This window comes from Cinclus cinclus, chromosome 9 (assembly GCF_963662255.1).
Source record: "Cinclus cinclus chromosome 9, bCinCin1.1, whole genome shotgun sequence".
Classification (NCBI taxonomy): domain Eukaryota; kingdom Metazoa; phylum Chordata; class Aves; order Passeriformes; family Cinclidae; genus Cinclus; species Cinclus cinclus.
The window spans coordinates 12,893,414-13,022,672 of record NC_085054.1 but is presented as its reverse complement, the minus strand read 5'-3'; the positions used below and the strand labels follow the sequence as shown (position 1 = coordinate 13,022,672).

General features: G+C 39.2%; 1 protein-coding gene across 1 annotated transcript; it reads right to left on the bottom strand.

The window, feature by feature from the left end:
* Positions 1–22,906: 22,906 nt before the first annotated feature.
* RBMS1 (RNA binding motif single stranded interacting protein 1) lies at positions 22,907–113,426 on the bottom strand. Its single transcript, XM_062498409.1, has 14 exons — positions 113,150–113,426; positions 88,151–88,326; positions 63,329–63,387; positions 60,455–60,546; positions 48,530–48,687; positions 45,369–45,448; positions 36,992–37,107; positions 36,093–36,142; positions 35,905–35,998; positions 32,502–32,552; positions 30,299–30,409; positions 29,546–29,626; positions 28,217–28,301; positions 22,907–25,345 (listed from the first exon to the last, which is right to left on the bottom strand). Exons 1-13 carry the CDS (start codon positions 113,210–113,212, stop codon positions 28,224–28,226), a joined length of 1,209 nt encoding a protein of 402 aa, XP_062354393.1. The 5' UTR covers positions 113,213–113,426; the 3' UTR covers positions 22,907–25,345; positions 28,217–28,223.
* Positions 113,427–129,259: the final 15,833 nt, after the last annotated feature.

Genomic DNA, 129,259 nt, shown 5'->3' with positions numbered 1-129,259 from the left:
AGATATTAACATCTTTGTAAGACTATTTATTCACTTACGTTGTATTAGAATTTTAATTTTGTTTGCATCCTTTTATCAAATTCCATCTCTCACATTAAACAGAACATTACTTCCATTGTCTTTGTTATAAGCTTGGTTATAAGCTTCTGAAATGTCAGAAATCGTTTGCAATATCTTTATCAGTGTAAATTATTACTGTATTTTATAAATCTTGCCTTATTCTTATGTGTTTCTTCTGAAAGCAGAAAGGAAATTTAAACCAACAGTGTCTGCTCACATGCAAACAGGAACATTGGAAAATCAATATTATATACAGAATGATTGCTGCTTCTACAATTCTTAAAGTACTGGTCAGAACTGCCAATATTATATATCTAATATACCCATGCAAAACTAGGAATATATAAATAGAGCCACCTCTAAATAAAAATATAATCAAACTAAATCAATTCCAAGTATTTTGCTGAGTAATATCCAAAGAATAATGCAGAGCAGATTTTCTCAAACAGTTTTCCAAGAGTTCAAAATGATTAGTCATGTAAATACTGTCAATAATATGTTTTTATTTCATGTTTGTTGCACTCTAGTTAGACACTTTAATGAACAGATTTATCAAAATTTTAGTCCAATCTTTAAAAAAAGTTAATTCTTAACATTTTGTAGCCTGTCAGTACGACACAGGCATAGAGTCACAATTCCTACGTGAACCAATAAATTCACAGAAATGTCAAAAAATTCTATTGCCACAGTAATAAAAAAAGAGAGGGCACAACACTGTAAAGGTTCTTATAGATATTGAAGATGTGGCCTTTCACCTTACCCAGCTCTCTTATTAAACTTAGGGAAATCCATCCTAAGTCTTGTCAGAGTGCTTGGCTCTCTGGCAGAGAGGCAAAGAGAAAGGGGCTCTACTCACCGTTACACAAGAGCTACGTGAATTCGTGTCATCCAATTTGCAAGCAAATAACTTCCATTTTACTGTGATACACCCACACCTACAGTGGCTTGTCCCTGTCACTCTTACTAGAAGGCTGTTTCAGAGACTTCACTCTTCTCATGGCTGGAAACTGCCTCAGCTCCAGGCTGGATGGACTAACTTTCAATATATATCCATTTATTTTAATGACAACATTGTCTGGCAACTTAAATAGCTTCTTTCCTCCCTAGTATTTGCCCTGCCCTTCTTTCCCCTCCCCTTGATGTATTTATAGAGAGCAATTGTGTATCCCTCACTCTTCCTTTTGTCCAGAACTACTTTTCTTTCAATGTACTTTCCTAATTATGACTGACAGACAGTTCTCAGTACCCAGAGGAGCTGGTCCTACAATGGTGTTTGTACTCAGGTATCCCCTTCTTTAAATCTCCTACATGATATCTAAAGAGGAACATTTTGGCTTTTTCCATGGCTCCACCCCAGTTCTCTCCAGATCCTTCTACGACTAACCCAAACATTTTGGTCTTCCTCTTACCCAACCAACTTGCCACAATTTACAACAGAAATAATTTCTACCTCAACCTGGGTGTGATCCAGCACTTGCACCATTAAATTCTACCTGACACCTCCAGGTCTCTGTTCCTTCATAATGGAACAGATATTTTTCTCATCTGACCACACCACTTTTAACCACAATGAGAGTATTGACACTTTGAAGGACTAAACAAAACAATAAAGCTTGAAAACCTCTGCACAAGCTTAAGGTAGCCCAGTAATTCCCTTCCTAGAGCAGATGGCACCATATAAACATTTCCCCAGCCCTACTAGATTATATTAAACATTTATTGTTTATTTTCTTTATTTTATCTTCACACAATCATTTATTATTTCTTGCCAAATGCATGAAAAATGTACAGATTACTAAAGTTAGTAAATGAAGCTGTAGATGTGAGGTCACTTTTTCCTCTGCTCCCTCTCTCTTCTTTATTTTGGGAGCTCTTTAGAGGAAAACTTGATCCTGTACCTGAAATTTATTTTTTCTTTGAGCAATTTAGGATGGGTAACAAACACCGCTTCACTATGGGCCTACTACGCCTTGTTTATAAATTTTCAAGTTTGTAAATGTTAGCTTTTATTTCTACCATTTCTTCCATTTTAGAGTCTTCCATTTTCCTCCATGATCTGTGCCACCATCTTTACATAAAAGAAGAAAGAATTTGTTTGGTATGGACAGTATCTACATCTATAGAATCTTTAATCCCAACCAGAGAGAGAGTACTTGCCACCTACCAGACTCCCCTTTATTTGTGTGATAGGAGAAACTTTCACTTTTTCACATATTGTTACAGATAGTGTGTCTGCAAACTTGACAGATCTGACTGCACCCTCTGCTTCCAGGTTCCTAAAATACCATTTTCACTGATGATCTGGTATGGTGGGGGCTTTCACTGTCTTTGCTAACCCCAAGTATTTTTGTTTCATTTTTAGGGATTTGTAAGGTGCTAGCAGTCTTCATTGTCTCCTTATAGTACAAATTACAGATTTTTAAATTATTATTGAAACTAAATTTTAATAGATTTTGAACCTTTATCCAATTAATATCACTAACTAATTTCTTTAGGTACAATACTTCACAAGGACAAATTCTGAGAAACTAGCAGGCCTATTCTCATTCATTCTTTCATTTATTTTCAATTAAATCAAGTTGGGATAACTTTAGCTAGGTTATTTTCTACAAGCAGCTGCTCTATGTCATCACTACCTAACAAAGATCACCTAGAATAGCATCATGGCAGTCCAGTGACTGCCTGCTGATGAAATCTGCCAGCTATTACACCCTGGAATAACTGGCTCTACTGTTATCAGCAACATTTGTTTTATACTCTATTTCTGACTAGTTAAAATCTGCTGCAGTGAGGCAATGCTTGGAAGCTTCTCTTTCAGGCTTGTACTCATTTGAGCTAGACCTCTCTGTTGTTCCTTAGTGGCCCTTCAGAAGACTTTTAGTCTGACAGATTCCATCCTGCCCAGGCCAGCTTCCTCTGCCTCTGTAGGCAACTTCACTGCTACTGAGGGATGTCTCTGTGCCACTGGTTTTATTTCCAGTTTTCTTACAAGATTACATGCTAGTTTAAGTGCCTTTCAGTCATACATGACCCATCCACCACCCTTCACTATTCTTGGAAGGTTTAGGGTCATCTTGGGTCCTGCAGCTTTAGGCTGCTTTGCAGTTTTCGTACACAAACATCTTGGCTCATCTTCTATGTCAATGTGCAATTTTTTTTAAGGTAACACATCCCCTTTATTCCTAACACCCAGGCTACACGCACCGTATTCCACACATGTCAGCATTGATTTTGCCTGTCCATTTTTCTCCCATCTGATATTTCTTTCTCCCTAACTTATTCACCACGGTCTTCTTTTCAGAGCCAGGCATCAAAATTACTTACGAGTGTTCCCCAACATATATATACATATATATATGTATATGTTGTTATCATCTATTATTTTGTAACATGCTACATGATCTGTTATACTGTAATGATACTAATTATAGCAATCTTGGTTCCAGAAAATCAATGCCATGTTTGCTTCAATGGAGTTCATCCAGTTTTGTGAAAAATCCTCCTCCTTATCAAAAGCTAAATGCCTTACAACACTCCTCATAACACCAATTCTTAAGACATCTGCTGCTCTTTATTATCTTGCATGCTTTAACACACCCTCCTCAGGAATGAAACCCTGCTGTGAGAGCTTTTGCTTCAGGACAAACCTACTCACACAGATTTCCTCTGTTTTTTGTTATTTCCAGTGCTCATTCCTTTAGTCTTTTATCCTACAGTGTGAGCTGGTACAGTTATGTTTCATCCCATAAATGATTGCACTGACAGCGGCACTAAAACGTCTTCTGTTTTATAAATGGAATAAATAATAAACTGCATGCACTTACTGTGTGTGTATTTTCCTGGAATATAATCATTTTAGCTTAAAACTGTGCTCTAATAGTACTGTTGGACTTCTATTTATGCGGCAGTTTTAAAATAGTTTCTTTTAAAATAAGTATTTTTGCATTAAAGAGCTGAAGTGAAAGCTTGAATATACTTTTGAACCTGATTAGCTTTTTGAAATGTCTCATCAGCTCTCCTGGAGGTATTTTAGTTATTGGGAGTTAATCATTACCTGAAATTATGGGGAAAAAAAACTATTCAAAGCCAGTCTACCATGTAGTGTTGTGTTAGGGAAGAAATGCAGACACTGACTCATAGCTGTCAGTTATTTATTCAGTCAGTTATGATGTGATTCTTTCCAACATTATTTTTCTTTTGATCTACAGTAAGATACTGATCTTGTGGTTGAGACTTTCTCAGTTAGAGCAAGACCCTGCCCACCCTAATCAATAGAGACATTTGAGTGTCAAACTACCAGAAGAACACTTAAAAAATTTTAAAACAAGAAATATATATGAAGAGGTCAATAAGTTAACATTAATCTGGAAGAGGCATCTGAGTGCCCTCTGAAATCAGAAAAATTGTGCCCAGCAATGTCTGAGAGCAACAGGAAAAAACAAGAAAAAATGGGAACAGGTCAAACACTGGTGCTGTGTTTGCTCTCAGGACCATGGCAAGTCATGGATATGGCAACAATCAAACCTCCAGGGAACGGTAGACACGGGGCTTGGGCTGACACACAGGAGGTGCCTCACTCTGCACTTTCCATAGATACAGTCAAAGGCAAACTGGTTCCTGACTTGGGTGTATCAGATGCTACAGAGCACATTTTCTCTCTGTACTACAAAGCCAGGCAAGCTCCTCTCTGGATGTGTAGTGTGTCAACTTCCTTGCATGTAGAGAAAACAGAAACACTTTCTTCTGCCTGTGTCATGTTAATATGAAGATTAGACAAGATGGGTACATGGTGTAACAGTCAAAAATCATGGTAAAAATTTGAATTCAGATTATCTAATAATGTCAGCAATTGTAGCTGACAAAATTGCCTATTTGCCATGTTCTCATGATGTCACAATTTTATGTGTAATTTTGTGAAATTTGATCAGTATTCACAGTTTTTAAGCAAACAGAGAAATAAACAAAACCATTGCAGTTATTTATTCCGAATGTGTTTACACACAGCTATTGATGATGCCTGTGCATCACATAACTGATAAAAATGTTCATTTTCACTAAGTCTCCTTCATCATCAGTTTGCTCAAGGGGAATAATAAAGCCTATTTTTCCTTCATCCTGAACTGATGTTTTTGTTCTTATGCATCTAATTTGTCCTGACCACTTTAAAAGGAGTATTTTTCTCTTCTTTCCCCGCTGCCTCAAAATTCCCTATTATTTGCCGTGCTTGTGGGTTGAGCAATGACAGTTTGATTTAGCTCATACTTCTGAACTTGCACATTAACGAATCTTTCAAGACTTGGCCTTTTGCTTTCTTCTAAGTTCACGGTTTTTAGGGTGCATCATTTTCTTAATGAACCTGGTATTGTGCTGCTTCTGTTGATATAGCGAAGCTTGAGGAAGGCTGTTCCTCACAAGTAGTTTTTCCCCTCTTACAACAAGAACAAATCCAGGCTCAGGGTCAGACAAAGCATCACAAGCTCTAACCTGGGCAGCCCTCCTGGCTGAAGAAATTCCTCAGTGCAGCTCTTGTGGCAGAAATCTGACAATCTCTATCTGTTTACAATGTCTATTAACACTCTGAATAACAGCACAGGCACCACAGAGGCCTTGACTCTATTCCACAAGGATGGCAGGTAAATATTGCCAGAAAAATAACAGTCCACTGTCAGGAGCAGGGGATTTCCAAATCTGAGCCTGAAAGCCTGGGTGGAGGATAGCCAAGCTCAAGAGATGTAGAAGCCAGGAAAGGGTCAGAGAAGGAGCAAAGCTTGCTGAAGCTGATTTTAAACAACCATTTGAGGTATTGGCTGTGGTTGTAATATGCACCGCTGTTGGATGAGATTAATTGCTGTGAGCATGGTTGTCAAGGAGGGAAGAAGCATTTTCTAAGGATGCCAAGGTTCATCATTCCAAGTAGGTTTTCTGCCCTGGGGAGAAACTGCAGCATTTGCATTTTCTACCCCCAGACAGTTCCGCTAAGGGAAGAAAAACCAATCTCTCCATGACCCTCATAAGACACCTCTGCAGACACAGCCAGAAGGCTTTATCATACAAGTGCCATTATTAAGTAGCCTGGCAGAGCCTCATTTCATGGGCAGCTAGTGCTAAATGAAACCTCATTTGGACCATTTCTACCTCCCACACAAGTGGCCTGCAGAAAACTGAGGATTGCCTTCCCAGCCTTCAGGCTGTCTGGATGCCAGCAATGGGACACAAACCCTAAGGAGAAGCCTATCCCCAGGTTCACAACTCTGTACCCTAAGAAATGGATGAGATCTGCTGCCAGAGCACCACTACTCCAGTTCTGCTCTGCTAAACTCTATCTGCTTTGGATGCTACGGGAAAAAAAGTGCTGAGTACAGAAAATCAGATGGATTTGTGTTTTCTTATATATAGGATACCAGAAAGCAAGACAGATCAGAGTTCAGAATACCACTGACATGCTATCCAGGTCACAGAGGTCTGATTTAAGAGGCAAATTCCTATCTTCCTAAACTTTCAAAAATAAATAATGTTAATGACACGACTGGCATCTCATACATATCCCCAAGCTCCTTCACTCTTAACTGATGGCATGAATGTTTAATTAAAGCTTTGGCAGAGAAGTAGACCAGGACTACAGTATCATTTTCCCCTCAAGGCGTGCTTCAGCAAGCTGATGCACATTGCTTGGTGGATGAGATATATCAATATTATAAGGCACCATGTGTCAGGCTGAACACATTAAAGGCTGTGTTAAATTTTAACATAGGTCATGAATCACTTAAACTAATTCAGCCAACCAGAATTAACAGAAAATGTATGAGTAATGTGGGGCTGTTTTTTGTTCTGATTTTATATAAGCAGGAGGATGAGGCACCTGAGCAAAGGTTCATATGCAACAACAACTATAACTCTGCTCATGTAGGAATGATTCAGACATTTGGATCACAAGGCAGAAGGATCTACATTTACATTTTGTTGAAAACCTTATTATAGCTTTCTGATAATTAAATTTTTGACAACTTGGCTTGGGGTATCCTTTTAAGACCATCAACTCTGATATAAAATAATAAACAATGTAAATGAAACAAAACTTATTTTTAAAAAGTTTTCCCTGACATCTCCTGAAGAGAGAACAGGAAATGTTCAAAGTGAATGCTGCCTCTCTTTTTCACCATTTATTGTCATTGTTAGCTAAGTTTTCTTACAAAGGTGTTTAACTGCAAAGTGATTTTGGGTTAAATAGCAAACATAGTCATTAAAGTGCATTGAATAGTCTTTGGTTTACTTGCACAAATAATGATTGTATGCCCTACACAACATAAATATTTACATAACCTTACATAGTTTGAGCAATATGTCATCATGATTCATCATTCTTTATCTCTATTTTTGCTGATTTTACTTCTTTTATAGCTCACCTCTGTCTAGACTAACATACAACTCCTTTTAAACACAAGCTTAACCACACCTAGCCAAGCCAGCTCAACTGGGCAAAGAGGTGATGTTTTCATCAAATTAACCGTTTGCCTTTCTATTTCAGTAGCATGGAAATACTTTGCCCTCTGAAAAACACCTTTCTTTTTTTCCTCCTCGTTTTTCCTCCTGTGCACTGATGAAACATCTGACAATGACGTTCACTGAGGACTATTATTAAAAGCACTTGCTGCAAAAAGTTTACTCATTCACTTTCTGCACATTCTCAGTAAGAATGTGGTCTCTCAGAACCTGAGCCTGTCATTGGGGACAGCACAGAAGCACTCACTGAGCTCCACAGCACTGCCAGAAGCAGCAAAAGCAAAAGCACTGCTTTTGGCACTGGGAATAGCAGGAGCTTCAGAGTGAAAGACCATTGTTTGGAAGTGGCACTATCATCAGAGATGGTGGCACAGCAAAAGCAGCGCTGAGAGCATTGCAACCAGAGATGCAAGTAGCAGGTCTATTCATAGCCCTGCTTTTCCCCAGGGGATGGCGTCTTGCGAGTGACTTCATTAACTGCTGACAGCAGACAGACTGCGCCGCGCTGGGAGCGAGAGGGAAACACTCATCAGATGGCCCCAGCCACAACTGAGGAAACGCACAGAAAAGATAACTGGCAAGCGTGGTGCTTTCCTCGCTGTTCAGAAGTTAGTCACATCCCTGAATGCAATGCTCTGTTTCTTTTCTTTCAGCTCTCTCCTCTCGTACAGAGCTGCTCTGCACAAAGGGTGCTGCTGTCGATTCAACGCACCCTTGGAATCTGCCCAGGCTGTGGAACATGGCATCTGAATTCCAGATCGGTTGCTAATTGTAAGAAACCCTCCCAAATACCTTGGCATTTGTTACTTTTAACAGTGAGGAGAAGACAGCCACCAAGTCTTGTTACCTGTCATGCCAATCCTTGTTCTGTGTGACCTCTCTCACTGTCAATAGAACTTCCCTCACTGTGTGGCCATCAGGATGCATGTTCTCTTTGGTGTCCCCAAGGCATTTACTCACAGAACAGGGTCACACAACCCATACTGCCTGTATCCTTCAAACCAGGGATCCTCACTCCATCCACAAGATTAAATACCTCCATCCTTACTGAACCAGCTCTGAGGTTGCCTGCCCGTGCTCTCTCAGATGGTCTTACATCTAAAGACCTGAAAAACGAGGCTTTCTACACACATGTACTTCCTGATTTGCTCCAAAAATTTACAGAAAAACTTGCCTTACCTGCTGCTCCCCAGGGCACTTGCACATTCCTGGTGTACAGAGCAGATTCCCCAGCACTGCAGACATCCTTGCACCGCAGCCCAGCTTTCTGCAGGATCACAGAGAGCTTCTCTTTTTCCACATGGCAGCTGCCTTGCTTCTTACCAGCCCTGAAGTCAAGCCTCTGTTTTAAAAGCACACCACCATCCTGCTCCTTCGAACTTCAGTTTTCTCTGTGGATTCTATAGGCTCACCAAGTGTCTGTGTTTCAAACATTAATACTTTGATTACTGACTTTCTTTAGCAGACTTTCTACTCTCTAAACCCTATCTCCTATAGAAAGTCTGACAAAAACTGGCCTAAAATGCCATTAGTCAAAATCCTGTTATTCCCAGAGGAAACACTACTGGTCCTTCATAACCAAGCAGGCTATTTATAGGAATGGTGACAGTGTGTCTAACCCCACAGTACAATGAGAATGAGGCAGTCCAGACAGGATGACAGAGGCCGTTCATAAAATCAAAACTGGAATTCTTGTGCTGTACGTCAATAGGGATTTAAGCAACCACTTTCTTGTCCCATTTCAGAGGAAAGAAAGAAAGGCCCTTTTAGCACAGGGACACACAACACACTGTCACTGGAATAATTAATCCATTCTTTTAAAGAATAATGTTGAAGTTTTGTATCTGTTATAATCCTAATCTCACCTCCTTCTGTAGGGCAGTGCTTCCACCTCACAGGCACCTGCTTTCACGCTTCCCAAAGGAGCTTCCTTCTCATAAACTTCATTGCACATTCATCTTAACAGACATAAAACCAGGTTCTTTGATCTGAACAGCAAAATACAATTAGTTTGGGACAGAGAACAGAGGAATCCCAGACAAGCCCCAGACAAAAGCAGAAATGGCAGGGAGGCAGAATTACCTTAGGGAACGCACAAGAAAGCATCAGTGCCAGCTGGGTTGCAAATCAGAGCAGCAAAAAGCTGTAGCACTCCTCTAAGGTACTGGATAGGAAGCCAGGCATAAAGAGCAGAGGCATCCCAGTGTTCATATCATTTCCCTGGGCAGTAGTTAAGGAGCTGGCAGAACACTGTAAGAAAAAGGACATAAAATAGGCAGAGTTGAGATGAGGATCTAATGTTGTCTTAGGAATGCACCTAGTTGAAAATTAGAAACACCTGTGAAGAGGCAGGGAAATGACATTTCTTGGAGTGGGGCTGGGAGCTGCAGTGCCTGGGGCACCCTGCAGTTGCACAGTGGGCTCAGCAGGCCACCAGCCCCTTCCCCATGGCCAGGCTGCCCTGATATGGAGGCAGACCCCACAGGTCCCAGCTGAGGACCCCTCGCCACCAGTACTGACAATTTTCCCTCTACCTACAGTAATAAATAAAGCCACCACCCCATCTCTTCAAGATCCAAATAGGAAGATAACCAGTTCCTGTTCCACCCTGTCTCATCATGCATGGGGCACAGCCCTTTGGGCTTGTAGGTGGGGAGGCAACAGCACCATGTGCTGATTCTTCCCATGTTGAAGCCTTGTGGGATGTGCTGCCATGGAATTGACACCCTGTACCGTCCTTCCCCCCATTCCTGCCTACAAAGAAATGAAGCCCCTTAGCAAACTTCCCCCCCTTTGTGCCTGTAGGTCACCCCCACCATCGAGCTGGTGGCACAACTCCTGGGGCAGCTGGGGGGTCCCTCAGAGTCCAGGTGATGTCAGGTGCTGGGGGGTACCCCTACAAAGCCCTGCCACACTCCAGCTCTGCTCAGCCTGTCCCTCTCCCGAGCCACCCCCAGATGGGACCCGCTGAGCTGCAGCGTGGCACTCGGTGTTCTCCATGTCTGGAGAACAGAGCCCAGGGAGGGAAGTCATGGGGACTGACGGAGGTTGCTTCTTCAACATCAGTGTCACCCGTGACTGTGTTTGCTTTTGGGCAGAAAGTTGCCTTGGGCCACAGACGGCTCCGTGTTCCGAGTAGGAGAAGTAGGTCATACTGCAAGGGAACAGTCCCTTCGAACCGGATGGAAAAACTGGCAGAGCACAAAGTTTGCTCTGAAGGAGCAGTAACACTTGTGGCCCCCCATAAACCCACATCGTGACTTTCCCCTGATAAGCCCCTGGAAGCTAATTAGAACCTAAAGTCGTAAATTGGCAGCTGATTAGGAGGCCAGAAGTGCCTGGAGAGCACGGACACAGCCAGGGAGCCCAGCAGGCTCCTCCAGCCAGGACCGTGTGGGGCAGCGGTGCCTCCCTGGCTCCCGGTCAGCACGGGGAGGTGGAATCGCCTCGGCAGGCTGGGGCTGGAACACGGCGTCACCGAGCAGCATGGATGGCCCTGGTGTGCTGAAAGCCAGAGCTGCTCATGGCAGCTGGGGAGCACGAGGGGAGGGAGCCTGAGGCAGGTGAGGGGCTGAGCTGTCCTGACAGCATCACCAGAGATCACCAGAGATCTGCCCTGCCCTGCCCTCCCACCGACCCAGCCGTGCATTTGTAGGTATGTACATAACACCAATCAGGAAGAAACACCTTCCTGAGCTATTAACGTTAACTGCCACCGACTAGGGAATTCTATTAAAAATGGTAATTAAAGAGCTACAGAATGGCTTGCTAACAGTAAATAGCAATAAAATTTCTCTACCAAATTTTAAAAATCACATGAAAAGAGAAATGCAGAACTCCTCCCCATTATGCTTGCCTACTACAACACCTTCCAAAAGACATGGCTGGATTTTGGCCTCAGTAGCAGGAGGAATATATTGATAGTGACTAGAACTGAATTTGTACTTAGGTATGTACTCCAGGGAAAAATATTACCCAGGTTTTCTACAGCTGCAGCAACTCATTACCATAATTTTCATTTTTATTTTTTTCTTCATACAGGCACATAATTAAAAATCAATTTCCTTCTTAAATAAAAGTCTCAGGCTGGATTCATCCCACACATATTTCCCTGTAATTTCAGGTCCTCTTGATCAATTATTTCTTCGGTAATCCCTACGGATCAAGAGTGGAAAATTTGAAGGGAAAGAAGATGTTTGTTAAACACAACTATGTGGGCCTTAAAGCACAAACAGTAAGTAAGATCAGAAAATATTTTTCCCGTAATAAAATGCAGACTCCCTTAATCCCCAGAAATTCACTGCTTTTCTTCAGAGCAAACATTTATTGGTAATATACACTTCCCTAGGCAAAACTAGGCAAAACTCACAGCTGCCAGAACAGTGGTGGTAAACCAGAGGACCAGGCATGAAATGAACAAAATCACATATAAAATTATTTTTGGGAGGTTCAGTGCAAATAAAATTCTGTCATTGCTTAAGACAATCTACCTCACTGACTGTATTAAATTTGCCTAGATGCATTCCTGGGAGCAAAAATGCAGCTGCCTGGCATAAACCATAGAGATACAGAAACCAAACTCCCATGTGAGAACTTTATCAAAGCAGGGAGAATAAAATCCTTTATACCCCTGTTATACAAAATTAAGTAATAGAAATACCTGAATATTTTATAAGACAGATTCATCTGAGATATACTTATTCCAGCCCAAAAGCCTCAGGCTATGTCCTTGAAGATATTTACTTAATCTGTGATAAAACCTTTTGGTCAAACAAGTGTTAAGTTTTATCACTTTACAGCCTGAAGGACAAGTATTGCCTTTGCTTGATTTGTAGATACAAAAGACGCTGGAGGTAGTGATGGAAGCACTTTATATTTTTTTACTTCTATTACAGTGCTGCTTCAATCAGAAACAGAACTCTGTGGTAGAAATTGCACAAATATCATGCATATATATACAACTCATACCTTGAAATTCAACAGAGGCAAATTAATTCTATAGCAGCAGAGGAAAATTTTGCACAGAAGTTTCTAGAGAGGAGGGAGGCATGACAGTGGGGAAGGACTCAGAGCATGATGCAACCTGTAAGAAAAGAGCACCTGAAGAGTGTATGGACTCAGGAGGGGACTTGTGAGGCTACAGGAGGGGATGAGCTTTGCCTCTGCTCTCTGGTGAGGGGACTGCTGAGCACTGCTCTGGGGAGAAATGCAGGCACCACTCAGGGTCTGCCCCAGACCAAACACAGTGCCAGAAATCACTGTTCAGAACAGAACTGAGTAGTAAATACATGGGTTTTATTCTATCGCTCACAAGCCTGAGTGGAGTGAAATGCAAAGTAGTGCTAAGTAATCTCAAAGTATCAGTAAGGAAAATTTAGATCCGAATATGATTTTAATAATTAATAAAACAGGTAACTATTGTGCCATGCAATAAATGGCTACAGGTGTTGTGCAGGACTGAATTATTAGCAACACCACAGATAAATTCATTACAATGCTACAAATGCTTTTCTTTAAAACATTCTTAATACAGTAAAACACTTGAAAAAGCCAGATTGAGCATTATTATTATTAAATTAGGCTGCATAAATGAACACTAGTGTTTTAAAAAAATCAAAGATATTGAAGTCATGAGCAACACTGACAAAACAGCTAAACTTCAAACATACTATTTTCCTAGCCAAATCAATTCTGAAAACCCTTACAAGGTAAAGGATATACCACTAAACCTTTCACATTTTTTACAAATTATGAAAATAAATAATAATTAACTAATTTTTATATGTATTTCATGATGAATTATATTTTCTTTTGTACCATCATATTTTCAAGAAATTTGTTGGAAACACAGGGAAATTGTTTAAAAAATACTTTTTAAATTCATCGGTTGAATGTACTTTTTAATGTTATTAACTGCAAATTAGAACGATAACAGGAACAGACCTAGAATATGTGCTCTAAAGCCTATAATGATGCATTGCACTACTTACCATTCAGGACAGACCTTTCAATTCAGAAAGTGCTGAATGCATTACCAGGCCCATTGTCCAGAACCTCTGCCAGACATATCATTTGTCTCTATTGTGGCAATAAAGAGATTCCTGGCATTCTGGTATTAAGAAACCAGAAGTAATAGATTAGTTTTACTTTACCTCTGCTACTTAATAACGAGCACATACAATAGAGCACACACTTTAGAAGACTATGAAGATAGTATCCAATTGAATGACAGACTGTCTGGTTGATTTACATGAAATACCAAGTGCTCGTATGAGAAAAGGTTAAAATTAGATTGACGAGCAAATGTGCTACCAGACTGCTGGCTGACAAATGGCAAAGTTATGCCAATGTATTACTTATTCTGGAGGCGCCCAAGAAGCAAGCAGGAGGATAGTAATTCATGTGCTAAAATATATTCACATTTAGCATAAACAAAGAGTCCTCAGGGTCTGCAACAGGAACATATTAGCTACATGTAATTTATGCCAACCAGTAAGTCAGTGGAACAATTTCCTTATTTGATATGGAATTTGAATGACTTGTATTTTCTTAAGTCAAGAGTGGGCTGCTCTACTGTCATTTAAATTATTTCAGAATAATGCTCTGATGAATGATTACATTGTTCTTCCAATAAATTGACTGTTGTGCTACATGCTCCTTCCTGCTACCAGCCACACAATGCAAATACAAATTAGTCATGTAGCTTTTCACAGTGGCTCTTGGATTATAGTCTGGCTTCTTCTTGGTCACCAAGAAGAGCAGGCTATTTCAGCAGTGGTGACTCCTTTCCATTTCTCTTTTCCTTTCAGGAAGTTCTGCTGAGATCCATGCAGCCATCCATAGTAAAACTTGTTCCCTGAAAGGTGAGAACTAAGGAAAAATTTTTACTTGCCCAAATAAAGGCATTCTGAGCTTCAAAATTCAGCAGCACAGATACATCCCAAACTAACCTTCGTGCTCTGGGCATATCTGCAGGTCTGGAAGTAAAGTTTTGTGATTCTTTGGGTAAAAATATCAATCCATCAGAGATACAGGACACCTATTCAAGCATCAGCTTTAATGATTAGAAGCTGGATTTTGGTGATAATGAGCAACAACCAGTCAGATGTGCCTCAATTTTTGTCTATGAACTAAAAACAACATTCTTAAAGAGATGGAGTCAGATTACTGATGCCTGCTGCTTTTTGACTCATTTTATACAAATTAACTAATTACACAGTGAAAAAGCTGTTACTGTATGAAGTGGACAATGCAAAACTTTATCTTTCTCCCTTAGCAGCCAAAGGCAATTCTGCAGCTAACTCCTGTAGAATTACAGGTTGGCTACAAAGTGAATTTTTTAACATGTGAACATTAATTAAAAAGGAAATTACAGAGTATACAATATGGGCTTGAACCTGCTCTTCATTGGAACAACTTTTTGATATTTTGTTAATATGAAATTTCATTAACATTAACACTAAAGCTTTAACAGACCCAAACCCATTTGCCAACCTGCTTCCTTAGGGAAAATGTTCTTATTTCCTTTCCAATCGCCATGACAGACAGCAAGTTAGGGGAGGGAGTTAATTGTCCCCATTAGTCATCACCTTGTCAGGATGACTGGCAGTCAGGAGCCTTCAGACATGCATGAAAAGCTAAAGCCAGTTGAGATCTTCTTTAGTCTGGACGAGAGAGACACCTCTGGACCTGCTGCCCCTCAGTGACACCTGAAAAGCTGGTCCAATATTTTATGCCAGGTCTTTCACATGTCTGTTAGATCTTCTTCCAAAACTCCTGTCAAATTAAACAAGAGGGGAACAAAAAGGAATTCGAGGTTTGAACCCCATCAGGTTCTCTTTCTAGCCTCCTCCTCCTATTGCAATACTATTCTTGCAAATAATTGATGACCAAAGATACACAGGAACAATTTGTTACTACCTAAAATAATCCACTAGAGTGCAAAATAGCCTCTATAAAAAGAGTAGCCATTTCTGGAAAAATCTGTGCTTTAAAGTTATGATACACTGAATGGAGTATGCCACCATTCACAAGTAGCTGTTGGAAGCAATTATTAAAGTAGTATTAGGCTAGATTCAGATCTTGTGTAAACAGTTGTAGCTCCCATGAGTACAATCACACTGACAGGCTGGTTTCAGTCCTCTAGGCAAGAGAGAGGCAAAAAAGTGAGAGACGCTAGCAGAGCATCTGCTGGTTAGATCAAAAAAAAGTCTGTCTTGTTGGCAGAGCTATTGTCCTTTGGTCACACCAATCCTAATTTGAGTCCTGCTTGCAGCAGCATATAAAACCTGTGACAAACATAGTCATGCTGACATTGAGCTGGATGCCAAAAGATAATCACAAGTACTTGAGACTGCAAAGAAAAAAAATAATTTTAAAAATCAAAAAAACTAAAACAAAACTAAAAACCCCAAAGCCACACACAGGGAAGGAAAGGTTTCAGGTCTGAAACGAGGTAAGCATAGAAATTTTGCCTTTTCCTCCCCAGCCCTCATTCAACATTAAAAAAAATCCTCAAAAATTGCAAACACATGCCTGGATCAGACCTTTTTCCAGAAATTCAAGTCTGTGTCTGTGCACTGTTTAGCCTAAAGCTAGGGTGTATGCAAAACTTTATATTTCCAGACTTACAGTATTTTTATTCATGACTGTCTGTGAACTAGCCTATTTGCTCTGATTGCTCTTTGGGTCTTTTATTGTGCCTGATACAGCAGTCTGGCTGGTCCAGAAGTGAATCATCTAATTACTTTGAAGACTGACAAAATCCCTTGCAGAGATTAACAAATGCTTCTTGTAGCCCACATCTAAGAGCAAGTCTGTGCAGGTCAGAGGCACTGGCCAGGCCTCAGGCACTGGTGATGGAGTGCAAGGCTGTGTCCAGCAGAACCGGGGGGGACACAATAGTCCAAAATGCATTGGCAACTTGATTCTCCCTGACCAAAAGGGATGCTGCAAAAAGCATCTGGATCTGAAGCACTAACATCCTCTGTGGGTTATGGTTAATTTATTCATTAGATTCAAGCTGCATGGATAGAGAGAAGCAGCAAAAACATCTGTTTCTGTGGGCCCATTCTCCCACTTTCCACATCTGTATTAGTCATCTGGATTGATATACAAGAAGCCTTCTTTAGTGATCACTTACAGGCTTTCTTGAATGAACTTTGCATAAAATGAGCTGCCTTTTCTAGATCCCTTTAAATACTTATACTAATTTTGGTCTGTAGTACAGATTTTTAATTTAGTCCCCAAGACATCAATTTACTTTCATGGTTTTATCTGCTTCCTGAGAAGGTATTTGTTTGTTTTACACTGTGTTTGGAATGAATATACTTTGAGTTAATGGGAAAGAGATTTCTAACTCTGATCTGGGTTGAACCTTTGTAGGCTGTTTGACTTCTCCAGAATTCCCTTGCTGTTTGTCTCATTTTGTGTCTTTCTGTCACCTACAAGCTACTTATCAATTCTCCCTGACTTTGCATGGAGCATTTTTGTTTCTGGTGGTTTCTATTAGATTCTTTTTTTTCTCCTCCCCCTTGCCTGCTGTGCACTGAAGGCATCCTTACACGTTTCATTAACCAAAAGAAAATTAGTTTTTATTTTCCTCTAATGAAAACCCTATTGCTATCTTAATGCGGACTAAAAACACCTTATCAGAAACGTGAGCACTTGCATTGCATTATGCAAAGGTAGGATGAGGTTTTGCTTTTAATACCAGGTAACCACAAGCGCTCCTCAATGGCATGCTGTGAATGGGTGCTTACCTTTTGTGATAATTTCGGCTTTTCCCGATGCCCTCTGGTGGCTGCACCAGGAGCTGTTTGTTATTTAAGCTCCTGGGGAGGCTCTGCCCTCTCTGCTCCTCCGACAGCATCAGCAGCCAAAGGCGGCAGCAGCGGAGGGACCCCGAGTCCCGGGGGGCACAGAGCATCCCTCGGAGCCGGGCTCTCACCCCTCACTCACCTTGGGAGTCCGCTGAAACAAGGGCAGCTCCAACAGCTGATGCAGCACAGCCCTGCTTAGGAAATTAATCGCAGGCTTGAAGCAGGGCAGCACACGCACTGCAGGGCTCACCAGGCGATCCCCACTTGGAAAAGATGAGCTGGGGCTTACGTGGACTGTAATATACAGAATGGTATGGTTTGTCCTTAACCATTTCTCCAAAATACTTTTTAGGAGAGGAACTTCTGTAACTGCCTAACTTTTGGGTTTTTTTTTTTTTTAATAACTGAAATCTGGATTTTCAATGCTGTTGTACAAAATTCACCTTAGAATACAGGGAATGCTTGCTGTTTCTAGAGACACCCCAGCAAAGACAGAGCTAGACCACTCTTAAATATGAACAGTTTACATAGAAACAACTTACACCCCAAATGTTCTCACTCTTGTGCACAAGCTTACTTCCCTACTGCTGGCTTTGTTCCATGACTTCTGCAGCTCAGGGCACAGTGATTTGAATGCACAAGTGGCAAAAGGGTTTTAGCTGTGTGAAGTTTGTGAGTTGCTGATGAGCTGCCTCCTTCCCACTCACGTCAGAACCCTCTGCCTACTGGCAGCTGGAACTTGTTGAAGTATGGAAAGTGAGCAGGGTAGGGCTGAAGGAGGTCAGGAACTGACAGTCCATGCAGCTGCTAACTGCTCAAGCATTTCATTCTACTGAGCTACCCTGGTCTCTTAGAGCTGTTTGAAATCTAGTTTTCATTTCTAGTTTTCTGGCAAAGACAGCAACACTTGGAGCTCTTCGAATACCCTTTCTTCCAACCGCATTTGAATGTTTTCCTGACTCGAGGAAGACCTGGAGTATGTCAGCCCTTACTGCAGCCCCTGTCTTGTGCCTCCCTTCCCTCTCCACAGCTCCCTGCACATGAGGGCTCAACTCTGATCCAGCCCAGCTGTGTAACCTTGCTGAGAATGCTGGAAAAAAAAGCTGTGAGAAAGTCTGGAGAGATAAGAAATGTAAAATTATAGACAGAGGTAGGGCTAGTGAGACAGAACTGTCAGGAGCTGGAGGGTTTAGGAGGGAAATCAGCAATGTGAAAAGGGTATAAAATCTAAAGGAAGAAAAGAGCAAGGCAAGTCAGGAAGCATCAGGTCAGTCAGTTTCTTGGGGCAAGGCACCCATGCCAGGGGCCCTGACAAAGCTTGGCAGAAGATGGAAATGTGGAAATGTTGAGGGTCTGCTCCTGGGAGCTGCAGGGACTGACCCTTCCCCTCCTGCTCAGTGTCTGCCTGGGCAGCAAAGCCACTGCTGGTACCTTGCTGGGTGAGCAGACTCATGCTCAGCCCAATGGCTTGTGAAATCCTTTCTTTTCTGTGGGCTGGTCAATAAGTAACTGCTTCATGTGCCTAGCTATGTATATTCTGCTTACAGATTATCTTTAAGACTGGCTAAAGATACCAGAACAAACTGATGCAAAAACAAGCTGGTAACAAATGCCTGTAAATATATTTTCAGGGTTTTTGACATTCACTGGAAGGAGAAAAAAAAAGAAAAAAAAAAAAACAAACTTAGCAGTATTTTCTCATTGGTATGAAAATATTTCCCATTGGAAAAAGGCCGAAGCACACAAAGGAAAGGTAATTTTCTATTTGTACTTGGAAAAAGCTAAAACTACTTACCAAAACATAAAATCTACTAGTAAATTTTCTCTTTGCTTTAAATCACTGTTTTATTCCATTACACTTACGTGCTTCACAGACATTGCTTAAAACAATCAAAGCTGTGCATGAATTTAAGGTGGTTAAAATACTTGGAAAAATTTCCCCTGCAAATGACTTCTTTAAGATCAGCAGAGTGCATCTGCAGAAACCATTTTCCCAATATTATTCCCCTTGCTAACACTTGCATGTGGGGCCCTGAGACAATAACACTACTTAGAAAGCTGCCTGAGCAGGTTGACCCAAACACCTGGAGTGTGCATGTGGGAAGTCTTTTAGGGTGCCACATACCTTCATTCCTTCAGTTCTCCAAAAACCCCTTTGTATTGCAGTGAAGCTGTCAAAAGAGGTCAGTTTAGCTAGCTGAAGGGAGACCAACAGAACAGAATTCAGAACACCACTGATGTAGGTACTGAGTGAGGGGATAGTGTTGAAAAAGGCAAGATAACTTAAACAGTTAAAGCTTGCCTGTGGAGAAGCTGGCCTTTTTTCTGGGATATGGAAAAAACCCCAGTAGTATTTTCCTGTGATATGATTTCTTCTTTACTACAGCAGTGGGCTGCACAGATTTCTCAGATGGTAGATGTGGTTAGAGCTGTCCTGAAAAGGAAAGACTGACTCATTCCACATGCAGGCTTTTACACCCTCCCTCTGATCACTGCACTCTAAATCTTTGCTGTTCTGACATCAGCTTGGCTTTTCTTAGTCACTGAAAGAGATATTGCCAAACAGAATAGGTTTTGTATATCCTAACCCCTATTCTGGAGAGAATTAATGGACTGAGTCTGAAAGCCAAAAGCCTCAGATTTGTTTGGGTTAATAAATGCCAGAATTTGTTGGCGGGGAAGGACACAGATGATCTTTCACAGTCGAAAGAGTACGTCAGCGTGGCAAGTGTTTGGAAGGTAACACATGTCTTAAATGCCACCAAACAACACACTGGCTTTCACAAGAAGGCACTGCTGGACAGGACAGATTATCTTATTCCAACACATGTGGAAATTCACAAAAGATTTTGGAATGGTTGACTACAGCAAAAGGAACAAGTGCAGTGAAGTGTGCACAGGAGTAGGAATACAAACCCATATTCTGGCACATAAAATGCATTTCTGATATGATGTTGCTGTGAAAAATCAGGTCGCACAGTTTTAGTCAATCATGATTTTGTCTGGTATGGTGAAGGTACCATGGCAGAAATTAAAGCTAGAAGGGGAGTGCAAAACAGCACTTACTATTTTTTTTTCCCCATGAAAAGCTAACCCAGAGCACCAGCAAAGTGTTTTAGGCTACTCTGACTTACTCTGTTCTAACCCAACACATGCAGTCATTAGCAAGGCTCAGTTGCTCAACAGTACTTGCTTATATTGCTTGTTAATGTATTTCTTGCATTTGTCTTGCACCTGCCCAGAGTAGTTAATTTAGGAAACAGAAGGATAAAAAATTATGTTCAGTGCCTGATGAAAGGCTACTTTGTCATCACTAACAACCAAAAAAAAACAGGGCTGGTGCATGATCCTGCACAAAACATTTATATTGGTACACGATCATCCTACATGAATCTGACACTTACCCGTATTTATTAACAGGTAAAAAAAATTAACAGCAGGTTTGCAAGTAGGGTTCAAAACACGTTGCATACAAGAGGATGGAGTCAATGTTTGAACAAACTAGTTGATAATGACTTTTATTATATACAATAAAAGTATACTATATGAAGATGTATTATTACATATTACCTGAAGGAATGATACACACAACCTTATTAGACAACAGATACTAACCTGAAAAAAAGCATTCTTCCTTATCAAATATAATAAAGGAGCTAGGTTTATCACAGGGATAATTAGGAAAGCAAGTAGAGAGCAAAAACCACTTCCAGCCTGTATTATTTGGAGTCTATTTACATACAGCTTTTGTGAGGAGTATTCATACCTAATTTAAAAAGAATGCTTATTAATCTGAGATTAATTCAGTATGGTGATGAACATGAATAATATAACAAAACCCTTTTAAACTTTTCTGTATTAATTTTCTCATGCATTGCATTTGGGACAGACAACATACTGGGCCAATATTAAAATGACCCCCTCCAAATGGTTAAAGGGTGTTTATTTCAGTTGCAGGAGTTGAGTGTTTAGTAGCACAGGGTGATGGTTTTTTCTCTCCATTAATCATAGAATATGCTGATTTGGAAGGGACCCAGAAGGATCATTGAGTCCAACTCCCTGCCCTGCACAGCACCATTCCCAAGAGTTACACCACGTGTCCGAGAGCATTGTCTAAATGCTTCCTGAACACTGTCAGGCTTGGTGCTGTGACCACTTCCCAGGGGAGCCTATTCCAGTGCCCAGACACCCTCTGGGTGAAGAACCTTTTTCTAATGTCCAACCTAAAACTCCCTTGACACAACTTCAGACCCTTCCCTTGGGTCAATTAGTGCTATCATTGTTGAGGATATCTTCATTGCATAAGCAACTGTAAATCAAGTTTCCTGTTCTCCAGATGAGTTGCTTTACCAGCTCTGCTGGAAACACATATATTCTCAACATCTTGCAGGAGAATCTCAATGTCTTGCAGTATGACTGAAAGCTCAGGCTGTGCACTGCCAGCAGCATGCCCCCACCTGCCATCCCAGCAGGTTGCCTGCCCTGACATGGTGTTGGAAGAGCCCTTGGGATCTCTCAAAGCCAGGTGTACAATGGAAAGAACTGTCCTCCAGGCTGGAGAGCTCTCCACAGCAGCACAGCCTGGGGTAAGTGAGCCTCCCCTTTGTCTATCCAGCTCCCATAGCAAGGAGCAGGAACCCTCTGGATCACCCAGCCCTGCTCTGTGCTGCTGGATGCACCATGGGGTGCCCAAAGCTAGGCCAGAGCCCCTCTCCTGCCACCCACATCAATCCCAAGTGATGTCAACACCATGCAGTTGGTAAAGCATTTGGCTGAGGAGACACAATAGTCTGAATTTTCCCCTCTTGCTTTCCCAAGCCTTACTTGGTCAGAGCTGTCCTCTACCTGATACACACCATCAGCAGTACTGATCCTGCCAAAAGGATCATAAAATCAGAGATTACCTTTAAGGAAATACAGGGCTTAAAGATGGCAGCTGGAAGACCAACACTGGGGATCCCTTTGAATCCCAGTGAAGTGTATCACCTCTGCTCTCCAGAACTGGGCATTCCAGCCAACGCCAGCACACGCGGGAAGGCAAAAGCATTTGAAGGCAGTGATCCTGTGCCATGAGGTACCAAAGTAACCCTCCACCTCCAACCTTACCTCAGGAAAATGGCATTTACAGCCACAGCACCAAGCCTGGTTATACACAACTCCCCATGTGGGCTGACACAAGGCAGAGCGGAGTTCTTGCATCCACATCGGACATCACACCATGTATTTTCACATATCTTTTCCTGTTTCGTTTGAAAGAATTAGTGACTTCGTAGAGTGGAATAAAATTTGGTTTTGACAAAAGGTAGAGGGGGAAAATGCCCAAGCTGTCAAGCAGAAAGCAATTCAGAAACATTTCAAAGTAAATGCAGAAGTTCTACCATTACCTGTTTGTGTTTTCCCCCAATAAAGGAAGGTCTAAAGGAAGAAGACGATACATTTTCATTTTTTTTGGATCTTTTTTATTCAAAAGTTTTCAAAGAAATAAAACAGAAAAAGCTAACAATCTAATCAAATTTACAGTTCAAAAATGTCTTTTGGCGTTTAACAACAAGTCCTAGGAAACAAAACTACAGAGTTATCTTGAACCGGACAAATAAGTTACCACTGGCAAGTTTGTGGCACTAGTAAAACAAAAATAAAAAATTAACTCTCTTGATCATATAGATATCTCTATGAAAATCTTTTTTTTTTCAATCTGTACAAAAGGTCTTTCTTCATAAATTAATTTTTTATAATTTAATGGCTGTCTACTATGTGATGTTTAAGTAACTGATTATTTCTTTATGTACAGAGGTTAAATTTCCCAAATCTTACCCAGACAATGAGTATGGCACTTAGTTCAGACATTTCTGGCAGCAACTCTTCCCTCCCTCTAACACAGCTATCATACTGCAGTTTTTAATTAATGCAAAAAATAGCAAGTAGTGAGAGATCCAGGTTTGGAAAGTTACCAAATACAGACAAGGTGCTGCAGGAAGTCTGGACTTTTACAAAGCAGTAATATTCCAGGGAGCATAGAACCAATAATACCACAACTTTTTAAAAAAAGAAAAAACAAAAACACACCTCTTATGACTATGCATTTCACTAGAATCTACACTTCTCAGAGCAGCAATTTACTTTTGAAACTATGAAATGTCACCGACATCTATACTCCAATACTCACACAAAATTTAAAAACTAAAAAATACTTGAAAGAAACAACTGCTTAGCCCTAGCTCCCGAGCTAGGATGATTTGGTCTGTGGAAACAGGGAGGGCCAGCAACCTGTCCCAATACAAAAGGAAATAAACTTTGAGGTAGATAACTGATCATATACAGCTGACCAGAGAAGTACACAGTTTTGGAAGACAACTTAATTTATCATTCAATTTAAAACATATGCAATTGTAATAAAAAGCTTTAGTAGCAGTGAATTATCTAATATGTGAAGTACAAATAACTGTGTATTTATGAATCAGGAATTTCATAGTTTCAAAATTGGTTTTCTTTACACTTAACACTTGTAGTGATGATGTAAAGTGTGGCACTGCTTGGATCCAAGTCTTCCTTCATGCTTTTGTGTCCATACATCAATTAAAATTATAAAACCTAAATGCAAATGTACAAAAAAGGCACATTCTCTTAACCGCAAACTGGTCCGGCAAAAATAAAAGAGTACAGAAGACACAATGCTGAGACAAATCAGAATTATTGGTTACTGGCTCTTTGTTCTTTGGTAAAGTTACCTTTTAAAAGTGCCAAGTCTTTTTATTTTTATTTACCTACTATAGAGAGCTAGTACCCAATCAATTATGCTTCTACTTATTAAATCTCAGCATATGTTTGAAAACGAGTCCTTTAGCTTTTGCCATTTTGCTGTAATAGCAACTTTTCTGTTTGCTAAGTCTCAGCACAATCCTCATCCTAAAGCACTATCATTAGTATAAAGGAAGGACAAAAACATTCGGTGATATCTCCACCCCAAACTCCCTACTCTATCTATGCTAAAACTAGAACATCAAGTTAGTTTCTGAAAAAAGGCAAAAAAAGATTTTACATTGCATCATACAGCAGAGTTCCTAAATCATTCAAACTACCAGAGGGAACTATTGGCATATGGCCTTACAAACAATTTATACTATTAAAATTTCCCCAGTCAGAAAATGTGTTTCACACAAAACATTTTTTCCCCTCTTGCATTTCACTACCTTACATATTATGTGAAAAAATCATTAAAAACACTTACTACACATTAAAAAAGCCAAATTTTCAGCAATTTTTATTGACTACCTTTAAAAGCCCTATGCTGCTGTTTTACAAGGCATAATAGACCAGCTCATTTGGTCAAAGCATTCTACACCATTAGTTTGGACTACTTACTGAAACAGCTACAGCATTGAAAGATTTAAGGCAAATTGGAATTTATAGAAAAGGATAAGACACTTCACACTACATTAAAGGAAAAACAGAAAGCTAAGAGACCAGACACTATAACTGCAACACTGCACTAAAGCAACACTCACACACTGCAAGCACAGAACATCGTCTTAGATGTTTTACTATTTTAAACTTCAGAAAATCCATTTCATACAAAAAAAAAAAAAAAGATAAAAGAAACAAACAAAATAAAAATAAACCAAAACACAAATTCTGTCATGCACGTGAATAAGTCTTCGTGGTCATCTGTGCATACCCAGAAATTTGAAGTTTTTTTTTTTTTTTTTTGCGTCATAACACTTGATAAAAACTTTTTTTTACTAAAATAAACCTGTTCATGGGAACAGCTACTAGATGAATTTAAGGTTTTTCTTATGCACCTTATAGAACTTATAGCAAAAATAGTTTTAGTTGATTTCATTATAAATAACATTTTCAAGAACCTGTGCAAAACTGTCAATAATTCCTAAAGCACAATTGATCAGTAAAATCCATGATTGTTTCAGCCTTTGCACCCTTCTCCAGGCCAGGACAACACTGGACATCTGTAACACAGAAAGGTCAGAGCTAGAGCAGAGTTACAATCACACACTTTTTTTCCTAACATAGCTGTCTACAAAACTAACCAATTTCCTATTTTAGACAGCTGTGAGAAGACCAAATGGATGAGTATAAAGCTGGGAAGTAACACAGGCAGCACTGCAGGTGCTTGGCCCTTCCCAGGACAAGGCTCTCCACCAGGACAGAGCCTGTGCTGCATTTCCCCCTCTCTCTCTAACAACTGCTCAGCACACAGAGCTCCCACTGTGGGGGAACTCTGAGGCTGCACTCAAAGCTCTTCCCTTCTTTGTTGCTTTGTTGTTCCTTTTAATCGACCAAAAGTGGTTGAGTGTGCTATTCCTGTGGCACCTCCAAGGCTTCTGATCTCTGGAAAAGGAACAATAACTTTCTTCTGGTGCAGCCTCAAGGAGGCTACATATGACAGCTAAAACAGACACAGCTACTGTGCCTCCCTGATGGTAATACTGAACAGTGAGTCAGGCCTCATCAAATTTGAAGGAAGACTTTTTAATGTACTGGCTTATATTGCCACATGGGTTTAAAAACATACCCAGCTAATGACAAAAAAGTTAAGACAATTTTTTAATTTTTCAAAGCAAGGCAAAGTTTGGTATTTTAAGGCTTGTACATTCGTAGGTGCACATAAAACAGGTTTGTTTTATTTTTTTCCAAGTCCCTTTGACTATTTTTCACATAGGAGCAACTTTTTGAAAAGAGCTATAAAGTTATTAAATGTAGCTGCCAGAGGAAATACACTTTTTTTGATTTCTGTATTTCTGATTGACTGCATTAACTCATACAAATGTGCTAGTTGTAATTTACCCCTTGAACTATGGGAATATGGATACTGACTTTAAATAGGACATTCCCAAAAGTGCTGCATGTGCATTTAGAAAGAAGTTTCAGTTTGACAACAGTGACAAAGCCACAACAATCAAGAGACTGCAGTGTTCCCTGTATTTAGGGCACGAAACAACTGTCGATTCCCTCCCCTTCACCTGTCTTAAACAAGACAAGTACCAGCATGTTCCAGGGACAGAAATACCAAATGCCATGCTCTGGCGCTGAAATCAGCTGGGTAATATTAACCTTCCCCACGTGCCCACTGCCACAGCCTCTGCTGACACAGATTTCACTTGCTCCTACTGCACATAAATACAGATAACAATGCTTCTCCGAAGGAAAAGTAAGTGGAGAACTGACTTACAAGCAAACACACAGAACTGCTCACAGAGGCTGGAATTCTACACAGAGTCATCAATACAAAACGTGTCTCAGATGGCAACAACAACTCATCCCTTCAGGAGACTTAAGGCTGTTCCTCCTGCCTGGCCTCAGTCAATGGGGAAAGATACTGACAGGCTGGGAGAGAGAGGCAGGATGGGGATGTGACATGCAGGATTACACTTCACTGGCTACCACAGATCTCTATTGCTAAGGAGGTTTTACATGCCCACAGGGAAGACTTAAGGCAAAACAAATAATTCCTTGAAAAGCGGTTAACACCAGGCAACAGCCTTGGCATGGGAAACGTGCAGGAGTCATGATTTTAACACAAGATAATGGGAAGAGCCTGTGGCTTTGCTTCTGCCTGCCCTGGAAGCAAATCAAGGATGTGGGCTTCCTCTAGATGCCAGCATTTGGCCCGACTACAGGAATAACACAGGTCATATGCTGTGCTACGCAGGCTCTGCCATCTGTTGAATTTGCCAAGTTTCCCCATTGGTTTGTTCCTATCTTTCCATATAAGAAGCTGTTATGCCAATAATGGGGATGAGAACACTGTTGACAAACAGCACAGCTGACCTGCAAGATCAAAGCTAATGCCAAAGAATGTGTTTTGTTGGATCAATACATTTTGGAGAGATATCACACAACGGTAGCACATAACTGATTTTGATTTTACAGTATCAAGTAAATTCCACAAGGGCTGTAGAAAAACCTTTCTAAAGTGCCCTCCAGCACATTATTGCAAAGGAATGGAATTTTTCAATGTGAGGTCTTAGAAAATGTGATGTAAAAAATTACGTAGCCAACTTGCCTGGCTTACAAAGCGCTAAAAAAAAAAAAAAGAAAAAAGAAAAAAGAAAAAGAAGAAGAGTTAAGGAAGAACTAAATTCCACCATGGAAAAGAAAACAGTGCAATAACATTTTCAGGGTGGAAATGTACAGAAAGCAAAACAATTTTGTATGAAGTCAGTTCAGGTAAAGCTAATGATTTGCTAGTAAAAAAGGCCATGCAAGCAGAACCAGAGGAAACCTGGAGCAGGAAAGTAAAATTCTGGAATTAGAGCCAAATGAGGCCATGGATTAAAAACTAAAATTCTGGACCAAACTGCTTTTTCCTAGAAAAAAGGATGAGCAGGAAAGTCTTCAGGAAAAAAGGTCAGCAAGGATTTCTACCAGACTGCGTCCCTTCCCCTGGTCTGTAAGTCAGCCACAAAGCTGCTTCTAATCTTACATGGATCACAAAACTAGAGCATGACATGTCTATCAGTACAATTCCCTTTAGCATTTTGATTCTTGTATTTTTGCATTAATTCATTGTTGTTCTGTATACACCATGCTGCTAAAACGAACAAATTAAAATCCAACATAATCCAGTTAAGGTATAGAGAAATTATTAAAACAATATTACTCAGAATTCATTAATTCACTTCTGGATCCCATGTTTCCTTCCCTTTTTTGCTTGGCTTTTGACTCTGGCCAAGTTCAAATGAGCTTCACTATCCCCAGATATTATCATCAGTATTATTTATATGACATAAAAATAAAAGTTCAATACAGAGTACTGTAAATTATGAAATAAAGCATCTGTGAATTCACATCTTTCATGAGACAGGATAAGCTCCTACCTCACAGTTACTTATTTTGCTGATATGTGTATGGAGAATGGTCACTGGATGTCTCTACTGTAACCTGTTGCTGACCACTGGCTTCCTGCAAATAAAAAAGAAGGCAAGCCATGAGTCACAAAATCAAGCAGCATTACCTGCAATCTATATTTCCACTTGACTCATGCAATTAACAGTCTTCAAATCTAAAATCTTTGTCACATTTCTCAAGTGAGGTATTTCAAATCTGAGGTATTAATTTTACCTTGATTAATATTTCAGCAAACATAGAAATTAAATGATCACACAAACTTTGTACTTCCTCAGATTCTTTTGATGATAATGAAAAAAAACCCACCAACCCTCAAACTTCTGACATTATAGAAATAGAGAGAAAAGATAACTGCTAGAATATTTTCTATCTGTAGATGTAAAAGAGCATTCTGTCCCTCTCCTTTTGAAGGGGAGGGAGAAGAATGAGATCAACTTACCACACAAACACTATGAGTACTGTGATGAGATTGGCACTAGGCAACACAAAGAACTGTAGATGGGACTTTGCACCAGGCTCCCCAGAAACCAGGCAATTAATTCAGCTGAGTGTGCTCTGGCAGACAGAGCAATCAGGTAATTACCAAAAGAACTTCTGTGATCCACAGGGGCAGATGCACCAAAATGAATCTAACAAATTCTGGAGCTTCTGGATAAACAGACTTTGAAATGAAATGTTTTTTTCTTACAGGCTCTGGAAGAGACTGTCTGGCACTCATTCTGAATATATGAGCTGCAGCATGCCTTGTCTAACTCCTCTGCTAAAGTAGTACTGACCAATGAAAGTGGTGTAAGGTAAGCCAAAGTAGTAGAAATATTATTTCGTTTACTTATGTTATGTTTTCTAACAAAAGTAATAAATTCCTCTTTGATGGACAGATTTATTAGGCAAACATGCACAGTATCCTGAAATGTCAGGGTCAAATCAGGATTCTTTGCAAAAAGCTACAATCAAGGTCTGCTGGCAGACAAATTTGTACACAGGTAAACTAAGTGAAAGATCAAAACTACAGTACATTCCCTGGCCTGTTGGGAGTTATGTTTGACAAAACACAGGGTTTGTCTGAGCTATGCTCATAGAGAAGATTGCTCCAAGTACTGTACTGCCATAGATATAAGTAATCCTCTGTTGTAATACTGGCTACATTAGTTGAGAATAATGGCATTTTATAGTTTTAATACATGTGGCATTCACAGTCCATTCACAGTTACAATACTTGCCTTTGAGCACTAATTTTCTTAGAAAAAAAAAATCATGTTCATATTTTTTATCTCTGGTTTTTTACAAAATATACTGACCTCAACAGGAACCGCTGCTGTCTGGACATGTGTGTACTGGGGGATGTAGGCTCCTTGCATAGCTGTTGTGGCTGGCATGTACTGGAAAGACAGAGTCCATTACATTGAGTTCAAGCCCAATATAAGTGCAAAAGCATTCAAAATACTTGTCACAGTATTGTTTAACAGATGTTGACAGTTTCTCTAAAGCAATATACATGAGAGAACAACTTTTGTGTCTGAAATCAATAGGCTTTCCAGAAAAGCCATGTATCTATTTTGAGAAAACTAAAATTTAGACTTCAAAGATTATGCAAAGGACTTTTCCTTCTCTGTTAACACCAGTCATTGTATTTTCTTTTTATAAACCAATCTGGTCAGAAAAGAAGGGTCTTGCAGTTTAGAAGCAAGTGAATCTCTTCTGATTTAATTTCTGTTCCACACTTTAAGAGATCAGAGCTGCAGAAAAGAGTATAAAGAGTAAAACTAACTATTTTTAATCTTTTGGATGCAACTCTGAAGTTACCTCGTGGATTCCTTTCATTTCTTCTGGTCTGTTTTTATTTACTCTTTTCCCATTTCTGATCAGTTAATAAACTGAATTAAAACTGCTCAATATAATTTTAAAACTGAGACAGTTTCTAATAGTTTACTGGACATAAGATGACTTACAGGATTACTTTCTCCCACATGCAAGCTGCACAGGGATACTGTGATCTACATGTACTATTTTCTACTTGGATAAGTTCTATTTTGTATCGAGTTGCTACATACTGTTCCAGTACTGCCTAATGAAAGATGACTCATCTGCTGTGTCAGAGGGCTTATCATTGATGCAGGCTGTAGTGACATGGTGTGGTCCATGGAGGGAGTCAGAACAGCACCCTGTTAAACAGAAACAAAGAAATGGTTGCAGCACTCAGATTTAAATTTTGATTTAAGAGTTTAAGTATGGACTGTCCTTCTGAGGGGATATACCACAAGAGCTCTCCTTAATCCCAGGCACTGACTCAAAAAGCAGGTCTGGGACAGTCTGAATATTACTTGAGCATCTGTAGATGTTCAAGGTGGAAGACCTGCTTTGACTTCCTGTTGTACATTCAACTGATGGGCAATACACTTGAGAGACCTGCTGAAAATGCTATGTAAAATATGAGTTTAACCAGATGCTGACTTGAAAGCAAAGATTTGCACATGTTACCTGGTACAGATTCACTTAACTTAAGCTTTGGGATTTCATGCTTTAAGAAGAAATGTTTATCTCATCTTCAGGAATGGTGGCTTTGGAGGAGGAGCATTTCCCATCACACACAATGTTCACACACGAGACAGCTGCCCTACTTAGTGGCTGCTTTCATTAGCACACACATTTCAGAAGAGTGACTTAGCAATGCTGATTCTTTCTCTGAATACCAGCTGCTCTTGATGACATTTCTATTCCTTCTGTACCATTTTGTTAAGTTCGTAAAAATTATATTCTGAACATCTAAACAGTTTAGACTGCTAAATATGGAGGGCACACTCATAAGGTTTTCAGAGTTAACTGAAATGGAAGGTTATCAAGAAAATTCATTTTACCAATCATGTTCCACAAAACCACACTTCCAAATACTTTCTATGACTTATGCTTGCAGAAGGTGTTGATTAAAATTAATGGAGGCTCAAAACTAACAGAAATAATTGCAGTGTACTGAAAGCAAGTATTTTTAATCAATAACTAATCCTTAAAAAGAAAAAAAAAAGTATAGAATATACTTGGAAAAACAACCATGTGATCAGTGTAGATGAAATGAGTCACAGGCACATCAAACACTGAAAGAATTTCCTGTCTGTAGACTGCAGGCTTCTCTGAAAAGCAAATGAGCAAGACAGCACCCGTCTTTGCACAGGCCAAAACCAAACTTCAGTCTAGAATCTAGGTCTTTATTTTCTGCTGTGAAATCTCATCTTGTGTACCTGTGAAACTAATATATCCAAACTAATACACCACTATAACATATCAACTCTTGTTTTTCACAGCATTATTTGCAGGATGTTGTTTTATGAAAATCTGTGTTTATAGAGAAGGAAGTTAAAACCTGCTCTGTGTATGGGTATTTAACATCAAAAACCACAAATACAACAACAGTTAAGTGTGTGAGAGGGTGTTCTGGTTCAACATCACCTTCTCTACATGCCCAAGAAGCAAATGTTTTGCCAACAAGATTTACATTCTATAATCTGCATTGAAAGGTTAATTAAAGTCAAGACAATATCCTTTCTATATCTGGAAGCAGACCTGTTTGTTAACTATGTGAGTGCATGTATTAAAGTGCCTGTTATTAGTAATGCTCATCTCGAGAAACCCAGTAAGTCTCAGATGTAATGGTACTTAATTGGCAAATGACACAGACAAGAAGCAAAATATCATGGGAGAGCAGAGATTAGAATGTCTGACAGTCTGGTACAGATGCCACAGCCAAAAGTGAGTGTAGGGAGACCAGCATTACTCATGAGTGGTAAAGCCAGAACAAGCTATGCAGGTTTTCTCAAGTGAGTGCCCATAATGTCATTCATATCACTACATCCATCTGTCTTTCACAAATTATCCAGTCTGAACTATTGTAGATCTATTCCAAAACACTGGGTCTCCAATTTCAGCTCCTGAAAGGTAGACAGTATGGAAAACATTTGGTATTTGCAAAATGCTTTCCATTTAAAGTAAAATAAAACAAAATAAAACCAAAAAACAACGCCATGAAGTTTCCTCTTGGAAGTTTTCTCTAATGGTCCTCATGATATTCTATACTCGGAAGGTAGCTTTCTTTTTTTTTTCCTAATAAAATGAGGCCCCAGTTCAAGTCACTGTCTTTGTTTCACTTTTCATTTTAATCTATGGAAATAACTGGGCAGGAATTGACATACTTCCTGTTGTTTAAAGTATGTAACATGTTCATATAATGCATAAACACAGCAATGGAGAAGGTTAAAAACTTACTGGGTGCTGCATTATATATGGTTGAGGCTGCATCCAAGAAGGACTCTGAACCTAGAACAAAATGGGCATTTTTTTCATTTTACACATTTTGGAATATTCAACTTAAATAGAGTAATGACTTAAATCATGTTAACATGCCTCCTCCCTTATTGACTTCTTAACTCAATTAGTCCCTCTGTGGAACAACACTGATTTCTATGAACAATGTATTCATTGTGATCTGTAAATCAGAGACAAGCTTTGGAGACCATACACCACATACACCTTTCAGAACAAAAGACAATTATTTTAGTGCAGGTTTCAGAAACTTTATCAAATACTGTGAAAGGAGTCAAAGAGATGAATGACAGATTTCTGCTACACTGAAAAAGAAGCTCCTTCTGTCTCTGAAATTCCTTTGTAGAAAAGTAATTGGGATCTCAGAAGGTATAGCACCATTTGTCTTCTAGTGTGATCTGAACAAAATAAATTACTGTATTTTCACAACTGAAAAAAGTATCAGGAATTCTGCTGTAATCTTGTTCCAGGAAAAGGGGGAAGATTTGGGAGAACTGTTCTTCTCTGAGCCATTGTGGTCTGTTATTCCCAAAGCACAGGAAGAGGTTCTGATGAGAGTCCCTGCTCTTGCAACAAGCACCTTCTCTCTCTAAAATCTGTGATCTCCCAAATACTTCAACTGCAGTAGAATGCCTAACTTTGAATGACAAAGTGAATTATAAAGAGGGAAACTAACAGGTTATATTGTTATCCTGGTTAAAAAGAGCTAGGTGCAACAGCTCTTTGAAAAAGTGTGCTGCAAGAAATACTAAAGGTAAGGACAAAAATGTTTCCTCCCCACCTGCTGTAGGTGTGCATGGTAAGGCAGGAATCTGACCTGCACTGCACACAGAGCAGCTCACCACTGGTGCTGGACATTTAAAGCCTTTTAAATGCTTCTACCATCATTCCCAGAGTCCTGTGAACTGGACAGGTAAACACACAGCCTTGAAAAAAATCCAGGTGAGGTATTTTCTTGAAGATGGACATATTTCTTGCCTCCTTTTTGTACTTACTTTCAAACCAGAGTTGGGTTTTTTTGTTTTTTTTTTTTTGTTTTTTTTTTCTTTTTCAGTCAGGAAGAGAGCAAATAGGAGTTCAAAAATGGAATGGAAAAGACTGGAACACTCCCTTTTCCTCAGGCAGAATCTTAATGGCAAAAATACCAGTACAGCCTGACTAAAGCTTTGGCTAATCTCACACTATGATAGTAACTGGCTCAGGGCAGTCATTTGGGTATACAGGGGTTGCAGAAACAAACACGAGCCAAAACTTTATTAAATTTGTTTATCTGAATAAGAATAAATCTAGGAGCAGGCTATACAATGCCTCAAAGACAAAAAACAAAAACAAAACCAAAATAAACAACAACAACAAAAAAAAAAAAAACAACAAAAAAACCCCAACCAACCAAAAAAAAAAAACCCAAAAAAACAAACTCAAAACAAACTTTGCTTGTGTGATAGGTCCTGTTGTGTGGAAGACAGAAAGCTGCAGGTTTCAGTGAGAAGGGATCAGTAATGAAGATGTGACTAATACTCAAATTGCGAAACCCTTCTGGCTAAGAACCTCCTTCCTCCCAAACACAGAATACTTAAATTTAATTTTCAATTCCAATTACTGTGTCACTTCAAGCATAATGATATTAATAACTCCATCCACAATAATTTAAGCTCCATGCCATGTATATTGAAATACTGGTAACTACATTTGTGGAAACATAATGGATTGTGGTCTGCCTATCTCAATAAGCCCAAAAAATAATACTGTATTGCTAAGTAGTGCGTTTCCATGCCAACTTCCAATTTTTACTTGGATTCTGAATATCTGAGTCTTGTATTGATAAATAATTTATATTTTAATAAAGAATAGCAGTTAATTTCACTGAAATATTTTTCTGGGTAAGAACTTACTGTAATTTCTGAGGTAATGCAGTACCAAGCAGAATGATTCACTATACTGAAAAATACAGTCTAGCACTGTCTGCCGAGAGCAAACATTGTGTGCATAAGTTACCTCAGAAATTAATAAAAATAATCCAGCTGCCCTTCACACCAGAAAACACTGTTTAACTCCTACACAACACTTTGCTCATGCAAGACAGCATTAGATCTCCAGACTAATACCAGACAATTCTTCCTCATCCTCCTCACTTGGAATTGAAGGCTATGTGGAAATTTCTGCAAGAGACAGCTGATGAAATGGCCCAGAGTGCCTTTGTTAGCCTTCCACCTCCCCTTTACATACCCTTCCATATTCATTCACACACATAGCACATTAGAAAGCTCAGCACGTCTCTCTCACTAGAAAGCAAACAGCCTCTTCTCCTTTCCCCTGACACATAGAGGTAAGAATTCTCTAAATTTAATTAGTTTGGGTTATTTATGACCTGAATCACTGCTGTTTACTCCATCTATGTGTTAAGCAGTAAAATGCCAAAATAGCTCATCATTTAGTGTACACTGGCATAATTGGCATGTCTCAAGTAGTAATTACAGAGCACACATCTGAGACTGCCATACTAGTCGTATTTAAAGCTAGTTGTTTGTAAACTGAAATGTACGCTGCCCTAAAATTGAGGATTCCTAAGAGATCTATATCAAAGTGCTAAAACTGTTCCATATAATTTCTCAATGTGTTAAACTGTCTATCAATATCCTTTGTGAGGACTCATGATGGCACCTATCAAATCCCTCTTCAGAAAGCTTTGGACCAAAAATGGCCAAAATTTATTGTTCGAAATAAAGTAACCTTTGGTTTACAAATACTGTCCTAGGGTAATAAAATGCTTTAGTTCTAATTTAAAAACACAGAATTTGACTGCTAAAGGAATTTGAACTCTGAGCTCCTTTTTTTCAAATTTCCTTCTCTAATGTCAAGAATGTTTCTGTACCCTTCTCAGTACAACTACACAAGATATTATTGTTGGGCTTCCTGAGAAAAAAAACAGAGAAATGCTCAAAATGCATGGAAAAACATATTTTAAAATTAATTTAATTACACCAGTAAGGTTTTAAATAAAGAATAATTATTCAGATATACTTCAGATATACTGGTGACATTAAAAGAATTTGACTGAGAGAAAATGAAAAATCTCCTCTGAAATGCAGAAGTGGCTACAAATCCCTCAGCCATCAGCACAAGTTGGAGAGTTGGTTTTGCAAGACACCAGGATCTCATTAAATCGCTGTGCTTCCTCTAACACACACTCAGGTTTTCAGGCTGTCACTTTCATGCTGTACAGCACAAGGAGGCCACTTCATTAAAATTAACCATTATTGGAGACCTCATAAAACCAGATGTAACAATTGATAAATAAACATAAGCTCCAGTGAACCATTTCAGCTACCAAGTTCTAAATACAAACCTGGTATGTAGAAACCGGAGAAGCAATATATGGTGTAATGGATGTCTGAGTGATCATTCTGTTTGCTGTAATACTGTAGGGTGATGGATAAAATCTAGAAAATGCAGAAATATTTATTAAATGCTAGTTCTGTGCATCTTTCATAATGTAAACTTTTTTTTTTCTTAGTGTGATATTACTCAACATACCCATTTTGTAAAGCAGCTGTGGTTGGATCATATGTGAGTGTCATTCCAGCCTTTAAAAAAAAAAGTAGAAAAGAAAGCATTGACAAAATTAATTTTAATTGTAAATTATTTCTCTTATTCTTTCTTTAGTTGTCTCATTTTTAACTGAAAATTTGTACTGAAATAATTACCAAAACTTAGGGAAAAGGTTAATTGAAAATAGTAATGATACAGTGAAGAGAATCAGCAATACTGATTGTGAATACAAGTTTCCATGTTCCAATCATGAGGAACAAAATGCAATCTATTAAATACCTGGCTAAAAGAACATGTGCGTGTTTGAGATTCAGGGCATCCAGATGATTATGTTAGGGTGTTGCCTACAATATATGAACTATAAGAATGAATGGCACATTTGAATTTTCCTGTCTAATATAAACGAGGTGTCTAGGCTTGCTAACCACAGTAGGTCTATGAAACTATTATCTTGAACATTAAAGATTAAAACAATTGACTACAAATAATAATGCTGCATGGCACTGGTATACTGTTTTAATCTTGTGAAAGTGATGTGCATTTTAGTGTTGCACAGATCAAAGGATTATTTACTGCATGTAAGCACAGTTATGTTTCTGGTAGTTTAACAATATGAGAAAGCTGAAGTTTATATTATGACCAAGTTGAAGGAGATTTTATTGTTCAATTAACAAGATAGGACTCAGCATTTCACATTTTTCCTTTTCTCCTCAGAAGAAAGACACAGTTAAGTATTTTCTTTTATAGAGACACTAACTGTCAGGTAAGAGTTGCTTGCACATTTTTAATATGCCAAAGACCCAAGCCAAGAATTCTCAATGCCTATCATTTTCCTAAGCATTCATTATTGCACACCCACACTCAAGCTTGAAGGGAGGACTTACAAGTCTCACCTCGCCTTCTCTGTGCCATGCTCTTCCATTCTGTATGTATTTATTCTGATTCTGTCTCTTCTTCTGTCCTCCATCGGCAAACTTGCACAATAAAGGTTCTGCAGGAACTGAGAACAAAGCAGAAAAATTAGTTGAAGTAGCACTCAGACAGGTGTTCAACTCTCCAAACGAGGTATAATGGGGTTTTAAGCTGTATTCCAAATATGACAATTAAATAACACAGAGCTGTACTACAGCATCAACAGCCATTCGGCATAGCACAAAGACAGCTGCCACACACAGAGCACCTGGAATGCCTTATATATTTGATTTTAAACTACTGGTGTAAAACCTGTTGGAAAGAAACATGGTGTGTATATCCTGAGTATGTGTCTCTTGGTCTGGGCTGAACAAGAACTGTAATCTGAATTATGAGCTTTGTCTCTTCGGAAGTATATCTAAGGAAGGTGGAGAAAAAATCTGGCCAAAGATCTATAACATTCTCCCCACCCCTTGAAGGTTTCAGTAATGTCCCAAAACTTAAAAGTGTTTTACTCATCCACAGCAGGCAGAAAAGCTGGCACAGTATATTCACTACTCCAGCTAGCAAGGGAGAGTGAGCACCTTTATCTCCTGACACCTTGTACCAAGAAAATGCCAGAACTGTCCATTCCTATTTTCTCTCTGCTCTATAAAGAACACCCAATGCAACCAGAAAATCTTCAAGACTGTTCTTTTGGGGTTTTTTGTATACTGCCATGAAATGGCATCACCATACTTTATTATTTTTTGTTGTTATTGTTGTTATTATTTTTCCTAATACAATCTTCACCATGAATTCAATTTTTAATGGCAGAATTAAAGCAATGAAAAGGTTTGCATAGTATTCTTTCTTTCCCTGTTCTTAGCTTCCACATTTCCAAGTACCTGTGGCTGAAGCACAGCTCTGCTGCATCACACCACACCCTCCCTAATCACAGGGTGGAAGCACTGTTATGACTTGGATATAAATGCTTCTCTGCCAATAATTCCTGACACATGAGCTGTCTAAGCTTTACCATGACACTCCTCCAGTCACACTCTGTTTGGAAACATCTTCAGGAGACATGGCTGGACCTGAAAACATACAAGTTTCCAAATGCAGAGTAAACACATATGGTGGGAAGGCCACCTGCAAAAAAAAAAACCACCCCCAAAAAATTTTCAAAAAAATCTGTTAATATAGTCATGGTGAGTGTTGATGTCTCTTCACCCTGTCTGCATTTGCAAAAGATGACTGGTATTGAAAACCTCAGAGATGCATAATGTCATGAAGAGCTTGACTTTTAAAACTTTGGCACAAAACAAGCATTAATGGCCCAGTCATACCTGGCTTTGGATGTCACACCTAAAACAGTAGGTCTGGTTCTACTGGAAAAATATTTACTTCTTGCATGACACATCTTTTGACAGCCTTCTCTATAAAAAAGGGAGACAGAACTGGTGTGTGGTTCCCTGTCTCATCTCCAGCACTGACCACACAGGTCAGAGACCTGGACCTCTCCTACCTGTGTGCTGCTATACAGTGTCAGACTATAACATTAAACATGACAACCAAATTAATTTAAAATGTATTATCCTTCAGAGAATGGTAATTAAAATCCTATAATCATAAAATAATCCAGGAAAAGGTTAGGCTAATGACACTAGAAAAATATAGGAGACCTATAGATGATGGAGCAAATGAACAAGGAAATAACAGAAACCCTAAAGTAGGAGACAAACTGGAAAATACTCTCTTCAAAACCTTGCATTTCTGAGGGGATTTCTGGCATTTCCAAAACTGAGTTTGGCTTTGGGATCTTCTATTATGTGAAGCAACTTCTGTTTCAACATATTTGGAGCAAAAAGGTACTATATCAATATGGTGATGGATGATTTGATGTTGCTTTATAAAAGCAATATCAAATAACCTTGGTCATAGCACAAAGCACTTTAGCCCACATACATTTCTGTTGAAATAACAGGAGGTGATCTCAGAATATATTAGCCAATATGGATAAATGTGTAAGGTTCTGGTCTGAAATTATTTTGATTTTACAGTGTGGAAAACAAAAATCCATTGGACACTGACAGAGGAGGTCTAAATACTGAAGTTACCTGCTCTAAATGAAAAAAAGCTTTTCTCCAAGCTGAATATTTTGGTTACTTAGACATTATTTCAAAAAATATGCTCCTCCTACTTTTATGAGGAGCATATGTGACTTTCAAAATATGCACCATAAAATTTTGGATGAAATCAAAATTTCATTTCAAAATTCAGTTTCTCTGGCATGAGAACAGTACAGAAAGACATAAGGAAAAGGTTTCTAGCCCTGTCATTCTGTATTATAGCCCTCAAAGGTAGTAAATGCTTTATTTAAAGCTGCATTATGCTTTCATTAAAAAATGCCTACAATGAATTGTAAAAAGCTTTCCTGGACGCATTATTTGTGCTATTATTTCCCATCATTGTCTCAACATAAAGATATTAAAAAAAAGCAGAGTAAACCTGTCCAAATATTTGAATTAAATGTTCATAAAAAGCCTATTTTAAGAACAAATCTGAATTTTTTGTCACTAGCTCAAAACAGCTACATTTTAGATGATTAAACATCTTCTGCATTGCACTGTAAAAATTCTCCAACAAATTTAAAGAGGAAGAAAAAATGGAGTAAGAATTATAGAAACATACTGGATTTTGCACACATATTATCCAAAGCCTACATCAACAAAGAAACCTAAACATGTAAAAAGCTATCAATTTGTGATCTACTAGAACATAGTGCTCCATCTTACTGAACACAGACCCAGCCATGATCCATCCTTGCCTTCCCTGACCTTCCACCTTCCCTTGCTCCTCACTGCACCCATCAAAGACGCCAAACGCTGCGAACTCCAACTCACGCTAAAACAACCCCACACAGACCATCTAACTTAACACCAGCAGCTGCTGTGAGCAGGCTGTACAGCATTTGCCTTCCCTGACTCTGCCTCAAGATCTGAATGCTGACAGTGGGGACAGCTCCAGTTGAAAGCCCAATTGCAATTTTTGGCTGCTCTTCCATACACGTGACCTGAATAGCACCGTGCTCCTTCCTGCAACAACACAATGACTGATGGTCACTGGAGGGAGGGTCATGAGAAGGAGATAAACCTTCTCAGGTTTATCTTGACCTACTGATCTCCCTCCCACCAAAGAATGAACATAGACCTTACTCTCTTGAAAATAATATCTGAACCTTATTTCTTCAGCTTACCTTTTCTCACATTCTTCATGAACACACACCGTATTCTCTCTCTTGCATACGAGAGCACACACATGATACGTATTTGAACAAAAAGCTCTAAACAGTCCTACAGACCAATTAAGCAATCTTTTGAAGTACAGGAAGGAAGGGAGAGTCATTTTTATTGTTTAATTGCTGGGAACTATGCAAGCCTAGTGATGAAGCAGATCATTAATCATTCAGTGACTTGTCCGTATGTGCAAGACAAAGGCAGAGTACAAATATTCAGAGTTGCATTCACAGCTGAGAAGTACCTGATGCAAAAGGCTACAACTTACAGTGGAGCTAAGCTTTTGCAGCTAGGACACCACTCTTCTGACACCCATTGCAAACCAACACTGCCAGTGGTTTGCCTGTTGAGCTGCAGCTATGGAGGGGATCTGTAACCATGAGCTTTCCTGGTCTGCAACATCAGGTCAGGGCTTTAAAACTTGGGCACGGGAAGTGCTGACCATCTCTTCCTGCCCTGAATCACTCTGCTCTAGGGCCAATGCTTTTGCAGAAGAGAAAGGTGAATGCAATATTAGTCCAGAGAGTCAATTCTCCGTTGCTGTAGACACTTTGTGCACATCTCTATGTTGGAATTCAGTTTGTCTTTGTTCAGTGTCTACGAAAATTTGTACCAGGTGATACTATAAATGTAAGAACAAAACTGATGCTCTTTGTTGGACCTTGAGTTTACACCCTTGACTTTACATGGCTAATTTTATCAACCTTTCAATAAATCCTACTTTCAGTTACTGAAAAATACAACAAAAGAGTTGAAAAATACTATTCCTTTACTCAGTTTTCAGTTAAACTGCATCTTTTAGAGACTTTCATTGCTTATTTTCTAGTGCAAAGCATATGGGACTTAATGAATTTTGACATTAAAACATCACTTTAATGATAGAGCAAGCCTGTACAGCTTGAAACTTTTGCCAAAGGCTTTGGGAACTAAAAAAGAAATTGTGCAACCCAAGATCAGGGTAGCTTTATATGATTAAAGAGAAATTAAACATTATACTCTTCACCATCCTAGTCTTCACTTAAACATAATGCTCAGGATTACATTGCTTTAATAATTTATACAGGGTTTAATAATTTGTTAAAGAAGGATATTTTGAGTAATTTTAAGAAGCATTTTTCTCTCCTATTCCTATGTTGCTTCTTAAAACTAAGCAGCAATTGCAAATTATGTGAGTTAGAGCAGTAAAAGCCTCTAATTCACGGATTTCACGAAATATTCATAGTTGATGATCCCTGTGGGTACCTTCCAAGTCCAAATCTTAAGTGCATGGCCCATACAGGTATCAAGCCTACAATGCTGGTGTCTCAGCACCATGCTCTGACCAGCTGAGCTAAGATCAGGGTCTCGATCAAAGGAATGAAATTTTTGTTCCTCTGCCTTCAAGGTGACAACCAGAAGCAACATCAGCACTGTTAGCCCTTGAGACACTGTAGCAGGAGATTTCAGGGTGTGATTAAGGTATTTTTTCTAAAGGATCTGTGAAAGATAATTGAATGAAAAATTGGATTTATGGTCAAGCAACTTACATTCACTAGAGATCTTCAGTGCTGGATACTTTGTAAAGGTAAGAAACTTGAAAACACTAGAATATGACTGACAGAAGACAGCTACTTCAGGGCTCCATTTTCACTCCTCCCTGCACTAGAAATATGTCCAAGGCCAGACCATTTCAAACTGTAGCATATATCATTGCTGGTGGAGCTCTTCCTAGTCTAGTCAAGAACACAGGCAGGAGTAGGGCTTTTCCACAGTCAATTTTCTCCCTAAAAAGTGCATCTGAGTGACCAATATCTTTATCCTAAGTGGGAAGAGAGAGGTGGATCATGGATAATTTTTGATTTTTTAATCATTACCACAGCCAGCCATTCCTGAAATAAAAATGGCATGGGCTGCTGAGAAAAAATGCTCTCTACCTTGTACCCACTAAACTAAAATCACCTAAGCTCTTCTTCAGTAGAAGTAGTATTAAATAATCCATAGAGCCTACAGAATAGGCATAAAACTTCTGTAACTTTCTAACTTCTATATTTCTTATTTTAAATATAAGAGAGAAAAATACACTCAGATTTGCACATACCTTACATTTTCTACAGTACAGCTGCTTCAGGTAATTATTTATACAACTATTCTCACATATCACCATACAGTTACATGCTACTGTGATGAGATTCCTTTCAAGATTTTCCCCAGAGGATAATTTCTACAATTACTATGGATCCAACAAAAGACTAAAAGCCAGTGAACACTGAGTATCATCTTTAGAGGAGGAAGGCTAAGTACAGTGCTCCTCTGCTGGCTCCTGGCTCTTTATATCAGTCTGGTCTGCTTCCTCCAATTCACACCATGATGCATACATTTCACAGGGGAATAAAAAAGCTGTAAGTATTACGTTCCTCACTGAAAACAATAGTTGTTTAAGGAGGAGATTGGCAATGCAAAAGTTACTGTAAAATTATAACAATCATATTAACAAGTACATATCATAGTTGAGAAGATAATCAAGTACAAAAATTGAAGTTCGAAGTTTGGTTTTCCTTGACAAAATGGAGAGGAAGTAATAGTCCATAAAACACAATCAACTAATACAATAACTCACATGAAAAAAGGACAAAACCCAACTACAAATGGTGAAACTAACACATCACTTCTAGGAGTTTCAGGATTATACCAATTTGCAGTGCATTTCAAATTGCTCTCTGAGCTAACCTTTCCTCTTCTGTACTGAAGATAAACAAGGACACACTAAATACTGAATATATTTCATTAAGTTAAATAAAGCCTGAATGGCCAGTTATACCTGGGTTTAGCTTGCTCAGCATAATCAGTGCCCAGTCACTCACCTAACTCTGGAGTTGACACTTCTGTGACCACCCTGTGTTAATCCTTGGCCTTCTCAGCTGCTTAGAGGTTTTTTCATTGTGTCTTCTCATGCTCCAGAGGAGGTTTCACTTATGCTTTCTATAACTGTTTAACCCATTCTTCCATTAAAGCCCAAACTTAGTTAAAATAACAAAGCTGCATTATGAAAGCATGTTTTTGTTGAACAAATGTTCTTCCTCCCACACCTATTTCATTACAGGCCCATCTCTCCTACCCTCTTCATCCTGATAACAGTGTTTTTAGAACCAGCTCCCTTTGCTGATTTTAGCCAAGTTTCTAGGACACAGTGTTCTAATTTAGACATAGATTTGGTTTTATGATTTTGTTTTGCGTCTATCTGAACCCGATCTTTTGTAAAGCCAATGGTCACTTATCTATTTCAAAACAGTTTCCTAATCTTTGCTTGTTCAAGAGTTTTCCTACTACCATCCAGTTTTCTCTGTGCACGTAGTCCAAAATCACAGTTGCCTCATGACTCTGCCCCACTTTTTGGCAGACTGCAGTGTACTGTTTTGCATAAGCTGAATTCTCTAATAAGACTGCATTATTGGACAGGTACTTGCTATGTGGTATGGAACTCTGGGAAGAATTTGAACTCCATAAAAACCTTTGCAAGGAGCAATGAAACTTCACAGCACCAGCATGGAAACAAAGAGCTGAGGCTGTACCCTAGACAACAAAATTGAGTGGTTTTTTTTTAAAAAAAATCATTCCTACAATTCCATGCAGCAACTTTTTATTTTGACCTAGCTGAACCTCATCTTGTAAGGGTGCAACTCCAGCTTCAGCAATGACCCATTGGAGACCGAGCAGGATTAGCAATGACACGCTTGATGGCTCATTCATTGAGAACAGGAGAAAGCAAGTGAAAATCAAAATTAACAAACTGCAAAGCACTAATAGGAGATTCTGTTACAGTTCTTTAGTGTCATTAACGTCTGTTTATACATAGACAAGCTGTAACATTTTTACTAAATGTAACAAACAAAAAATTATAATATAGCTAAAGTAACAAATGCAACAATGTGGTTAAATTTACCAAGACTTTGCAACAAAGTTTCAAACAAGTAATGGCATCAACAATTAATCCCTGTGCAAAGCTAGGGAAGCCAAAATACTGCATTAGATTAGTTTTGCCGAAGGGAGTGGTTTCCTGTGCTCTGAAGCATTTTCCATCCTTACAGCAGCACAGACTGACTCAAACTGGAGCAATCTTTCAGGGATGAGGCATGTTTGGAGTCTTACTAAACAAGCCACATTCTTGTCTGCCTGCCGAGGGCTGCTTTCCTCCTCCTCAGTGACAGGGTCTGGCTGCAGGGAACATTTCACCAGTGGGATAAAGGCAGCTTCAGCAACCACATCAACACTGCAATTTGTAAAATTCCCACTCGGGAGTCTCAATAAAATGCTGACTGAAAGCTGCCTGGAATGTCAGGCATGTATTCTTTCCTTCTTTCATTGTCCTCTTTACTTTCTATTTTACTCAGCAGCATTGAATTTCCTCTCCTCATTTTTCAGTATTCATGGAACATACATTTTGTCTCTTAGAAACAATGCTGACAAAGCAGACAAACTGATGAGGAACTTGGTGTGACAACAAAATTGTACTAAGCCTTCTCTGAATTTTGCCTTGCACAATATTTCTAGAAGCAGCATTCTATGCTGACCTCCTTCCATTTTCCTGAAGGACTTTAAAACCTACACTGACTTGAGAGATGCAGCTCCCTAGTGAATGATCATGCCAGGCATTGCTGCAGATTCCATTTTTTTCCTAAGCAATTTTTTTTTTAATACTTCAAAAGAATCAACAAATGACAAAAACAGCCCATGTTTGCCTCTGAAAAAAGCCCTGTCCATGGACAATCAGCCAAATTCTGTTCTGATACAGATATTCGTTTCTTCACTTCAACTGGGATTACGTGGGATGTAAATTTGTACATAGCTGGCATCTTAGCTGCTTGTTTCTCTGCTAGGAGAGAACACTACTTGATTCCTAGAAAAGGTTTACAACAGAAAAGCAATATACTGTGTTCCAAGCAAGCAAGCAAGCCAGCCATCCAAAAAGACACAGTTTTAATTTTAATAAGCCTGCCTCTAAAGAAGAAGCCAGATAAAACAATCAGTGTAACAGGCTTCCACCATGTAAGCAGTAACCCATTCATACATCTTGTAAGAAATATATGCAACATACCAGAAACTCCTGCTGGTGTCTTTATGAATTTTCCATTAAAATGAGCAATCACTGCTTCACATTTTTCTGTTGACTCCATCCTAAGAAAATAAAGAATAATTTCCATAAATTAAACACTCAACCAGATTCCCATGTTTGTGATTTTTTTAAAGCATATTTCTTGCTGTTTCCCTCTTCACTGTGGCTTGCTTTCCCATGTGTGAACAATGGAGAAGATGCTTTCTAAGAACATATAACTTCAGAAAGGTAAAGCCAAACTCAATTAACATTTTAGGCACTCTGAGACCAAAGTCAGTGCCAAACTGAAAATAATACTCTTACTCAGAAATTATATTGTAGCTGTCCAAGCTGCCTGAAGAACCTCTCTTGTCTTGAAAGAAGCAGAAGGACTGACTCACTATCACAGCTGAATCCTTAGTGTACATGCTGGATGCAGCAAAGGTTAATGCCCTTCTCAAGAGAGGATTCAGAACTGTCTGTGCAGTTTAAGGGTAATAAACTCAAATATAAACCTGCCTGACTGCATGACCCAAACTGAGTTGGCAGCTTTTAGCTTACACACATCATCTCCACTAAACGATGCACCTGGCTCTTAATTGTTTCCAAGTTCAAAACAGGAGCCAATACCAGCATAGCTGTGATGGCTACTGAGAATGTATCCAAAATCTTGAACAGGTTTGTGCACTTATGCTGTCAGATCCAGACTTAACAGACTGGGCACAGCTGGAGAGCTCCTGCTGGCCTGGGAGAGGCTCTGGAGGCTGTGGCTGCACCCTCACCTGCAGCGTGGATGTGCCAGCCCCAGCTGCCAGCTCACATTGTCACTGCCAACAACTGAGATGCACAATTACAACGAAATAGATCTTAACAGAAGAACTTATTTTGCAGCTGCCTGCAAGATGATGTTTGGTTAATGCTGAACAGATAATTTCATTTGTTCATTATGTTCTGTAACTTATATCCACAAATTAGGCCAATGGCCTCAGCAACAAACAATCAAAACTAAAAATTACTAAGTCTTGGCATCTTTTGAATTCTGATATCCTTTCTGCACAGCCTGACAAAATACAAGCATAGATAACAAGCAGTACCACTAAAAAGCCAGAACAAATACTTTTCCTAATGACTCCAAAAATATCTCTTAGAGAATTTTCAGAAGTTCTGGATTATTGGATCTCCATTAAAGAAATCTAATTTTTTTTGTGTGTCACATGAAGCAAACAATATAATTTAGTTTCAGACTCAAGTCTGGACTTGATAAAAATACACTTCTCCCTATTAACCTAATAAAAGTCTCCCAAAGGTAAGAAATTAAAATATTTATTTAATGCCTACAGGTTTCTTAGAAAATTTTAACTCTAAGAAATATGTATCCAAGAATTTTCCAATACAAGAAAAATGCTCACCTTGTAGAAGGAAAAAAGTAGAAAAAATTAGACATAGAAGCAATACTTATTCTACAATTTATGTACATAAACATTTATAAAAAAAAATAACTTCACTCATGTATATATAAAACACAAAATACATAACAGAGAAAAAATAGAGAAAATACTTGAAAACTATTCTATTTTAATGTTTTCGATACAAGTGAGGTTTTCGATATGCACAAGTCTTTTTGACTTTTGCATATGATTCTAGAACACTTCCAGCTATATTAGAAAAAATATACCCTCCCATATTTCCTACCATAACATTTACCAAGGCAGAGGTGGTAAACAAGTGTAGGGAGAAGAGACTGAATGAATTCAAAATGCCTACTGAATTTTATAGTAGGTGTTAGTGGATTCTACCCTTTATAGTACAAAAAGTGAAAGCCACATATAAAACACATACATACTAATGAAATGAAAATGCCCAGTTACTTTTACCCCAAAAATATTACAAACACTTATTGATTTTTTTAAAGGGGACAGGAAGAAATTTTACCAAAACCCAAACTTGGGTGATTTTCTACTCTTAAATAATGAAAATGGTTCTATTTTTTCTAATTTTGTTTCTTTGTTATACCTTCTTGAAACTGGGCAGTTTGTCAAGTATATAAAGTTGGGGGTCAGGAGGCTGCTGAGGGAAGAGATTAAAAAAAAAAATCACAGTGCTATGAAATACTCCCCACCCAATTCACAGGAAAGCCAACCCCTAAAAATTTTGGCCTCGTTGGGAGATAAATTTGTTCAGTTCTTTTCTGTGCACTAATTTTAGACTCTGCTATTTGTTCAAATACAGAGCTATTGCTAATACTGGCTGAACATCTGAATTACTGAAATTTGATTTTGCAGAGTTTTTACAATATATTTTGAGAATCCCAATTCTTTGCTCAAAGCATGCTCTTATTTTTGTTAACAGAAACCTCTAATTTAAAGCCTCTAAATTTTGATTGTTATACTAGTTTTAAGGGAGAACTTAGATAAATAAAAACAGCACAGAAAAGACTTTTTAATTAAGAGATCCCAGAAAAAACAACTGTGTTAACTAGAGAAAAAGTAGACTCATTTGGATAGAATATTTGGGAGGTATCTACTAATTCATGGAAAATATTTGCTCTTGTTGATTTGTGTGAGATATCTGACTTAGCACACAAATATTTTAAAACGAGGTTTACTGTAAGTGAATAAAAATATTTTCTTTCTCAGCTAACATCATGTTAATGAGCCTGAAAATTCAAAGGGCTGATGTTAAAAGGGCAATAATGATTTCATTTTCTCCAAGGAAATAATGAAGAAAATAAAATTTAAAAAAAAGGCATGGGGTTGGGGAAGAGGTTCTTCCTTCTGGTCTGTTGCCTGGGATTCAAACTCCACAAGCCAGAAAAGTTAAAGGAGAAGTTTTTGTGAAGCATCATGTAACTCTTGCTTACTGGTTCAGGGATAGAGGAGAAAGGAGAAGTACAGAAAAGAGAAGGAAGTGGTTTAGAGTGAATTCTTATTCCAGATAATTGTCCAGTAAGACCAAAAAATTCAGATTTTGCCATTTAAGCAAGATGTGACACAGCTTTACCAAAGGAAGAATTAACAAAATCCTGCTGGATAACTCCATCTCAATCTCCCTTCTCTTTACAAACTTCATCATTCTCAGTAATTTCTGCCTTTTCCACCTATTCTCGCATTTTCAATCAAAACTAAGGAGAAAGGCTGCCAGCATGGCTAACACCACTGCAGTACCTTGCAAAGCCAACACCACGGCTTGTCCCACTCGAGTCCCGCAGTATCCTCGTGGAGATCACCTGCCCAAAGGGCTTCAGCATGTTCTCAAGCTCCTGCTCATCCATTGAAAGGGGCAGATTGGAAATGTACAGGTTAGTCGGGTCTTGTTCTTGTTGCTGAAAGAGAATTAAAACCAACTGTCATTGTTGTTGCCACTGACATTTTGAATTTAAAACAAACAATTAGATATGACTTCTGGGGCAGATTTTACTTCTCAGGCCCTTTGTAAATGCTGCTCTTTCCTAGTATTAGTGACCTCAATCTTCTGCCGCTGCCTGCAGCATTCCTGAGAAAGTTCCCCTTCTCCTATTACTGCTGACACCGACATTTTTAAGTAGAGATAAAGGTGAATAATTGACCAGTTTATAGTCCATGTTAAAACTCCATGTTTCTAATTTTTCTGAAAGAAAAAAGAAGTAAAAATGAGATAAAGGAAAGAAATTAGTGGACAAGAAATGCAAAAGCAGTGGAAAGCATGAAGAAAGCCAGATGCAAATACAGAAGAGAAAAGATTGGGATGGCAATTGGAAAATAATGAGGAAAAATGAGAAAATTGATTTAAGAGTATGTACATTCCCATAGTAAAAACAAAAGAATAGGGTGATACAGAAGTGAGTAGGACACTGTCATCTCCTTCTGGACGTGAACATTTTTGACTTTTCATCAATCTTTTATGTTATGCATTCAGATAATACACAAGTCTTGCAAAACCTTTTGCTAGAAACAGACAAAACCAGAAAGGAGTGCAGCCAGGAGATGAGCAATCAGGGAGGAGACAAATGTAGCCACATCTTTGACATTCCCCTGATCTTAGGCTGCTCACTACTTTGTGTTATCTATGTGTGTGCCACAAAATGACACCTCAAAGAAACCTTGTTGAAATTGATGATTTCCAGTGTTTGTCTACAGATTCCCCAGCTGTGCCAAGGGAGCACCTCCTTCATGCTGGTGACCACTGGCCTTGCTGTACTGAAGCACTTTCTTAATCTACACAGATTGATGTGATATGGTCCTTAAAGTTGTGCAAAACTTCAATGTCACCACTGTTACCCTGGTATAAATTTAAGTCTCTGCAGTATGCCCACATTCAGTAGAAGTTTTCTAGCATCAGCAGTGATATGATCTGTAATCAATTTTATTGATATACAATTTTCAGAGAATCACAGAACAGGTAAGGCTGGAAAGGACCATGGCTGGTCATCCTAGATCACATTGCACAGGACTGTGTTCAGACAGTTCTTGGATATGTCCAGTGAGGGACACTCCATTGTTTCTCTGGGCAATCCATTCCAGTGCCCTGTCACTGCACAGTAAAGAAGTTCTTCCTTATTTGCATGTGGAACTCCCTGTGCATCGATTTCTGCCCATTGTCCACACTCATTGCTCCCAACATACTTGATGGCACAGTCCACAACATATTTTCCCTCTGTACAAGAGGGCTGACTGGCTTGCAGGGAAGTTTCAATCAAACCAGACAACAAAAACAAACCATACAAAACCACAACACTTGCTTCCTGCCATTAAAGCGTTTCTAAAAGTGATTATACTGAATGGATGGTGATATCCTCATGCAGATCAGGCATCAAGTTGTCCTTAAGATGCCCTTATATTAACAATATCTCAGTACTTTTAGTAGCATATTGCATAATTTTATAACTTGTTAGCTTGGATATCACCTCTCAGTTTGGATTACCTTTTCCTAGGAGAGGAAGGAAAAAAGAAAAAAGAAAAAAAAAAAAAAAAAAAAGAAGTCTTGGAACTTAGGGGAAGGCCACACCTCTTATGCACAGAAAGGAATTTTCCTGTCCCAAAAACTAATGAAAACTAAAAATGGGGAAGCAAATTCTAGGTCCAAAAACCTTTACTTATCTGCATTTTTACCCCAAGCCTCACATTCAGTTCAAAAGAATTAATGTTTTGAAGTTTTTCAAAAGGGTTTTAAAAGAAATTTGAACTAAAGACCTATAGAAGGTAAATGTCTTCCACTATATCCTCCTGATGTGCATGCCTCTGCCACTGATACGACTGCAATTCCTAGCCACACCAAAATCCCACATACCTTACAGAACAACCTTTCCCAGTTCCCAAGTGTTGCCCCCGTTGGCTCCTTTATGGCTGATTACGAATGACATTTGATTACCCTGTATGATTTTTCTTTTGTTACCTAGTGGAGACATCCCCCTTCCCAAATAATACTGAATCTATGCAGCACACAGACAAGTTTGGGGTTCAAATTATCTTATCACAGGGTATCTGAACTATTTTTTATATTAGAAAAAGCCACAGAAAGAGAAGACAAGAAAGTGGATTCACTGTGAGGCCAGGGCTGACATTAATATTAATATTAATTGCTGGGCAGCATTACAGCAGTTACATCTTGATATTCAGCTCAAATTTCCTCAGGCAGGAATGTGAGATGAAGAACAGATTTCACAGTGTTAGAACTGGTTTGTTGCTTAGGTAATATTAAGCAATTTTGTTTTGCACCTTGAGATATGTAGGCTTAACTTCCTTCTTTAATGAGTTCTGTTAGCAAAAGGAGGAGGTTTAAAGGAGGTTTCAGGCACTGGCATTACAAAATTGCACTTGTAGCCATAGCAAGATTTTCTGGAATTCCAAATAGTATTTGAAAGGAAAAATTTTGAATGTTTTACCTCTTATTATAGGCTGTAAAATATATTGCAGGCAAATATCCTAAAACTTCCCTAACTAATCTAAAACAGTATATCAGCTGGAAAGCCAGACTCTTTGCATTTTTTTATATAATTTCCTAATGTTTTTATTCTAGAATAACAGAAAGTATAAAAGCATTTTCATAGAAAAATTCTAACATTTGAGAAGATAAAAAGGTCCCATTTTGTTCAGAGTACTACAAGTGTAATTTACATGTAAAAAACCAAAAACAAACAAACAAATAAAAAAACCAAACAAAAAACCACAAAAACAAACAAAAAACCCCCCAAAACAAACAAACATAAGATTACATTTAGAATCACCCAACAGAGAAAGAAATTCAGTCAAGTGCAGAAACTCAGAGAAACCTGTTCAGGGAAGTGGGCAGAGCACACTCTCCTTCTCTTGAGCTCCCGCTGAAGCCCAGGGCTTTCCAGATTCCCACATTATCCTGGCACTGTATTCAGGATGAGACCATGATCTTTCCCTGCCAAAAGGGGCACAAGGACCTGCTGCCATTGACTGCCTATTAGATGCTTGTACTTATCCACCTACCAGAGAAAACTCCCTGCCACAAAATCATGTAACACTGTTGTTAGGAAAGGCAGTGCTCCACTCTGGAAGAACATTAGCAACTTCAACACTAATCCACATTACAAAGCTCTTGGGAAAAAAAGAGAAAAAAGAAGTGCATCTGAGGAAGCTGTTCTAAGGAAATTGTTTTCTCTAAATAGAAAGCATTTTGTGATGGAACAATTTTACTTGTGACCCATGAAACAATATGCATTTTGCATTATTAATTACTGGGGTTTGGTCAGGTACATGCTCAAAGGCTGACTGGAAAGGGCTTCTGCGTTCCTGACCCTTTCTCCAGTCTTCCGTCATTCTAGTACAGCCTGAATATTCCCAGTGATTCAGTTACTTCTGATTTGCTCCTTTGATGGAACACACAGACCACAGCAGATAAAGGGGAGTTTGAAAACACTTCTACAGACATCCATAGCTAGAACTGGTAAAGATGGCAGGCATAGGAGGGAAATGAAAAGTAAAAACGCTGCCAACAGATGAGGATACCTCACTGAAATCCTGGAATACAACTTGAAATTTCTTCCATCTGTAATTCATCCAGCAAAATAGTTGAAATGCCAACAAACACATTCCACAGTGCACTGAGGTGGTATCTGCATTGCAGGTGCAAACCCACAGCCACCCTGGGGAGCAGCAGCAGTTCAGCTATAAGGATAAATCACAGAACCACAGAATATCTAAGCTGGAAGGGACCCATAGAGATCACCAAGTCCAGCTAGGTCAGGACAGATTAATTTAAGCCACTTTTTCACTTTTCAAGAAAAGAAAGAGACTGCCATTGGTTCACAAAAGGACTGATTTGCACCCCCTGCTACTGTTGGCATAGATGCAAAGCAAGACTGAATTTTTTCTAGAGTGTATTTGGAATTTTATATGGTTTGCCAGTGGAAGGCTTGTACCCATTAATGTGCAAAATACCTCCTCTCATCCTGTGGGCAGCTTACTTCACTGTGCAGCTTCTGTCATGTCCACAAGGCTACTAAACCCTGAAACAGCTATCTGGGTATGTTTTGGGAGATCATAAGCAGCAAGTTAGTTCCTTCCCCTTAGAACACACTGGATTTCCAAGCTGACTTCCAAATAGCAGCCACACCTAGAATCCTCCTTCCATCTCTGTGCTATCTTACACAAATGGCACTGTATAAACAGATGTTTGCCATTATACATGATTTTGTCATGGAAAATGATTACAGGTTAACAGTTAAAATTCAGAAAGGAGAAAGACAAACTATTTAAGTCATCCCCCTCTCTCTGGCAAGCAGGAGTTTAATTCTCTAAGTTTTGTGACTTTTTTCCTTACCAAAACCTCTCACCATAGCTTAATTCACAGGGTTATTACCATTCTGTATCAGAAGAGAAAAAAAAATCCTTTAATACCTGAGTTTTTAATTCCTCTTCTGGAATTAGGGGTTAGAAAAGAAAAAGTGAAAACAGAAAAATATACCTTGCAACATAACTCAGCTCAAACCTTGCCTATACACTGTAATCACTCTTAGGATTTAAAGGTAGGTGTTCCTTTGCTTAAAATCCATAAAATTGTATAAGCCACTTTCCTCTTACATACCTTATATATCTTGAAATTATCTGCACAATTTTATGGAAATGATCAAAAAGATTTACTGAAGTCAATGGAAAGTTCCCTAATTTCGGGCAGCAAGTCTCCATTAACATATAAACCACTGAATATAATTTTCTCTTTTTTAATTCTATATATTTTAGGAAAACTGCTTAATTTGAGTGTCTTCATATCTCATGCAGGGTTCTTCTTAATTTACAGAACCCTCAGCAGATCCTGAATGATGCTGAAATAGTTCAGCATTTTCAGATTATGGGCAATGTCAGGAAATTTGTGGGCTACTCTAAGTACCCATATTACTGAGGAAACTAGCAAGTCTTGTTTTAAGCAATGCAAGTCATCAAGTTTCTATCAGTCCTTACTCACCAAAAACCTTAAGCTGTGTCTCCAGAAGTTCTGTGCCAGAATGTAAGCAGAAGTATAAAGATGCAGAGCAGAGCTCTTGCAGAGTAACGTGCTGCTTTTTCCCAAAGAGCTCGTACAAGACACAGCATTTCTTACAAAAGTGATAGGAATGATCAACTGCTAATATTTATTTCTGTAGAAAGAGGTGATCAGGATTCCTATATAAGGTGAAGTGCTTTACCATCATCTGAAAGAAATTAACAAAAACCTCCCTGTGCGTGTGGAATTGCTCCTAAATTGCGAGCAAGAAACTTGGCAAAAGGCAAAGACATCTGTTTTCTGTTGTTGTGTGTAAGGTCAGAGTGAACCTATAGCCATTCACAAACATGTGACTAGGCTCTGCTCACAGCATGGAAGATCCTCTGCCTGATAGGGGAGGGATTAAATGCTTGTCTGCCTTCATATAGATACTACTTCAACATTTACAATTGGCCAGTGTCTCACTGAAATATGTCTGTTCTAGCCACAGTTTTAATACTGTCTGACCACAGACTGTTAACAACACAATTCGGGGAGAAATCACTACCATAATCTTCACTTGTTCTCCAGAACTGCGTATGATTAATAAACTAAACATCTGAATTTATTTTTACAGGCACATCTGTATTAAGAAGAGGAATTAACTACAATAAGCATTGTGACTAATCTGACTATCACTTCATTAATACATTCTTTTTTTATTTCTCAGTGATTTTGCCTTCCCTTTGCCAGAAGGGCACAAAGGTACTCCCTGGGAGCTCTGAATGAGCCCACCACAGTTCATAAGAAGGCACCAGACCCTTGTCACAACAAGCCACAGCACTACTTAGCAACTGATGTAAGACTTTTGTGGGCTGAAGCTCTTTACTCAAGGCAAGTGGTTGTTAACTGTCTATTTAGTGCACTTGCAATTCCTGCAGTGATAGTCATTTGGCTCTCAGGTAAGTAAAATTTAGCGTACCTTCAATTTATTTTATAATTACTTTTAAGAAGTTTTACAGATATAAGGAGAAAAACTTATTATATTTCTTTTAAATCTGTTACAGTAAGATTTAATACTATTACCTAAAAAAAGTAGTAAAAACTAGGTAAAAAGAAAACTTTTCAAGACAGTTGCTAAAAACTGTTGCAGAAATCTGCTTGAGTTAGCTCCAGTTTGCCTGTCATCTGTTCTTTGGCATTCAGAAGCCCAGATGCAGAATAAAAAAAATTGCAACATGCCTACCTTCTCCAGTTAGATTAAGTGCACTAGCTACCATGGTAACCTAAACTATTTCTCTTACTTTGCTCTGTAGGAATGAAAACTGATTTAATTCTCCAGAAGGTTGTCACAGTGAAGACAAGTACTATAAGCAATACATTACCCAACCTCAAAAAAGTTAGCTATTTCTCATTTTTGCTCATTTAAAACCATGTTCTTCATCAGCAACATAAAGAAGAGCTGCCTTCAACACATTATGCTTATCAGCTGTGGAAAAGCCTTGATTTCTGTTACAGAGATGAGGACAAGCAGCTAAGCAGCTCTTCCCTACCCAAGTTCACACTTCATATGGTGTGACAATTCAACTTTTCCAAATACATTTGGGGAAAAAGTCACCTAGACTAAGCTTAAAGTATAAAAACTTAGAAAAGAAAGATATAAAGCTACCTGCACATGGAGAGTACATCACGGTTCTGCCTTTGTAACCATGAGTGAAAAATATAAAGATTTCAAATTCAGGTCACCTCTGTACTCCAGAGGAATACCATTAACTCAGACAATGGGCTCATATTCATCATAAGATAAAACCCACCCCCACACATTCTACAATATGGTCTGATGCTTTGAGGGCCTCTAGACCACTCCAGAAAACACAAATTGTGTCTTAAGAATGGTGGAAGTCAGTATGTGGTGGGAGAGCATCCTTTACATTGTTAGCACCTTGTTATTCTGACACAATTCAAATAAGAAACAATTGTTAAGACGGCCCTAATTTTTTGCACAAGCTTAAAATATTTGAAAGTATTTAGTGACATGCTAATGTGAGAGCTAATACAAATAAGCAGGACCACACTTCACTGTGTCAGCGGAAGGGAAGACTGTAAGGAGGAGGAAATAGTAACATTATGAATCTGAAGGCCTAAGTCCTAAAAATGTGCAACTCTGGGGAAATCTTCGAATGGATAAACAGTGAGTCTTCCCACAAAAATGCACATTAGTACATAGAACAACATTCCTTGGCTCAAATTAACAAGTCTCACTGACCACAGAAATCTTCCATGTCGGTGGACTACTTTGTTTTCTAAAGGTAACTTTATGCTTCCATAGGGGGAAAAAAAAACCCAAACAAACAGGAAAACACAAACTGGAAAACAACGAATATCAACCATATAAGTTATAAATTATCTTGACAATCTTATAGTAAAGTTGTAAATACAGGAGAACAACAACTCTCATTAGGAGAGAGAGAACTGAAGGGATGTGAGAAGACAAGGTCTTCAACAACAAAGTATGGAGAATCAGGGTCAGAGTCCATCATAGCTGTGTTGTACTTGGATGGTCTAAATCATTTTAAAGAGAAGACACTACACTAATTTTAAACACATGGTTGAAGTTCAACTGTGAGAATGTCCATTAATCCTCCTTGTGATGCCTAAAGTACATTGCAAGCTCTTTGCAAAAAGTGGTAATTCCTTACGTAGAGCAATTTTAGTAGATATAAGCCTTTCACTATTATCTCAGAAATCTGTCAACCTACCAGGAGATGGACAATCTGGTTGTACAAATGTCCCTGCCATGCCAGGAAGGAGTTAACACTCAATGAAGTCTGAGCTGGCAGAGCCACACTGGTATTCTAGCTGGCTTATGCAGCTCTACACTGCTGCCAGTATAATATAGATATTCTCTTGCTAACTTTATCTGGGCTGCAAACACAATGATTCTCTTCCTGTCTTAAGTTTGCCAGACAGAAAGATGAGAACAACTGTGGGTTTTACTAACCATTCTTATTTAGTAGCCCCTTTTCACCTTTTATATTTATATATTAGTTTACATCCAGAATGTAAGAATTAGTTAACTTTCCATTTGAAACAGTTGCTTCAATAGCTACAGGTGAATTCAGTTAACACCATTTGATGGGACAGAACTTGGTCGGAGCAACGACTTGAATGCTTTTTGTTAACCTCAAAGTCAAAAGCCCATGAGAACGCAAAATACCAATATATAGTGGATTTTCTGTGTGCATTTATCTTCCTATACACAAAGACACTTTCTGTCTGCTCTGAATAATGTAGAAACCTAGAGTTATCTCACTTTCACCTGTGGGGTGCTGGGAAGAGAAGAGAGCTCTCAGAAAAAATCACTCTGACAGCAATCACAACTTTCCTAACTAACAAAATGGTCAGAGCTTTTCAATACTACTACTAATCTTACCTAAAGACTGCACAGCTCTACAAAATCACAGCTTTTAAATTTATGATTATTGGTTTATAATCACTCCTCTAGAAGCAAGAATAATAAAATAAGACATTTCAATAAATTAAAAGGAATGAAAATAATAATTGGACACCCAGCAGTTACTAACTAGCTTCGAAATAACACTACTGTTGCAAGACATGTATTTGCTCCTTAATCTGTTGAGTAAGAGATAATCTGCTGGTTTTACTGGTGAGTCCTGAAACAAGCTGGCTACCAGTACGGCTTCCATCATCTGATCCCCTTTCACAGCCACTTACATACTCTGAAAAAGATGGACTTATCACTAGCAATACTCAAGTAGAAGAGAGAAGAGGGGCAATAGCTTGTTAAATCCATTTTAAATTTCCATTCAACAACTACTCTCACCCCCTGGCTAGGCAATTAGCACCTTATGTGAGCTGCCTTGTCTTAGCCAAGGGTTCCCAGTTCAGATCTCAGGAAGAGCAGAGTAGCTGAAGACATGGTATTGCATGAGCAATGGACTGACACAGGGTTGCAATATCGTGGCACATCCTGAGTGGTAGCCTCTTCTCCACCAGCAGTGGCCCCAGGGATAGATTTGGCAGGATTTTGCCTGAAGCCATATCTCAGACACTGGGGCCTTCCTACTCTGCTCTTGAGCCAAATCAACTTGGAAGAAGACTGCCAAGTACAGCATGATTTTACCCCGTGGATAGGAGTCATCATCATCATCATCATCATCATGTAATTCACTACTTAATATTTTGAAAAATAATATAACTGTAATTTGAGGTTATCTCTACAAAACAAAAATTTTAATATTTAAAAATCTGAACCACTTCCACACTAAAGCAGAATTTGCAGATAAACTTGATGACATGAGTAGTTTTTAGCTCACTGACCTAGAGCTACAACAGGACACTGCAAAAAGGGCAGAGTCAGAATGTGGCTTCAGCAAGAACATTTTCCTCCCTGTTCTTTTCCTTCCTGTGGGTCAGGAACCACGTCTGGAGGGAAGCTGAGAGCACTGAGGAACTGTGCTGCTCCTGACACGCTGGGCACAGAGCAATTACAACATCTTCCTATGGATAAATCCCACCCTGGGCATGGATTTCCTCTTTGAAACTGCAGCAGCTGCGGCGTTCAGTCAGGAAATCGATTGCCCAGCCAGCCAGGAAACTCCTCAAATCCTTCTCTGTGACACTCAGGCTGAAGCCTGAAGCAGTGTCATTACAGGACCACCACCCATGGCACAGGTGGTCACACGCAAAAGGATAAAATACTAAACACACAAACACAAACTTTTGTCGTGTGTTGCATGTGAAGGGTGCGATTTGCTAATCTAGCCAAAGCAACTGTGACTGTCCATTCCCAGTTTGGAGCATCTAAGCAGAGATAGGATTTTTTAGATAAAAGGGGAGCAGCATTGCCCAGGGGGAAAAAAAATCCAATGGCTCAAAACAGACAAAAATCAAAATACTCAAACTCACAGTCACTAGTGACTGCTTGTTGTGATACTGTTCATTGGGCTGATTTTGGGGTTGGTCTTTTTAGTAATTCAAACACTCTCTCTGTATTAATTGGCAGAACAAGTTTCACTGGAATGCAAACCTCATAGTTACAGGTTTCCCAGAGGTCATCAGGCTTGACACAAGGTCAGAAAAATACCCAAAACTGTTGGACATTTTGGTGCACATCTTTTCATTAATGCTAACAAGAAGAAGTATTACTGATCTTGCAACTGTCAGAGGAAATGAGTCAGAAATATATACTATAAAAAAGATTAAGAAACTATTCATTAGGTTACTATAGTTAATTATTAGAGCTTCTCCATCAACTCAAGAAAACAATTAAATCAGACAAAGTTCATTAAGAAAATGAATTTACATGACTTCAAAATCTCTTTTTGCCCCTCCTACCTAGATATCATATTCCTAAGACGGCAGACAGAACTTTGAAAAATCTGGGGTATATTTTAAAGTGATCACCTAAAATCTAAAAATTAAATAAATGGCCTTTATTAAGCATACATAGAACCTTATAAAAGGAAAAAAAATAACAAGTGTTTTCCAGTAAGCATGTATGTTTGTGTCATGGCTGTAACGAAACATGCATTAAGTATGAAGCATATGGTTTCCATTTTGTTGCCCTGGAATCCATCCAAAGACATTTATGTTGTTAGCTTAACTGTTCCCTTCAGCTGAGAAACTGTGGAAAATATCTCATCTGAAAAAAATCTGCACCTAGTGGAAAACTATAAAAGATTTGCTAGATTTTTAGCAGACTACATTAATAAAAAAGCCTCTGTGATTACTGGATTTTAGGTTTTTTTATATTAGTATATAATTTTCAAGCTAAAAATAAATTTGCTTTAAGAGGTACAAGAATTATATCAGCAGATTATACTGGTAATATTTTCTGTAGTTAACAAATTTGTAGAGGTGTTTATGGCTCTCTTTTGGAACCAGGCCATCTGACTCAACAAGAATGAATTATGGTATCATTACCAAAGTATCATCTCCCTAAATTCATAAAAGAGCACTGAAGATGCTCTGAAGATCACATGTGGCTAATAAGCTGGTTCAGAGGCAAGGTTCATTAAAAATTAGAGAAAAAGAAGAGCACTCTCATTCTGTTATTTTTTAATAATTCTCGGGTTTGCCTTGATGCAGAAATAGGTCAGCCAAGAGCTGGCTAAGAATTTCAAGACATCTATCACCAATGCTCAGATTCAAGTTTTACTTATATTAGCAAAAAAGTATACCAGAAGGACTGAAACAGTTCAAGGGTTATTTTTTGCTATGGTATGCATAAAAAATAATCCCTAAATCACAAGGTTTCTAACCTCAGTAACAAACAGACAGTCTATGAAACCTTTCATACATTTTTGCTATAAACCAATTCATAAAGCCTGCTGTAGTTTTTACAAATTATTGCTAAGCTTTTGTTTGATGAAGGCAATGGAAAAGACTATTATGAATAAATTGATAAATGCAACGAGATCAGTTTGGAGACTTTACAATATCATGCTTCTTTATTTAATTAGTTGAGATTATTTGGGATATGGCAGTCAAAGTGTCTCCATTTCATTACCTTAACAATCATGTGGCTTGAGGACTGTGCTCTCTGTAAAGGGCCCTGCAGCTGGAGACTCCACACTGCCCTTGTGCCACCACACAAGAAACTGTGGTGGCTGCTCACCTTCACAACCCATTGCAAGAATTAACTGGTTATTTTAACTCACCTTTGCCATCTGTGCTTGGACTCCACTGGCCTTTAAAGCAGAAACTGCCTTCTGAGCAGCTGCTGGGCTATCAAAGTCAACAAAACCGTAACCTGAAAGAGAAAACATCATTTTTGTTAACAAGACAGCAACCAGCTCATAAACAAACACTTCACAGCCACCAGCCATGCTACTGGCATGGATATTTAATACCATTTTCTTGTTCATGGAGAGGGACAATTTGAACTCAAGTTCTTCATGCAGTGTCCCCCCAAGAAAAAAATCTAGCAAAGTTCTTGAACCTTGAACTGGTGGGGATCTGCCCTAATGGAACAAATCAATTTCCATGACAACTCATTACCAGAATTTTGACCAAATTGCTAACAAGCAGTAGAGTGCTTTGCTTTGTATTCTATGGTATGTAACTTCTAGCAGCAGATTACTTCAGAGATCACCAAATAAAGCATCATCTGTTAATTTTTCTGAAGTAAATTCTTATTACAGTAAGAATAAATGACAAGTCGGTCTGTAAATTACTCCTCGTTTATTCAAAACTGCGAGAAGAATTTAGTTTATACATACCTACCAAATTTTTGGTAAATCACTTATCTCACTGTATATACATAAAAGGTTAATTTAAAACTGAGTGAAAACCCAGCTCTATTGAAAGCATGAGAAAAACTGTCCTGAAAGCTTTTTCTACACCATATAATGCAAACTTCAAACATTAAAATAAGCTTAACACCAATTGAAACAAATTCCATGCATCTGCAATAATCTGTTTTCTTATTCTGAACAAGAACACATAACTAAGGGATTCCAGGATGTCCAAATAGTAATATACCTTGGCCTTAACAGACACTGACCTTACAGGCTGGAATTTTTAATCCAGCCTGGGAATTGGAGGCTCAAGGCTCACCAAGAGGTAGTCAGGGTTTGGAAGCTACTTCCACAAGACGTTATTGCAAACCTCATCGTGCATTTTTCAACCCCCCTCTCTTTCACCAGTGAACTGCCCAAGCATTAATAAAATCCCTTTACAGAGTTAAGGTTGGGGTGAAAGAAAACAAACAAAAAACCAACAATGAAATAACCTCTGGAAGAGTAGAAAATGGAAACATTTCACAATATATTACCTTCCTCTTACAGTATAACTATACTGAGAAAAGGCTGTCTAATGCTGTAACAGAACAAGCTTTAAAGCTCTTAACTTGGGAAAAACAACTCAAGCAGCCTTGTACATCAGTGCAAGCTTATTTATGCTGCCAAGAAGCTGAAGAAAGCAGCATATTGTTTTGTGTAACACGTGGTGGTGTGGGTTGTTAAATCCCCACATGAAACAAAGTGAGTTAGTTCATACCAAGTTTTGTGCTGCCAAGGCAAGACTAACTTCCCATATCCCAAACTAGCTCTCCACACCCATGGCAGCCTGGGTTATTACCAACACACTGCAGGGTGTAATACAGACAAAGTTACATACTGACACCAAGCATGCCATCAAAGCTGGCTTTGCCACCTTCCAGATGATATAGAAGCTCAATTGCTCGTTGTTCTCGTTAGTTTAAACCCCATGGTGTGTTTTTTGGCAAAAGCCAGAGATGCTGTCAATCTTTTGGTTAAATTCCAGTTAGATATTTGCATTCTGCCTACTTATGTTCCCACTGCAATTTCAGGGACACACAGTGAGCTCACCTAGCAGTGTACTGTCACAACAGGCTGTTAGCTACCGCTTTTTGTCAATGAGATTTAAATTCTGTACTGAAAAAGTAATCTTAAATCTCTTAAAGAATTAATGTAAGAATTTCTGTATCTCTGAAAGGATTGCTGAACACTTCAGTAACTGACAGAATGGACAAACTAAATCAGTTAAGTGCAGTCATAGGTGTTAATTAATTAAAATAATTGAAAAGGGTATCTTCTCTTTCCTAGTCACAATTACATCTGCATACAAGTCAGGAAAAAAATTTCTAGAAATGTTGTTTTCTGAACCGTCAATACCTCTTTAATTTGCTTAAGATGGGGACTTGAGAAGCTATGTCCCTGCACTGATTCCAAGTTCTGCACAAAAGCCTTGTCTTAATTAATGATGAATTCTCCTCCCTCTGCCTATCAGCTTTCTGCTCATTCATAGACACTATGCTTATTAAAACTGCTCAATCAGCTGACTTAATATTTCACTTTGCTTAGAAATTATCCTCTTAATTGTAAAAAACTAAAGTCTGAAATCTGGAATTTCAGTGTCTGCTACCACACCTTCTCCCACCACAAATGTGCTGGGATCCAAACTGCTGCAATTGCAGTGAGTGAAGAAAATCCATGAAGTGATGTATCCAGCTTGTCTAGAGGAGTTCTGATTTATTTTTTTTTCCCAGCTGCAATTACTTCATTGAAAATGAACCTTCTCTTTGCTCCCAATACATTCAATAGAACATAACAAAACACAATCTGAGTACTGGAACATGTAATTAAGTGCTGCTTCAAGCTACACTAATCAATGGAGCTTATTTCCACAATGTATAATTTTTTAAGATGCTTAGTACAGTTGAATGGTCATCTGCAAGCTTCCCTAGTTTCTCCAGGCAAAGGGGGAAAAGCTGTTTTTAACTCCATTTTTGTTTTTAAAATAGAGGTGAGCTGCCAGCCAGCACTGTGCATGTGAGCTTCACTCTGGCTCGGCTGCGCCACTGACACCGGCTGTCTGCCAGCTCCAAGGAGGCAAATGCATTGAATACACCAACCACCAGCAAGAACAAAACTCATTTAGGAACAAGAATGGGAAAAAAAGCCCACTCCAAACCAACAAAGGTAAAAAGCACTTAAAATACAACATCAACGCATTTTATGGAATCGGTTATGACTTTCAGGGGAACACAGAATAAAGGAAAATATACATACCTTTGCATTTGTTTGTAGTCTTGTCCAAAATAGCCTTCGTGGATACAATTTTCCCATACCTAAAATGTATTATACATGTGTAAGGAAAATGAGAAAAGAACATCCTATTATACGTCCTATTAGACACACAAATCACTTCATTTTATATCATTATATCTTTATCTTATATCTCTATCTTGTATCTTTATATCCTTTATATCTATATTCTTTATACAAAATGAAACAATATATAGATTATCTAATTATGGAATGCAAACTCATACATAGATGGAAGTGACAAAAAAGATCAACAGTTTCAAGCACGATCTTGTTCTATTTGCCCTATATTCTCAGTGGCACCACAGAATCACAGAACAAGCCAGAAAACAGTGCTTTATAGGTAAGAATTTCATGCACTTGAAATCCTGGTAGGTACAGGACACCACATTATAGATATAAGATGGGACTGTCTCAGTATATAGACCAGTTAAAGCAGACCAGTTGCCTTGTCAGTGCTAGGCTTCCTGGCTAGCGCAGTATGGAAAGAGAAAAAAGAATAGAGAGAGAAAAACCCAGCAAAACCCCAACACAAATAAAAAAACATTACTTCTGATTAAGTATTATTCTGTTCTGGAATGCGACAAGCGCAAGACTTAAGAAAGCTGATCAACAAAGTTGGCAAAAAAACTCTGTACATTTATGTAACTATAAGAAATTCCAACTAAAACAAAACCAAACCAAAACAAAAATATCCCTCGGGAAAGTTTCAATTTTCTTTTTCTTATTGCTGGTTTCTCAGCTTCTCAGTACCTGGTAAGCCCAGTCTGCTATGCAGCTCAAAGGTGAGCACACAGTGATCTCAGCAACTAAGCTTGGGAAACAGGTCGAGAGCAACCCCAGCTTTAAGAATAAATGTCTGTGAAGCACTCTGCAAAGTTTATCAGAATTAGGTATTTTGATCATTTTTAGAGTAGAATTTGTTCCTCCTTGCAACTTCCCTTGGAATAAAAATCCCACCTTCAGTTTAAAAACAGCAATTCTCTTGGCCTGCATCAACAGTGGGACTGGAAATGGAGCACAGGTTTCCCAAGCTCCTTCCCACATCCTCCTCTGTTTGCTTGTCAACTACACTTGTTAGGGTGCCCTGAGCACAGAAGAAAACAATGATGCAAAGAAGTCTGCTTTCACTTGAGAATGTAATGCAACATATTACACTAACTGGTGTATCTATGCACTGTATGCTAGGAGACTCTTTATCATTGTACAAGAGCCCAAAATGAATGGACAATTATGAGAAATGTTATCAGTATATGAAATGGGAATTTGGGGAAAAATGAACTTTTGCCATTTTACCTGCTTAACGGAAATTCAACAGAGTGAGTATGATTTCAAAAAACATTACGCCAAATTACAACTAACTCCATTTCTGCAGCAGCTGTATTAATCTTAAAAATTCTTCAAAATATATTGTAAGTCTAATAAATTACTTAGTTTGTTAAGAGCACTCAACTATTCTCTTGCAAAGTGATAGTTATTCAAAGGCAAAGCCTATTTACAAAGTATTTGCCCCACAAAGAGGATTTAAATACATCTCTCAGTGTATCTATCACTCTTTGTGACCAGTTTCAAGACCCTGTTGTTTATGCAATAGCTATCAGATGGCTTCAAACAGTTGCAAGGGAGTAAACCCATGTCACAAGCCATGGGGTGGTATAGCTTCCTTCTTTTATGTGAAACTGTAAGCATCTACACCAATATAAAATAGAACTATCCATCTATAGCCTAAAACCACACAAGCGTCAATTAAAATCAGTGCATACCTAAATTTACCATTTTAGAAACTGTAATAAAGCAACAGAAATTGTGCATAGTTGGAGCAGGTACTTCCTTATTCATACCACTTATTCTCCAAATATGTCATTCCATTCAGGAAGCTGTATAGTCCCTAAGTCAAAACTTCTCACGTTTTCTCCAGAATTTTTTGAGTGCAGAGTAAACGCACATGCTTACATGAGAGAGGCAAAACTGCTCAGGGCACATGCACCCAGCATGACATTTGACAGCCAGGATACTCCATACCCTATCAGCCTTCCTAAAGCTTCTTAAAGTGAAGAGCTACACAGCCTTTTGTGGGGAAAAAAATCCCTGAAGGATGATCTCGTCTCTGCCACTGTGTCAGTTCTTGAAAGCACAGCAAGTGGTGGTGGTGAAGAACCACAGCACCGGGTATTCATGTAAACACAGTGACCCAGCCAGCTGGGCTGGGGCTGTCTTGGACTGCTCCAGCCCATGGTGCAGATACTCAGAGCCCATAACACATCTCTGCACATCTGTTCTCTACAGAAACTTCGTGGACCACCCTTCCACTGTGTGAAGATGGCTTAGTGATTTATTGCACTGTCCTAGAGAGCACGGCTCCTGCAAAGAACCAACCACCATGGAAGGCTGCCAAGAAGTTTCAGCAGTGTGAGTCTAGGAATAAACTGGGAACCAGTATAACAATAGCAGCTATCGCCAGGATTTCTCCTACGATTTTCCCTCCCATGTGTGAGTTGTTCTCCACTCATGCCATGAGGCACAAAAAAGCTCTTTATTCACCCTGAGCCTGGCCAGCAGGATGCACACCCTCCTTGTTCCCAGCATGTGGTCTGATACCAGGGGAATTACTCCTTGCAGTTTCTCAAGTGCTTCCTACAAATTATGACCATTGTGAAAACTTTTCTTCCCCTTGAGTTCTACAGTCCTTATACTCTGCTTTTAACACAAGCTCCTGTTTTCCACTGCTCATTTGTTGGGTGCAACTGCAATCAAGACCCTGCAGAAATCTATAAGCTATAAAACACAGTCATGATGCAAACTGGTATGTATTGCCTGCTTACAAAAAGGATTATAGCAAGCAACACAACATTTGTATTCCAAAGATGTCTATGATGTTAGGTCTTGCCTGCAGATCCTAACTCCTCTCAAAGCTTATACAGATCTAGTTGTAAAAGGCACTTGATCCTCTTCTGCTCCACAGCCTTACTACATGCTTGCTGAGATTTTGCAGCTACAGCAGAGCACTGTTCTCATGACTGGCAGAATCACTTTTACAACAATTGGTGATTGCTCATTCCCTCTCAGATGAAACGCATTTTTAAAACATGCTTTCTTTTAAATTAAGTACCAGTCTTAAGAAATTACTGTTAATCTGGCTGGTGACAAGCAATTAGGTATTTCTTATTAAGTGGGTTCTTCTTCTCCCCAAAATAACATCAAACTTATCTTCAGCAGCAATAGAGAGTAATTTTTTTTTCTGAGTGCTATTAACACATTCTTCAGTCTGAATTACATTTGGAGATGGAAAGATGTTCTCAGCTTTGCATCTCTTTTCTATATAGCACTTGTACCAATATCAACTCACACATTGAGAAAGAGAGGGCTTGGGTAAGAGGCAGGTACATAATTGCCAGGGTGCATTGGGTATGGGATTAACAGGGGTGTGTTCAGTAACTGCCTGTGAGCTAGTGTACAAGATACAGTTGTGGTACAAAACACTACACAAACCCCTGTCTGGATAGAAGATACAGAAGAAGTATGTTCAAAGCCAAGCTAGGAAGAAATGCAGTACAGCTGCTTAACAGGATAATGTTTACTACTGCTCATTACACACTCCTAGAAATGAAAAAATAACCCTCACCTGCTCATGTTGCCCCAAAATCTGCTGCCAGATGATAAGAATGTCAAACACTGCACTATACCTTTGTCTTAGATGCTTTTGAAGTGGAAGACTTGAAGCAAAGCACCACCACATAATTTTTAAAAATCATATTACTCAGCAACATGGTCAAAACCAGGACAAACAATCACCCTGACAGATTCACTGCAAATAGCTAGGGATACATTTGACATTTAAAACATCTCTGAAGCCTAATTTTTGTAATCTCCAGAGTGTTGAAAGAAAAGGAACCTTAGAAAACCAAGTACATGAGTCAACCTGAACCTCTATTTATTTTTCTCCCTTTGTACCTCAGGCAGTATGATGAACATACATGGAAATGTGAGGGTGAAAGGACGCCATCATGAGCATGACAAAGAATGGGGAATGAAGGAGCTTGAAGTCTCTGCCCCAAGTGCTGTTCTGAGTGTTGAAAGAACTTATCTGTGTGTGCATTAGGGGAGGTACAGTAAGAACAGGCAGCAAGAGGCTTGATAAGGTTTGTCTGGAATTAATTGTTCAAATCTTTGTCCACAACATAATGTAATATACCTTATACCATCAAGCTTACACTGCTTCCCTTTGTAGTACTTTCAGCCTGTCTGCCAGCTTTTGCTGTGAAGGATTTCTCTACCACAGGATGTTGACTTGGACAAAACAATGCCAGAAGGATCTCTGCTACCATGGAATGCTATGCTGCTTAGGTCCTCCCTCCTGAACTGTCCAGACCTTTGTGTTGAAGATGAACAGTGATCTCCCTTTGCCTAAGTCCAGCCCAGCTGTAAAAACAACATTCCTAGAGATCCTGCTGTTACAATTTGCATTACTGTAGTGCTGTCAGAACTCCTTTGATATACAGAAACAATGCTGCATGTCTTCTGTATTTGTTCTAGATTAATTTTCACATCTTAGCATCTTATCACTGCCCTTCATGGAATGCTCTTGTTTTTAAGATCCAGAATCATGCAGTAAAACCAGACATGGACTTCAACGATTTCATAACCTGCAAGTGGCTCCAAGTACATGAATTCATTTTAAAGTGGAATTGCGAAGGGAAAGAGAACCTGGCTGAAGACAAAACATTCTGATAGGGAGCCAATATTCTCACCAGGTGACTCAAAGACTGAAGAGAGCACAACAAACAGGCAGATCTGGCCTGTCACAGGGACGGTCACATAGGAGAACAGACCAATTAATCCTAAAATATAATGCAACTGCTGAACAGCTCCACAAATAAATTGTAATTCTGACTACGGTAAGTAACTAGATGAAAATACACAAAGCAAATACTTCCAAAGCAATTCTTATATATTAATTGTAACACTAAAAAGAAAAACGAGGTGGGCCGGCTCAGTCTGTAAATCAGCTTTAAAAATAAGAGACAACAACAAAAACAAAAAAATATTTCTTATTCAAGATGGCCTTATTCACCACACAGCATGGTCAGTGGGTACCTTGCATGTACTCTAAATGCAGCAAATTCTTGCTTGAAAAGAAATCTTTCAGTATAACTTCACATCAACATACACAACAGACACGAAGTTCTGCAAACCAGTGATGTGCAAATTTTAAGATCCTCACCTCCCCAAACATTAAGTATTCTGTTTTGAACATTATGACTCAAAACATTTATATAACATATAAATGATGGTCTTATTAGCCAGGCTCACACCACCATCTATCCTGCTTGTAGAGTGGGTGCAAACCACTCCATCCATCTCAGTTGAGAACTGATGAGGAAAAACCCTAACAGCCCATGGGGAGGTCTAATCTCTGCTGGAGTTCCCAGTTTCTCTGTAACACCTGGTGCAGAAGGAGCAAAGAAAATCCCCCAGATTTGAGAAAAAACAGCCAAGGGAGTTGTCAGCAAGAGCTGACCTGCTGCAGCTTGCTCCTGCTCCTCACTGATCTTCCTGTGTTCAGGGCATTCCTAAGCCAACAGCACAGCCAGGGGAACACGATCAGCCCCATCAATCTTTCCTCCTGGATCCAAACCCCAAGCACAACCTCTGCCTCGGCTGCATTCTGGGAAAGTAGTGTACTGAACAAGGTTCAATAGAAGCTCCTAGTCCCTTTTAAGCTTAGACAAATACAGGGATTTTTTTGTTTCTCTATGTATTAAATTTTCAATTTTCCAGTAAGGGGAATTTTGGAAAATAATTGTCAATACAACACTACTAGTCCTTGTGATAGACTACTCTGATCCCACTGCCTAGTTATGGGCAAATGTTTCTCACAAAAACTTGATAAAGAAATTTATTCAATCCAGCAGAATACTGAGTTTAGAGAACAGAATCAAACCATATGGTTTCCATTTTTAAATTCTTCTTCACCACATCTATGCCCTTGTTCAGAAGGAAACGCTGCTGAGAACATTTTGTCCGTATTTTGTTTTCTGTTGTTGGAAGACACACTGTTCTTGGAGAAACTTTGAATACTCAGTTGCTTCAAGACCATCATGTGCCTAAAAGTTTTCTACCAGAACATAAGTATCTACCACCAAAAGCTGGACCAATCGTTTTAAGCAGACAATTAAACATTACATAAAAAGTTGCAGTTATACTTTCATGTTTTTATTTTCCAAGTCAATGGGTATGGATGTTCTAGCTTAGTATGAGTTCCATTTTGAAATTGTTATAGATTTGGCTAATTTATCTGGTTCAGTAAAGTCTCCTTTCCTAGTTTCAGATATTCAAGTACTGGGTTAACCACTGCCACCAGATGTGCCCTGTTTCAGGCATTAGACTATATTTTTCACTATAAGCAAAACAGAACTTACTTGAATACCTAAATTAAGGTGTTATTTTGATGACATGGTGTTAAATGATCATGTGGTTTTGACATAAAGCTAGTTCCTTCTTTTCTTACTAATTGTCCCTTTTACTCTCTGGTACTTCAGAATAAAGATGGTATTTTCAAAATACCCAAGTATCCAAGCAGTTCTCATTCTCATTTATTATTGTTATTTGGGAGATAAATAATACCTCCAAATAAATTAGAATTTATTATTATAAAAGCCAACTACTGTTTTGTCTTGACAAAATTACAAAAATTATATTTTGTCTATTAATGTAAAGACTACTTTTGAGATCTGTGTAGTAAAAAAAAAAGGGGGGGGGGAAAGAACCTTGCCTTTACTGGCAAATCAGTATTCTTATATACTGCTGTAAACTCTTCATTAAGACCAGCAAAGCTTTCTTCACAAGATGTCTATGTTTAACTCTTCTTTTAAATTTAATTTCTGTTTTCATTAAGAATCAATGTACGCCATCATCATTATGAGTGCAATTACCAACATCTCCACAGTGCAAACTACTATTATTTTGGTACAAATAGTTTTTTCTTCAGTGTCAGTAGGCTACAATTCCAGATTTCCCTGAGAAGTAATCAAAAGCATCAAAACCAGATGCAAGCCCAGATATTCTCTCATCTCTTATAGCTGTCTGTCCTCACAGGAGCAGATGCTTTGCACAATGGACATACACAGTTTAGTAAAGTGTGAACAAACAGTTTCTAAGTTTCTTGGACTATTAATTTCAACAGATAAAAAGCAGTATTTTATCAATAGGTGTTTGGTTTGTAGTGTACAGGCTCAACAGAAATCTAAATGCTCTTAGAACTGAAAATAATCAGGAATTCAAAATCCTAATGAACAGTGCAGTGACACACAACAAAAGATTTTGGAAAATATTATTTTTCAGCTACCCAATTTGTTTTTCCCAAGAATAGTTATTTCCTGGTTCAGACAAAGATAAGCTGTGGGGACAGGGAAGATATGTTTTTAGAGTGAGGAAATGTTTGCTTCCTTCTGATCTTGCTTTGTAGAGATGTGAATAACCTCTATCCATTCCTTAGAAGCTGACTGAAATTCAAGGGGAAAGAATCCCATTAGCATCCTACAGCTATTTTTATTACATTTTCCAAAGGTTTTTCAATTAACATGATCCTTGTTGCACAACAAACTGATTACCTTAAAAACAAGACCCACTGCACAACATCCTTTTATTTAGCACAGCTGAGGAAGACTTTGGGTTTTAATGTCTCTGGGCATTTTAAACATTTCAGGAATATTCCAGCTGGCACTAAAGCAGCTTTCCCAATGTGTCTTTCTAGTGTCTTAGTGAAGAGACTTTCAACAGCTGCCTGCAGAGGTGTTTTCTCTGTCAATCTTAAATCAATAAAAATGCAAGGGCATGTTTATTTAGTTTTACTTTATAAGGTTAAGAATGTTGCAATATGTGAAAAAGCAGTTATTCTTCAGTACCATGATAACGCAGTCATGGGGGGGGGGGGGGGGGGGTAAAATTAAAAATAATCTGTTAAGTATGCACACACACATACATGCACACCCACTCCCAGTAAAAAGCTTTTGGAGTTGGAGGGGAAGGCTCTCATATTATGCCATGTCAGGCATCAGGAAGAATTCTGCTGATGCTACTTTGAGAAAAAAACACAACAGCTGTACAAGCAATTTAAAGAGAGATTTTAAAAACACATAAAAAAATCTTTACATTAGGGTTTTTGGAGGCTTCTTTTGTTAATTTAAAAGAAAAGAAAAGGCAAATTCTTCTATTCTAGGCTCTGAAAAGTTTATCAGTATCTGCAGCCTCAGCTGCTCCACTGAGGATGTGAGTTCAGAAACTTGGCAGAACTGTAATTAATGACCACCCTCTCTTCAGGGAGATATTTTGGTCGAAGCCCTCAATCTTGGCCTATCCTTGCTCAGCTGCAACGTGATTTTTACTACTAAACATATGGCACCTAATTTCCATTTAATCTTCCATAGGCTAACAAGAGAATGCTGCTCAACGTTATGGTAGAGAGACAACAGCTCCAGACACGGAAAAAGGAGAGGGCAATAGCAGCTAAAATGGCAGAGTTGACCTCTTGCTCTGCACTGGAGATCAGCTTGATTCTCATCAACTTAATGACTCTTATGAAAGCCAGAATACGAACATGCTGGTCCTAAATTTGTTGATTGCATAGCTGTTTTAAACTGTAGACACAAGATGTCACATGCTGTGAAGAAAAATGGAATTTCAAGCAACAAATTGTGAAAAATGATCCTGTTCTGTGCTTCTTGCCACCTCTGCCCCTGCAGTAACCCAACCTGACTTCTGACAAGCTGAGGTGATTTTGCATAATCTCTGAACCATCTGCTAGGCTATCTGTCAGTTCAGTAGCCTTGTTACTTTACAGTTTATAGGTTAAGCAGAATAAATAACCTATCAGACACACAAACAGATTTGCCTCTTCGACACACTCTGAAGTACAATTATTGTCTAAGTAATCATAAATTGCTTACTCCTAAATGGAAGAAAAAGAAAATAAAATTCAAAGTAATGCATTAAAACAAATGTCTATTCTTTCAGAAAAGGAAATTGTTTATCATAATCTTCACAGTTTATGAAATCAATAGTACAGCAAAACTAAAGTGTTTTTTCCTAACTAGTTTTTGCCTACACTTTCAGGACATTTTTCTCTTTACCCATTTAAAAACACACATATGAAGTATTTTTAAATGTGTAAACTGTGCAGAGTTATGGTTTTCAAACATCTGTTTGCAGGGACACAATTGCTGGTTGACATTAAAAGTGCTGTTTCCTGCCAAAGATCTATTGAGTTTGTTAACCAATGAGAGTGAAAGACCACTCTGGTTTTCCTTATAAATTATGTGTCATTGTTCCTTTGAGAAAAATATTTAAATATGAAGTGATGTGTGCAAATCAGATAGAATGGTTTAGAAACTAATTTTCTACTATTCTGCTTCTAATATAGACTACTGTAATTTATGTGAAGTGCTCTTCCACTGAAAGCATCAAAGAAAGTTTTACCATAAAACATGGAACTGAGGATTCTTCGTGTGAAAATAGTTTGCAGTTATTTAGATATTCACAAACAATAAATCTCAGAATTACAAATTATCATAAATCAACTAACATGCATTACGATGATCCAAACAAGAAGCTGCCAGTAAAACCTACAATACCAGAAAAATCAAGGATTCTGCCTCACTAAGCAGCCTGCACTCCCTAACATCTACTGTTCAGCACCCAGTTCAGCAGCTCTGGAGAACCCTGACTTTACAAAAAGGAAAAACTAAACAAAACAAAACAAAGAAAAGTAAAGAAGAAAAACAAGATAATTCAATTAAAAGATACTTAGAATTCTTGGCTAATTAGCTTTTTAGTACTAGCATCACCCTTACTTAAGAAAACACAGGATAATCTACATTTTCTGCAGTGATTTGCATGTACAACTACTGACAAGGCTATTCAAGTATATGGGAAGAGGTTACAGTTTCCTACTGTTACAAGATGGAAGAACAAAACCAAGTTATTTTAAGAAAGTAAATGCTCTCACCCTGTTGTTTTCTTACCCTCGTGCTACAGAATGGACACAAATTACGTACTGAAAAAAATCTGCATTTCACACAACTGAAAGCTTGAAACAGTATTATTTGCAAATAAATTATCATCGTTTCTATGGCTCCCAGAAAGACTATAAAAGATATGGGAGCATAGGGTTTCACATGGCCACAAAAGATACAGTTTGTTTTTTTTTTTTAAGTAATAATTCATTTGCAAGCATAACAAGAAAGTACCAAAATGGTTCAAATTACAAATTGGAAATGTTGTTCTACAGTCTAGTGATTTCTTTTATCCTTTTCTTTATACTGAGAAATGATCACTACTCAGAACAATGATTTGGGAGGATGAGAAATTAACCCAGATGAATGCTAATATGCATTTATAAGCCAAGCTCATGGCAGGTCAGCAGACGTGCATGTATTGATTTACCACTGCTCACTGTTTTAATCTGAAAGTACAGCAGTATTTCCACACTCAACCATAAATCTTGACAAATTTCAGCCTCTCTGATTTTGCAGAGCCTACACTAACAGCTTGAAAGAATAAAACTATGAAGACATAACAGAGCAGTTCTTGTTATTCATAAATCTTTCCTCATCCCTCTGTTAAACAGTAGAGATCAGCTTGGAAGCAAAAATGAATCTCTCTACCTGAAGACCTTTTATTTTTCAATTCCTCCTCCTCCATCCAAGGAAGCCAAATTCAGTCACTGTGAGCATATGATGCATTGTCCATTATTTCGACTATTCCTAAGCATATTTCTTTTTCTTGTGAGAGGGAATCAAGGAAAAGGCAAAGGAAAAATAAAATAATTTATCTACACTTCCCAATACTTTTTCTCTTGTTTAGTCAGAACAGTGTAAATCAAAATGTTTTTATCATCTGGCTACAGGCTTAGCTAGTGTGGGATTACCTCCTCTCTGCATAGATAGGCAAACACCTATTAATACCACAAGCCCACATACTTGCAGATTACTCTTTAATTTATTCTTGTATATCAATTTCAGTTCTGGTGAAGGTTGCTAACCAAGTCTTACACACCCAGTTTAAACAGATGATGCCTCAAGGAAGCCATCAGTCTAGAATACCATGACATTGAAGGCTACCATAAAAGGGCACTTTCAACCACATCCCCTTTTCCAAGCCCTGATCCATCTGCCAACTTGTTTCACATATTGTGAAAATTACATAAATAAAAAATATATACATTCATATGTACACACATACATAATGCTTTTTCTTGCACTGAAGATGTTTTGCTGCTGGTATAATACCTAGCATTGATAACTTCTTCAAAATACATCAACATATAAGTTTTCCTTCTGGTTTTGTAACATTAAGACAACTCAAAAGTCCACAGGATTTCCAAGACTTGGCCAGCTGAATTGAAGCAGACTATACATAAAGATAACTGTTTGTCCTTACCTCTACCTTGCACTAATTTAACACCCCACCTCAGAAATTGCTGACTGCCTCTCTCCTGTCTGGAAGACAGGAGAGGAAAAATCCCAATACATTCAAATAACCTCCAGTTCCTCTGAACTGCATTCTACAGTGGTTCTTTTCCAAAATACTCACAGTAACATCCTGCTTTCGATAGCTATTCCATACTGGAATTAACTTCTTGTAATGAAGATACTACAATAAATAAGGTACAAACTTCTTTAATTTCTGGTAACTTAATGTCAAGCTTATTAGAACAGAGCTAAACGGACAAATTACTCAAAGTCACTGCTAAGCCTTCTAGATGCCTTGTCCCCTTAATAGCACAGCATGTAGAGTTTATCTCTATTTGAATCTGCTTCTGTAGTCCCAAGTCCCAGCTGTGCTGAATAGCAAGTATCTCCATTTCAATAGGGAAGATGGCTGTACTAAAGTAGTTATCTCCAGGGGTCAATATACTTCAGAAGGGTATTTAAGTGGCTGTATGTTATTGAGCAGAAACATCAGCTCACATATTATTGATTGTAACTGCACGGCTCTGTTGAAAAGATGCCTGCAGTAGTATTAAGTGCTGAGACAGAGATAGAGGAGCGTTATGCATTAAAAAAATACTACCCATCTGTTGCCAAATTTTAGATAGATGAGCAACCACAAGCTGTAACACAAAATCTAAAAGGCAACCTCTGTGGCTGATGTGTCAGGGTCATATACAGTGACACTTCCTCAGTTTCACACTGCTTAGATGGTCTTTTGAATATTGACTGAAGTAAGCAGGAGGCAGAGTTTGATTTCTTCAGTTTTGCAGAGTGTGCAACAGACACTTAGATGGAAATCTGCTTCTGCTAGTTTAAATATACCTTTTTCTTTAAAAAGTCATTAACTTGTTCTGATCTCATCACTGCAGCAGCCCAGGACAAGTCAGCCCACTGAGCCCTGAGCTGCAGCCAGGGCTGCAGTCACACACCCTGGGCACCACCAGACTGCCCTGTACAACACACAGAGCTGGCTCAAACTCATGTGACCCCCAGACCCTCATCTCCAGTGACTTTTGCATAATGACTATGTCAAATACCATCATGGAAGGCAAAGTCCAGTGTCCCAGACTGCACTTTTGGCAGTGTGCCCCAAGGAAGCACTTGGACCACTGGGTTTCACAGTGAAGTACACAGATGATAGAGGTTAATCCTGGCCTAGCAGGCAAAACTCAACTCAAAAGCATTTGTGCAAAAGGGGGAGTCATCTGGGCTCAGAGAAAATGAGCATCCTCCAGTTGGCTGTGTCAACTGCAAACCTGGATAGAAACTACATTTAAGCAGAATAAGACACATAGTCAAAGTTTTTTAAAAGGAGCCTCTGTAGGAGCTTCACAAACCCAGAACATTAGCAGCCATAGAAGGGACTAGTCAAAAAACACATCCTTATACGGAGTCAAAAAAATCAAACACTGCATGACTGCAAAGTTGACAGGCAAGCCCAAAGTCAGTAAAGTCAATCCTGTATCACCACCCTTCTTGAACAGACTCAACACTATACACCAGTAAGGAAGCTTGTATGACATGATCACTATGTTTCTGGGCTTTACAGACCTTGTTTCAGAGAGCCTGAGATGACTATTTCTTTGCCTGCAAGAGGGCAGCAGAACAAGGTTTTATCTTAGAAATGATAAAGTACTACAGGAAAGAAGCCGCAACTTCTGAGGATGAATCTCCATGCCTACACTTCAGGTTTTAAAATTGTTCATTCTCTAATTTTTCAATCAATCTAATTAAACAAGATGCTTACAACAATTCAAATAGAAACCTTAAAATACTTTATATGAGAACCACTCAGATGTAAGGAAAGTCATAGACAGAATTATCACATAGGAAAGGACTAAGAATGCAAAGAGGCAATGGCTATACCCAGGGTCAAAGAGCCACCCTCTAGTAAAGAGTTAAATAGTATCTAGGCCACTCTAAAGTCTTTCCTGCACACCCTCAGCTCACTGCATATCCCAAAGGCTGTGTGGGAAGGCCAGGGAACTAAAACTCACACACCAAGTATGACTCAGACTGCAGCAACTTCATGATAGTTTTAGTCCCTTAAATTATCTTTGGGATTACAAGAATCCACACCCTTAACATGAAACCAAATCACAATGCAAGGAAGAAACCACAAATTAACATATCTTAGTGTTAACAAAAGGTATCTAGAAACAAATTAATTATTAATGGCAAGGACCAAAACCTCTCCTATAATACACTATATGGTCAGAAGGTGAAGAATTTGAACCCCAGTCAGATGTTCTTCTGAAGGCCTAGTGAGGATGATCTCAGCAACAGGAATGTCAGAGAACTGCCTGCCAAAAAAAGAACTGTCATAGCCAAATGTCGACCTCTACCACTAGGGGAAAACAACTTGAGAGAAACAGCCTCGCATTTCTTCCACCACTGAAGAAGCTGAACTCAAGAGTTGTCAAATATCTTTGGCACAAGCATGAACAGAAGGATTGGGTCCTGAAAAAGACAGAACATCAGTGACCCAGATCCAGATAAAAATCCAGCAAAATTTTTGAGGAAAAATTATTTTTTTTGTAAATTCTCTCCCCTTGAAAAAAGCAAAAGTTTGGAAAAGACACGAGTGAGCAGAAGAAAACATTGCCCTCAGAAATACTCCCTCCTGACTACAGTACAAAATTCTGAAAATTTACTCTTTCTTCTGCACTTTAAACTGCCTCCCCATCTTTCTCTTATGGAAAGGACAAAACAAGGCACAGTAACTACCAGAAAATGATGAGTAAATTTAAGATGCTCTAAAGGCACTCAGATGTCTCCTACCACAAGAATTTTAAAATCTTAATAGACACAAACAGAAATTAATTTCCCCTTTTTCATGGCAAAAAAATAACGAATTTTATTGTGGTGATATAAATAGCAGTGGATGCCTTTTTCAGAAGAGTCTCCATTAATATATTATTATACCATTATAAGCATCTGGCTTTACAGCTATGTATTTAGATGTATTCTGCTCTGTTTCTAATTAAACTACATTTTTTTAAATCCCATGAGATAAAGAAACTAACAATGCTCCCAAAACCTACATCCACCACTCGGATATTTGTTCAGTAACCAATTACCTTTAAAAGTCAAGTCTTGCTAGTGCTCACCTTCCAGCTACATGCAGACCAGGGAGCCTGTGCTCCTCAGATGATCACCTCGACCTCAGCTCGAGTGTTAGATGGGAAACAGTTGATCAGTGACAGTCAGAGCTGTCCCCTCTTCCTGGGAGGGCCACGCTTTTCAAAGTATTTAATGACATTTGTGAAACTGCATAATTCAGAGTGAGTGACCTAGACTTCAAAGAGAATTAACAAATATATAATGAATTAAGAAATAAATAAAATGGGTGGAAAAAACCTTCAGATTTTCCCATGGAACAAACTAATACGCAATTCACTTGGGAAAAACAGAGGACTGGGACAGATTCTTGTGTACTTTTAAAAGTCATAACTGAACATTTAGAAGATGTTAAAAAATAATTGATCCTAGTTTACAGTTAAAAAGTACATTCATGCTGAAGCCTTTGTATGGTGATGGACTTTTTAGCAGCAGTCTTGGCTTAATAGTCTTTCGCTGCTAGTACTGTACCTCTGTTCTCAAACGTGGAAGCCCTCTAAGGTGTCACAGAAAAAAAAGGAACAGAGAACAAGACTTTCCCTCTCATTATTTGAGAACTTGAAAACGTAGCACACAGACTTTTGGCAACAAATAAAAAAGCCTTAGCAATAAAACCAAGACAAAGTCTTCCACATGATAAAAAACATGTAGCTTCAAGTATGGGAAGTTTAAGAGGTTGAACAATCCCCAGGATCTCTGGGGAGGAGGGGGAGGAAAGGCAAATGATTTACAGAGAGTCCCTTACTGATCAACACTACAACAAACAGCCATGAGGGAAAGCAAATGAACACTGCTACATCGGCTCAGCTGAATACCCCACCATGCTGATACCCTCAGGCCTTGAAGGGAAAAAATCTCTCCTCTCTCTGCCAAATGTCTTCTGCAAAACTCAGCCAAGGCATTCAGGTTGAACACAGGGAAGATTTCTGCCCGGGGTAGCACACAGCTACAGGTTGAAAAGAAGAAGAAACCACAATTCCGAGAGAACCAGACACGGTGGAGCTCATCGGGCACTCTGCACTGAGGTAGCTGAAAGCTCAGCCTCACAGTCAGGTGAATGCCCAGAGCACACGGAGCAGGGAGCAGTTTCTAACCCCAGCGCTGGCACAGGAGCCGTGGGTCGCGGGCTCTGCCTTCCCAGGATCGGCTCTCTGTGAGCACAGTGCACACAGACAGCTCCAGTCCAGCCTGCCCTCTCCCTGGGGCACGGGGAAACATTTCTGCCTGCGAGCACAGCACTCCCTTTGGGCTGTGATATATAAACTGAATGAAATTATATACTCAGCTATACAACTCTGCTTGTCTCTGGGCTCCAAAAACTCTTCAGTTACCCTTTCAGCAAAGTCCTTGAAACCAGAAGTAAGTAGTTTAGCTAGCTCTTTTTCAGGTCTTTAGAGTTATTTCTGACATTAAGGGTTTACAGATAAAAGATTTGGGGTTTCTTTTGTATCTGTACTACCCTGTATGAAGCTCTTTTCTTACGAATTTAGGTATTTTATTAACATAACACTTATTTCACTATTGCATTCACTCAGACATTAAAGTCTTTATTAATGCAACAGAATAATTGTTGATACTCAGGGAAGACTTGTGAAAGCTTATTAGTGACCACATGTAAGCCAAAAAGCAGTCCTAGGATTAGAAATATTACTAATGTGTAAGACCTAAGTCCACAATGTTCTCCTAGGAAAAAAATACTGATTCAGACTCTGTCTTCTAAAGATTGCATATAAAATTACACAACTGCACAGAATATGGAAAACAAGCATTTAAGAAGAACACACATTTTAGGCTAACATATCTCAGGTAAGATGGCCAGTTAATTAAATGCACTTATGTATAACCACAAGTGAAGTTACACACATTTTGGTGAATAATTTTCCTCTTCTGTAAAATAAGTCAGAGAAGAAATGGAAATATAAGAGGCAGGATAGGAGTACAAATCAGAACATATTTCTTCCACTGCAATTGATTCTGTAAATTATTAACTCAACTCACACAGGTTATTTCAAGTAGAATATTTGTACTAGTAACAGTGTCAAAACAGACCCTGAACCAAAGTCTTCTCTTTTTGAGTTTTCATTGGTGTGTTTTTCTCTATGTCCATGTATCATAACATTATCAACATTCAAATTAAATTTTGACTTTTTTCCCCAGGTACAGCACACCTACCTACAAAGATCAGACATTTAAATGATGAAATGCTAATTCTTCTCTCAGTAGCCCTTTAATGATTTAATTTTCTACAGAGTTGGTCTGAGTCTTGAGTAAGGCAACTGCTCAAATGAAACTGAGGCAGCTGACATTTTCTGAATGTCAAAACAGGGTAAAATTTTAGGAGTTGTGGGAAAAAAAATGAGGATCAAAGTTTAACATTATGTGGAGTTTTTTTAAAAGACAAACTCTGCTTTTTTATTTCCTCGGTTACACATTTCAGTGGAGGTAGCAGGATCTGCATTAAATTTCATTAATTTCAATTATTAAATTAAACTCATTTACCTACATTTGCTATGGCTTTCATTCTACAGGTCAAATATTAGTATTTATTATGTGGGTTGCAAAGTGTTGTTGTCAACCCTAAATGTAGCTCAACAATAATGTGGGTAAAAAAAGGTTAAAAGGTTATCCAAAAAATGAATGGCCTTATAACATATCAACATCAGATAGCTCATCTTTTAATTTCAGGAAGTTAGCATTACAGAAATCAGAGCTAAGCAGAATGAACCCTTAGCAAACGAAGACAAGACTTCACAAGATATCTACAAGTTATGTGAAACCACATGAGACACTGGGCATTGGATATAAGAACCTGCTTGCTAATACTGATCCAGGTTTCTACGCTGAATGGTTTCCTGAAGAAAAGGACAAGCTTGATGTAAGCACGCTGAGGCCAAAACCAACTTGGGCTCTAAGCTGAGTCAGTTCTGGACTGGTTTCTGACTGACACGCCTGCCTAAGAGTTTCTGACAGAAGGGGCATTTTTTGGCACCATGGAACCCACTAAAAACCCTGATTAGCACTTGTTAATATTTTTAGTAGTCCACTGAAATTAAACTATCCTTTCAAAATGTTCTTGAGTCACTGGTTATTCCAGAGAATAACGGCTGCTATCAGGCCCCTGTTGTTGGGGACTGAGGACTGGCACCCTGATCAAAGGCATTCCAACAGCTGCCACTGGACAATTCCTTCCTGCAGCTCTGCGGTTGCATCTCCGTACACCGAATACCCGGCTCTGTGCTACCAAATCAGCTTTTTGTTTTCCAAGAAGAGATCTTCAATGGCGACAACATTTACCAAATCCGTTTTCCCAGTGCTTCTTTTAAAAGCAGCTGCGGCTGAAACATTCCTTCCACTCTCTTCTCCCTCGCCCCCACTTCCTCAAGGAAATTCCATGGGATCACCATTCCTCTGGCCCCACACTGCAAGAGAACTCTCATCTCCCAGGGGACAGGGAGTTGTGCAATCACTGGATCTCCACATCTGCGAGCGCAGGGCAAACACAGAGTTCCTTCACACGTCTGGATCTGGATTACTTGTTTTTTAAACAATGTGTTGAGGGGAACTGCTTTTAAGTTAAACTAAATGAAAACCTGACTTTGAAAAATCACAGTCTTTACTCAATGAAAAAACTGAAAGAGAAAATTAAAACTCTATTTGTTCTAAATTCAAGGCATGTCAAGAAACTATCTGCATCTGGAGGACAGGACAATTTTTACTTTTCTCTCAACTACAATTTCCCTGAAAATATTTATGGGTCCCTAATAACATTCTACAGGAAAGCATTATTGCAAAAATAACCCCCTGGAACTTCTCAGAGAGAATTTCAATGTAGATATCATTTGATCATGAATGTAAAGCTGTCTGAATTTTATTTCTAGCTAATTGAAATCCAAATTTTGAGGAAAAGGTAGAGTCTTCCTTCACATCATGCCAGGCTAGACACTTCATGACATATCTGCTGAAATCAGTTGCTAAACAATAAAGGAAATTACTATTTAAAGCAAACATCACATCTCCAGCCCAATCACAGATCATACCAAGCAAACCAAGCAAATGCCTCGCTACTTGTGGAAGTCAAGCCCTGACAAAAACGGAGCATTTCAGCCTCCATATCAGGCCTACATCTCTCTGGTGTATCTGGCAAAAGGAACACACAATAAACAATTGTGTTTCTCTTCAGCTGTAGAAATGTGATATACATATTTTTGACAGCAACCTCTCAGAAGATCACCAGCTCAGACAGAAGCCAGCAGAACAGGTTTACACACCATAGTGGCAGGCCACTCCTCCTCTGACAGTTTGACTGGTTGAGAAACTGGGTGCATCAGCTGGGCAGAACACAGTTGAGATTAGCTAAATCTGGTCTCAGGGTTCTACTGTGCTCCACACCACTGGCACAGGCAACAGCACTGGCACAATCAATGAATATAATCAGGGAGAACACCTTCACCATCCTGGGGGGTACATTTGCTCTCAAGAGCAAAACTAAGTGAAAAGCGCAGCTATGAAAAATCTACTGCAGGTAATACAAACCCCAGACCATGCCATAGCCCTTGAACAGGGAATAAAGGAAAAACATGATGCTGGTATTACACAATAGAGCTGAACAGTACAAATCACATACTGTTCAAACACTAAGGAATCTACCTCCTCCTAGAACCAAATGTTATTCTGTAAACCTGGTGTTATTTATTCAGACATGTATGCAATAACACTGTTTTTAAAAATGCACATGCAACTCTGAAAAAAAAAAATTGCAGAGGGCTTCTTTCTACCCTAAAAAGGTAAGAACAATAGAGAGGTTCCTGCCACAATATAATCAGTATTAATACTGTTCTCAAAGGGAAGTTTCAGAGACACTCATGTGTCACATCTAATTATATGACACAAAATCATATTCCACATAATTATGAATGCAATATTTCACTGCAGCCAGCAAACCATGAAAAAAGTGCAAGAAAAATGGAGAAAAAGGAAAAAGGAATAAAGAGAAAACACTTTTTAGAGAATTGGAGAAACCAGCTTTGTAAACTTCTATTCCACTTTCACTTAGAAACACCATTTATCTAAAGGGGTTGTGTTCATGTGCTGTAAGTATTTCTAAGCAGGTCTAATGACCTGCCCAAACCACTCTCCCAAGGAGTTAAATGCAAGAGATGATCAGACTATTGTCTAAAGTCCAGCCTTTTTTTCTTTTTCTAACAAGGTACGCTGAGTAAAATTAACAACTTTCTTGATCTTAAGTGACCACAGTGGTGCCAGCTCCCTGCTACAGTAAATATCTGAGTTCCAGTTCACCTCTTTTCAGTCCTAAGTGTGTTTGAAGGAGATGAGAAATGGCAACATGGGAGAGGTCACAATTACACAGCAAAGAATTTGGAAACATTAATACGTTAATGGATGTCACATGACAATGAAAATACGTCTTTTATTAAGAACAGGGAATTAAAACAACTTTCAAGTGATCTTGCCTCAAAACAGGGAAACACTGGAGTACATAATTAAGTATGTTTTGGAAACAAAGCTGTATATCACATCTGGGTCATGTGTTTCAAGAAAAACCTTAGCCAGCCACTTGTTTTAGCTATGCCTGTGTTCATGATGCTGAATATTCAGCAAGGAACCCTTAAATTACTCTCTCAACAAGACAGGTGTTTTCAGACTGCACATATGCAAAGGCAGCCACTGCAAGGTTCTGTTTCTGTGTGTAGATCATCCTGGCACACAACGATGGCCTACTGTGGTAATTCTATATTTTATTACCTTAAAACAGCTGCTTTCCTGAATGTAATCCCATTAAAAACCCACAATATGAGTCTACATTGATAACTTAGAGGGGAAGGCCAACTAAGTGGAACTGCCCAGAGGAAAAAGTGATTTCAAAATTATCATATAGACTACAAACACCTTGATAAAAGCAGCACAGTGCGAGAAAACAGCCTGAAAGGGAGAATACCAAAGGGTAGACTGACCAGATGATTTATGCTGAACTGAACAGAGGAGACCTGGGTTAAACCTCAAAGCTTGAAATCTCACCCAGGGACTGGGGATTGTCAGGAGGATGAAGGGTCTGCTGCATCATCCTCATTTAATGATGTCCATGTCACAAAAGGAGGTCTCTGAAGAAACAGCATTACACAGACACAATTCTGCTGCAGGCCAGCAAGTAAATCATAAGCAAGACAGTGGAAAGTACAGGGCTTTGGAACCATGTGGCTTCAGCATAAAGGTCATCCTCAGCAAAGCACAGTGCTTAGTGAGAGTCTGGAAAGCACCTAGAAAACATGTCAAAGCAAGTTACAAACTCCTGACTGCATCTGCTGAGACCCAATCACCTAAGTCCCTAATCAGATAAGCAGGCTCAACAATTTCAGTGAATAACTGGAATGGATTTAACCTTGTATCTTCAGATTCAGATATTCAATAATTTAAAAGAAATTACTAAGACTCACCAAATATTAAATTATAGTTAAAGCCTAAGTAATATATTCAAAACCCAACAGAAGAGCTGAAGAAAGCATATCAACTATTGATATCCACACCAGGAGAAGGGAGTGCAAATAGGCATGGCTGAAGTAACCACTGCTTCAGCAACCCTGTCAAACCAGCTCTTCATGGCACAGGCTTGCTCAGTGCAGCAGATCCCATGCAATGGCACTCTATGGTTGTGAAAAGAAACCACACAACACAGTCAGGCAGCTTCCTGCAGGCTTTCCCAAACCTCACTGGCTCCTGTCCTCTGCTCCTGTCCCATTTAGCTGATTGCTCCTGTCCAGCCTCCTACAGAAAATACAGGATTTGTGGGCCACTGCATTGATTGCTCTGCCTACTCCCACAAACCTGATGGGAAGCTCTTATGGCCAGGACTGACTCATATCATGTCCCCCTGACACTGCTCTGGTTCTGGGCTGACTGTTATGACATCCTTGTGACAAACAATACCTACTTTAGTCCTCCACACACTTCTGCCTCTGGCACAACTGATATGAAGAAATTTGTTTTCTCGGTGCAGAACTGGAGTAGCAGGCTCAAGTTTGAATGAACAGAAACATGGCTGCTTCATTTCCCACACAAAAGCCAGTAACACACTGAAAAACAGCCGTGCTCCCAAGCCCTCACAACAAAAACATAATGTGCTCTTTTCAACTAGGGAAAGAGGAAAAAAGCTTCACCTAATAGAAAAATGGAAAGGACCAGTCAGTTGAAGGTGGAGACAGATTTGTAGACATGTATACTGGCAAACTGCTCTTGCCAGGAAAATACTTTTCCACAAAGCTGGTGAACATTTGTTCTCTGTGTTCGTAAATACTGCACAGCTGTGCTACAATAGGAGAGCAAACCCAAGACGTCCATCACTGATAAGGGGTTTTTCTAGTGATTCACCAAAAATAATTGAAGTAAAAACATGGCCAAAATTAGCACTGCTATCATGACAAGAACTAATGCAAATCCTGACTAAATCAAATAAAAGTCACAGTACAACAATCCCACACACAAGAATTCTGTAGAATATTCAAGCTTGTACTCTGAGGGCTTCTGTCAAAAGCAATTGTCCTCTACCATAACCATCATTGAAAAGAACTTTTCAGTAGAGTATATATGATACAAGTCCATTATGATCAGAAGGAAAAATCTCTGCAGATGGGATGTTTCTGGTGCCTGCAGAGACTGACATTTTTCAACCATTATTTCTTCACCCAACAGGTGTTTCTTTGTCTTGTCTGACATCAGCCAAAAGACACAAAACAAGCCAGTGACCTTTTTATGTACATCCACCAAAAGCTGCTCATTGCTAACTATAAAGATCATTTCTCCAATATGCAGAGAAGCTTTTCTATCCATTCTTAGCATCAAGCATTGCAGTGGACACTCTCTTATGTTAGCAAGACACACTCTATACGGAGAAAAGGAGCTAAAATTACTCTAAAAGCCTCTCAGTAAAATCTTAGGAATTTGGAAAGAGCTAAAAAAATATATCAGAGACCTGGAGTAAACAACAGTCTCATCATTGACTTCTGTGTGTCCAAGATTTTATCCACCATTTATTTTTTATTATCTCAGCTTAAACAATAAACATGATAGGTTCACTTTCAAGAATATCTTGCCTTTTACATCCGAGAAGCTTAGGCAGATTTATAAGAAGGAAAAGGTTTCCATCTGAAACTTCCCATGTTCTACAAAAGCGGATTACTGAGCTTGTGAGCAGGGAGGGAGCTGCCATTTCTATCTTACTGCATCCAGTTAGTTGCTAAGGGATTATGTTGTCCAACCTAAAGTTTCTGGACATCTCACTTGTTTCCACAGCAGAAATGGAAAATTTTGAGACAGTCTTCTTTTGTCTTAAGTAAAATGCTTAGGAGGGAAATATCTCACAGGAATAAATGTCATGACCTTCCAAGTCTGTAAATACACATCAGAATTGATTCAGCAACTTAATGGCAGAAATACTTGCCTGTTCTTTATTTATACAATTCGTGCTATTCCGACTACAATTATATATTGAACAGCAACAACAAAATTGGAATCTTTGGCTATTTAAGAGGAAGGGGACCAGTTACAGCAAAGTATTGAACATATTTTTCCAAGGCTGTTCATGCATTAATGACATCTGAGACTGTGCAAACCAAAATGTCTTCAGAAAGAGATTAAGGAGCTATAGTAACACCACTGCACAAATAGTAGTTACTGGGGCGGCTCCAGTGCAAAATAACCTCACAGCTCTGTCCTAACATAACTTGAGTGCACAGGCCAAGGTTTCTTCATCAGTTCAAAAGACAAAAACGGGAAGGAAAGATCCACTTCTGTAAAACATGCATTTGCAACTAAAATTCAAGTTACAAGAGGTCATTGTCACAAGGGAAGCAATAAAAATGTTTAATTTAGCAGCAAGTCCTTCCACAGATTGATTATCTAGTCTCTTCTCTGCAAAACACAAGGATTTCATCTGCTGTTGGAGAAATAAGCAAATAGAATTGGTTTTCTTTAAAGACCTGAGAGCAAGCTGTTTTTGTTACAATACTAAGATGACTTATATGTGACTACCACCCTGAAAATCCAATTTTTTTTAAACTAAAAACAGAAAATCTCCTCTATAAATTATCAGACTTTTTGCACTATTCAAAACCAAAGGTACTTCACATCAGTTTGGATCCAAAATTTAGAGGTTTTGCTACCTATTTTTCTTACTTGTGTTGTGTTCTATTTTTTGTATAGTCTTAGCTACTTATCTGCCAAATGGAACATAAAATTATTTTTAAAATTTCAGACAGTAGCATTACATACAAATTTTAATAATTCTTCAACCAAAATAGACAGATTTGGATGTTTTCTTACATGTAGTACTGAAATTCTAGCTGAGTACTTTTGATTTCAAAATAATCCAGACAGTGCACTATGAATTTCAGAAGTACTAAGACATTTAAAAATCCAATTCTTAAATTTTAAAACATTTAAGGTGATTTTAAACAGTGTATAAACAACCCAACTGCACAGTCTTTTGACATATAACCCATATTTGAAAGTAAGAGGCACATGCTGCTGTAAAAATTAAGAAACATAACAAATATAAGCAAAAAAATCTTATGCTAACAACACTGCCTAAAAGTCCTCTGCTAAGCCAAGTCTACCCAGAACTTCAGCCACTAGAGAGAATTCTTACGTGGATCAGCTATTTCTAATCATAAAAATAACTGTGCAGTAAAGTACAGCCATGAACTAGTCTGAAACTAGGATAAGCCTTCAAAATGCACATTGTAGTTTACAGTGATTCAGAACAATTACTCAGGTTTGTATCAACAGATTATCTTACTAGTAACAGAGGAGACCCCCTATGCAGGCTCTCAATAGCAAGTTTCACATTTAGGTATTAATTTTATCTGTGATTTCAACAGCACTATGGATAATCACAGCGTTTATGAAAGCAGCGGATTGCTTCAGTTCATCACTGTATTCCCACTTTCTTTGCTTCTCCAAAGCATCAAATAATCTTTTCCTTCTGACTGACAACAAAGTTAAAACCTGCCACCATATCACAGCATGAGGCTGTTTGTTTATGAATCTGTATAATAAAATAATATTATAATCTGTATAATCTATATAATCCAAACTCTCATTCTGGATACCTACTATAAGCTTTTAAGGTATGACATTATAATTTACATTTTAATGCAGTACTTACGGTTGGCATAGTTTTACCAGGTCCTGATCAGTGGTGTTTGGAGGCAGTGCTCTGATGTAAAGGTTAGTTTTACTTAATTGATCCCATCCTGAGTTGCTGCTGCTACTACTGTTGTTATTACTGCTGGTGGTGCTGGGACTAGGAGGAGCCATTGGGTGGGCTGGTACAATGGACTGCTGCAAAGGAAAAAGCACATTAGAGTAAAGTACAGGTAGCAATCACAGCATGCACATCAGCTCAGTCTACAGCAGCCTGGTTCCCATTTGGAGCACTGTGTTCAATCTGTTCCTAATTACCCACAGATTTTAAATACAGCTGCTTTCACACCACGTTTGGGACAGGATTCACTGGCACATCCTACTATCTCCAACCACCATTTGATGCATGACACAGGGTCAAATTACATATAACCTCCACTGAGTATCACTCATAGGATTTTATCACTCTTCATTGTGTCATCCGATGTGAAAATGAAATAGGAACTATTGTTCCTCTAGGTTCCAGCAGGTACAAAACTTATATCACTATGACTGTTTCACATATCAAATTGTGGCAGACACAAAGACTGTGCTCTTTCCTTAATCTATCAAAAAAATACAAAAATAATTAGCAGCCTTTTTTCTATCTCGTCTGGCTTTTAGTACTTCACACAATACTGCTATTATTTTTTTAGAGACAGAGGAGCACAGATAGTTAAGGACCAGACTTTAAATGAATGGTGTGCCTTAGGAGAACTTTCCTACTGCTGTTTCCATATTTGTGGATTACTTCACAATTGTCAAGAAAAAGGCTCTATAAAATGATAAAAAATTCAAGTTTCAAAAGTAGAAAAGCACATAAGCACTTCTACCTACTCCTGAAGGTATCTAGCATGATTGCTCTTAAAATCAGACCCCAATGGAACACAAAAACATCCTAGAGGAAATCTGCAGTAGGGAAATCATTTGCATTAAGAGAAGTATAGCAGGACACCGTACAAAAAGTACTGTGAACATGTCCACAGTGTTGTAAGAGAGGAACACTTTAAAAAATGTACTAGAAAACTGAAGTTGCCTGTAAACATCTTGTGACTATATGGTTTTCACTGACAAAGTGGCAGCATGTGGCCCCTTCCCTGCAAATCCTGAGCTTCCACCACAAACTCATAGCAAAGAACTGCCCCATGAACACAGAGGAAAAGCTCACAAGGGGGAAAAAATAAAATGGAATATAAAGTGAGACTCACTTGTTCCCACCCTAGAGCCACCCTCTTCCTTAGATTAGTACAAACAGTTGTATAGCCACAAACTGAACCAAAAAATGATCTTCCCTGATCTGGTACACCACATGTGGGCTTTGCACTGCACAAAAGCTTTGGCTGTCACAAGGCAGGGAGCAGGAATGTGAAGGCAGAGAGGAAAGGATTAGAGTTTACCTCTGTTTAAAGCACCCATGACCATACACAAGAAAACGCAAGAAAAGTGAAACTATTTTGGAGATAACCTCAAGAAATTGGAATTGGAAATGTGAGTGGAAGAAAAGTACAAAGGGATGACTTATATCAGATACTTTATGGTAATTATGTGTTTCTTTTTTGTGTTTCCCTAGGAAGGTTTTGAAATCTTCCAATTTGGCATGCTGCAAAGTTTAGTTATGCAGCTATAATGGCCCGGAACAGCCAACTGCAAGACTTGCTATAAAATCAACATTGATAGGCAGTAACATTGTTGCTGCCTAATTTAATTGAACTGAAAATTAAAAAAAAAAAAGAATTAAATACATTCCTGACCATTTAGCATTTCAAAACTGATTATCAATATTTCACTGCCATAGGGTTAGACTTATTTTTGTTTTGGTTGCTTTTAAAAAGATTTTTAGAAATATCAAATCTTTCCCAAAATACTTATATTTGGAATTGAAGTACTGATCTAGAATTTCTTCCAGGGAAAAAGATTAAATGCTCCCTTCCAAGTCTGCAATGGAAACATTGATGGATTTTAACAATAACAGCACAAGTCAGTCTGTGAGACCACTCTGCTTCCAGTAACGCCAGGCAATTATTTTTAGGGTTACAAGCAATGCAGAATGACAGACCAACTAGTTTCAAAACATTTTCACAACAGAACAAACTTAGTCTGGCACAGTGATATTCTCTTCAAAAAGCCTTCAGTGAAGTCCTCAAAATGCAGTGATAGAATGCAAAATTGCTCTGTTCATGGTTTCAAAATGTGCACGTACAGCTGCCAGAAAAATCAACATACACATACCTGTCTTCATCTAAACTGGTAATTACAACTGAAGCCTAAGAGTGTCTATTAAGTTTTTCCACATCTTTGGTTTGGTTTTCCTTTTATTTCTTACAGTGTTTTCCCCTTAAAATCTTTGTTTTTCTACATTATGCAGAACTGGAGTTTTGTAAAATCTTGTCACCAGCTGGCCAAAGAAAGGAGAGGAAAATGTGTGTCTGTGTGCAGAGAGAGCAGGAATCCTAATTCTGTCTGTAAAACATAAACACTCCATTCTGAGAAATTTAAACTTCCATTTAAACATGAAGATGTTCTAGTGCTAGTGGTCACATTCAAACAAGATGGGAATGTAAATGGGGACTGTAGTTGTCTCCTTAAGTTTACAGACAGAAGGTTTATCAGTGAGCCTCATACCTTTACAAGCCTCAAAGGCTTTCCCAAACACATGTGCTGGGTGTCCTGCAGCTCTCAGTCTGCTACCCAATGCCAGACAGCCATTAAAGGGACAGTGACATCTCAAACCCATGCAACTAAAACACGTTTTTTAGATTAAAACTTCAATTTTAAAATCCGAATCACTTTTTCCACTCTGTTCCTCATCGACGACTACTTGTAAAAACTAAATTTTAGAGGTCCCTCCGTTGTTCAAAGGGGCCTTTTTTTCCAGTTGCTCTTGCTGCAAAAGGTTGGTTGGCAGTGCAGCCTCGACGCCGCGTCCACGCTGGCGGAGCCTCCTACGCTGACGGCGCGGGCCAGGAGAAGAGTTTGTCTGCTGGTGTAGCTGCATCACCTCCCCAAACAACATCAGCCAAGCCGACAAAAGCTCTCTTCTGCCTGCACAGCTGCATCCAACGCCTGGGTTTTCGCCAACATATTGATGTCAGCGAGGATGTATGACTTTTTTTCCACACCCCTGGCTGATACACAGTGCTTTGCTGGCGAGACATTCTGCAGTGGAGACCTGGCCAAAGTTTGGGGTTGTTTGTTTAGAAACAGCCTTCACAAACCTTAACTGAGTGCTTTGTCTAAAACCTGAAATCAAATCTGTAAAGTTTTGGTTTATGAACGGTTGCTTTTGCTAAAAATCCGTATCAAAAGCTGTTCTTAAGCTTTAGTATATGGACCTCACAACATTTTGTAATATTGCAACATACACAAAAATACATTTATTAATTTTTCTTCATAATCATTGCATCTTAAACTAAAACACAGAACTCAAGGATAGGAGGAATGTATGTAAGCAACAGACCATTATTTCTTGTGACAATATTCCTGTTCGCAAGAAATACCATTCTCACTGTGGTTTGCCATTTCTTCCTCTACTTTTCACTCCAAAAGATAATTAGTGATTGTTCTTTTTACACAGCAGTTTCCTTCCTGTCATCTTCAACAAACAACTAAGCAAAAAAGGCCAGTGACAGAATCATCAGTCCATCTGCTCTACGATCTCCCCAGCCCATTCTGGAGCCAGCTGTGTGGAGCTCCCAACACCCCCTACCTGATCTGAGGGACCTTCCCTCCAGCCCTCCACAGCCCCACCACAGCAATGGGAAAACCACAGGTACTTACTAGGAAAACTAAAAGCTCAATGACTGAATAGTCCCCATGAAGTGCCTTAAAACAAGAAGTATCTGCCTGTGTTTTCTCCTCGATATAAATTCCAAATTGGAATAATCTCAAGTACTGAAAATCAGCTGGTGAATATACTCATCCTAATATGAGCCATTCCTGTCTTTCTTATAAACCATTCTATGCTTAAGGACTGAAAATGAGAGAGCAGGACTTTGTCTACCAAAGAACAGAAGAATCTCATTGCTGTCAACAGATTAAAAAAAGACACCAAACCAAAATGGAATAACCCCAAGAAATTCCTTTGACCTGGAGGCTGAGAGATACTGACATCTGCTGCCTTCAGACTACAGAATTTGAACAGAACTTCAATGAGCAGAAGATAACTTGGACAATGACTGTCCTGAAACAGAGTATGATCACTACAGTAGCAATCCACTTAAGTCTCTAATTTTGTGCAAGAAAAGCATGCGTATAAAGTCATATAACATGCTAGCATTTAATTGAGTTTAATCACTCAGCCAAAATTCTTAATGGGAAAAATACCATGACTTTTAATAACAGTTAGCTCTCTCACATCTACTCTTAATTCAAACCATAAATTGCAGCATACATTAACTATCAGATTTAGCCAGAATTGTTACTTGGATCATCTCATGGCATGAAAATCTCATCAGCAGTGCTTCCCTAGCTTTGCTCAGGTGACTAAGCTACAAGCACCTGCTTACCCTGCCTGACTTTGCCTAACCTCCCTGAATTTGAAAGCAGCACCTTCAGTAACTGGTACTGATATAAAAATTACCATACATTTTTCATGGATGGGTTTGGTTTATTGAAACCCATGGATGGGTTTCTTGTTTATTCATTAATCTATCAAAAAATCTTGTTTATTCATTAATCTACCAAACACTTTAGGTTAGGGAAAGCTTTACATGTACAATGAAACCAAAGGCTCAGGAGAATAGAAGATGTCATACCCAGTGAAGCAAGACACTGCAACACTTCGTGCACAGCTCAGCTTGGGAAATAGAACTCATTTGGAATTAAATCATGTCCCTAGCAGAAAGAAGAACTCCAAGTGTTTAACAGAAATGAGTGTTCATGGATGAAGACAGTTGCTTTATTACCTTTCTTTAATAAGGAAACATTAAACCTTGATCACTTATTCTAAGCCAGCAAAGTGACAGCTGCAGCGGAGATGCCATTTTGAGTGTCCTGCACTATTCTGCTTCATGTGTTTCCTCATCATGTCTGAAACATTACAGCAAGCAAATTTCTGCAGGCCTCTCCAAGTTCAATTCTCAGTGGACATGAGCCAACCAGCAGAAACCGAAAGCTTTGCTGCTGCTTTGCTCACATCTCCTGCCTTAGGGTAGCTCCTCCAACTGTTCTTCTTTAGTCTGTAAGCACTTGTTACAGGAAGATTCAGCAACCAAATCTAAGCATTTTCAGCATGACACCAGTATAAAGAGTAGCTCAGAAGCTCCAGACTTCTGTTGAAAAATCTCAGGCAGGAAAAACCCTGCCCCCTTTTTCTCCTTTAAACCATCGACCATAACTTTTCTTTGCATGGGTAAAAATATGATCTCATAGTGACACTGTAAGAGCCAACAGGACTGTTCAAGAAAGGGCTGTTGTACTGCACAAGCCAGAAACTACAGGTATTGTGTTTTGTGATCAGACAGAGCTATTTGCATACCCAGGACTCAAGCCTATTCCATTTCCTTTAGGTGGTGATGACAGGTGTTAGTGGTTCAGCCACACGGAGCAGAACAACTACTGGGAAGATGCAGGATCCCGAAGGTGGAGGCTGACATCAGGCAAAGATTCTGCCTGTTACAAAACACCACAGGCAGACCAGGAGGCACCTGGAGATCCAGCCCTGTGTTTCTCCCCAAAACCACTCCATATATTCCATACCTTGGTATGAAAGAACTATGCCCAGAACACAAATGTTGGGATTACAGCAATGATGGACTGTAATATATAGGATGAAAGTTGATTAATCAAGGCAAAAAAAAAAACATATCACACTCAACAGGGAAGCCCCCTTACCTCAACAGGTAAGTTTTAAAAGGAGCTTTGCAGATAAAAATATAGGGCTATACCTTTTTTCTTGCCTGTATGTTACAGCCAAGTCCTATGAAAATTATTTTTCTAAACACAGATAAGTCTTTTCCACACTAAAAGGAAACAAAACCATAAGTAGATTCTATCACACATCTATGAAAATAATAAAAAAAGTTATTTTCACTCTGATTTTTTAGTTAATATTCTTTTTCTTCTTTTTTGTACTTTAACTAATTTGAACCGATTTGCCATTATGAAAAAATGTTTCTGGCAAAATCCAGGAAAGCAGTTCATGCATTTTTTTTTTTCTGAGCCATTTAAAGCAGCCCTTCCTTGAAATACAGAAATGCATGAATGAGTAGGTACTTCTCGCAGCTTCCTATTTGAATACCTTAATGAAGAGTGGCTCTATCAGCAATAAAACAAGACAAAGTCTAGCATAAGCTCCTAGTCATGGCTCAGATGCTCCTAACAATTTCACCTCTAGACTCATCTGATTATAACCTAAGCTCATTCCCCACTGAGCTGTTTTGCTTCCTTTGCTCAGATCTTATGGCAACATAGCAGGACTGAACCTGCTTTCACCAGAAAGCAACAATTACTAAAAACAGAAAGTATTGAAGTAAACCGTTCCAGCTCGTTATAAAATGTCACACTATCATATATTGACAGGAAATGGAATCAGTATTATTTAAATTACACATTAAAAGCTTAATGCAACAGCAATCTGCTAGCAATGAAAGAAAGCTCAAAATCTATCTGTATTCTATGAAGACACTTGAAGAATTGTGAGCATAATCCTGGCCACATTGAAGTATATGACAAAACGCACATTGATGCTTCTGAACAGACTCTTTTCTCCAAGAATAGGGTGTGAAGATTTTTTTATTGTTATTACTCAAGAAAAAAAAGCTAACTTGAAGTTGGTAACAATAAAGCAAGCAATGAGCACAAGAAACTCCTTCTGGTTCAGGTAGCTCTTCTTCAGTCTCAGTGATAAATGAAAGAGCTTCAGATTTCCCAGAAACTCACTTACTCCATTAACTTCATCCCTTGTCAGGGATTGTTCAATGCTCCACTGATTCCCCTTGTTCAGAGACAAACAAAAAGTGCAAAATACACAAACCTAGCCACACCACAGCACAAAAAGCTAACCCAAAGGAGAGCAAGGGAAGTGCTCAACTGGGCTATATCCTGTTCCTTTCCCCTTCCACCTGCTCATCGTGAATCACAGCATCTGTCTTCCCTTTCAGTTTTATACTTGGATTTCCTGGACAATCCCCTGAAACAATACCTTGTTACCATGCCCTAGCCATGACATAATTATAGACACATATAAAGCAAAATATTTCAGCTTCTGAAATGTGAACAAGCTGCAGCAATCCAACAGCTAGGCCACATGAAAAGAAACTAAAAAGAAAGTCAAGATGCTGAAGTACCCTAAGAAAGACAGCATGGTACTTAGATCTACCAGACAGACAAAAAAGCATGTATATGCTTATATGGTTAGCCCTTCACCCAGAGGTAGACACAGAAGAATTCACTGCCAACTTCCTTCTTGATTCTAGTACATACACAGGCCTATTTTCTTTAGTGAAATCAGCCAAGGGTTGTGCTCAGGATCCAGAAAGCAGAACACTAAATATCTAGATTATGTTTTTGTTCCAGCCTGAGAATCCAAATTACAATTAAAACACACCCATTTTCTGAGAGGTGTAACTTCCATACTAATGGCTTATACAAGCACCTGAAAGGTAGCAAGTCCAATACGTGACACCGAATCCAAATAATACAATATTCCTCCCTTGTATTACACATCTCCTGGTACATGTTAATAGCAGGGATAAAGTCTTACAAAGTTCTTCACAAGAGGAAGCATTCAAGATAACCTTGGTAGGAGAAGTGCTTCACCTGAAACAGCCATTAACTTAGAAACTCCTGGGTCATGCAGTAGTTTAGATCAGAGATGGTCACATCAAAGTCTGCATATCACATACAGCTCACAAGCACTGCAATGGCATCTCAGAGGACAGTATTCATGGAATTAAAGAAAAAAATTATCCAATAAGCTATTCATAAGCATTAAGAGGTTCATAGTGTTTGCTTCTCATTGAATATAAGACTCTGCTTTAACATTTATTAAACAGGAAACTCCAACTCACTACCTCCATTTAAAAATTTTTGGTGGTCAATCCTGCTAAGTCTGTATATCTCATAAAACTGGTTAAAAAGTAGCAGAGTACAGATACAGACACTTTGGCTTATTCAAGAACTGCCTGAATATCTATTGCAAACCTGACAGTAGAGAGGAAAAAAAAAAAAGAAAAAAAAAAGAAAAAAAGCTAAGAATGCTTGGCCAGTCTTTAGCTCTTTAAAATAATAGAGAAGGAAATGCTTTAAAAAAAAAAGTTTAAACCTGCACAGAAGTTTTTGAAGTATTATTTATTCTTCTTCCATACTGTACTAGACTTTATATTTCTGATAAATCCATGCAAGTATTGTCTCTTTCAAAGTATCACAGATTTCATGATTTAAAAGATGCAAAATTCTCCCTTGTGAAAAATTATTTTTATATTTATTTTTCCTTTTTATTATTTTCCAAACTGTTGGCTTTTCCCCCAAAAACTACAATGTCACCATTCTGCTCATCTGTCTATCCTATGCACCCTCCCTCCATAGACAGTAATTATGGGATAGGAATGGCACCGCACTGAAGATGCATGTCAAAAGAAGCATCTGCTTTTCTGGCAAACTCCACATTGTTGGTGGCATTGGAATTATTGCTATACTGTTTGTCACAGGGTTAGACCACAGATGGCTCTTTTGGCTGACATGGGATCCGCTATGTCATTTTCTGTTTATTCAAGTTAAATAAATTGAAGAACTTGTACCCGACCGTGCATGAGGGAGTCAATTCCTATCAAAATCCCTTTGTCTGTGATTGCTGATTCCTTATGGGCAACATACTGCACCCAGAATTGTTACTGTGAATCCCTCTGTCCTATGCTAAAGAAGAGAATGTATGTTCTTCCTGGTAAGGCCATTACACAAGAATTTAATAGGTAGCCCAGTCTATTCCTGCTGCTTTCTCTGTCAACACCAATGAGGCAGCTGGCTCTGGCCCTCTTTCTGCATTCCTAAAACTTAATCTCTGGGAGAGACTACACCCTCTTCACCACAGCCAGCATCTCCAGCTGTTGGAAAGGTGGTACATCAGACAAAAAAAAAAAAAAAAGGGTAGAAAAAGCCATTTTAGAAGACTTCATCATCAAAGTACATCAAAGTACAGATCACTGTAGATATTTTATCCTTCCTACTCACTTTGTAAATGTTTTTCCTTTTCTAGGCCTTTCTCCATGCCTAGTTTGTCTAGATACACTGCCTGAGTGCAACACAAAGGTTACTGTAATTTTGATACCAAGAAGGTCCAATTCTGCTGCACAGTTATGTGCCTATGTCAAGTTAAAGTTGAACCAATTTCAGTAAGAACAGCATCTTGCATCACTTTCCATGGGAATAAATGACTCCTCCATGAGCTGAAGAAAGGGAAAGCATACTCAGAGCATCACTGTCCTTCCTAGTTACTCCACTGCAATTATTTCCATAGTCTTTCACAGTATTTGCCATAGAATTGAGGTCAGCATGACCTGTGCTAGACTGAAAGTTCCATTCATCTTTTTGCTCCACAATTCTGAAATTTCCAGAAGTGTCCTTACAGTTTTAATATTCTGCAATACGATAAAATGCAGCAGATACATCTAATTATCAACACAATGAAACAGGACATGCACAGGATTGCTTGTAAGGGATTAAAACAAATGTCAGTTATAACTAGGCAAGTACATACCAGATTCAAGAAATATTAACAGTGTTAAATTCATCAGGCTTTCATACTCCACTGCCTTTTACAGTCACAAAAAGGGAAGCACAAGATACTTTTACAATTATTTCAACAAAGGTTGAAGTGACTATCCACCAAATTTCAGCTAGGAATTTCTCTTGATTTGTCATGACATTTTGACATCAATGGAGTCCATGTATGAGACTATGTTGCTACAAGCGATGTATGTATACACACACACATATATATACACACACATATATATATATAGTCTGACAATGAACTTTTAATTTGCTATGGGAGAGTGAAGTGACCACACCTCCATAAATGTGATTCTCCTCCAAGGCAAAGCCACCAAACTGTACAGAAGCAGCCAGGTATTATTAAATTAGCATTACAGTTTTAAAACACGAGCAAAATCAGTAGAAACTTTTTGAACCATCAGACTCATTATGTAAGGAGTTGTCAGTTTTCTGCACTTGCACATATCAGCCTAGTTCCACTCTCACCCAGTGAGTCCACATTCATTTGCACAAGCTGAAAATCTGTCCAGAGTTTTATAAATTTCAACACTGCATAGAACTGAGAGACCAGGAGACAGCAGTGTATAAAGTTGGCAAAACTTCTCTACATAAGGCTTTTCTACAGAGCACCAGGGAGCAAACTCTGCTTGGTCAGCATGCTACAACACGTACACCAATTTTCTTTGGACTGTAATGAGACTGCGTGTAGCATGTATGAGATTGCAAATGACATTCCCAAAGTCTTTTAAAGGACTCCCAACACTCTATGTGGTTTCCTAGAATAAAACATAGAAGCTCAAATCTCATTAGAAAAGAACTGGAGTTTAACTTCACTGCTTCTAAAACGTTTGCCTCCTGCATCATTTCCCATTTGGGAGGGAATGTGGCCTCACTATGGGCACCTGGCTGCAGTGCCTGTAGCGAGGGCGTGACACAACAGCAGATTTACCAAAGATTTTCATTAGTTCAACTGTGTCAGTGCAGTTAAAAACACAATGACACCTCCAGGACAGAAAAGGTCTAATTTGTGCTCTCATGGAAGGCAATGAACACTGCAGTGCTTTAAGTTTACCTTATACCCAGCAAAGGTGATTTAAAGTAAGAGCTGAGAAAAAAGCTGTGTGCAGGCAGCACTGAGGACTGTTTCCAGATTTCTGGGGCCAGTGGACACCATGCTGCTTTTGACATTTCTCAGAGGTGATCCTGCAACATTAGAGAGCCATAGTAAAGCCCACCACCTCCAACCTTTTCGGCCAAACGTTCACTATAGCATATCCAGCATAGCTGACATTAAAAGTCCATTTTCTCCAGATGTATGATGCAATACAATCACACAGGATACCCTGTACTCTTCAGGAAAAAAGGAGTGGTCTGTCATGCCCAAAACAATTTGTACAACTTTCTCCTATGTAGCACATAGAGATTTACACCCAGGAACGGGCACCACAGGACAAATTGCCACCAATTTAGCATGACAAAAGCAGCTGTTTAACTCTTGGGAAAGATGGAAACAAGAACAGCTCATCCAGCTAGTGAATGGTTCAAACAGACATCTAACACCACCTTTCCTGCAGCTGCTATTACTAAAGAAAATGCTGTTAAAATGGTACAGACAACTCAATATGCTCCCGGTTGATCAGGGAACTTAGCAGCAGAAAACATAGTTTGAACAAACAGCAAGAAATATGCACAGCTTCTCTCATTCGTTATCCCTTTGTCCTTGAAAGTGTGTGTGTTCAAGTACACACACACAAAGCAGTTCTACTGTACATTATTTTAGATCTGTGCATCCTATACAGTCAAATCTTGAATTAAATAAATTACAGGCTGTTTGAACACTATGGATCAAGACACTATCACCTAATTTTTCTTTCTTCTGCAAGCGTTTATGAGCTGCTATCTTGAAACCATCTGCTACAAAGAATACCAGAAAAATATTGACATTTGGATAATTCTGTCCTGGAAAAGACAAGAAAGTCATAATTTTTGTCTTTAGATCTCTCCAAAATCCTAATCTGCTTGGTTAGGATTGTTTTAGCTTGGTTTAGCTTCCTAGAATTTAGAGGGAAGCATTTTCTGCGCACATTTGCCAACAGTGTATCTTTTTTGTGTCCCAGTACTCAGGGGCTATGCCCTCTGACACACTTTTCTCTCTCGATAGATAATTTTAATGCACAAGAGTGAAAAAGTAGCATTACTTCAATTCTTTAAGGAGAATTTTAGATATTACAGTAATACAAAAAATCACTTACTTCATTACCAGAATGCTTAAAGGAGCAATCACTTTTCCAGCATCATTTCAGGGAACTGGGACTAGGGATACTACAGAACACAATGCTTAGTATAGTACAGAAACTATTTAATCCCATTCAACTTAGATCAAGCAGGGCTTGTTAGCATTCACTCAGCATCAGTCTCAACAGATCCAGGTTATTTCCAGCAAAACCATTCTGTTGTTTAATGAAAGACAGTTTGGGCAGCATGTCTACATCCATGGTCTAGAGAAGCTGATTTCAGGCCTGTTTAAAGCATACAGTTGCTGAGCATTCATTTAAGACAATCTGTGGCTGAACTCTTTTGAATTTTAATCCCTAGAAAATAGGTGCATGACACATTTAAATTAGAAGTAGTAGCAGTAGTAAGAGAATCTAACCAATTAGTAACTCTAATTGTCCTTATGCAAAATTATGAAAACTGTAAATATTTTCCTATATGCAAGTGATCAAAGATGTACAGACAAGAAGGCAATTCACTACAATACTGTGAACTCAACAAATCTGAGGACCTGATGAAACGTTTGCTAAAATCAGCATAGCAAAACCCAGCACATGAGCCTACTTTTATAGATTGTAGTCTGCTTCCCCTCACAAACAAGGAAAATGGTATTCCTTCAGTAGGATGAAATTCTCAAAGTTGTAAGGGTAGGCCTTTAATTAAAACTGAAGATTCATCCACAAAAGCAAGAGCAAGATTTCCCAGGGCAGGTGATTTCTGGTGGAGCTCCTCAGTGGACATCTAGCTGCACATTAGGAATTGTTTGCCTGCACAGACTTTTGATGGTCTGAACGTAGCAGCAGGGCAACTAAGAACAGCATGGAAAGCTGAAATCTTTCAAACATTACTGACTAGGTGTATATATCAGCACTTTCGGATATATCTAGGATGTGCAGGTGGTGAAAAGGAAAAGAGCAGTACAGGGATGTCCAAAAGCTTGAAGACAGGTGGTTAGGTCTGCTGGTCTGATAAAATGGCTTTGGTGCAGTACCAAATAAAGAACAAAAGTGCCTTTGGTGGTCCTGCTGGCAGCTCAGCTTTCAAGACAACCTTTCCCTCAGTTTGGCTGAAAAGGTTCAAGTGCAACGGAGGCAATAGTGGAGCCACTGACCGAGATGGCATTCAAGCAATAGCTTAGGTTGGCATTACTCCAGAAAACAGCATCCTTGCCCCTGTGACTGCTTACTCTTCCTCCTGGTGTCTCTGACTTGTTCACCAAAAGAACAAGAAAAATAAAAATAAATAAATAAATAAACAAATGGGAAGTTCAGACTGCTTCATTTACCGATGGTGCTGACTCATGAAAGTGGTAACAAAACAGCATTCTGTCAAACAATCCGGAACTAAACCAACGTTGGTTTTTCAAACACAAAGACAACTGCAGCAAAGACATGTGGCACCTCTGGCTGAATCTTACAAGTAAGGCAACAAGCAGCATGCACAAACCCGTCTGCTAAAACTAAGCAAAATCCTGTGTACGTACTACATGCAGCAATGCTGCTCTGGCCTTAGGGTCAGATTTTCCTTAGAGCCTTATCTGAAACAAATCTAAGTCAATCTTTTTTCATTCTTTAAAGGATAATGTTACTGGATGAGGTAGCTGCTTATCACTTATTAAATCCAATATTTTCTGACTGCTGACTTTTTACAAATGACAAACTTGTCCAAAATCCTTGTGCATGCAATTCAAAAAACCCCCATGTTACTACTTTATAATTTCCTGTTCTTTTTGATAGCTGTAATTTATATTGAATCACACAAACAGAAGAGCTGTTCTACGTCACTTCCACAGCCCTCATCAATTTTTCTTGAATATTGCCTTCTAATTTAAAATTTCACTCTTGATTTGAACCAAGAAACAAAACTATTTTTTCTTTTGCAAAGTACTGTTCTAACTCATGCAGCTACTTTCTAACTGGGATTTTGAATTCTGAGAGAAAAGTGGTTTCAAGTGGTTCAGAATATCATTCAGTTGTCAGAAAAGTCAAGCCAAACAATATGATGTATTCTAAAATTAAAATGTTCGTGACTTCATAGTGTATGATAATGAACAATCCCTTTTACACCCAGAAACTTAGTTCTGAAGATCAGTTACAAAGATTTAGCAGCTGTATGCTAAGCAAATGCAGGATGCCATTCCTTGGTGCATCCAAATAGCTTCTGGGGGAATGTCTGACTGCACAATGAATCATTGTCAATTCTGAAATGAAAAAGCAGAATTAGATAACACCTAGGAAAGCTTCCAGACATACTACTAATACAACATTAATAATACATGAGAAATTCAACTGCCAGGCAGAACTGGTCGTGGCAGTGCAGGTAACAGTCTGACTCAGACAAGTGAGTGGCTACAGCCACAAGCAGAGATCCAAGGAGCTCTCACAGTGGCCACCAAAGTGTTCATAACTCCTGCAGCCAGCGGGCCACACATCAGCACAGCTGGCACAACAGCTGCAGCACCTGTGTGAGACAGCCTCCACCTCTGGGTGGTTTGAACCACGTCTGGAGCTATCTATGGACAGATGACAAACACTAGCCAAGAATAAACCAGTTCATTTGGGCACAGAGCCCAACTCATCCATAGTTTTAACAGTCATGTTCAATTCTTGGTGCAAGAATTCAGCTGAGGAATCATGCCTCAACCAGAAAGTTATAGATATAAGTACTAATAAGTACAGCTGGAATATATAATTAACTTTCAAACACTGCAGGGATAGGGAATCTGACCAGCCAATGGCTAACTTCTAAAAATAAATTAATCACTTGTCTCTGCTTACTGCACAACCTCAGTGCTTAGCAACTGCATTCAGGTTTCTTATACTGTGGACAATTTCGAGGAATCACATTTTCAGTAAGTACATTCAGCTGCACTTTTCTTAGCAGCAATTCTACCTTTGCAGCTTATCCATCTGCACAAGAGTTGGATGTTTAACACTAATAATCTTGTACACCAGCACTGGTTCACTACAGAAGCCACCATAAATTGAATGACTGTATTGAATTTCCTTTAAAAAAAAAAAACAACAAATATTTGAATTTTGAATTTATGCAATTTAATTTGATTTCAAAATTTAAATAGGACAACAGAATACCGGAATAAGGACTTCACAGTTCAGAAAAATAAATAAAAGGGAAAAAAAATGGGGAAAAAAGCCCTAAACCCTGTGGGAGTTCATTTCATAGGAAAGATAAGGCCATAAAACCACTAAAGAAAACTAGATTAAGTTTCTGCAAAATCTAAGCCACTGAACTTCAGGGAATTATATTCCCAGTAATATTTTCATGCTTGACTGCCCTTTCTGCCCAACAAACATCTGCTTAGAAATAAACTTACCTATTGCTAACAGTAAACCAACCTTAACTCTTTTTGAAAACTAGAGTTCGACATAGTTTCAATAGTCCCGTTTCTTGCCAAAATGAACTTTGCTATTGCTATTAATCTGGAAATAACAATAATAGCACTCAGATGAATGCTCTCATAGACCATAAGAAACTGCTTACACAATACATAACAGCCAGAATTTGAACACAGCTCTATCATTCCAAATAATCTGCTCTATCCTGAGCTTCAGGGGATAGACAATCAGACATCTATGTAGGCATGTGTGCATGTGTATATAAATAATTTTTTTTCAAGGAATTTAGTACTAATTGCTGTAGCATTTGAAGCACTTGCAGATGTTAGCATATAGTTAGTGTAAAATCTGAGATGTAGGAAACTAATATTAGCAAGTACCTTTTGAAGAGTCAAACCTTAACAATTTAGTTAAGATTATCCAAAATGCCAGTGACAGGACCATTTTGAACTTCAGGTCACCATCTTAATCCTTATGAATAACTTTTATGGGTGTGGCTGACCTGGGACTTCCTATTATTACCCAAGACAATGACACAACACAGCACTTACTTAATTCAGGGAATGAAAAAGGTGGAGATGGATTCAGACATTTTGAAAGAGGGTCAACAGAGAAGTGTGACACCAACATAATGTCTTTTGACAGAAGGATAAGACACACAGATAGGCTAGATGTTTCTTTACATCATCTAATATACTGAAATACAAAACCATACATTAATAATATTACAACAGTAATAAAGTTGCAACAGAAACACTAAGACAGAAAGCACCAAACTGGGAGGAGCTTCAGAGCAAGAAACTCCCAACAACTTACCAGAATACATAAAGAACAGTTACATGAAAAGCCAAAGTGCATTTTATAATGACTACACCAGTCTACAGCCCCCAGTGACTTCTGAGACCATGATACTCCATACCTGACAGATCTAAGAACAGTATGTTTGCTGGAAATCTGACAAAATCTAACTTGATTTTGTCACTACAGCAATTAAAATATTGACCTAATGCTCAAACAACGACTTCCTTAACCATTTCCATCTTTCATTAGCCTCCACAGCACTGCAGAATAAAAAGCCCCTGCATTCTTCTACTGGTGCCACAGTCTGCCCTAGGTATCACGAGCACCTTTAACCAGCTGAAATTCTATATACCGAATTACACCTTAAAATTCTTCACCATTAAAATTACTGAAGATTTCAAATGCAACTGGTTCTCTCATCTCAAAAAAAAAGTCCATAATTCTGGAATATTTACATGTACATGTGTGCATTGGAGGCATTGTTATCCTAAGACAATAAAGAAATCTTATCACTTATATTTTTGTTTTAGTGGAGCACTTTTCTTAAACCCCAGTTTGATAAGTATTTCTCACAGGTAGTATTCAGAGATACACCTCCTGGAATGCTAACTAAATAAAAGCCAAAAAAATGCCCATTTCAAAGGTTAGCAGCTAAGCAACCGTATTTAATACCTATCTCAAATGTTTTTTCCAAATTACATAGAAATACTTTTAAATAAGCACAAATACTATCATAATAAAGATCATGCAAGCCAAACAGATTGGGAGGAATAATATTAAAGCAATTTAAATATAATTTGATTATTCTGAATGTGTGTTTAACACTAACCCCATGATATACCAACTACTCAACTTGGTTTCTCACTGGGGAAATTCAAAAGTCTTCTGGCTCTCTGTCTCAATAAGCACTTTTTGATGTCAGCAGTCTCACCCCATGCAGTGGCACCACCGGCTATGTAAACATGCACTGGCATAAGCAAAAGTCTTAAAATTCAGACCCACAGTTTTAGAACTCTTCTTGAACTCATCTGGAAGACAGACCACTAAACACTTCAAAGGATCTTGTCTGCTGGTGGTTGCTTTCACACCAGACAGAAATCCATGGAACTGTGTGCCAGCTCTGCCAAAGCCTAGGTTTATCCAGTGTGGCTGCTGCCTCTGGAGGCACGTCCCTGGCCAGGGCATGGCACACCAGCCATGTCCCTCCTCCCCACACCAGAGTCACAGGGGGCCAAGTTAACACAGACTTGTCACATGTATGTTACTTCTACACTACATACTTCAAAGAGTTTCATGTTGTAATAGGTTATTTAAAACCTTGGCTAAGCCATTAGCTCAGCTAAGCCAGAGGAACACACCAGGCGTGTGGCAATACAAAGTTCCAAATGGGTCACCATGGCCATGCTCAAAGGTGGCACACAGGTGACACACACCTGCCACTCAGCAGCAGCAGCTGGAGTGACAGGGTCTCTCCCCCTCCCATAGCAGCCCACCAAAATATTGGCTGCACAACTGTTTAAAGCATTATTTGCAAATTGCACACATAGGCAGAAGAGACAGAAAAACACCACAAGACTTGAAATTCCTTCATCATTTCATACATGGGATCTCCTTTGTAACACACCAACCATCTCTTCAGTGCTCAGCTGAAGAGCACTCCAAACCTGGGGAGGCAGCACTGCACCTGGGGATGCCCAAGAGACATCACTGCTTCCAAAGTAGGCAAGAACAACCTATGGTCTGGTGAAAGAGGCATCACCGACTTACAAAATAAAAAGCAGTATCTACCCCTTACCCTTCAAGTGCGTGAAGTACAAAATAAAACAGAGAGAAATACAGAGCCTTAAATCAGTCTCTCTCCTCCGAACACAACTTGAGGTGACAGCGTTGGACAATAACCAGTCTCCCTGAGAAGACTGGAGGTTGTGTGCCACATGCCTGCATATAAGGTAAAGGAAACTTCCAGCTCCTGCACAATTTTGTTCAAGGTTTTTTCATCTCTCTGTTTTAAGTATTCAGTATTTTTATTTGTGGACTTGTTAACAAGGATCAGCATTTGATTTTACCCTTGCCTTGGAGTAATTTTGGATTGTTGCAGTGGCACAAGCACAACCTGATAAAGTTTCTATGGGTCAATTAAACCTTAAAGCAGGATTGTGAATCCTCTGCGAATTACCTCAGAGTAGCCAAGAATCTATGAACACTGCTTTAGATTTTCAGAGGTAACTGGATAATCCTTCACCAAGTTGCAGCAGTCTTCCTGGGAGCTGGTAAGACCACAGGCATGAAAAGCACCCTGCAGTGAGAAACAATCCTGAGAAAAGCTCCCATGTAACACACATCCAAACTCACACCTGAACCCTTTGATTTCAGTCCTTAAGCACAGTAAAAATGGAAGTGCCATACACATACCTGGAATAGCCTAAAGGACTAAATTCTAACACTGTTATGCTGCAGCACCCAAATGACAGAGCTGTAGTCAACCAAAGGACTCATGTTTCCACTTTATTGAACAAAGCACCATATGGTAGAGGAGATTCTGATATAAAAGGACAGAAAACAATAGACAGTAAGAAAAGAAATAAATCCCCTTCTCATCTAAGCAGAAAAAACCCCACACAAGAAGGTGCGAAAGCGCCGTTGCCAATAAGAGACACTGTAAAGAAACAGAATCAATGGTGAAATAAAGTTACATATATGTATTTGCAGTAAAGAAGCATTTCATTTCACAAGCAGGTTAGCATCAGGCTAGACTAAGTTCGATGCTCACCTTGCCCTGGTGCTTCTTCTGTTCTTCAACAAAGGAAAATGAAGCCCAAATGAGGCTCCCCAGAATAATGTGTTGTTTCCACTGAACTCTCACAAAGCTCTACAATTCCATCAAATAAGTAAATTCTAAACACACACTCCATTTGACACATCATGTTTCTAGAGCAGAATACTTTAAACAAATAAGACACACATCAGTGATTTCCTAAACAATTATAGTTAAGCATACAACATGGCTTTTATGAGGACATATTAAAAAAGGTATTATTATAAATCATAATATATTCATACATTTCTGTAGTTGTCAGCTATTATTTTCAACAGACCCTATAGCTGATATATCCTTACACTACATCATAAATTCAAAAAAAGACATTTTTGAAATGTTGCAACTGTATTTTCGTTTTGAAAAGCTTGTAAGACTTCAAAATACCTGCCAGACATTTTTAAGCCACCGCATCTTAGTGCACAGGTTACATCTTAAAATTGGTATAGAGTTTTACTATTAAAAATCAATTTACATAAACAGTAATATAAGTTACTAAATTTGAATTCCTAGAAATAAACTAACTCAAACTGCCACAAACTTAGGTAATCTTGAATTTGTTTAAAGCAATCTCCCACCAGCGTTCAATTACTTCAACTGCAGTTTAAAACTACATTGTGAGTCAATACACAGCTGCAGCTACACTGCCTTAACTGCAGTCTCTTGAGGCAAACAGCTAAAGCTGTGCTAATCACAGTAACCAGCCCTTAGAGCGCATGATTTTTTTGTTGTGTGTATATTTCCTAAGTTGCTGGGTTAGGAGGCTTGTGCTTATCTAATCCATGGTTCCCCTCCTTGTTTCTCCTCTACTTCTAACTCATCCCTTCCCTTTCCTGTTGCATCAGGAAGCTGCAAATGCAGTGGCTTCTGCAGAGCTGTTATAATTACCACAGTACATTGCAATTCTGAAACGTACGCAAAATAATTCACATTCCTTCAACAAGGCTTGAGAACTTTCAAATGTGCTTCTGTTGGCTTTCTAGAAAACTTCTGACCAACAGTTCTTCCAAGATCAAAACATCTCCATGTACCTCTTCATTAGGATTACAGATTTATAAGCCTTCACACTGTCCCCCAAGTAAGATGCTTTAAAACAGCTGGCTACAGAAAAGGAGAAAAACGTTCACAGGGAGTTGGAAACAGACGCATGAGGGAAATCCACCAGAGGATCCTAGTCTCCATTGACTTCTTTTGTTACACACCATCTCATGCAACAAGCAAAGGTCAATTTCAACCACAAATTTAAAAGGGTGAAAAAATGCAGACCAAAACAGTTATAATACCAAATTACCATTATTTTTGTTTACTTGGTTACAGCACTGTGCGGATGTTTTAGGAGCCATCTCAAGCTCTCAGGAAAGGATTTTCCACTCCCTTCCTTCCTTCCCCTCTCCTCCCTGCCAGCAGTTACAGTTTAAAGGATCTAACTCTTCTGAAATGTGTTAACTCAAGCAATTTTTTTAACAGTTGGAAGTTTCAGGGGGGAAAAAAATGAACCCAAAACAAAACAGCAGATGTTCAAGACACAGGCATCTATCTTCCCTTCCATGTGAAACTAAATGGCAGAGACACAGACTTTAAACAATAACATTCCCAAAGAGACAAAAATATATTGTTCACCCTGTTAGAAATACTAAACAAAAACTTCAAATTGCCAAATACAGATAAGACAATTATATCACTTTTCATGATCTATAACATCATGCCTGAACAAGATAAGGTGTTTCCTTTCATTTCTTTCATTCACGTTTTGATACAAGTATAGAAACCCACTGACTGAGTAGTTTTGCTCTCTTGAGAATAACGCAGAACTTCACAAACAATCTTATAGATGCACATAAAAAATTAAAGTAGCTGGTATTAATGAAGGAGTTCAGTTTGGTGAAACCCAGGCAGATCCTTTAACATTGTATACAACGTAAAAGGAAACAGAGTCTGTCACCTCAAGCCAGTGTTACAAAATGACAATTCTTCTAGTTTAAGAGAAACAAAAAGAAACTAATCCCATTTATTTCTGTAACCACAGATAATCTGCTCCATCTTGGGCAGCTCAGCCCCCCCCCCCCAGCCGCAACACCATCCATTCTCGAAGGAGGTGTCATGTCAAATCCCCCTGGGCACAGACTGCTCCATGGAGCCGCATGATTTGAGTTATGACCACGCCCAGGTCTTGCAAGTTTAATGAGGTTTCTTCTCACACACACAGACACCACACACAGTGCCAACTGGGAAATCGTAAAGTAGGATTACAGGTGTAGTTTCCTGATAGGTTAAACCTATAGATAGAGTGAATGGCTAACCTACACTTTTAGCCTGAGACTGGCAAAAGATTTCTCCATGTAACTGTTGTTAGAAACCCACCTTAACCTTCAACTTTTAGAAAACCCAACCTACGACACAACACTTGATATTAACAGAGCTACACGAAAAGATTTATCAAAAGCTTTGTCTGTCCCTCCATACACAGGCCAAACACCAAATCAGTGTTAAATTCCTCACGTGCAGCTACACCCAGTTAATCTCCCCGAAAGCAGCAAACTATGTAAATCTCCTTATGCTGGCAAGATAAACATTACACTCATGAAAATGAGACAAGAACCACGGTTACTGGACAAAGCTGTTAAAAGGCACAGCACTGGGCTGAGCACCCAGGCTGTGCTGGAAGGATCCTGCACTCGCCTGCTTCCCAGGCCTCCAGAGCTGCTTCTGGCTTCCTCTTCGAGAAACCTGAGAGCAGAAGAACCACCCTACACAAAGCTATTTAAAATCCCTAATCAAATAGCTGGAGTAGCTCTGTAGATTCAAGGAGCAGATGGCAGGAGAAAGCCTAATTTTCCATTTATGATAATTTTACAGAGTGTAGAAATATTTACTTCAGAGGAGCGCCTCCCAATTTACATGAGAATGACAAAAGTGGGAGGAGGGACAGAGAATCATCTTGTTCTCAACAAACCAAGAGCTTAAAAAAAGCCTGTACTAAGCAGTATATTGTATGTTGCTCTGTTTCCTTTTCATTACGGATGCACACAAATGCATTCTTTGCAATAACTCAAGTAACCTTGATAGCAAAAATATTACCTTACACCTTTTTCAGACAGGGTGTATGGCTATGAGTGCTGTAATACGTTATTACTGCAGATACTGTGTGGCTTTCATTCTTTAACAAGACCTACATCTGCATTTCAAATTCATTCTCAGATGAGCTGTCACTCATTTAAGCAACGTCTCAATTTTAAGCCTAGTAAGAGTATTTTTAATCTGCCTGTCTGCCCATAATGCAGGAAATCCTTTTGAGCAGAAACCACATTTTAGTATTCCTGCAAGTAGTCTAGAAGAGTAGTCTAGATTATCAGGCCAATCAAATATGACCTGAAATTGAGAATGTTTATTCACTCTTACATGTGCCTAAGTTGCACATTGAAGATACAACAGGTAACAAACATAGTATTATAAGAACAGATTTGTTTATAAAACAAAACACAGTTATTGGGAAAACAAAAAGAGAATATGGGTAAAGATTCAAACCTACTCTACCTATATGGCAATTTGTCAATGTTTTAAATTAAGGCAGAAATCCACATTATATTACAATGCCTTAAAATTAAATCAAGTTAGTGCCATCTTGCCTTTTATCAGTTAATCGCTCATTTTTCAAACTCAATATAGACTCTTAAAAATGAAACAGGACAATACTAAACATGAAGTGCTCTTTTTTTATTCTGATTTGTATTAAAATACCAACAGAGACATACAAGCTGCTCAAAAGATTTTAATTTCTCTTACAAGTTACTTAAAATTGTTTCAGCTTCACATACTACACCCTGTTAGCATAGGAAATCCAGTTACTCCTTTGAGAGACATCAGTTGACAACTTTTCCTATGCTGTGTCTCAGGCTAAAGCTCAACTATAATGTAATTGTCTGAATGTGGGTTACACAGAGCACGCAGAGACATAATCTCAATTTTTCTTAATTATCAAGGGTTGAAAAATCAGGCTTGCAGCACTCATCACGCACTGTTTGACATCAGCTCACCCCTGCAGGTGAAGTCTGAGTGAAAGGGAGATCAGAAAGCCAAACCCTAATCCACGTTAGTCTACATGAATGAAGTTAATAGGAGTTTTCCATGGACTTAACTGGAGAAAAGCACAGACCCTGGCTCCTTATGTAGGAAGTGTTTGAGCAGAGAATAGCTACACACTAACAAAAGAAACCTTTGGTACCCGGGGTCTTAAGCCCACATAATACCCCTGCATTCATTTCTTTCTCTGCCTACTGGGGGAAAAGGGTCTGTTTGTTTTTCTGATTCAGTCGGCCCTTTTAGCTCTTTGAATCTAAGGAGTGCACTGTGAAAAGAAGAGCATCTTATCAGCCTGCTCCAGACCAGCAGGCAAACTCACATCCGCACATAAAACACAGCCCTGCCAGCACGAGGCCTGGCCCCATTGCCCTCGGCTCCTGCCAACACCCTGCCCCGCACCCGACACACTGCACAGCCACACAAGGGGCCTTCCTTGATTAATGGTCCTCTCAGGGAGAGCACGAAATATTATCTGATGCACTGGCTTCATTTATAAAGTATGCAGGAGCACCAGACAAGATGATCAGCATGGGCGTATCCAGGACATTTATTAACAACAAACCAAAACCAGTGCACACAATAAACATGTTTTGTTATGTATGGACTTGAACATAAGATGCAAAGATAACTCCAAGTGCTGCTGAGATAACACACCAGTGATTCTTATCAAAAAAGGTATTTCTATAAAATAACAGTGAGGATAAAGGAAATAGCAATTTTTACTTAAGCTTCAAGAAAATACGAGAGTCGTTCACTGTGATCAGGTTAGCCATATAGATCATGTGTCATCCCAACAATGCACCAAGAGCTCAAAATTTCGAAGCCTATGTCCTCATTATTTATATGAAACCCTTCACTGTGTGCAGCAGTGATACCTGATTTCCTATTTCTACTTTTAATGCGTTCTGACTCCAAGCAAAATTAGATAAACTTCTCCAATATTGCTGACTGAACCCGTCAAATTACTTATTTCAGCTACTAAGCGCAGCAGACACAGAAGGATTTTTTTCTCACCTGGAAAGAAGCCTGCCATAGTATTTTTGGCATGCTTTGTCAAGCCAGTAGCTTGTCAGTGACCTCTACTCCATTTACCCTCTGGCACACACACAGAGCACGCTTTCCCATTAACTTAAAAAGTAAGGTTTTTTCGTTTCTTTTTTAAATTTAATTGAAGAGTCAGTGAAAAATAATACACTAAGCAGTAAATAATGTATGATTAATACCAACATTGCATCTTGTGTGCATAAAAAGTGCAACATAAGACAAATGGTCCAGCAAGGTTGTAACGCAACTATTTCAAATATTTTATTTCCAGCGACTAAACAAACAAAGAAAGAAATACCTCTTTCAGTACGGCTCTATAGATGTGAGCGCTCCGAGCTTATCAGAGAGATCTCTCAGCCCATAAAATATCACAGGGTCCCCCTGTGTCCCTCCGGGGAGCACTCGAAGGGCGGCGGAGGTTTTCTGGAGGATTGTTTGAAAGAAAAAATGCGCCCGGATCCCCTCGCTCATTTCACGCCGAGTGAAAAACATCCAGCCCCAAGTTTCGCTGTTGCGACACCGGGTCCTTTCTAACCTGTTGCCGAGAGCCCGGCGGGGCCAGCACCCGCCCCGCACCGCCCCGCACGCCCCGCGAAGGTGACCCGGCGGCAGCCGCCCCGGCACTCGCCAAGGTCACGGCGCGGCTCCTAAGAGCAGTTAAAAACAAACAAACAAACAAACAAAAAACCCACCAAATACCACCGAAAAAATACAAGGAAAAAAAAAAAAACAATAGAAAAAGAGAGTTTCTTTTTTTAAATCCCAGCTCTCGAGAAGCGAGCAGGCTGCAGGCAAGCCGCAACTCACGCCGGTCGCCACCCCTCTCCCCACTCCTCCCCCAGCGCCTCGGGGCCCGGGGGGAACTCGGGGGTGCCACAAACCCACACGCGTCCTCCCTTACCTGCTTCCGATAGGGGGTCCGCCCGCCGCCCGCCGCGCTGCTGTTGCTGCTAGGGAAGATCATCGCCCCGCCTGATCCCCCGCTCCCCCTCGGGATGGGGAGCAACTTTGGCGGCGGCCGCCGGGCTGCGGCGCGGCGGGGCTGCAGGGCGCTCTCCGCCTCCGTGCCTTCTCCGCCGGCTGCGGCTCCTCGAACCCTCCGCTCGGCCCCCGCCCCGCCCCGGCCCCGCTCCGCGCCGACCCTACCCAGCGGCGGCCGCCCAGGCTGCCATCCACGGGCCCCCGCTGACCGCCGCCGGCTGCCCCAGCCCAGCCCGGCCCGGCCCGGCCCCACCTCCCGCCGGCCGCAACCACCGCCCAGCAGAGGGAGGGAGGGAAGGGAGCGGGCGGGGAAGCGCCGAGCCGCGGCGGGGAAGCGCGGAGCGGGCGCGGAGCTCGCGCCCCGCCCCGTCCTGCGCGGGGAGGGGGGCGCGGAGCGGGGCGCGGCGCCGGGGCGGGCGCGGAGCGGGGCGGCGGGCGCGGACACCCCCGCGCAGCGCAATGGTTGCGCCTGAGAGGGGCGCGGGGGGGCGGCGGGCCCGCGTGCCGCGCATTCCGCCGCGGGGCGCGCCCGGCGGGGTCCCGACCCCCGAGCGGGACATCCCGCGGCGCCCGGCTGCAGCGGGGACAGCGCCTTTGGAGCTCCCCCCGGCTGCTGGGCTGACCGCTCCGAGGCCGTCAACACTGCGCCCTTTAACTCTCTTAAGTTTTTCTTCACTAGGGATGGGGAGGGGGGAGGAACATCCGGTCACAGCCCCATCCAGTGCCTCAAGGCAGCATTTGGGAAGCGAGGGGAAATTCTTAGTTTCTTCACGAAATTTAGGCCTAGGAAACCATACAGCTCTTAAGCTGTAAGACTGGGACATACGGAGTCAAGGAGTCGCTAATTTCACTCCCTGGTAGTCTGCACTGTTTACATTACTATATTTACATTACCCTCTGATGTTGACAATCTAGTTTCTAAGAAAGTCCAGAGCTATAGTTCTGTCAGGCCACTGACTGATCAGTGACACTGTAAAAGAACTTCTGTCACAGACACGCATCATCAGACACCCTTTGGTTTCTCTTCCTCTTTCCGATCGCATACGCCCCAAACATGGCCGTGATAAACAGCTGGAAAGGAAACAGAAAATTGCCAGGTAGTTCATTACTGAAAAGCCTAATAACATCTGACAATGCTAGTATTTACAAAAACATATAAACTTCAATTACTAACTCCCCTAGAAATAATCTCAAATTATTTTGTTATCCTAGTATATTGCTACTACAGATCAGAGCCCATCTGAATACACTGAACGATAGGAAAGCATCATCAACACTTGGCAGAAGTACATTCTGCATAACTTTCCTTTTTTCCCTCTTTCAAGTCCTAAAATGGATCTCATTCTCTTTGGCCTTGATTTGATAACACAACTCTAAGGTCTGCTAGAACTGCAAGAAAAGCACTGCAGCCACATCGTGATCACTGGCATTGGAAAATATTTGGTGGAGTAAGTTTGTGCCAGCAGACTTTATGTCAGGTCAGGTACCGTCTATCTGTACTACCCAAACTCCATGCTGGACCATGGAACATTCGTATTTCCACTGCTGGCATAAAGCTAGCATGGAGCCTTAATACTAGAATAAATTTAGATTCCCTGGTCTGGTTAAGGCCTCATACCTCCTTCGCAACAACATAAGTTGGCATCAGTGCTGAAAAAGCAACAGTTCAGCAATTGATTCTGGGTGAAACCTTTTTTTTTTTTTTCCCCTCTGATGAGGTTAATTTTCTTCCAGATAATTTCCTTTGTTGGGTTCAGCGTGTGGCTGTGCTGCTGCTTGTGGCATTGTAATGGAGGAGGTAGCAGTGAGCAAAATTAGGCAGGGGCAAGAGGGTGGATATGAGTGCTTGTTTTGGCAGCAATATCGGATTATATTGGCTTAATATGTTCATGTACCTGTGGCTTAATTTGACAGAAATGCAGCTGTGTGCTCATGCCTTCCTGAGATGTACCACACACAGCAGCCGAGCTGCGCTCCGATCTTACTGATTCCAGCCCCTTGGTCACAGATGTCACAGTCAGACTCTGTGCTGAAGAACTGTCTTTAAGCACTACAAACTGGAACAGTGGCAGGCTACTTCTGCTCAGATCTCTATTCCCAACTAAAAAAAAAAACAATAAAAATATTTTCTGGACAGCGTTGCAGTCACCCCAAAGGGGTGACAAAGCTTACATCTGCTCCACCTACGGGAGGCCTTTGTTAGCTGGAGATGTGTATAGTGACCACACCTTCCCCTCGCAGGGAAAAGCTTTTCAAAAGCCATCAATCATCCCTTGCTTCCTTCCCTCTCCTCTTCCTGCCCCATCCCCCAGGGAAGAGGCTGGAGGGATGTAAACACTGTATGCTCGATTGGGTCTCAGACACTGTCATAGCAGGGAAGGCTCTCAAGAATATTCCAAAGCAGTATGTGAAACGCTGCTGTCTTGCCCTCTCTGCTGTCACATGTCCGAAGGCTTCCTGTGATTTGGGCATGATTTCCCTCTCTTAGATTCAGTATGTGGCACATTTCTCTCAGTTACCAGTACTCTCTTTCCTAATATATTAGGAAAACACATAACAACAAATACAATCCTGTAAACATCTACTACATCACAATCTAAAAGTATCTGATTATTTATTTTTGTTAAGGAAAAACTCATTACAGAATTTTCTGGGAAGAAAACTTGATGTAATTTCCTAAGTGCTAATGTGCCTATCAACATCATCTGTTCTTTTTAGAAGTCTTGAGTAATCTGTCTCCATTTTCGTCTCAAACAGGGAAATAGCTGCCTTCCAATAGATTTGACAGTGTTATCAAGAATACAGAGCCAGACTCCTTACAGCAATGTGTCTGGAGAGAAAGGGACAGCAGAGCTAAATTGAAACAAGAGAGTTTCTGACTGGACATCCAGACATTGCTCTGAGAGGCTGTTCACTTTCCACTCTTGAGCATTTTCAAGACCAGAATGCACAGAGCCCAAAGCAGCCTGACCTGATCTTTTTGCTGATGAGCTGGAGGTTGGACTAGAGATTCCCCTGAGGTCTCTACCAATCTGAAGCTACGTTCACATGAAAAAGTGGCTTTATTCTTACTCCAGAACATAGGAAAAAATATTTCTCTGTAAAACCCTGTATTTGAGATTATGTTGATAAAGCTCAAGATAAGTGCCTGGACTTTTCAGCACTTGTGCAGTGATGTATCAGTTCAAGTACTGACAACAGTTTTCCTATGTATTTTCTGAGATGCAGGAAGCATGCCTTGTTCACAAAGAACAGTCTTAGTCTTACTGACTTAGCAATGCCAAAATTGAGATGCCTAATCTATAAAATGTATGCAAATATGATCATAAAAATAATATTTTCAAGGACTTTGTTATTAACTGCATACAACAGGTGGGAACGGACTTGCAGGTAGCCAGGCATACTGCTGCTTGCAGTTACAAATGAGCAATTCCTTTTCATCCTGAGGGAAAAAGGTGACCACAGGGTCTAAGAGTGCCTTTATAAATCATTCAGAGCTTCTTTAAATTACCCAGAGTTGATTATTCAGGAAAAAAAAAGGAAAACTTATGAGCAGCTCTGGTGCATTCTGGAAATACAGCTTAGCAATTTATATGTTCTGTTTTGTTTGCTTGTAGGTTTGCAGAGAGATGGTGTAAATACAAAAAGAAAGACTTGTCTGGAAACCTGGAGACAACCAAAAGTACTCAAGAATCTTTCCAGTAATGTTTATCAATCTTAACAAACAGTAGACAGGCAAAACTACACCATTATTTTTAAAACAGTTCTATGCATTTAAGCAGCTACTTTACCATTTCTGTTCTAAATCAAATTCATGGCTTCCCTTACTTATCTCAAAATTCAACCAAAGTAGCTATTTCCCTCAGGGCGTTCAGTGCTTCTGTAGGACAGATGGTCTCTCAGCCCTGGATCTGCTTTAAATGGGAAACGTACAGTCTATTGCAAACTCCTGTGAGTCCAGACTTGATCTCCTGAATTTCCTTATAACTCTGCTCTCCTGACCACTTCAGGGCCTTCTGAGGACCCACACTGGTGGAAAAGTGACTGTGGGCACCTCACTTCCCCACCTTGAGGGTATTGAGGAGACTGTCACCACAATGCTCAGTTCCCTGAGCATCCATCCTCTCATCACACCCATATGAAGGAAGATAAAAACAGTAGGCAGGAAGCTGAGCTACAACAATGCAAAAATACTTTTAAATGCCCTATGTAAGCCAAGGAAACAGAATGCAGGGCTGAACTTTGAGAGATATTAAGTATTTCCTGTAAAGTGTTAATAAAGGAATAGGGGAAGCTTGAGTACAGAAACAGATTTTTACTATTTGGCTTAAATTCATCTATTAACTGAAAGCATGAAAAGAATTTCTAACAGCCAAAGAAACAGAGTAAACTTCATTACATGGGAAGCTCCTTCGGAGATAAGTTATCTCATAATGAATTGTTTTTATTTAAGTATTCCCAATATGCAGGTAATGCAAGAAATCTGTATCTAGCTAAGTGAGGATGAGGAAAGGTCAGTAAAAATGGGACATAGTAATGTTGTGAACATGCCAAACACTTTACATAAAATCTTCTGCAAATTTTCTTTTTTTAATAGAAAAAGAAAATTATTATGAAATAATGATTTCTGCAGAAGTATATGATCTGCTAAGAATGAGGTATTGCACACACAACGAGAAGCTGTTGTTTAAGAATGCAGTCTTCAAAATAATCACATGAATATACACAACAATAAGAAAAAAATCTCCATGATGATCTGAAAAGAGAAAACAATCTGTTCCAGCTGTACCATTTCAAATACTGCTACTAAAGTACCAAATTACTTATACTCTACACTAGAATATGAAAAAAAATGCCATATTATCCCTAGTTATAAAATATGTGTGCATAATCACCGTAATAGATTTTTTCATCTGAATGCATCAGCTCATTCTCTCTGTGATTTCTCCAACCTGTCTCTGATTTTCCCATCACCTACACTGCAGAAGTTTTTCCTTTAAATCCAACAGCTGACTATGTAAAAAAGAGCAGTCCTCTGCTCCCTGCAGTGCTCACAGAATGCATCTGCTGAGGCCACTGGGGTTGCACCTCCAGTGACATGCTTTGACTCCTATTCATTTTGGCTGGCTGTTCATTCCTTCCAAGCTTCCTTAAATATTCTTGGAAAGACGCTTAATATAAATTGTACAATTATACATAATTGTTGCCATTCCTTCACTGATGACTGGTATTAAGAATATGAACATAGTGAGCAACACAATCTTCTGTTAATGCCATGCCAGCATTTTATATTATGGAAAGCACTATTTATTATTTGAAAGACAAGATACTTCTTTATAGAAGCATTTCCACTGTCAAACAAATCCCCTTCCTAAATATACCCTGCATATTCTGGGAAGCACAAGTATGAAACATAATTACTGTAAAGGATTACTATGTAAGAGAAATTTAAGGAGGCTGCTCATAATCAGTAATCAAAACACAAGACAAAATCCAATCCTCATGTTTGGAATGAACTGAAATGACTCTTAAAGATCTCATTTCTGCCATTAGCCTGATAATGTTGCCAGACACTTGTTTGAAACTATAAAGCAGTCAAAGTGTGTAAACAGTTGCCGAATATATTGCAGAATAAAATAATAAAGTCTGTCCAAAATGATGAAGCATATTGGTTTTTCTGCTTTGCAACTAACTATGTAGAATGTCCATCAACATTACATTGACAAATATTTATTTTTTTAACAGAGACTACTAAGAATAGCTTACTCTTTTGACATGCTTTTTTGACTGTGTATTTTTACATTTTGTGCAGAATAAATTTATGGAACAATAGAAGAAGAAAACAAAAATATTTGCTATGTATTTCCTAATAAACAATGATTCCATGCAGCTATTTGATTTTTATATATTTACATATTTTCATTTTTAACAGAGATGGTAATAAAAGATGAAGAAAAATCTGGAAATATACATTTTTTTCTAAAACTTCATTTAGTGGGGTTCTAAAGCAGGGTCATATATACCATTTTTTAACCAGAAAAAAGGCTCTTTCTAGCCACAATATGTTCAATTTTGGTGTGCTGGGTTTTCTTGGATGACATTATTCACCATATTGACCAGGCTTGAATGGTTACTATTTCATGAGAATTTTAGAAATAAGCAAGAAAAGAAATTAAAAGAGTCCTACAATTAAAATATGTTTAAAGATTGAGAACTGTTAATAACAATGAAAAGATAAATCATTGCACAATGGCTGGAGTGGAAAGTGTGACTACAAATCAGCCAGACATAAATTTTATTCCTTTGTCTGTTGATTTTTTGGTATCTAAGGCCAAGAAACAGCTTCAGATTCGTCAGCGCACTGCTGCTAGAGAAAAAAAATAATTCAGTCTTTTGCCTGGTCTTTACGTGTCTATAAATAGGGACATACATTTTGAAGCCTTGAATGAAACAGGCACTATTTGCATTGTAAGCAGATTTGGTACTAATGCAATGAGGAGCAGGCAGGAATCATAGCACATGTGGGAAAAAAAAAGGAAGAAGACGGAGAAAGTCATGCACGATATAATACACCAAAAAGATGGAGCTGTCACCACTAGAGCAAAATCAGGCTTGTACACTCAAGCATGGGATTGAAGAATACCCAAGGAAAAGCCAGAGCAGATCCTGCCCTGCAAAGCTCTGCTGCAGACAGCAGGCTCACTGGCAGCAGCGACGAGCCAGACTGAGAACTGTGTACAGTAGGTGCATACGTGTGGGTACCTTGGAGCAAAACCACAAAACACCACTCTTCCCAAAGTTGTTGTCCTAAGAAGACTCTTCTTGCTTTTTTTCTGCTTTCCCTGAAACGAAGTCCTGTCATGCTTGTTCGACAAATACTAGTAGTCAAGTGAAGAACTGACAGCTCTACCCACTGACAAGCACTGTGCAAATTTTTCCTGTCCTCACACACTTCCCTGTCAATTAACCTCATTTCTGACCTGCAAATGTCTTTACAGTGCTTCAGCTCTCCTGAGTACACCATCAACACTGTACCAGCTCTCTGGGGTCCATTTACATCATCTCAGCTGGAGTGTGAGAAACTAATTTGCATATAGATTTCAAAGGAGCTTATAAATTTTATCTGTTTCAAAATTACAGCCTTTACCCTCTGTTTGTTTTATAATCACCTGTAAACAGAAAGATGTTTGTTTATAATGCACAATCTGATTTTAACAACCTAATTTAGAGTACAAAGTGAAGCAACAAAGTAATGTGTCAGAAGTTAAACAAGCATTCAATAATGAGCCTAAATCTTATCTCATTTTCAATATCTTTAAAATAAAAATATCTACATAAACCTTGATATAATAGTTCCTGAAGTACATGGAATAGATTACATTTCTGAGAGGCATTATGTATTTCAGTCTGCCAAAGTAGCTGTAAATTGTATTTTTTACTTGTAAAAGTACACGGTCTACCCCTCCGAGTTTTGAAACCATGTACTTGCCACATCTGCAGCACCTCCACAACATCAGTATAGCACAGGACAAAACGATCAGCAGATACATCTTCAGGACAAGAAAATTCTTCCTCCCATGTAAATTCAGTGCTCATAAAGGTCGTCTGGCTCATGGTCACAGCAGTGAAAGACCTCCACCATCAAGGCACTCAGCATTGGCATTGGAAGGTTCCCCGTGCCCCAGTAACCTGCAGAGCCTACCCTCAGAGGTGAAAGAAGGGTGCAGCTCCTGCTGATGCAGCCCTTCCCCTAAGGGCTATAGGATCCTGAAGGTGTAGGGTGTGGCTGATGCACCACAGACAGGTGAAAAGCAGGAGCTGAACACCAAAGCCACCTTCTGACACACTGTCTATCCATCAGTTGCAAACAGGGGGTTTCTGCCACTTCTACTCTGAGCTTAACTAGCAACCAATTGCATTGCTACCCCAAGTCTGTACCACCATCAGCATTTGAGTTTCTGTAATTTAAATTCAGATATGATCTGAATATTTATGTTCAGTAATCAGTAAATTAATCAAGATGGCTAGGACAATTTATTTCAGGGAGTAACTCATAGACTTATTTACTAATGTTCCATGCTAAGTGTCATGGGCTGGCAGCAGCACAAATCATGGTGGGAAAATATTTTATTGCATCATAATTAAGTTTTACATTTATTTAGGTAAATAGATTCTTAGAGTTGTTTTCAACACATTCTCTTGAGTTGGATTCAAAGTATTTATCAGATACTGCACACCCATATTTCAAAGATCTACTCATGAATATCAATGCACATAAATCAAAGATAAAACCTGAAGTAAAATCCTGGTCTGATCAATAGATTTACCAGCAAGTCCCCGATTTCACCCAGAATGAAAGCACTTATGCTGTGCTTTTGTGATTTACTGAGTTTATTCCTCAGTATATTTAATGCTCAGGGATGTTGAAAAGGAAGGAAGCTTCTACTCCTTTCCCTGCCTCCTGCTCTGAGCTTCATGGTTACGAGCCCTTTGCATAATCCACTGTTCCTTTTGCTTACTGATTCAAGCCACTTACCCAGCAGCTTTTCTTTCTGCCATAGCAGGGAGCTGAGCTGGGTCACTGAGGTGTCTAACAAGACCATCACAAGTGGCAGGAGCACACAGCTGGGGGAAGGCAAGGTGGGAAAGTGCGTGTCCCTCCTGGGAGGAGACTGGGTGGCTTCGCTCAGTCTAGGCCTACCTCATTGAATTTTACTCAAAACATTTTCACTGATAAGCATTTTTTAACAATACATTTCCAGTCATATTCCAGAGAAGTGAAGTTATTGCAACAACCAGACCCCAGACGCGTTGTGCAGATGCGGTGCAAGAGGTGGGTGAGCGAGTACAGATAACACAAGAATTAGGCTGAACTTCCGCCCCTAGTTCCAGTGTTCTTTGAAATTCTTCACTGCCTTGGCAACTCCTCCCCCTATCTTCCACTACTGCAGCTTCTGTCAGAGGCTCTGCATAGTCAAGATTTTCTCCATTCTGGGATGTTAAAAAAGAATTTTGGACTAAGCTCCCCAGGGGCCAGATCTTCACAATGTTTCCGTGCTTGCAAGTACAGCTTGCTACACTCATTTCTCAGAAGAGCAAAACTTCCAGCTGTGTTTGCTGAATGGGGCTCTAAGACAAAAATTATTTCAGCAAATGGCTATGGGAACTTTCTATGAGTACTTAGTAGGAGGAAACAAATGATCCTTCTTCCAGCAGGACTTAAATTTGGGTAATGTTCTCAATAGTATTTTAACATGAATCTGTGAATACATGCCCATGCATACACATCAGGCTTTAGCTACTTATCCATCAAAACCACAGTTTTGTAACTGTAAACTTAAGTAAACAACTGCCCACTTCAGGACCTGGTCCACTTCTCCCCTAATATAATCCATAAGTACATAATGAAGAAAACTGGGCACTATCATAATAATGCTTTTGACCCTAAGACACAGTTTACCAATCACTATTCTAAAGATCAGTGAAAAGTTCTCAAGTAAATATTTGTTTATGTAATTTCTTTACAGATGGAGCTTTGTCATATTTTTAAAATTTATGTGTCAGATATACTATTCAACCCAATTAGCTGAACTCCAGTCCAAAATACCATCTGACTGTACCTGGGTAAGTACACAAAAATGTGTTTGGACAAACAGAATGCTTTTGGTGACGAACAGATACCACTGCTCCAGCATACTAGCATAAGTACTCGAGAAGCAAGGAAAGGGTAATGAGTTGGAAAGGCAAATATGCCTGCTTCTTATACCTTCATTGTAATCAGTTACTCTAGAGCAGACAGTCTCATTACTATAAATTGCAACTAGAGGCACTTTTGCCTTGCAAAGGAATTCATGAAAACATGTCAGATCATGTCAGCTAAGATGTTATATAAATCACATTCTGCACTAAGTGAAAAAATACATTTTGCATCCAAGGAATTTAAGATTGTTTTCTTGAGTTTCACAACTCAAGAATAATTTTCATCAGAATTACAGACATCACTTAAAAGACATGAAAGTGGAAAATCCAAATATGCCTAAATGCTTCCATTTTAATCCCCTTGTTCATTATATTTCCACTAAAGTTGCTACTTCATTCCACAGAAGGGTTGTTCCCAACAGTGCCTCAGACTGTGTAAGCACACCATTAACTTCTGTGCTTGCATGTATGGTAGTGACATTTTCCAGAGAAAAGGGAGTGTTCTGAAATCAACTACAAATGTAACGACAGGAGGTACGAGTAAAGAAAAATCTTTATGTTTTAATACTAACTTGAACTGCTTCTGCCACCAGTAACTAGCTCCTAACTTTTTCTGACACTATGAGGTCTTTGACTTTTTAAAATCTGATTCAGTATTGGTAACTTGAGATAGAATAAACCTTTCTTTCCTAGTGATAACATACAATATGACAGTTCATGGGTGTAAATCATGTAGGCACATGATTTTGCAGGAACTAAGCCAGAGTGATAAAAAGGCAAGAGAGCTGCATTAATCCCTTAGTGACTATATTCAGTGGGCTATGCATTAGTTTCACCAGCAGATTTGACCAAATTTTTCTTTCTTCATTCCCACAGAATGGAAAAGAGAAGTAGGAGATGTTGAATCTTTGAGATAAAAATTACTTAAACTGCAAGATAAAGCCCAGTTTGCATCTTCATGAAAAAAAAAATAAACAATAATATTACATATTTTTATCAAAATATGTCATACCTGGCCACCAATCAGAATAAACAGCATCACAAATAATAATTCATGTTGGGCTTCCTTGCTGTAGTTTTTACTAATGTCATCATAGGATACAAAAAATAATCTGTTTATTTCCACTAAAAAATTCAGGTTAAGTCTTTGAAATGTCACCACTGTAGACGACCTTTGATTTTTTAACAAAACAAAAGGCAGTCCTAAATTAGCTAAAAGGTTAATTCTAGAATGTATTACCATAACATTTACATTTAAAATAGTACATCCTCTTATAATCTATATTTCAGATTCCTCAACTACAGTTCGTTTAAATGCTTAAAATTGTCTAATTACAGATTTCCTATTATGTTTGGCTGATAAAATTCGAGTTGAATCAAGCCTGTGCTAGAACTCTGTTGTTAAAATGTTAAACCAGCCAGGCACTGTGCCTCTCATTAACCACCAGCTACTTCTTGACTGACATTGTCGATTGTCTGCTAGGCAGCTCACCCTACAATGGAAATTATTTTATGGTATCTACCTACAGATCTCAGTTTGTGCTGGACTACTCCTCCTTCTTGCTTCTTTCATGAACTGTAAACTAGAAAGTAAACATATTGCAGGGGAAGGAGGGAAGGGAAACCCTGCCTCTTCAAGCTGAGAAACTCCAGGCTTCAGAAGACTGATAGTGCTTAATACTATTTACTGTACCACTGCAATTATTTGGTAGCTGATGAAACCAATAAACACACCGTTTGGCAGAACAGGGACTTGGGACTACTTGAATAGATGTGATCCTTTTCTTCACTGAGACTTCATTTGTAGCAGACCTGATTTAAGAGATGTCTCTCCCTGCCATAGCATTCCCTCTCTGTGTCGCCAGCCACTTATTCCACCCTTCAGAGCAGACATGACCACACTCCTCTGCAGGACTGAACCAAATGCTTTATGTGGGTGTGATACGAAGCGGAAATGAAAACTGATATAGTTTAAATCTGTAGATATTCATATATATGTTTTCCTAATGTTCTGATGTAGAGAGCAGCTGTAACACATAACAGGATTGGCTAGACCTGGGAAAAGAGGCAGAACTTCTAAATCCCACCCAACTGCCAAGGGAACAGCAACATCAAGATGCAGTCTGACTGCAGAGCCCTGACCAGCCTCAAAACTGAAAGCAAGCAGTTACTAGGGGGTTTACGTAGCTGCACATAAAATGTTCTCATTTTGAGAGATATTTGCAAACACAAAATGTTCTTATTTTTTTCTTCAAATTGCAAAAAAAAGTTGCAAAGGAAATAATCTCTGTTTAAAACCATGCTTCAGTGAAAGACACTGTGGTACACTATGTGTTCGGAAACAAACTAATAAACCTCCACAAAGAGAAGGCAAATGCTGTGATTTATTAATCTGAGTATCGGTGGCTTAAAAAACAATGTGGAGACATTGCACATTTAACAAAAAGCTTAGGTTCACAGATTTCCTCACGTGCAGGGCAAATCTTTCTTCAACAGCTGAAATCATGGTTACAGTAACTTCCTATTCAGTCATTTCCTTAATTAAACCATTGAACTTTAATGTGAAATGCAGCCATTACAAAACCAGAAAGGAATCTGAACAATAACAATCCAGTCAAATGGGCAGTGCAATAAGCAACAGCAATGTCAAGAACACTGGCTGGCACATTTTGGTTGGAATCAATGATTCCCTGAGATATTAAATGAAGTTTAAGTAAACCCTGTGCTGCATGAGCTGCATGATATGATGATCCTTGGTAAAGATTACTTAAAAAACAAACTGTCATCTTTTTCCCAAGTTTTTGAAAGGTGACAACTTTAGTCCAGCAATAGCTGTGCCTCATGATCGTCTCAAACATCTGTCCTGCTCTGAAATCGAAGATTACCCAAATAGACTCATTTTTTATTCCCTTTTTGCCTTCCTTCTACGCCAACCTCGCAGTCCCCAGTGGTGCCCAAAAGGTCAACGTTCTCATTTTAAGCAGACTCTTTCCTGTGGACAGTCAATACATTCACGCCTGTCTTTGCCTCCCACAAATGGCCCAAATGCCCAGACAGCTAACAGCCAACACCTGGGAGGACGCTGGTCACCACTGCTGTACCCAGTGCAGTGCCTGCGGCATCAGCGCCACTGAGTCTGTTCCTCGAGCAGTGCCAGAAACCCCGCCTGGCTGCAGTGCTGTGACACTGCCGGCATTCAGCGAACGGGGCACCAGTGCAGGAAGCTGCAAGGAGTTCCAGGCGGGCTCCAGGTACCGCTGTGCCTCTACAATTGGAAGCCCTGCACTGTGCACTGTGCACTCTGCCTCAGCAGCAGCAATGCAGCTCATTCGTGCTCCTACCTGACCTGGGCCACATCTGCATAGCCACACAGTCCCACCAGGCTCAGATCTGGTCACAGTGCTAGTTTTTGATTGTATTTGATACTCTTAGCTCTTTCCTGCTGCCCAGACAGTAATAACTTTGTGGGTCTCCAGTTACACAGCCAGCTCACACTCTGGGTAGGTGAGAAGGGTCACAGAGTCACTGCAGGGAGGGGCATAATCTGTTTTCCAGGATGGTTTAGGTGTCGGGGCATAGTGCCTTCCTGAAGATGCAATACCACGAGCCAATCTAAACAGACAGCACCTTAAATTTTTAGGCATCAATAGGTCATTAAAAAGTAAGAATGAAAAAAGAGTTTACAGAATAAATGCTATCAAAATTCTGGTGCCTACTATCTAGAATATAGATACTCTTAGAGAACCTTACATTTGATCAGAATAGTTTGGACTGGTATAATCAAAGATTTTGCAAAAGAATTGCAAATATGTATACGCTGCTCTTTTTTTTTTCCTTGCACGTTTTGCACCCCTTAATTTGAAAGTGAAAGGCATATTAGATGTGTGGAACCAACTGACCCCGTGGATCCACGTCTACCATACTTGGGTTACCTTAAAGCTTTGAACTGGGCTAAAGAAACAATGTTTAATTGTTAAGTGTAAACCCTGTTGCAGAGATTGATGCTCAGTAAACAGGCACACTAAAACTTGTAATTATTACAGGTATCACCAGACCTCCAAGAATAGTTAGTTAAAAAACCAAACAGACAAAACCTCAGTTAAGAGATTACTTTTAAGACATTGATCTGTTCAGGCTGTGCAGTCAGACACAGTGGTGTTCTCTTCTCTGCCTCATACAGGACTCTTCTAAATGTTTCTCCTAGCTAATTTTGTTCTTAATTGGGAAAAAAATCCATAAATATAAAAATGAAAGAATCCCTTAATTATGGATTTTAAAGTGCATGCTGTCTGCAGTCTGATCCAGCTCGCAGACAGTGGGATTTTTTTTCCATGTAATGGAATGATGGGTATCATGTTGCTAACTTCAATGCCGCAACCTGATTTGCACAGGCCAGCCCAAGTGGAGAGCTACTGAAATCAGCTGGATTCTTTTAGGGTACAAGATAAGAGTGTACAGATAAGGCTGAAGACTGAGGGCTAGGCCTAGAGCCTGCTGATTTCTCCAACTGGCTGCACCAACATTCCAACAGAGCCTCCTGCCAGCAGAGCTCTGCACGGGAGCAGGCAGTGCCCCAGCACACGCTGCAGGGCCCAGCCTTCACCTAATGCTGCAAATGCCCTGCGGCAGAGTGCTCTGGATAAACAGAAATCTTGTTTTCGCAGGTGTCAATCCAAAGTGACTTTTTGGTCCAGTTTACAAAACCCAGTGGGGAATGAATCCTGGATTTCTCTGTTGCTAGGTGCTCGTAAAACACTGCAAGTCTCGATGAGCTAGTAATTAAGTAATAATAGCCATCATAAAATTGCAAAATTCCTATATACTAGATAAGACCATAATCCTGCTGGGTGATAAAAAGATAACCGATTCCTTTTTCCTTGAAATAATACATAAATGTGATGACGTTCTCTAACGTGCTATTCTTAATACTGCTTTTGCTTTACAAACTATGTTAAGAAAAATATTTTTCAGTAATAGTTTAAGAGAAACAGTACTTGTATAATTACCCTGTTAGACTGACACACAAAGATACAGAGGCTTTATTTGTAATGAAGATACTTTATTAAAGGAAGAATAAATTTGCTTCTGGGATGGATCTCCAAATTGAAAGGGTTTTCAGGTGATGGAAGTGAGTATTGTGTTGAGTCTCCAGCCTGATTACTTCCTGCAGGGATGGTTTTGTCATTGTGCCACCACCACTCCCCTGTGACTTCTAAACAACCCAGGGTCACTGTGTCCTCTCTTTAATTAGTATCTCACTGCTGGAGGGAGGGGAGAATGTCAAGGAAAAAAAAGAATGAGATGACACTGTAAACAAAGGTCCTCAGGGGCATCTTAACAATTTGGACAAGGAATGAAAAAAATGCTCTTTTGTCAGCGGCAAAACAAAAAGGAATGGTTGGGGTGGTCCAAAGTCTAATTTTAGTTACACCAATTTGGATAAAATAAAGAGCAATCATGCTAAGAAAAAAATGAATTCTGTTCCCAAGAAGGCTTTATGACCCAGCAGATGAGGATGCATTCTACATTTTACTAGGAATCCAACTCAAATATGGTGTTCCAACCATAAGGCAACCAAAGCCCTAAGGAATAGCCTCTGCTTCCTTAAGTACTATGACCAAGCTCAGTTGGGGTGGTAGCAAATATTTTTATTGCATCAAAATAAAACTGCCAATTGGTATTTTTTGTACAAATATTTGGATTGCATTTTATACCTATATTTTTCATAGAAGAATTCAGATAATCCAACAATAAAGTAAAATAGCATATAAAGGAGTAACAGAACCCCACCACCTTCACACTAGATAAGCAGCTTGCCTGAAAGTTCTCTAGACTGATTAATCACAAAAATAGCAAACACTACTAAAGACTCGACTTACCATGTGACAAATGTTGTGCGTATGACCACATGGGTTAGGAGTTCAAACATTTACCTTTTTACTTTACAGAATCAACAACATGATAGAGAAATTTCCATACGTATTTTTAGCTAAATAGGACAAAAGGGCCAGTGCTTACACAAAATTTTATTTCCACTATATTTTGGAGTATTTTGTAGACTCCTCTTTTTCCTGTTTTCTCCTGATAAATCAGGAAGTAAAATTTGATTTTAAAGCAAAACTCTGCTGACAGGAGGGTTTCTCTTGAAAGCTGACAGCATGAGAAGTTAAATGGTAGTTTGTCATTTACTTAGCTATTGTAACACATAGGAGGTAGCCTTCCCCCTCCTGGAATTTCCTGCTCCAAGGTAGGCCCTCAGGTTACTCATGCCATGAGTAAAAGGAAATGGAAGAGAAATCACACATGCTTCTGAAGAAAACCACACATGCGA

Bases quoted from the DNA above. Each gene is read 5' to 3' on its own strand.
- RBMS1 (XM_062498409.1), bottom strand. From the start codon at position 113,212: ATGATCTTCCCTAGCAGCAACAGCAGCGCGGCGGGCGGCGGGCGGACC. The intron at 35,999-36,092 runs GTATGTTGAGTA...TGCATTTTCTAG, and splicing joins ACAGCTGCTTTACAAAATGG to ATTTTATCCATCACCCTACA. The intron at 32,553-35,904 runs GTTTGTATTTAG...ATTTTGTTCTAG, and splicing joins CTCCGGTTTCTACATACCAG to GTTCAGAGTCCTTCTTGGAT.